This window comes from Bos indicus x Bos taurus, chromosome 21 (assembly GCF_003369695.1).
Source record: "Bos indicus x Bos taurus breed Angus x Brahman F1 hybrid chromosome 21, Bos_hybrid_MaternalHap_v2.0, whole genome shotgun sequence".
In the NCBI taxonomy this organism is placed as follows: Eukaryota; Metazoa; Chordata; class Mammalia; order Artiodactyla; family Bovidae; genus Bos; species Bos indicus x Bos taurus.
In genome coordinates, this window is record NC_040096.1 from 38,374,006 (window position 1) to 38,518,184 (window position 144,179).

Consider the following 144,179-nt stretch of genomic DNA (forward strand, 5'->3'; position numbering starts at 1 on the left):
CTGGATGAATTATGTATGACTATGTATAAATTTAAGTCATTTATTAGACCAATTATTTCTCATCTCACAATAGGACACAGCAGTGACATTTTAACACATCAAGCCCTGGGCACTGTTCTCACAGGAGATTTTTCCCTGATCACTGTAATCTTCATGCTTAATGGATTTTCCTTATAAAAACTGTCCTGTCTCATGACATGAATAAGAGTTTACATTATTTAATAGTTTTCCACCAATCCTTTTTTAACTTGTCTTACTGCAAAAGTACTCATCTTGAGAAATCAAAGTGAAAAAAATACACCTTAAAACTTATTTTGAAGGTTATAGTATTGGAGGAGACACGGATGTAGCTTCTCTTAGTGTCCCTTTCTTTGTAACTGGATAGATATCATTGACTTGCACTCTGCAGATAGGAAAAGAAAGTTCTGGATTATGATTGTCACTTAAAACAAATATATTCCATAGGCCATTAAGAAATTAAGAAATGCTGCATTTGATTTCCTTGATGTGTTCAAGAGAGGTATGATAGATTCATTAAAGAATGATTATCATCATGCTACTACTGCTACTAAGTCGCTTCAGTCGTGTCCAACTCTGTGCGACCCCAGAGACAGCAGCCCACCCGGCTCCCCTGTCCCTGGGATTCTCCAAGCAAGAACACTGGAGTGGGTTGCCATTTCCTTCTCCAATGCATGAAAATGAAAAGTGAAAGTGAAGTCGCTCAGTCGTGTCCGACTCCTAGTGACCCCATGGACTGCAGCCTACCAGGCTCCTACGTCCATGGGATTTTCCAGGCAAGAGTACTGGAGTGGGGTGCCATTGCCTTCTCTGATTATCATCATAGTCATAATCATAAGTGACGATCTTTGTAAAGTGATTTATTATTGACCAAGATTTTATCTAGATGCTTGCATTTGTTTTTATAGGCAAGTGACTATCATATTGACCAGAAAGCCCAGAGTCTTCTCTGAGAGTTGAATTTTACTATATATGAATGCATAAGTAGTGTGTCTATGTCTTGGAATGTTTTGATAAAAGGTCAATTTTGTTCACCTCTCACCATATGGAGCTTCCCTGATAGCTCAGTTAGTAAAGAATCCACCTGCAATGCAGGAGACCCTGGTTCAATTCCTGGGTCAGGAAGATCCGCTGGAGAAGGGATAGGCTAACCACTCCAGTATTCTTGGGCTTCCCTTGTGGCTCAGCTGGTAAAGAATCTGCCTGCAGTGCGGGACCTGGGTTTGATCTCTGGGTTGAGAATATCCCCTGGAGAAGGGAAAGGCTACCCACTCCAGTATTCTGGCCTGGAGAATTCCATGGACTGTATAGTCCATGGGGTTGTAAAGAGTTGGACACAACTGAGCAACTTCACAATATAAATTTGATCCTTTTAGCATTTTCTTTTTTGTGCTTTATTTCACTTTCTTACAGTTGACTTCAAGGGCACTTGTTGACTTATTAGATGTTATTATTTCTGTCAGTTTGTCCAGTATATAAAGGATAAAATTTAATTAAATTTAACTAAAGGGGACAACATAGGATGAGATGGCTGGATGGCATCACTGACTCGATGGACGTGAGTCTGGGTGAACTCTGGGAGTTGGTGATGGACAGGGAGGCCTGGCGTGCTGCGATTCATGGGGTCACAAAGAGTCGGACACGGCTGAGCAACAGAACTGAACTGAACTAAATAATAGCATTTTTGTCCACAGTAAGATTTTGGATTTTTATGAAGAAAGTTTTCCTGTCAGTATCTTTTCAGAGGAGAGGGGCTCCACTGGTAAATTGTGTGAGTGTTCAATTTCCTAAATCAGCTGAGAAAAACACTTTCTTAAATGAAATTATTTTGTTCTGGAAAGGACTCCCTAAATAAATAAGAATGATTCTGTTTTTCCTTAAGATAACCACATGATGTGAACAAGGGGTCTCTCATAAACTATGCTAATAAAGAAAGAGCTTAATACTTTAAAGTAGCCTTTGGCTAGTGAAGTATTCCTGCAACACAGGCATCCTTCTGAGAATCATAAAGTGTTTCTTCCAAGTGTTAACAAGATCAGCTGGTACTTACAATATGCATAATATGCTCCATCAAATCATTCTTTTCAACGTTCTTTTCTCAGTCCAGAATTTTATTTTCATTTAATTCTAAAGATTTTATCACATCGACTTTAAATTTTAACACTTCCTCAAATAAAGACATTTTTAAACTAACATTTTAAACTAAAATTGCTCAGATTTATCTTGAGATATGTCAGTGGTGATGCTGAGGCATTCTATGTTTAAGGACATACATATACATTAAAGTTTGTGAAACTATAGAACGAGATCATATTGATAACAGTAATTAATGCATTATAGCCTTATTTCATATGGTCACCCAGCAGTTAATGCATTATCTAGCCAGATTCACAGGGCTTTTAACAAAAGTGAAAAAGGTCTCCCTAAAGTATAAGCCTGTTCCCCAGGAAGCAAGATGAGTCTCTATATACACACGAATAGTTCAGCAAAGGCAGTATGTGTACACGGAGTCACCAGGAGGCCATATTTTCCAAAGCATGTCATAATCACATTGAGCGCTATTTCAAAGTTAGTAACAACTGCAAGCATATAACCTAAGTAACTCTATTACATCAAAAATATTATGGAGGTAGGCATTTAGAAAATGTATTCTAAAGCAAGATCGTAGGCGCCTATGAAAAACTGCTTAGAATTTACTTTAATACATTAGCTAAAATCCCTTTGTCCTGTTGGACTGATGATCTCTTCCTTAGTGGAAAAACAACTACTTGTATCCTGTTTAATTTTTTTTTCCTAGATTCAGATCTTTATATTTCACTTAAGATTATTCTATACAAAAATATTCTTCCAGAGACTGAAAAATTACAAGCAAGACAATGATACCTACCTTCATCACTTCTATTCAAGATAGTGCTAGAAGCCCTAATCAATTTCTAGGCAAGCAAAAAGAATAACAGATACATAAATAGAAAAGGAAGAAGTAACATGATCTGTTAGCAAAGATATGATTTTATATGTGGAATACCAACAAGATCACACACACACACACACACACACACAAACACACAATTAGAATAAATAAATTCAGCATAGTTGCAGAATATAAACTCAAAAACAAAAATCATTCATTTTAGATGTTAAAAATGAATGATATAACAAGGAAACTAAGAAAATTTCATTTGCAATAGCATCAAAAAAAATAAAATACTTAGGAGTAAAGTTACCCAAGGAAGGAAAAAATTACACAGTGAAAACAATATGTTACTGAAAGAAATGAAAGACACAAATAGAAATTCACCTTGTGTACACAGATTGAGATACTTAATATTAAGATATCAGTATTACCAACAGTAATCCACAGATTCAAAATGCAATCTCTATCAGAATTCCACTTGTGTTTATTGCAGAAATAGAAATTCATCATAAAATTCATGGAATCTCAAAAGGCCCCAAATGGCCAAAACAATTTGAAAAAGAACACAGTTGGTGGTCTTACATTTCTGGATTTCAAAACTTATTACAGAACTACACTAACCAAAACAGTATGATTCTGGCATAAAGACAAACATATGTCAATGCAGGAACCACAGGAGATGCAGGTTCAATCCCTGGGTAGAGATGATCCCTTGGAGGAAGAAATGACAACCCATTCCAGCATTCTTGCCTGAATGATCCCAGAGACAGAGGAATTTGGGGGCCTATGGCACTTGGGGTCATAAAGAGTCAGACACGATTGAGCAGCCATGCACACAGCTTCATAGACCAATTAAATAGAATAGAGAGCCCAGAAATAAGCCATTAACATATGGTCAAACAATTTTCAACATGGTCCCAAGGTAATTCAATGAAGAAAGGGCAGTCTTTTCAACAAATGGTGTTGGGAAAACTGGATCAGTTCAGTTCAGTCACTTAGTCATGTACAACTCTTTGTGACCCTATGGACTGCAGCAAGCCAAGCCTCCCTGTCTGTCACCAACTCCCAGAGCTTGCTCAAACTCAAGGCCATCAAGTTGGTGATATCATCCAGCCATCTCATCCTCTGTCATCCTCTTCTCCTCCTGCCTTCAATCTTTCCCAGCATCAGGGTCTTTTCCAATGAGTCAGTTCTTTGCATCAGGTGGGCAAAGTATTAGAGTTTCAGCATCAGTCCTTCCAATCAATACTCAGGACTGATTTCCTTTAGGATGGACTGGTTGGATCTCCTTGCAGTCCAAGGGACTCTCAAGAGTCTTCTCCAACACCACAGTTCAAAAGCATCAATTCTTCGGCACTCAGCCTTCTTCATAGACCAACTCTCACAGCCATACATGACTAATGGAAAAACCATAGCACTGACTTGATGAACCTTTGTTGGCAAAGTAATGTCTCTGCTTTTTAATATGCTTTCTAGGTTGGCCATAACTTTTCTTCCAAGGAGTATGTGTCTTTTAATTTCATGGCTGCAGTCACCATCGGCAATGATTTTGGAGCCGAAGAAAATTAAGTCTTTCACTGTTTCCACTGTTTCCCCATCTATTTGCCATGAAGTGATGCCATGATCTTCATTTTTTGAATGCTAAGTTTTAAGTCAACTTTTTCACTCTCCTCTTTCAATTTTATCAAGAAGATCTTTAGTTCTTCTTTGTTTTCTGCCTTAAGGGTGGTGTTATCTGTGTATCTGAGGTTATTGATATTTCTCCCAGCAATCTTGATTCCAGCTTATGCTTCATCCAGCCTGGCATTTCACATGATGTACTCTGAGGATAAGTTAAATAAGGAGGGTGACAATATACAGCCTTGATGTATGTTGAAAACTAGATATCCATGTGCAATAGAATAAAGATGGACCCTTACACCATTTACAAAAATTGGCTTTAAATGAATATTTAAAAAATACAAAATATTAGTCTGAAATAAAGTATAAAAATATTAAGCAGTCTAAGCATAAGAGATAAAACTAAGCCTAGTTACCATCTACAGTGATACAAAGATATTACATAATTATTGACTGTATTTTTCACACTGTACATTTCATACCCATGACTTGTTTATATTGTAACTGGAAGTTTGAACCTCTTAACCTGTCTCGCCTATTTCTCTCTTCCCCCATCCCTCTCCTCTCTGGCCACCACTTGTTTGTTCTCTGTATTTATAACTCTGTTTCTGTTTTATTATGTTTATTCATTTGCTCTGTTGTTTAGGTTACACATACAGTATTTGAAATCATACAGTATTTATCTTTAACTCTCTGACTTACTTTACTTAGTATAATAGCCCTAGGTCTTTCCAAAAGGTAATATTTCCTTTTTTATGACTGAGTAGTATTTCATTGTGTCTGTGTGTACGTATATATGTGTATGTGTATACATAGACACACACACATAACATTCCAACACACACACATATCATATCTTCTTTATCCATTTATCTTTTGATGAGCACTTAGGTTGTTTCCATATCTTGGCTATTAATAATATACCAATAAACCTAGGGTGCATATATGTTTTCTAATTACTGTTTTTGCTTTCTCTGGCTGAATATGCATCAGTAGAAATGCTGAATCTCATTTTCTTTTTTATATTTTTGGGGAACCTCTATCCTGCTTTCCAATTATATTCCCACCAATAGTGCACAAGAGTTTCCTTTGCCCACATCCTCACCAACACCTGTTGTCATTGATGATAGCCATTTGCTAGATATGGCAGTCTAGCGTATCTAGCAGTGAGGTGATACCTCACTGTGGTTTTGATTTGCATTTCCCTGATGAGTAGTGATGTTTAGCAACTTTTCATGTGTCTGTTGGCCATCTGTATGTCTTAGAAAAATGTCTATTCAGGTATTCTGACCATTTTTTGCATGAGTTGTTCATTTTTTATGTTCAGATGTATGAGTTCTTTGTACACTTAACTTGTTATCGTATATATCATTTGCAAACATCTTTTCCATTCAGTAGGTAGCCTTTTTTGTTTTGTGGATAGTGTCCTTTGCTGTGCAAAACCTTTTTAGTGTGATTTCCCATTTGTTGATTTTTGCTTTTGTTTCCCTTGCATGAAGAGATATATCCAAAAAAGTATTACTAAGACTGATGTTAAAAATCTTACTGTCTAAGCTTTCTTCTAGAAGTTTTATGGTTTCAAGTCAATCATAAACTCTCTTTTGAATTTATCTTTGTATATGGTGTGAGAGCACAGTTCAGTTTGATACTTTTGGTACGGTCTAGTTTCCCCAACATCATTTTTGAAGAGGCTGTCTTGTCCTCATTCTATATTCTTGCCTCCTTTATTGTAGATTAATTCTCCATATAAGTGTGAGTTCATTTCTAGGCTCTCTATTCTGTTTCATCGATCTGAGTGTGTATGTGCACGCGTGTGTATTTATGCCAGTACCGTGCTGCTTTGCTCACTGTTGTTTTATTTTTATAGTTTGGAATCAAGGGCTGTGACATCTATAGTTTTGTTCCTCTCTCTCAAGATTGTTTTGGCTATTTGGAGTCTTTTGTGTTTCTATACAGATGTTAGAACTATTCGTTCTTGTTCTCTAAAAAAAATGCCATTATTTTTTTCTAGTTCTCTGAAACATACCATTTGTATTTTGATAGGAGTTGCATTTAATCCATAGATTGATTTGGGTGATAAGGTAATTTAAACAATATTAATTCTAATCTGTGAGCATGGAATACCTATCCTTTTTTTTGTTTGTTTTTCAATTCTTTTGTCAGTTTCTTACAGTTTTTCAAGTACAGATCTTTTACCTCCTTAGTTATATTTATTCCTAAGTATTTTATTCTTTCTGAGACAATTTAAAATGGGTTTGTTTTCTTGATTATTCTAATAGTTTGTTTTGGTATATAGAAATACAACAACTTTGTGTATACTAACATTACATCCTGCAACTTTACCAGCAACTTTTTTTCTCGTGGTTTTTTGGTGGTGTCTTTAAGATTTTCTATGTATAAGATCATGTCATCTGTAAACAATGATAGTTTTCTTTCTTTCTTTTCACATTTGGTTCTTTATTTTTTGTCTGAATGCTGTGTCCAATACTATGTTGAATAAAATTGGTGTTGAATAACAAAACAGTGTGTTGAATAGCAAGACAAAAATCTTTGTCCTATTCCTCATCTTAGTGGAAATGTTTCCAACTTTTCAGAATTGAGAATAGTGCTGCTTTTGGGCTTGTCATATATAGCCTGTGTTCAGGTATGCTCTCTCTATATCTAATTTGTTAAGAGTTTTTATCATGATGGATGTTGAATTTTATCAGATACTTTTTCTGTATCTCTTGAGACGATCATGTGATTTTCATTCTTTAACTTGTGAATGTGGTGTGTTACATTGATTGATTGTGACATTGAACAATCCCTACATCCTGTGATAAAACCCATTTGATCCCAGTGTATGAGCATTGGTTGAATTCAGAATTCAGTTTTTTTTTGAGTACTTTTAAATTATGTTTATCAGTGATCTTGGCCAGAATTGTGTGTCTGTGTGGGTGTAATATCTTTGTCTACTTTTGGTATCAGGGTGATGCTGTCCTCCTCAAATGAATTCCAAAGCATTCCTAACCTCTCATTCTATTCATCCAGTCTCCTCCTGAGATATTTGAACGTATTTGTACTCATGACCTTGAACTCTCTATCAGGTAGATTGCTTATCTTCACTTATTTCTTCTGGTGTTTTATCTTGTTCCTTTGTTTGAAATATATTCCTCATTTAGCCTAATTTGATATTTTTTATTTTTATGTATTTGGTAGGTTGGTTATGTTTCCTGACTTTGGAGAAGGAGCCTTTTGTAGGAGACATCCTATGTGTTCCAGCAGCACACCCCACCTCTAGTCACCAGAGCTGTACGCTCTAGGAGTCCTGTTGTGACAGCCTGACTGCTGTGGGTGGATGGTTAGGAGAGGCTGGCTCCCAGTCTCGTTGATTCCCATGCCCAGCACAGTGCAGTGGCTGCAGATTGCTTTGGGGCGGGGCCAGGTCATGAAGTGGCTGTGGTTCCCTGGGGGTTTTGGGTCTCATGCTGGCCCACTAGTGGGCAGAACCAGATTCTGTGGTACGTGGCTGTGGGTCTCATTCTGGATTTAGTGTTGGCCCTTTGGTGGATGGGGCTAGTTCCTGACATGAATGACTGTGGGTTCTGGGGTGTCCCAAAGCTGGTACTGGCTTGCTAGTGATTGGGACTGGATCCCAGACAGATTTGCTGAGGGAGCCAAGTTGTCTTGGAGCTGGTGTTGGCCTGCTGTGGGCAGGTCCAGGGCTTGGGATACTAGGTTAATTGCTGGTCCACTGGTTGGCAGAGCCGGGTTCTAGGGTCTCTGGCTGCAGGCCTCTGGGAGTCCAGGAGCTTCTGTTAGCCTGGTGATGGGCAGGGCTTGTTCCTGATGTGGCTGACTATGGGGTTGACATTGTCTTGAGGCTGTTGTCAATGCTTTGGTGAGTGGAGCTGGATACAGGGACAGTTGGCTGAGGGGCCCAAGATATCCTAGATATGGTGCTGGTCTGCTGGTGAGCAGGGCTGGGATCCTGGGGCTGGTGCCACTCTACTTGTGGCTCATGGCTAGGTCCTGACAAGGCAGGCTTCAGGGTTCAGGTGATCTTGGGACTATAAATCACCTTTTATAAATCTATAAAAGATAGATATGTGGGGCCAGAATTCAGGTGACCCCATGGCTGGTATCTGTCTGCTTGCCAATACCAGTGTTCTTATGGTAGCTGCTGCTGCTGCTGTCGCTTCAGTTGTGTCTGACTCTCTGCTACCCCATAGACGGCAGCCCACCAGGCTCCCCATCCCTGGGATTCTCCAGGCAAGAACACTGGAGTGGTTGCCATTTCCTTCTCCAGTGCATGAAAGTGAAAAGTCAAAGTGAAGTCGCTCAGTCGTGTCCGACTCTTCGCGACCCCATGGACTGCAGCCTACCAGGCTCCTCCGTCCATGGGATTTTCCAGGCAAGATTACTGGAGTGGGGTGCCATTGCCTTCTCCTCTTATGGTAGAATGAACTCCAAAAAATGGTTTTCACCGATGTCTATGTCCCCAGGATATAAGAATATATAGCAACCAGAAGCTCCAGCTGCTTCCTGCCTCTCTGGGAAGCTTCCCACTTTTGGCAGGTGGGCCTGACCTATGCTCCTTCCAAATTACTGGCCCTACCCTTAGAGAAAGTTTGACCGCAGCACTGGAGTATGTGGAGGAAAAGACCAATGTGGATTCTGTGTTTGTAATCTTCCAAAAGAACTGGAATTACAGAGGTGGGGAATCTGCTCTATCCTTCCTGGCCCTTTGCGCTGAAGCAGCTGACAGTGATTTCCGCTTTATAGGAGACCTTCCTCCCCTCACTCTAAAGGACATGTTCAGGCAGTTCAGGGATTCAACACCCATCCCCTTCTCCCCACCAAGGAAATTAAGCCACCTAGTATTCTGTTCTGGAGAAGGCAATGGCAACCCACTCCAGTACTCTTGTCTGGAAAATCCCATGGACAGAGGAGCCTGGTAGGCTGCAGTCCATGGGGTCGCTAAGAATCGGGCACGACTGAGCAACTTCACTTCACTTCACTTTCACTTTCACCCTTAGTCCTGGAGCATGTGAGACTTTGTATGTGTCCTTTAAGTGAAACTGAAAGTCACTCAGTCATGTCTGACTCTTTGTGACCCCATGGACTATACAGTCCATGGAATTCTCTAGGCCAGAATACTGGATTGGATAGCCTTTCCCTTCTCCAGGGGATCTTCCTGACCCAGGAATTGAACCAGAGTCTCCTGGATTGCAGGCAATTCTTCACCAACTAAGCTATGAGAAAAGCTGGAGTTTTAATTTTTCACAGCACTGTGGCGCTATGGAAAGTAATACCTACTGTCCTCAAAGCCAACTCTTTGGGGGACTCATCTTCCCAGTTCAGGATCCCTGGGCTTGGGATCCTGATGTGAAGCTTGGATGCCTTACTTCTTTGGGAGAACATCTGTAATTATCCTCCCAATCTTGGGACACCAGTGCAAGGGTATGTGTCTTGATTGTAATGCATCTCTGCCCTTCCTACCCACCTTATTTTCTCCCTATCTCATAGATCTTTCCTGATAGTATTCCAATCTTTCTCATCAATAGCTACTCTGTATATAGTTGTAATTTTGGTGTGCCCGTGGAAGGAGGCAAGTTCAGTGTCTGCTCCACCATCTTGGCCAGTCCCTCCCATCACAGATTTATTGTGCCCCAGGAACATAAGAGAGTGCCTTAATGAAGATTGTTGTTCAGCTCTTAGCTAGAAGAATTATCTGTTTTGAATTATATTAACACATACACACATTTACCTGCAACAAATTTTTATTACATATGAGACTCATTCATTCTTCATATATGTAAAATAGGAAAGCAACTATGCGATATTGGTGTTAGCCTCATGCAGAATTTTAGGATCTCATTAAGAGCATCTTAATGATCAACTGATAATCAACTCTATTTTGTGGTTTAACAGAGGGAGAAATTGGATATATAACAGTACTCATCACTTTAACCAGTGAGCAGTGCACATCTATTTAATGTGTCACAGAAGTGATAATATTCATTATTTGTAAAATTCTGAACTGGTAACAGATGCCACCAATTTCTGCCTGACTGATCACATATGACCCTTCCAAGCATGAGTGGATCATATTTTCTGTGGTTCATTAAATATAGAGCCATCACACTTACCCATTTTAGAGTCATTTATACATTTACTAATAACCCATTGAAAATATACCAATTCTGCTAATCGTTGGGAAGATCATAGAAATCATACATTCCTACCTCCTATTCACTGAAGGAATACCTAATACATTAACTTTGGTTTTTGTTTGAACCCAGATAGGAATGGTGAATTTAGTTATATTTACAACAATTCTTTATGATTTTTGGATTAATGTATATATTCAACTCATCATAGTAAGCCTAAAACATTCTTCCTCTAACATCTAGTTTATTATATGCTGTTACCCATGTAGACCAAATCTTTTCCCTCATATATGCTAGAATTTCACATTTGAAAATGACTCTTAAGATCTGATAAGGCTTTTGTGCTTGTTTTCATGATAGATATCCACAATTCAAGGAAATACATCATAAAAAAAAAAAATTCCTTCGGTTTTAATTACGTGACACAATCATCCAGACCACTATCCCATAGATTTGTCACACTTTAGTGAAGTCTTAAAATATGGCAACCAAAACATATCACATGCCTCACAAATATGCCAAGTGTACTGAACAGTGAATTTCTCCTTTTCCTAACCTATATTAAAAGCACCATAAAATGATAATAATTTTCTAATTATATGGCTGATTCATAGTGAGTTAAAGGAAAGTAAAACTCAATTTTTTTTCACGTGAATTTCTAAAAGGTATCTTCCTCATCCCTTATTTTTACAATTTATATTTTTAATGTATGCTTGCCTTACATTTGTCACTGTTAAAACATATCTCTTAAGATCCTTAATTGCAGCCTTTCAAGACTATTTGATTATATGATGCAGTATTTTAGCATTTCATTGATATTGCCAGCCTCAGGTTGTGATAAGCATGGAGAGAGTTAAGAAAGGTATGATCAAGAACTTGAGCCTGAGTGTGAAAGATGTTGACTCTTCTCTTAACTAACAGTAACTTGAGGAAAATTATTTCATGTGGGTGTCTCTTGCTTTCATGCTTATAAAATGAAGGTGTTGATAGTTATACTTCCTATTGCTGTTGTGAGCATTAAATGAGATAATACTAAGTATTTGATACTCAGTAACTTTATTGTAAGGGCTATTAATAAAATGATACATTTTATTGCAGAAGACTGCATCTTAGGAGTATTAAAATGTCATAATCATTTTATTAACAGTATTCTATTTTCTAGTTTACCAAGAAGTTTTTCCTGATTATATTAAAAATTTAGATTGGCAACTTTTCTTGCCATCAAGTACATGTTAAAAATATATGTACTTCTGTTTTGGTTTTGCCAAAATAATAACTTTAATATTTATAAGTTTAGCATTAATAGAATGTCTATATTTTCTGTTGAGATTTTGTTATATTGATTAGGGAGTGATAATACATACCTATCATCAAACTACCTTACTCTTTTTTTTAAATTTTATTCTAACACAAGTATTTCCACCAAATATTAATTCCAAGTATACAACATAGCATTGATATTTTTGTATTGGACTCCACTCTCAGCCTTTCTGATTAATGTGTTCTATTGGGTCATGGTATCCCCCAGTTCATGCAATTTGACCCATGGTTCTATCTCACTAAGTCATAGTGGTAAGTACAGAATTACATTTGCTTCTTTAAGAAAAAAAAATTCTTGATTATTGCAATGTTTCTGTATAGTGTTCTATAAAGATATGACTATGTAAGTACATTTCCAGATATTCTGTCCTATGATCCATTCCGTTTAATTGTTGAACCCTCATCTGTTGTTTCTCTTTAAATATTGTTGTTCAGTCACCCAGTCATGTCTGACTCTTTGCAACCCCATGGGCTGCAGCACACCAGGCTTCCCTGTCCTTCACTATCTCCCTGAGTTTGCTCAAACTCTATGTCAATTGAGTCGATGATGCCATCCAACCGTCACATCCTCTGTCACCTGCTTCTTCTCTTGCCCTCAATATTTCCCTTCAAAGTCTTTTACAAGGAGTTGGTTCATTACATCAGATGGCCAAAGTATTGGAGCGTCAGCTTCAGTATCAGTCCTCCAATGAATATTCAGGGTTGATTTTCTTTAGGATTGACAGGCTTGATCTCCTTGCCATTCAAGGGACTCTCCAGAGTCTTCTCCAGCACCACAGTTTGAAAGCATTAATAATTCTTTTGCCCTCAGCCTTCTTTAAATATTATATTTCAATCCAGAGTGTCCAATTGTACCATTGGATATAGGTACTTCTCTGTCAGCTACACAAATTTAAATTTGACAGAAATATTTCAACATAAAAATTGGGTGAGAAGCAGCAATTTAATGTACATTAAGAAAGCTGAGCACTGAAGAATTGATGCTTTTGAACTGTGGTGTTGGACAAGACTCTTGAGAGACCCTTGGACTGCAAGGAGATCCAACCAGCCAATCCTAAAGGAGATCAGTCCTAAATTTTCATTGGAAGGACTGATATTGAAGCTGAAACTCCAATACTTTGGCCACCTGATGCCTAGAGCTGACTCATTTGAAAAGACCCTGATGCTGGGAAAGATTGAAGGCAGGGGGAGGAGAAGGGGATGACAGTAGATGAGATGGTTGGATGGCATCACCGACTCAATGGACATGAGTTTGAGTGGACTCCGGGAGTTGGTGATGGACAGGGAGGCCTGGCGTGCTGTAGTCCATGGGGTTGCAAAGAGTCAGACAGGACTGAGTGACTGAACTGAACCAAAATAAAATAGATATTTGCTGACATGAAGGCATATTTACTATATGTGGCTACATAAGAAAAAAACAGATCATTAACCAGTTAGCTTTAATTTTTAAAGTAGGTCATAAGAAAGAAAGGGAAAAAAAACTATGTCAAGAAAGATAGATGGAGGTGGGGGAGAAATAAAATTATTTTAAGGAAAACATGTCAACCAGAAATGGCACTGGAAAGCCTGGTCCCTCAGCAGTTGTGTGGTCCCGTCCCTCTAATGTCTCTGCTTTCATGTGTCTCCTTTCTACACTCTCTTCACCAGTTGGCTCTCTCCTCTCTCCGTGTAATTATACTTGGAGTTCTGCTCCTTTGTGTTTGGCTCCACATAGCTTTGAACATTTGTATCCAGCCCTTTCTCTGACAGCTTTTCTACATCAAAATCTTTCTGCTTCTAGTCACTCTGCTACTGACAAGTTCGTAGTATCAATACTTCAGATCCAAAATCTAAAGAAAGAATCTGGTTAACCCACTTCATCTTTGCATATTTTATACAAGGAGGTCACAAGGCAACATACAGATGGAGTCTCTTTAGTTCATATACCTAACTCTTAGATCAGCTATGGCCTAGGGGAGACTCAGTTACATGCTGAAGAATATGTTTGCTTAGGCATAAGGGAAGAAGGCAGATGACGATTCTCTTTGAAGATGGCATGAGCCAGATAGGCATTGGTTGGTTTTTCTATATATTCCCCTGTGTCCATATACATTCATTATCCATCTCACAAAGATAAACCCTTATAGATCCCTGCTCAACAGATCTACCTGCCCCTGAAATGCCCTTTCTTATTCAGAAAGAAATAGTCCAAGGCTAGTGCTGGGACAATATTAGAGGCAGAGTTGCAGGCTTCATGAATAATAGCTATCAGTCTCTGGGTCCACACTTTTCAGAGTCTGTCCATATTTCTTCTTATGTCACAACCTTTCTGAATATTCTCTGCAGCTGGTCTAAATCACTGCTATTAAATAATATACCTTTTAAACAGAAAGCAAAAGGCCATTTAGAATGTATATAAGGAAAATCATCTGACTTTCTGTCCCAAAGGACAATTTGCCTGGCAATATGAAAACCCATTTAATATTATTGTTTAATATTAATAAATGTCAACCCTGTTGAGCACTGAGACACTGTAGAAAACATGTGAATCCATGAGCTTCAGATCGTTGTCTCATTTCTGTGACAGTGGAGTCTGCACTTTGGTCCATAGTATAAATTTTCCCATATTCCACCCTCTTAGGGGATTGATTTACCCATACAGGGGCTCTACAACCAGCAGTGACCTTTGACTATGGATAACATCTACTGAATCTTGGTCAAAAATTTGTTGAACATCTAAGATTTTATAAAGACTTGGGTGACTATCTGAGTCAGTCTTTTGGTGTATTAGACTATGTATCACATAACCATGTTCATTAACCAGTGACACATAACTGCTACACAGGGGCCAGAAGTGTTAAATTGACAGTTCGATGTTGCCAAGGAACAACCTGAATCTCAAAACTTCATCTTTTTAATAGTAATGAATAATCAATGTTCTTAACAAGGGTAGGACTTGGACAAACAACATCAGAAAGCCTTTCTTTATATTGACTATTGTTCCTAGATATTTATTCTAATCAAAAGCAAGAAATTTGGAATACTTACAATTTATCAGGGATGGGTTGATTGTTGTATTGAAGGGTAAACTACGTTTTCATTCGCTGTACTCCTCTTCATTAGCACCATAGATAGATTAGGATAGGATGGTCTCAAAAAGGCTGAAGTTTGGCTGGGCAGTGGGCGGGTGGGGTGGGGGGTGTAACTCCTTTTATGAACCTCTTTACTAAGAGCCTAGCCTTCAACAAACCAAGGATTCAACTTTAACCATTAGAGAAGCAGTTGAAATAAGTTTGAATTCAATAATGCGCATAGTTTGGTTTTGGCCCGAGTTTTTAATGGTTTCAGAATATGCCTACAAGCAGGAAATGTTTCCAGAAACAGAGGTAGAAGCTATTATCTGCCTTTTCTTGTCTGCTTCCAGCAGACAACGTGGTCTGCAGTTATCCCTTCTCACCAGAGCATACCTTATTCTCTTGAAACTTCTCTAAAACATTAGTTGCAAGATCCTCCAGAACCTTACACTCAATGCCCATGAGATACTTTATACTATAGGTGGAGACAATTTAATTACTAGTTACTGCACCACCTAGGTCAGCACAGGACTGAGAGAAATATTCCCTGATTGTCTACTTTACCACCTTATAGTAAATATATCAATAGTTAGCAACTTTGTAAGTTTCAGTGTCTGTTTTAGTTAGACTCTTGTAGTTAGAGATAGAAGCCTATCCATGTTATGTCCAAATATTGAAGAAGTCTATTATAGCAGTAAGTTGGAATATCAGTCCCTAAATTTAATCTAAAAGAAGTATAACTCTCTTTATTTTCTAAAAACAACTTTAATTTTGGCCTTCACTTGGGAAATATAACTTATTTTAAAAATGTCATGATTATAACATCATTTCTGCTTCCCCGAGTTTGTGTAATAGTCCAGAGTGCTCATACTATCAAGAGGTTGGAGATAGGGAAATAAATGATTGGGCCCTTGGTTGTCAGTCATCTAGTTAGTACAGGGATGCCCACTGTCACAGGTACTTAGATCCCTTCAGATCTTGCTTTCTACTGATTGCCAGTCACTCTTTTGGAAAAAGGTATTTTTTTTTTTTGGTACCTGTGGGCTTGTCTATCAAGACATACCATGTAGTCATATCCTTCCTATGAATTCTCTTCTACTCTTCAGCTCTGTAACACTCTCTTTTAGGGGGGCTGAATTATTTCCTTCCTCAAATTCATACACTGAAAGTCACACCACCAGTATCTCAGAGTGTGACTGTATATGGAGCCAGGGCCTTTAAAGAGGTGATTAAAGTAACATAAGGTCATATGGGTGGGCCCTGGTCCACTATGACCAGTGTCCTTGTATGAGGACATAGGCACAGATTGAAGATAGCCATCAACAAACCAAGGAGAAAACTTAATCTTTTCTCCCTCTCTCTCTTTCTCTCTCTCTCTCTCCGTGTATGTTACTCTTTCTTTTTCTATCTCTCACTGTATGACCTGAAGTAATGGACAAGAAAGATTTATCTTACTTGTTTTAGTAAATACATATAATTTCTCTTTTTTGGCCAAGATACTTCACTCATGCCCAGATATTCCTTTTCCCTTAACTCCTCCAACAAATTCTCAAAGTTCTCCTTATACATAGATAACTAAAAGCAAAACCAAAGAAACACATATATTTTGAAGCTGTTACTTCCTTCTTCCCTATCAAGATCCATACTTCTCTTGAAATAATGTGCACAAAGCTATATATTTGACTGAGCAGAGTTAAGGGAAAGGGAAACAGAGAAAAATTACCAATATATCAAAATATTCTTTATGTACAAATGGAATGACATATATAAAATAAAGCTGCAAGCTCAAAAATACAGAAAAATTTACAGAAGGTAAAACAATGCCTAATATGGCTTCTATAATTACCTACATTGATCTTTTTCCTCTGCCTTTATGGTTTACTTTTTTCTCTTTATCAATTAGTGCCATTTTCTTTTTAATAATTTTCTTCTCTCATAACCTGTCCTGTGTTGGCTACCACCTACTTACTATATGTATCTTTTTTCTATTTAATAGTCCTTGCAGTTCTATTCTCATTGTCAACTCCAGTAGCCCCAGAATTCTTGCCCTTAAGTCAAGTACCAATTATAGGAATATAAGACCTAGTGATACAGAACACAACACACTCTTCTATCATACTACAGTAGTCTGGTAAAGCTGGTAGCAAGGAGATGAGGACCTGGAAGGATACAGCATGACATGAAGAATGGAAGAGGTAAAATTAAGAAGTGCCTGGAAGTGGTGAGAAATTTCATGGTTGGTCAAGAGTGAAATAGATAAGTAGCTGCCATAAATGTTGACAGTGGGAGACAAAGTTAAGTTTGTATACAATATCCAGGAAACTTTTTTCTAGGGCACTTAGCATACGAGTTAACTGGACCCTGCACCCTTAAAGACAGCTATTAATATCTGTATTAATCTTCAAGGTACATTTCAGTCTGAAAAGTGTACCATTTGAATATATCTCCAGGTTATCAAAAGGACCCTGTAATTTACTAGTTATGTCTGGAGGGGCTAGTGTCTAAATTTAATATCTTATAATAACATTCAGAAATTTTGTAGGTTAAATGTTTAACCTTAGACTTAAAAGTGTTTTTGACTGTGACTTCCTAACTGAAAAACTCAAGGTGAAAAGAAGTGTGGATTGAATAAGATACACATTCTTAAGTTGTATTCTTGGAAATACAACTGAAAAGTCAGAGAGACTTTACAGAGTTGGTGATGATGGAGTCACAATTATTTGAGAAATAGATATATTTTGGTAATACTGTGGTCTAGTATAGGATGTTTTAGTTCAAAGATCAGGTTAAGGTGATGTTATGAAATTCTATTATGTTTAGTAAGTATAAAAATCTCACTTGTGAAATTATGAAGTGGAAGCTGTTTTTTTACCCACACCCACACCTCAAATGACAAATTTTATCAGGACAAAAAGTACAACTTTTTATGATAATAAAGGCCTCTGTCACAGTCTCATAATATGTCAGAACTGCTAAATAATTCTCTACCCAAGACAAAGTACTCCTGAGTATCCAGCAGGTACTATGGAACCTGTGATAAGTGAAGCTATGGGGATATGGTAAGAAATAAATTTCTCCTAGAAAGTTGACAAATTAATGGAAAGTACCATGCCACAGAACTCAGTATAGGATTTTAATTTATCACCAGGAGTTAACTAAAAATTGTCCAGAGATACACTAACATATAAGTGAAAATCCTTGTCAAGAGTCCACGAATGTAGATGTCTCCAAGGGCCAGGCAATGATGTAAATAAGTGAAAAGACTGAGTCTAATATGATAAGGAGTGGAGGAGATAGTAGTGAATTTAATATTTCTTGTCATAGCTAAAGTAGGAGTTACTGTGAAACAGATTTTGCTGTTGTGAGGAATATGTGTCTGGTTTTGACATATTTTCTAATAAAAACCAGAGGTCAGTAATTCAGATTTTGTGAGAAATATTTGAATCTTCACATGAATCTAATAAATATATTAGATAGTAGTCTTCCCAGAAACATTCTTTGAGCAAATCTGATCTGTAAATTGCCCTGCAGTTAGTCACCTGACGGCTGCAGATTTGTCTGCACTATGCTTAGTCACTCAATAATGTCTGACTCTTTGCAATCCCATGGACTGTAGTCCACCAGACTCCCCTCTGTCCATGGAATTCTTCAGGCAAGAATACTGGAGTGGCTCTGACATAAATCACAGCAGGATCCTCTATGACCCACCTCCCAGAATATTGGAAATAAAATCAAAAATAAACAAATGGGACCTAATTAAACTTAAAAGCTTTTGCACAACAAAGGAAATTATAAGCAAGGTGAAAAGACAGCCTTCAGAATGGGAGAAAATAGCAAATGAAGCAACTGACAAAGAATTAATCTCAAAATATACAAGCAACTCCTACAGCTCAATGCCAGAAAAATAAACGACTCAGTCAAAAATGGGCCAAAGAACTAAACAGACATTTCTCCAAAGAAGACATACAGATGGCTAACAAACACATGTAAAGATGCTCAACATCACTCGTTATCAGAGAAATGCAAATCAAAACCACAATGAGGTACCATCTCACACCCATCAGAATGGCTGCTATCAAAGAGTCTAGAAACAATAAATGCTGGAGAGGGTGTGGAGAAAAGGGAACCCTCTTACACTGTTGGTGGGAATGCAAACTAGTACAGCCACTATGAAGAACAGTGTGGAGATTCCTTAAAAAACTGGAAATAGGACTGCCATATGACCCAGCAATTCCACTGCTGGGAATACACACTAAGGAAACCAGAATTGAAAGAGACATGTGTACCCCAATGTTCATCACAGCGCTGTTTATAATAGCCAGGACATGGAAGCACCCTAGATGTCCATCAGCAGACAAATAGGTAAAAAAGCTGTGGTACATATACACAATGGGATATTACTCAGCCATTAAAAAGAATACATTTGAATCAGTTCTAATGAGCTGGATGAAACTGGAGCCTCTTATACAGAGTTTAGTAAGCCAGAAAGAAAAACACCAATACAGTATACTAATGCATATGTATGGACTTTAGGAAGGTGGTAACAATAACCCTATATGCAAGACAGAAAAAGAGACACAGACATGTAGAACAGACTTTTGGACTCTGCAGGAGAAGGTGGGATGATCTGAGATAATAGCTTTGAAACATGGATATTATCATATGTGAAACAGATCACCAGTCCAGGTCCAATGCATGATACAGGTGCTCAAGGCTGGTGCACTGGGATGACCCAGAGGGATGGGAAGGGGAGGGAGATGGGAGGGGGGTTCAGGATGGGAAACACATGTAAACCCATGGATTATTCATATCAATGCATGGCAAAAACCACTACAATATTGTAAAGTAATTAGCCTCCAACTAAAATAAATAAATAAAAACAATGCTAAAAAAAAAAAAAAAATTGAATACTGGAGTGGGTTGCTCTGCCTTCCTCCAGGGGATCTTCCCAACCCAGGGATCAAACCCAAGTCTCCCGCATTACAGGGTGGCTTCTTTACCACTGAGCCACCAGGGAAGCACAAAGGTTTGTCTACATAACATTATACATAGACCCAAACCTGTATAAAATTCTGTTTCTTCAGGGCACAGCTTCTCTCCATCAGTTCAAGTCCATAAAGAGTGGACAGTGGTTGAAATTCATGGGTCTAATTCATGAACTGGCATCATTCCCAGGGAGATAAATAAAGCTTTAGGCTCTGTAGTCATTTTTGAAAAAAAAAAAAAAATTACTCTGTAACCAAGAGTTTACTGTAAAGGAAATGGTATCTTAGGGGAATCTGAATAATGTTCATGTGGGAATAATTGGTAATGAGATCAGAATTTTATACACTAAAACTGAGCCTTTGAAAATACATGTTGTATTTTTTTCTATAACTGCCCTTTATCTTTATTCATATAATTATCTTACTAGATATTGAAGTAAGAGTCACATGGGTTTTAAATTTGCCATAAAGATATCTCAGCCTCCTCCTTTAAAGCAATCTTTTTCAAGTTAACTAAGTTTGTTATTGTTAAACATGTAGTTTTTTCAGTTCCTGTCTTCTCTGTCTACCTTTCCCTACTGGTTTGTATGCAGAAATAGGTGAAAGCATATGCATCTGCTTTCATGTAGAAAGAACACAGATCCAGATGTATTTTCCAGAACCTCAACAATCATTGTTTGAGAGAGGTCATCCTGCTTTTATCTGAAACATTTTCTGTGTTCTCAAGAAGTATGTGGCTGCTGAAACATGTAAGCTGCATTCCACTGGCTCTGGCTGCTGCTGACCATACCTGGCCTGATACCTGACACTGGAGATTGACTTTATTACTAAAACCCTAGATACTCTTTGGGAGCCCTAATATTAGGGCTCCTGTCAAGTTATAACTCTTTATATTCTCTGTTCCTAATAATTGAGGCATCCCACAATTTTGGCTTAGGTTATCTGCATTGGGTGGCCTCACGGAATTGGAGTCATAAAAGGGGATAGCCCACTTACATCTGAATCCCCTTGCACAACATTTACTAGGTTGGCGTGGAACCTAGGGGACTCCATGGGGCTAATCCAGCCAGGAGAAAACTGGCAGTTACTATCATTCCCTCTGCTATTGTTTCATTTCCAACCTTCTGTCTGAGGTGGTGTCCTCTTACATGTTTTACTCCTTAAAGGAACTTAAGCTATTCCAAGTCTGGTTTCAAAGAAATGAAAAACAAGCCATATTCCTCTAAATTCTTTGAACTATTCAGTGGTAACTGCTTCCCACTGCTCAGTGCCTTCATTTATTCAAGAGTCAGAAAATACCGGTGTGTTCTATCCTGTACCTGATCTCCTCCTCTTTCCAAGGATTGTCATTCCCTCCTTCTGCTGCATGGACAATCTTCCTGCCTCACATTCCATAACCTCTCTACCTATATGTCACTACAATTTGCAGTAAGTGACCTGACAAAACATTAACTTGTAGGACAAGCTTTATTTGGGTTAACACAAAGAGTGATCCTAGCAGGTGTCCAGTGCCATTCATTCTAGGACATGACACAGATGCCTAACATACTGACTGACATCAGACTCTGCAAAATAAACCCAGGCCTCTGGCTTTTTAACTTGACAATTCCAGGACCCAAGAAAGCAGAGATGGGAAAGTTTTGCTTTAGCTGCCTTCCAGTGTACTGTTAGCACGTTGGCTGAAGAAAGAGAGATGGGGGTATTATTAGGCTGATTCCTGACATGGTGAGGGGGCTGGGGTCCAAGTACTGAGTCATAGCCACATTCTGTTAAGTTTTACACAAGGGTAACGTTTCCCCCCCAGGAGGCTAGCTGGCAGGAAGCTGAACATGAGTGAGTTTAACTCTTACCTCTTACTCAGATTAAAACTAGATTAAAACAGTGCAAAGGAAATTATTGGCATTTAGAAAAGCTATCCTTCCCACACGGCTTGTCTTTTAAGATAATTTTCTCACTGTATGTTTAAAAGAATAAGTATAGGAAACTCAAAGAGATCTGTTGCTACTTCTAGTATCAACTACTCTTATGAGCCATGAGCTGTAGATTCATACATACACATGGTTTATTAATATGTATAGTAGACATATAATAGGCATCTCAAGTTTGGCATGTGTAGAATGGAACTCTTGATTTCTAGTCACCATCCAAGCCAAACCTGATATATCCCAGGAACTTTTATGTCCTAGTTAGTAATTGGTACTGCTATTCCCTGTTGAATTAGGCTTAAAAAAGAGTTATGATTCAATCTCAATTAATCTAATAATCTTATTATACCTCACAGGTAATCAATTGTGAGGTCCAGCTAAATCACTTTTTTCCTTCCAGACTTATTGAGATACAATTGACATACAGCACTGTATAAATTTAAGATGAACAGATTAATGGTTTGACTTACATATATTGTTAAATAATTACCACAATAAGTTTAGAGAACTTCCATCATCTCATATGATGCAAAATTAAATAAATTGAAAAGAAATGTTTGCCTTATGATGAGAACTCTTAGGATTTACTCTTTCTTATATTTAGCATACAGAACAGTTCGTTATGCTTAGTTGTACATCATATTACTAATATTCATTTATTGTATAACTGGAAGTTTGTATCTTTTGACTACCTTCATCCAATTTATCCTTCCCCTAGCACTCATCTTTGGTAACTACAAATACCTATTTTTATATGAGTTTGTTTGTTTTTAAGTATAATTAACCTACATTACTATGTTAGTTCCTGGTACAAAACAAAATGATATGCTATTTCTATGTTTCAAAATGATGTCTAGTTATCATTTGTCACCGTACAAATTTATTACATAATTAGTCATTATATTCCCCACACTGTAGATTTCATACCTGTAACCCTGTATTTTGTTTTTTTTTTTTTTTAATAATTATTTATTTTCATTGGAGGCTAATTACAATATTGTGGTTTTTGCCATACATTGACATGAATCAGCCATGGTATACATGTGCTCCCCATCCTGAAACCCCGTCCCACCTCCTTCCCCATCCCATCTTTCAGGGTTATCCCAGTGCACCAGCCCTGAACACCATGTCTCATGCATCAAACCTGGATTGGCGATCTGTTTCACATATGATAATATACATGTTTTAATGCTATTATCTCAGATCATCCCACCCTCGCCTTCTTCCACAGAGTCCAAAAGACTGTTCTTTACATCCGTCTCTCTTTTGCTGTCTCAAATATAGGGTGATTGCTGCTGTCTTTCTAAATTCCATATATATGCGTTAGTATACTGTATTGGTGTTTTTCTTTCTGGCTTACTAAACTCTGTATAATAGGCTCCAGTTTCATCCACCTCATTAGAATGGATTCAAATGCATTCTTTTTAATGGATGAGTAATATTCCATTGTATATATGTACCACAACTTTCTTATCCATTCATCTGCTGATGCACATCTGGGTGCTTCCGTGTCCTGGCTATTACAAACAGTGTTGCAGTGAACATCGGGGTACACTTGTCTCATTTGATTCTGGTTTCCTCAGTGTGTATGCCCAGCAGATTGCTGGGATTGCTGGGATTGCTGGGTCATATGGCAGTTCTGTTTTCAGTTTTTAAGGAATCTCCACACTGTTCTCCATAATGGCAGTGAAGTGAAGTGAAGTCGCTCACTTCCAACTCTTTGTGACCCCATGGACTGTAGCCCGCCAGGCTCCTCTGTCCATGGGATTCTCTAGGCAAGAATACTGGAGTGGGTTACCATTTCCTTCTCCAGGGGATCTTCCCGCCCCAGGGATCGAACCTGGGTCTCCCACACTGGAGGCAGATGCTTTAACCTCTGAGCCACCAGGGAAGCCCACATGAAGTGGCTGTACTAGTTTGCATTCCCACCAACAGTGTAAGAGGGTTCCCTTTTCTCCACACCCTCTCCAGCATTTATTGTTTCTAGACTCTTTGATAGCAGCCATTCTGACAGGTGTGAGATGGTACCTCATTGTGGTTTTGATTTGCATTTCTCTGATAATGAGTGATGTTGAGCATCTTTTCATGTGTTTGTTAGCCATCTGTATGTCTTCTTTGGAGAAATGTGTATTTAGTTCTTTGGCCCATTTTTTGATTGAGTCATTTATTTTTCTGGAATTGAGCTGTTGGAGTTGCTTGTACACTTTTGAGATTAATTCTTTGTCAGTTGCTTCATTTGCTATTATTTTCTCCCATTCTGAAGGCTGTCTTTTCACCTTCCTTATAGTTTCCTTTGTTGTGCAAAAGCTTTTAAGTTTAATTAGGTCCCATTTGTTTATTTTTGCTTTCATTCCCATTACTCTGGGAGGTGGGTCATAGAGGATCCTGCTGTGATTTATGTCAGAGAGTGTTTGCCTGTGTTTTCCTCTAGGAGTTTTATAGTGTCTAGTCTTATGTTTAGATCTTTAACCCATTTTGAGTTTATTTTTGTGTATGGTGTTAGAAAGTGTTCTCGTTTCATTCCTTTACAGGTGGTTGACCAGTTTCCCTAGCACCACTTTTTAAAGAGTTTGCTTTCTCCGCTGTATATTCTTGCCTCCTTTGTCAAAGTTAAGGTGTCTGTAGGTGCATGGATTTATCTCTGGGCTTTCTATTTTTTGCCATTAATCTATGTTTCTGTCTTTATGCCAGTACCATACTGTCTTGATGACTGTGGCTTTGTAGTATAGTCTGAAGTCAGGCAGTTTGATTCATCCAGTTCCATTCTTCTTTCTCAAGATTACTTTGGCTATTCAAGGTTTTTTGTATTTCCATACAAATTGTGAAATTATTTGTTTTAGTTTCTGAAAAATACCATTGGTAGCTTGATAGGGATTGCTTTGAATCTGTAGATTGCTTTGGGTAGTATACTCAATTTCACTATATTGATTCTTCCAATCCATAAATATGGTATATTTCTCCACCTATTTGTGTCCTCTTTGATTTCTTTCATCAGTGTTTTATAGTTTTCTATATATATAGGTCTTTTGTTTCTTTAGATAGATTTATTCCTAAGTATTTTATTCTTTTCGTTGCAATGGTGAATGGAATTGTTTCCTTAATTTCTCTTTCTGTTTTCTCAGTGTTAGTGTATAGAATGCAAGGGATTTCTGTGTGTTGATTTTATATCCTGCAACTTTACTATATTCATTGATTAGCTCTAGTAATCTGCTGGTGGAGTCTTTAGGGTTTTCTATGTAGAGAATCATGTCATCTGCAAACAGTGAGAGTTTTACTTCTTCTTTTCCAATATAGATTATTTTTATTTCTTTTTCTTCTCTGATTGCTGTGGGTAAAACTTACAAAACTATGTTGAATAGTGTGGTGAAAGTGGGCATCCTTGTTTTGTTCCTGATTTTAGGGGAAATGCTTTCAATTGTTCACCATTGAAGATAATGTTTGCTGTGGGTTTATCATATATAGCTTTTATTATGTTGAGGTATGTTCCTTCTATTTCTGCCTTCTGGAGGGTTTTTATCATAAATGGATGTTGAATTTTGTCAAAGGCTTTCTCTGCATCTATTGAGATAATCATATGGTTTTCATTTTTCAATTAGTTAATGTGGTGTATCACATTGATTTGTGAATATTGAAGAATCCTTGCATCCCTGGGATAAAGCCCACTTGGTCATGATGTATGATCTTTTTAATGTGTTGTTGGCTTCTGTTTGCTAGAATTTTGTTAAGGATTTTTCCATCTATGTTCATCAGTGATATTGGCCTGTAGTTTTCCTTTTTATGTGGCATCTTTGTCAGTTTTGGTATTAGGGTTATGATAGCCTCATAGAATGAGTTTGAAAGTTTACCTTCCTCTGCAATTTTCTGGAATAGTTTGAGTAGGATAGGTGTTAGCTCTTCTCTAAATTTTTGGGAGAATTCAGTTGTGAAGCTGTCTGGTCCTGGGCTTTTGTTTCCTGGAAGATTTCTGATTACAGTTTTGATTTCCATGCTTGTGATAGGTCTGTTAAGATTTTCTATTTCTTCCTGGTTCAGTTTTTGGAAGTTATACTTTTGAAAGAATTTGTCCATTTCTTCCAAGTTGTCCATTTTATTGGTAAATAGTTGCTGATAGTAGTCTCTTATGATCCTTTGTATTTCTGTATTGTCCGTTGTGATTTCTCCATTTTCATTTCTAATTTTGTTGATTTGATACTCCTCCCTTTGTTTCTTGATGAGTCTGGCTAATGGTTTGTCAATTTTATTTATCTTCTCAAAGAACCAGCTTTAGCTTTGTTGATTTAGGCTATGGTCTCCTTTGCTTCTTTTGCATTTATTTCTGTCCTAATTTTTATTTCTTTCCTTCTACTATCCCTGGGGTGCTTCATTTCATCTTTTTCTAGTTGCTAAAGGTGTAGAGTTATGTTATTTATTTGATTTTTCTCTTGTTTCTTGAGGTAAGCTTGTATTACTACAAACCTTCCCCTTAGCACTGCTTTTTACTTAATCCCATAGGTTGTGGGTCGTGTTTTGATTTTCATTCATTTTTATGCATATTTTGATTTCTTCTGTGATTTGTTGGTTATTCAGAAGGATGTTGTTTGGCCTCCAATGTTTATAATTTTAATAGTTTTTTTTTTTTTTCCCTGTTGGTTTGTTTTCAAGTCGCTCAGTCGTGTCCGACTCTTTGCAATCCCATGAATCGCAGCATGCCAGGCCTCCCTGTCCATCACCAACTCCCAGAGTTCACTCAAACTCATGTCCATCGAGTTGGTGATGCCATCCAGCCATCTCATCCTCTGTTGTCTCCTTCTCCTCCTGCTGCCAATCGCTCCCAGCATCAGAGTCTTTTCCAATGAGTCAACTCTTCGCATGAGGTGGCCAAAGTATTGGAGTTTCAGCTTTAACATCATTCCTTCCAAAGAACACCCAGGGCTGATCTCCTTTAGAATGGACTGGTTGGATCTGCTTGCAGTCCAAGGAACTCTCAAGAGACTTCTCCAACACCACAGTTCAAAAGCATCAATTCTTCAGTGCTCAGTTTCATCACAGTACAACTCTCACATCCATACATGACTACTGGAAAAACCATAGCCTTGACTAGATGGACCTTTGTTGGCAAAGTAATGTCTCTGCTTTTGAATATGCCATCTAGATTGGTCATAACTTTTCTTCCAAGGAGTAAGTGTCTTTTAATTTCATGGCTGCAATCACCATCTGCAGCCAGATTTTGGAGCCCCAAAAATAGAGTCTGACACTGTTTCCACTGTTTCCCCATCTATTTCCCATGAAGTGATGGGACCAGATGCCATGATCTTAGTTTTCTGAATGCTGAGGTGTAAGTTAACTTTTTCACACTCCTCTTTCACTTTTATCAAGAGGCTTTTTAGTTCCTCTTCACTTTCTGCCATAAAGGTGGTGTCATCTGCATATCTGAGGTTATTGATATTTCTCCCGGCAATCTTGATTCCAGCTTGTGGTTCTTCCAGCCCAGCGTTTCTCATGATGCACTCTGCATATAAATTAAATAAGCAGGGTGACAATACACAGCCTTGACGTACTCCTTTTCCTATTTGGAACCAGTCTGTTGTTCCATGTCCAGTTCTAACTTGCTTCCTGACCTGCATATAGGTTTCTTAAGAGGCAGATCAGGTTTTCTGGTATTCCCATCTCTTTCAGAATTTTCTACAGTTTATTGTAGTTGACATCTAATCTTACTGCATTGTGATCAGAAAAGATGCTGGAATTATTTCAATTGTTTTGAATTTACCAAAGCTAGATTTATGGCCCAGGATGTAATCTATCCTGGAGAAGGTTCTTTGTGCACTTGAGAAAAAAGTGAAATTCATTGTTTTGGGGTGGAGTGAAATACCCTATCAATATCAATTAGGTCTAAGCAGTCCATTGTATCATTTAAAGTTTATGTTTCCTTTGTAATTTTCTGTTTACTTCATCTATCCATAGGTGTGAGTGGGGTATTAACGTCTCCCACTATTATTGTGCTACTTTTAATTTCCCCTTTAATACTTTTAGCATTTGCCTTACATATTGCGGTGCTCCTATGTTGTGTGCATATATAACTGTTATATCTTCTTCTTGGATTGATGCTTTGATCATTATATAGTGTCCTTCTTTGTCTCTTTTCACAGCCTTTATTTCAAAGTCTATTTTATCTGATATGAATATTGCTACTCCTGCTTTCTTTTGGTCTCCATTTACATGAAATATCTTTTCCAGCCCTTCACTCTCAGTCTGTATGTGTCCCTTGTTTTGAGGTGGGTCTCTTGTAGACAGCATTTATAGGAGTCTTGCGATGGCACCCCACTCCAGTACTCTTGCCTGGAAAATCCCATGGATGGAGGAGCCTGGTAGGCCGCAGTCCATGGGGTCGCTAAGAGTCGGACACGACTGAGCAACTTCACTTTCACTTTTCACTTTCATGCATTGGAGAAGAAAATGGCAACCCACTCCCCTGTTCTTGCCTGGAGAATCCCAGGGATAGGGGAGCCTGGTGGGCTGCCATCTACGGGGTCGCACAGAGTCGGACACGACTGATGTGACTTAGCAGTAGCAGCGGTGTTTTCATAAGCATTCAGCCAGTCTTTGCCTTTTGGTTGGGGCATTCAACCCATTTACATTTAAGGTAATTATTGATAAGTATGATCCTGTTGCCATTTACTTTGTCGTTTTGGGGTTGAATTTATACACCTTTTCTGTGTTTCCTGTCTAGAGAAGATCCTTTAGCATTTGTTGGAGAGCTGGTTTGATGGTGCTGAATTCTCTCAGCTTTTGCTTGTCTGTAAAGCTTTTGATTTCTCCTTCATATTTGAGTGAGATCCTTGCTGGGTACAGTAATCTGGGTTGTAGGTTTTTCTTTTTCATCACTTTAAGTATGTCCTGCCATTCCCTTCTGGCCTGAAGAGTTTCTGTTGAAAGATCAGCTGTTATCCTTATGGGAATCCCCTTGTATGTTATTTGTTGTTTTTCCCTTGCTGCTTTTAATATTTGTTCTTTGTGTTTGATCTTTGTTAATTTGATTAATATGTGTCTTGGTGTGTTTTGCCTTGAGTTTATCCTATTTGGGACTCTAGGTTTCTTCGACTTGGGTGACTATTTCTTTCCCCATTTTAGGGAAGTTTTCAACTATTATGTCCTCAAGTATTTTCTCATGGCTTTTCTTTTTGTCTTCTTCTTCTGGGACTCCTATGATTCGAATGTTGGGGCATTTGACATTGTCCCAGAGGTCTCTGAGGTTGTCCTCATTTCTTTTAATTATTTTTTCCTCTCTGTTTCATTTATTTCCACCGTTCTATCTTACACCTCACTTATTCTATCTTCTGCCTCAGTTATTCTACTGTTGGTTCCCTCCAGAGTGTTTTTGATCTCAGTTATTGCATTATGCATTATTGATTGACTCTTTTTTATTTCTTCTAGGTCCTTGTTAAACATTTCTTGCATCTTTTCAATCCTTGTCCCCAGGCTATTTATCTGTAACTCCATTTTGTTTTCAAGATTTTGGATCATTTTTACTATCATTATTCTGAATTATTTTTCAGGTAGACTCCCTATCTCCTCCTCTTTTGTTTGGTTTGGTGGGCATTTATCAAAATCCTTACCTGCTGATATTTCTCTGCCTTTTCATCTTGTTTAGATTGCTGTGTTTGGGGTGGCCTTTCTGTATGCTGGAAGTTTTTGGTTCCTCTTTATTGTGGAGGTTCCTCCCTGTGGGTGGGGTTGGATGAGTGGCTTGTCAAGATTTCCTGTTTAGGGAAGCTTGTGTCAGTGTTCTCGTGGGTGGAGCTAGTTCTCTTCTCTCTGGAGTGCAATGAAGTGTCCAGTAATGAGTTTTGAGGTGTCTATGGGTTTGATGTGACTTTTGGCTGCCTCTATTTTAATGCTTAGGGTTATGTTCCTGCATTGCTGGAGAATTAGCTTGGTATGTCTTGCTCTGAAACTTGTTTGCTCTTGGATGGAGCTTGGTTTCAGTGTAGGTATGGAGGTTTTTGGATGAGCTCTTCTCGATTAATGTTCCCTGGAGTCAGGAGTTTTCTGATGTTCTCAAGTTTTGGATTTAACCCTCCTGCCTCTGGTTTTCAGTCTTATTCTTACAGTACCCTCAAGACTTCTCCATCTATACTGCACCAATGATAAAACATCTAGGTTAATGGAGAAAAGATTCTCTACAGTGAGGGACACCCAGAGAGGTTCACAGAGTTACATGGAGAAGAGAAGAGGGAGGAGGGACATAATGGGGTGAGAACAATCTAGCCAATAATCAATTCCCTATGTACTATCCACAGTTGGAACACCCAGAGATGTTCACAGAGTTACATAAAGAAGAGAAGAGGGAGGAAGGAGAGGTGACCAGAAGGAGAAGAGGGGGAATCAAAAGGAGAGAGACAGATCTAGCCAGTAATCATTTCCCTAAGTGTTCTCCACAGCCAGGAATACCCAAAGAGATTCACAGAGTTTGGTAGAGAAGAGAAGGGTGAGGGAGGAGTTAGAGGTGACCTGAGGGAGAAAAAGGAGAGTCAAAAGGGGAGAGAGCAATCAACCCAGTAATCACACTCCTCTGTAAAATTGGGTACTGAATATCGTATTCTTAAAGGTACAAAATTGATAACAAATACCAAAAATCAAAGATTTAAAAATCTAGTATGGAGGTTAGACTCTCAAAAATATAATATTAAAGAAACAAAACAAAATCACAAAAATTATAAAAAATATATATGGAATTTGCTGTAAAAATAGGGTCTTTTTTTGGCAAGGTAATAGTAGATTATAAAAATGAAAATTAAAGGAGTAATAAAGAACTTAACAAATTTTTTTCAATGATAATAATAAAATATATCTAGGAATTTATCTGGAGCTGTTGAGGGCAGTGTGGGGTCAGTTCAGTCTCAGATAGTTCCTTGTTCCAGCTTACACTTCTTCTCAAGGTCTATAGGCCCCTTCCAATGTAGTCGGTGCTAACTACAGGGTTTTAATCTGTTACACCTGTCACTTCCAAAGTGGTTCCCTCTTTATTTTGGCTTCTTCTGTTTGCAAGTCTCTTCAGTGTCCAATTTCAGCTGTGACACATGGGGCAAATGTGGTCACTTATTTAGGCTCACTTGTTCAATTGTGCTGTGGGGAGGGAGGAACACTGCAAACAGATATCACTGGTGTGTGGGGGGAGTTCTCACAGTGTCTGGGCCACACTGGGTTTGCCCCCACTCACATTGTGTGTGCTTTCCCAGTCTACACTGCTCAGGCTCCAGGCTGATCTGCAGGGGAACTGTCTAAAGTGGGCCCTGGGTTGCATGCACCTCCTAGGTCTAAGCCACTCATGTTCAGGTTCTCAGGTACCCCACAAAGGCACAGACTCTGTTGGGCCTGAGTTTTGTGACCTTCCCAGGTCCCAGCAGCTCAGGTGACCAGGTGCTTGGTGAGCACACTCTCTCCAGGTGGATGGTATGTCTTATCACCTCCCCATCCCAGCCACGGGGTTTCTTGGGTGCACAGCAGGTGCACCATCTCAGGTGTGCCGTGTGTCTCTTCTGGGGCACTAGTTTCTGGCTGTGGCCCTCCTGGCAGATATCAACCATCTAGGATCCCAGGAAGACTTGGTGAGCAGCTGGGAGCCTGCTTGCAGTTTGGTAGAGGATACTGTCTCTGAGGCTGAGATTCCCCCTTGCCTTCTGGCTCTGGCTGTCACCCGCCTGCCTCTCTGCCTCTGGTAGTGGATGGACCAGTGTGCAGCCGACTAGCTCTCCTCTGGTATTCCGGGCCCAGCAGTGCCTTAGGTTGGAGCTTTTTTCAGGAAAGTTCTTTCTCTCTTTTTCTCTCTCTTTTTTTTTTTTCTCTCTCTCTGGCTATCCCACAGTTTGGGTTGTTGTCTCACTCCCTTAGATTGTCCTCAGGGCATTCAGGCTCAGTCCTTACCCTAAGCAGTGTAGCCTGCACCTCCCTGTTCAGCCCCTGCTTGCTGGTGGCAGATGCCAGCATATGGCCTACTTCTCTGCTGGGAGTTGTGGTTAGGCACATAATCTGTGGGGTGTTTTTGTTTTTTTTTTTTTTTCTCCTCCCAGTTATGTTGCCCTCTGAGATTCCAAAACTCCCCACAGAACCACTGGTGAGAGGGTTTCCTGGTGTTTGGAAACTTCTCCTTCACATCTCCCTTCCCGGGATGGGTTGCCATCCCTAACTCTTCTATCTTTTTATCTTTTATACTTTGTCCTACCTCTTTCTGAAGAGAATGGGCTGCCTTTCTGGGTGCCTGGTATCCGTTGCCAGCGTTCAGAAGTTGTTTTGTGGAATTTGCTCAGTGTTCAAATGACCTTTTGATGAATTTGTGGGGGAGAAAGTGGTCTCCCCATCCTGTCCGTCTTAGGACAGCCCCTTCAGATCAGATCAGATCAGTCGCTCAGTCGTGTCCGACTCTTTGCGACACCATGAATCGCAGCACGCCAGGCCTCCCTATCCATCACCAACTCCCGGAGTTCACTCAGACTCACGTCCATCGAGTCAGTGATGCCATCCAGCCATCTCATCCTCTGGCATCTCCTTCTCCTCTTGCCCCCAATCCCTCCCAGCATCAGAGTCTTTTCCAATGAGTCAACTCTTCGCATGAGGTGGCCAAAGTACTGGAGTTTCAGCTTTAGCATCATTCCTTCCAAAGAAATCGCAGGGCTCATCTCCTTCAGAATGGACTGGTTGGATCTCCTTGCAGTCCAAGGGACTCTCAAGAGTCTTCTCCAACACCACAGTTCAAAAGCATCAATTCTTCAGCGCTCAGCCTTCTTCACAGTCCAACTCTCACATCCATACATGACCACAGGAAAAACCATAGCCTTGACTAGACGGACCTTTGTTGGCAAAGTAATGTCTCTGCTTTTGAATATGCTATCTAGGTTGGTCATAACTTTCCTTCCAAGGGGTAAGCATCTTTTAATTTCATGGCTGCAGTCACCATCTGTAGTGATTTTGGAGCCCAGAAAAATAAAGTCTGACACTGTTTCCACTGTTTCCCCATCTATTTCCCATGAAGTGGTGGGACCAGATGCCATGATCTTAGTTTTCTGAATATTGAGCTTTAAGCCAACTTTTTCACTCTCCACTTTCACTTTCATCAAGAGGCTTTTGAGTTCCTCTTCACTTTCTGCCATAAGGGTGGTGTCATCTGCATATCTGAGGTTATTGATATTTCTCCCAGCAATCTTGATTCCAGCTTGTGTTTCTTCCAGTCCAGCGTTTCTCATGATGTACTCTGCATATAAGTTAAATAAACAGGGTGACAGTATACAGGCTTGACGAACTCCTTTTCCTATTTGGAACCAGTCTGTTGTTCCATGTCCAGTTCTAACTGTTGCTTCCTGACCTGCATACAAATTTCTCAAGAGGCAGATCAGGTGGTCTGGTATTCGCATCTCTTTCAGAATTTTCAACAGTTTATTGTGATCCGCACAGTCAAAGGCTTTGGCATAGTCAATAAAGCAGAAATAGATGTTTTTCTGGAACTCTCTTGCTTTTTGGATGATCCAGCAGATGTTGGCAATTTGATCTCTGATTCCTCTGCCTTTTCTAAAATCACCTTGAACATCAGGAAGTTCAGGGTTCACATATTGCTGAAGCCTGGCTTGGAGAATTTTGAGCATTACTTTACTAGCGTATGAGATGAGTGCAATTGTGCAGTAGTTTGAGCATTCTTTGGCATTGCCTTTATTTGGGATTGGAATGAAAACTGACCTTTTCCAGTCCTGTGGCCACTGCTGAGTTTTCCAAATTTGCTGGTATATTGAGTGCAGCACTTTCACAGCATCCTCTTTCAGGATTTGGAACACCTCAACTGGAATTCCATCACCTCCACTAGCTTTGTTCGTAGTGATGCTTTCTAAGGCCCACTTGACTTCACATTCCAGGATGTCTGGCTCTAGGTGAGTGATCACACCATCATGATTATCTGGGTCGTGAAGATCTTTTTTGTACAGTTCTGTGTATTCTTGCCACCTCTTCTTAATATCTTCTGCTTCTGTTAGGTCCATACCATTTCTGTCCTTTATCGAGCTCATCTTTGCATGAAATGTTCCTTTGGTATCTCTGATTTTCTTGAAGAGATCCCTAGTCTTTCCCATTCTGTTGTTTTCCTCTATTTCTTTGCATTGATCGCTGAAGAAGGCTTTCTTATCTCTTCTTGCTATTCTTTGGAACTCTGCATTCAGATGCTTATATCTTTCCTTTTCTCCTTTGCTTTTCACTTCTCTTCTTTTCACAGCTATTTGTAAGGCCTCCCCAGACAGCCATTTTACTTTTTTGCATTTCTTTTCCATGGGGATGGTCTTGATCCCTGTCTCCTGTACAGTGTCATGAACCTCATTCCATAGTTCATCAGGCACACTGTCTATCAGATCTAGGCCCTTAAATCTATTTCTCACTTCCACTGTATAATCTGTATAATTTGATTTAGGTCATACCTGAATGGTCTAGTGGTTTTCCCTACTTTCTTCAATTTAAGTCTGAATTTGGCAATAAGGAGTTCATGGTCTTAGCCACAGTCATGTTTTTGCTGTCTGTATAGAGCTTCTCCATCTTTGGCTGCAAAGAATATAATCAATCTGATTTCGGTGTTGACCATCTTGGTGGTCAACATCTTGGTTGACCTGCAAAGAATATAATCAACCTGATTTCGGTGGTTGACCATCTTGGTGATGTCCATATATAGAGTCTTCTCTTGTGTTGTTGGAAGAGGGTGTTTGTTATGACCAGTGCATTTTCTTGGCAAAAGTCTATTAGTCTGCTTCATTCCGTATTCCAAGGCCAAATTTGCCTGTTACTCCAGGTGTTTCTTGACTTCCTACTTTTGCATTCCAGTCCCCTATAATGAAAAGGACATCTTTTTTGGGTGTTAGTTGTTAAAGGTCTTGTAGGTCTTCATAGAACCGTTCAACTTCAGCTTCTTCAGCGTTACTGGTTGGGGCATAGACTTGGATTACTGTGATATTGAATGGTTTGCCTTGGAAACGAACAGAGATCATTCTGTCATTTTTGAGATTGCATCCAAGTACTGCATTTTGGACTCTTTTGTTGACCATGATGGCCACTCCATTTCTTCTGAGGGATTCCTGCCCACAGTAGTAGATATAATCGTCATCTGAGTTAAATTCACCTATTCCAGTCCATTTCAGTTCGCTGATTCCTAGAATGTCAACATTCACTCTTGCCATCTCTTGTTTGACCACTTCCAATTTTCCTTGATTCATGGACCTGACATTCTGGGTTCCTATGCAATATTGCTCTTTACAGCATCTGACCTTGCTTCTATCACCAGTCACATCCACAGCTGGGTATTCTTTTGGCTTTGGCTCCATCCCTTCATTCTTTCTGGAGTTATTTCTCCACTGATCTCCAGTAGCATATTGGGCACCTACTGACTTGGGGAGTTTCTCTTTCAGTATCCTGTCATTTTGCCTTTTCATACTGTTTATGGGGTTCTTAAGGCAAGAATACTGAAGTGGTTTGCCATTCCCTTCTCCAGTGGACCACATTCTGTCAAATCTCTCCACCATGACCCACCCATCTTGGGTGGCCCCACGGGCATGGCTTAGTTTCATTGAGTTAGACAAGGCTGTGGTCCTAGTATGATTATACTGACTAGTTTTCTGTGAGTATGGTTTCAGTGTGTTTGCCCTCTGATGCCCTCTTGCAACACCTACCATCTTACTTGGGTTTCTCTTACCTTGGGCGTGGGGTGTCTCTTCACGGCTGCTCCAGCAAAGTGCAGCCATGGCTCCTTACCTTGGATGAGGGGTATCTCCTCACCGCTGCCCTTCCTGACCTTCAACGTGGGACCACCCCTTAACCCATGTATTTTGGAACTGAAGTTTGTAACTCTTTGTTGTTGTTTAGTCACTAAGCTATGTCTGACTCTTCTGAGACCCCATGAACTGTAGACTTCCAGGCTCCTCTGTCCATGGGCTTTCCCAGCCAAGAATACTACAGTGGGTTACTATTTCCTTCTCTAAGGGATCCTTCCACCCCAGGGATCAAATCCATGTCTTCTGCATTGGCAGATGGATTCTTTACCACTGAGCCACCAGGAAAGCCCTTGTACTGCTTAATCTACCAAAAATGTATTTCATTCTTCTAGCTCTCTCCACTTTGGTATCACCTGTTTGTTCTCTGTATCTATGATTCTGCTTCAATTTTTTTTATTTGTTTTGTTTTCTAGATTCTAGATATAAGTGAATCATCCAGTATTTGTCTTTCTATTATGCCTTATTTTGTTTAGCATAATACCCTTCATGTCTATCCATGTTGTCACAATTGACAGATTTCCTTAATTTTTATGGCTGAATAATATTCAGAAGAGAAGCAAAAAGCAAAGGAGAAAAGCAAAGATATAAACATCTGAATGCAGAGTTCCAAAGAATAGCAAGAAGAGATAAGAAAGCCTTCTTCAGCGATCAGTGCAAAGAAATAGAGGAAAAAAACAGAATAGGAAAGATTAGACATATCTTCAAGAAAATTAGAGATGCCAAGGGAACATTTCATGCAAAGATGGGCTCGATAAAGGACAGAAATGGTATGGACCTAACAGAAGCAGAAGATATTAAGAAGAGGTGGCAAGAATACACAGAACTGTACAAAAAAGATCTTCACGACCCAGATAATCATGATGGTGTGATCACTCACCTAGAGCCAGACATCCTGGAATGTGAAGTAAAATGGGCCTTATAAAGCATCACTACGAACAAAGCTAGTGGAGGTGATGGAATTCCAGTTGAGCTATTTCAAATCCTGAAATATGATGCTGTGAAAGTGTTGCACTCAATATGCCAGCAAATTTGGAAAACTCAGCAGTGGCCACAGGACTGGAAAAGGTCAGTTTTCATTCCAATCCCAAATAAAGGCAATGCCAAAGAATGCTCAAACTACTGCACAATTGCACTCATCTCACACGCTAGTAAAGTAATGCTCAAAATTCTCCAAGCCAGGCTTCAGCAATATGTGAACCCTGAACTTCCTGATGTTCAAGCTGGTTTTAGAAAAGGCAGAGGTACCAGGGATCAAATTGCCAACATCAGCTGGATCATGGAAAAAGCAAGAGAGTTCCAGAAAAACATCTATTTCTGCTTTATTGACTATGCCAAAGCCTTTGACTGTGTGGATCACAATAAACTGTTGAAAATTCTGAAAGAGATATAAATACCAGACTACCTGACCTGCCTCTTGAGAAATCTGTATGAAGGTCAGGAAGCAACAGTTAGAACTGGACATGGAATAACAGACTGGTTCCACATAGGAAAATGAGTTCGTCAAGTATATTGTCACCCTGTTTATTTAACTTATATGCAGAGTACATCATGATAAATGCTGGACTGGAAGAAGCACAAGCTGGAATCAAGATTTCCGGGAGAAATATCAATAACCTCAGATATGCAGATGACACCACTCTTATGGCAGAAAGGGAAGAGGAACTAAAAAGCCTCTTGATGAAAGTGAAAGAGGAGAGTGAAAAAGTTGGCTTAAAGCTCAACATTCAGAAAACTAAGATCATGGCATCCGGTCCCATCACTTCATGGGAAATAGATGGGGAAACAGTGGAAACAGTGTCAGACTTTATTTTTCTGGGCTACAAAATCACTACAGATGGTGACTGCAGCCATGAAATTTAAAGACACTTACTCTTTGGAAGGAAAGTTATAACCAACCTGGATAGCATAATAAAAAACAAAGACATTACTTTGGCAACAAAGGTCCGTCTAGTCTAGGCTATGGTTTTCCCTATGGTCATGTATGGATGTGAGAGTTGGACTGTGAAGAAGGCTGAGCGCTGAAGAATTGATGCTTTTGAACTGTGGTGTTGGACAAGACTCCTGAGAGTCCCTTGGACTGCAAGGAGATCCAACCAGTCCATTCTGAAGGAGATCAGCCCTGCGATTTCTTTGGAAGGAATGATGCTAAAGCTGAAACTCCAGTACTTTGGCTACCTCGTGTGAAGAGTTGACTCATTGGAAAAGACTCTGATGCTGGGAGGGATTGGGGGCAAGAGGAGAAGGGGACGACAGAGGATCAGATGGCTGGATGGCATCACTGACTCGATGGACGTGAGTCTGAGTGAACTCCGGGAGTTGGTGATGGACAGAGAGGCCTGGCGTGCTGTGATTCATGGGTTCGCAAAGAGTCAGACACGACTGAGTAATTGAACTGAACTGACTGAATATTCCATTGCGTGTGTGTCACAGTTTTGTTTTAATTTTATATTGGAGTATAATAGATTTATAACATGTGTTAATTTTAGTTGTACGGCAAAGTTAATTGTCATATTTATGTGTGTGTGTGTGTGTATGTATCCATTCTTTTGCAGATTCTTTCCCATATAGGTTATTACAGAGTACTGAGTTTATTTCCTTGTGCTATACACTAGGTCTTTGTTGATGTTATGTATAGTAGTATGTATATGTTAATCTCAGTCTCCTAATTTATCTCTCCTTCACCACCTTTACCCTTTGGTAGCCATAAGTTTGTTTTCTAAGTCTGTTTCTGTTTTGTAAATAAATTCATATGTGTAACTTTTTTTAAGATTTCACATGTAAAGTGATATCATATGATATTTGTCTTTCTTTATCTGACTCCACTTAGTATGATAATCTCTGGGTTGAACCAGTTGCTATAGGTAGCTTTATTTCATTCTTTTTTTTAAGGTTAATATTGTACTGTATACGTGTACCACATCTTCTTTATACATACCTCTGTCAATGGACACTGAGATTGCTTCCATGTCTTGGCTGTTATAAATAGTGCTACTGCATATATTGAGATGATCATGTTTTTTGTTTTTTGTTTTTCCCCCCTAATTTGCTGATACAGTGTCTCACACTGATTGATTTGAAGCTGTTGAAAAATCCTTTCATCCTTAGGATAAAACCCACTTACTCATGGGTTTTTGTTGGATCTTTTTAATGTATTGTTGGATTCAGATTGCTAGTATTTTGTTGAGGATTTTTACTTGCATGTTCACCAGTGATGTTGACCTATAATTTTCTTTCTTTGTGGTATCTTTGTCTGGTTTTGGTATCAGAGTGATAGTGGCCTTGTAGAATGAGCTTGGGAATACTCCTTTCTCTGCAGTTTTTTTCTTTTTTTTTGAAGAGTTTCAGAAGGGTGGGTGTTGGGGGAGCATGCTTCCCCATTGTCTCAGATAGTAAAGAATCTGCCTGTAATGCAGGAGACCCTGGGTTGGGAAGATCCCCTGGAGAAGGGAATGGCAACCTACTCCAGTATTATTGCCCAGATTAGGGTGTTAAGCTTTCTCTAAATGTTTGCTAGAATTCACCTGTGAAGCTGTCTGGCCTTGGACTTTTGTTTGTTGGAGGAGTTTTAATCAGTTTCTATTTCAGAACTTGTTATTGGTCTGTTCATATTTTCTATTTCTTCCTGGTTCAGTCTTGGGAGATTGTACCTTTCTAAGAGTTTGTCCATTTCTTCCATGTTGTCCATTTTATTAGCATACAGTTGTTTGTAGTCTCATGATCCTTTGCATTTATGTGGTGCCTTCTCCTCTTTCATTTCTAATTTTATTTATTTGAGTCCTCTCCCTTTGCTTTTGTAGGAAAATTATGAGACCTACAGAGTTACAAAGAAGTACAAAGTTTCTCTGAGGGTTTCCAGTAGAATTCTGTCTCAGTGACCCTGAGTAGCAATCTGATTATTAATACATATTTATTGCCTTTCTCTGTTCTCTTTCTTACTTTCCTCCTTTACACACTGTGCCACTGGGGATAACCACCTAAATAAATAAATTATATACAAGTCCCTTGAGGGAACTTAAAGTACTGTGGTTCCTTCCCTAAAGGAAAGAACTCAGTGGCTACAGAATAAGCCTCAACTTATAGGAAACGCAAATCCACGATGTCGAGGTGATAAATTTTAATACTAAATATTTGCACTCAGTTTTTTATTCCATTCTCCAACTCCAAGAAATTAAGGAAGGAAGTTTAAATGACCCAATGTCTTTAGTAGCACATTATGAAGAATGTAAAAAAGATAATAGAATGGTCTTTAATCAAATCTCTGGTAGGCCTAAATTGATAGGGGCAGAGAGGTCATAGAAATCAAAAGTCTCTGGCCACATCCAGATGGAGGAAGAAATGTGTGGCTCATGAAGGCATAAATGGAATTAAGGAACGGAATGATATGTTAATATGGTAACCCCATGGATGAGAACACAGAAGAGATTTCCAGCAGTTTTCTTGACTGGGAAATACCAGAAATAGAAAACAGCTTATTGAAGATTTGTAGGAAACTTCCTGTGTTTCTCTCTGAATCCCTCTGCCCTCCAGCAGGACTTGTACAGGATAAAATCAGTAAAGAGCTACATAATTCTTCAAAGTTCATAGTACATGTAATTAAACTTTTTTTTTTTTTAATTTCATGAACAGATACTTAAATATGGATCTGTCCATTAATTGGGTCATATGGAATCCCAAAATTTATATGAAGGAAGAACAAATTTCATACAGATGAGACAAGCAGACTTCATCGCAGAGAGAGGTAGTTCAGTATGCAGCACCACCAGGGAAGCAGGAACTTAATTTTTCCTTAATTTTGGGGGGTAGTTTTGCCAGGTATAAAATCCTTATTTAACAATTTTCCTTTGTCAGTACTGTAAAGGTGTCATCCACTTTCTTCAGGATAAAGGTGGAAACATAATGTTTCACAGGTCTTTTCTGAGCATGCGTCCAGATTTATGCATGGCCTTCTAAATTCCCTACATGTAGGAGCACCTACATCTACGTAATGGGAGAAAATATTTAATCATACATCTGCTAAACATTGATATATCCTGAGTATATAGAGAATTATAACTTCACAACAAAGATAACCAATCCAAGTAAAAGTGGGCAAAGAACGTCAAAAGAAATTTCTTCTAATAAAATGTAGCTCACCAGGCTCCTCCGTCCATGGGATTTTCCAGGCAAGAGTACTGGAGTGGGGTGCCATTGCCTTCTCTGTAATAAAATGTAGGCCTTATCAGATGACTCAGTGGTAAAAAATCCGCTTGCCAATGCAGAAGACACAAGAGATGTGGGTTTGATCCCTGACTCGGGAAGATACCCTGGATAAAGAAATATCAACCCATTCCAATATTCTTGCCGGGGAAATCCCACGGACAGAGGACCATGGTGGACTACAGTCCTTGGGGTCTCAAAAGAGTCAGACACAACTTAGTAACTAAACAACAAATATTTTCTATCTTACATATCTCTCAAAATTTCGTTTGAATTTTCCTTATCTTTATCTATTCAGGCTGCGTTCTGAACTACCTCTCTCCCCAGATTAAATCTGCTTGTGTCCTCTACATGAAATTGATTTTTACTTCCTTTGTATTTTAAAATTATCCCTCTTGTTTTTTACTTGTAGCATGTTGTTAGTCATATTTTACTTGTTGTGTTTGTCTTGACCACTACATGGCTTCCAAGGGTGGCATGGTGGACAAATTTTTATTTTCTCTCTCTCATCCATGTGCTTGCTTTTAGCCTGGAAATGTACTTGTCCCCCTAATTTGGCCACTTCATGGAATTGATTTCTAATCCCCAACAGTGTAAATCATCCCTGTGATCAACATTAGTTATTGAAGGATTTACATAAGCCCCAACTTTAAGCCAATGAGTACACCACCACTTTATCTAAACACTTTGATTGTTCAAGGTAACAGTCAGAAAATCTTTTCTGAAAAGGGCCACTTAATAAATACTTTAGGCTTTGCAGACCGAAAAACTCTCTGTTGCATATCCTTCTTGATTTTTATTTACAACCATTTAAAAATGTAAAAATCATTCTTATTTCCCCATAGAAAAACAGATCACTGGCTGAATTTTATGCAAGGATTGTAGTTTAGTGATCCCCATAAAGTAATATGACCTAAGGCACTGTCAGCAGACACAGGACTTTTACTAGCAGTGATGACTTAAAAAGCTTTTCATTCTTCTGCCAGGAAAAGGAAACATTTACCCCTGAAAGCTACTGGAAACTGTCTTGAAATTATCAAAGAAGTCAAACTATGACAGTAACTAATACTAAGGTTTCAAAGAACAGAGAGAGATAAAGTTGGTCCATGATGGGCCATTAGATCAACTCTCCCCATCAGTTATTTCTATATACAGGCTTTATATTATGTGAGCCAATAATCTCCCCTTATTATTAAAAAAATCACACTTTGCTGAGGTTATTTTCAATCAAAATTATTTTAACTGATAAAGGTATCAATGTTTATGATCCTAGCACCTAGGATAAGAAGCATTTAATACATTTGCTATATATTTATGGGAAAAACTACACAGTTACTCATTAGTTCCCTTGGCAATAAATATTATAAGTCCCCTTCATATATGTATTTTGGGTTGTGGTCAACAGATTTTGCTTAGTGAGATTTGAAACTGTTGCTCAAACAATGGCACATGCTGTGCGGGGAGGGTTGAAGGTTCAAGTTAATGAAGTATGAAACTAGGTTCAAATCATAATGAGAAAAAATTCAAATGTCAAGCCCACAGAGACTGAGGCATGATTAAAATAAGGATCAGATTATTCTTTGTTAGAATCAGGAATTTGGGAATGAGGTAGACATAAAATAAAGGCAGTACAGCAATGAATATTTTTTGCAGTCTGAGATATTTCCAAGGCTCTTTCAAATAGACCCATAGAGATTTTGTTCTAAAGTTTTTGAAGATTTTCTTGGATAATATTTTAGGCTCTGTCTTTCTATTACTCTTGATGCTTGCATTTATTGTTCAAACAATATTATGTCAAATCACTTCAGCTTTTCTGCATATTGATTTCAGCTACAAATTCAGCATGAAATACTCTTTATTTTAGATTTCATTTTGTTAAAAATTTCCTGTGGTCATGTATGGATGTGAGAGTTGGACTGTGAAGAAAGCTGAGCGCTGAAGAATTCATGCTTTTGTACTGTGGTGTTGGAGAAGACTCTTGAGAGTCCCTTGGACTGCAAGGAGATCCAACCAGTCCATTCTGAAGGAGATCAGCCCTGGGTGTTCACTGGAAGGACTGATGCTGAAGCTGAAACTCCAATACTTTGGCTACCTCATACGAAGAGTTGACTCATTGGAAAAGACTCTGATGCTGGGAGGGATTGGGGGCAGGAGGAGAAGGGGACGACAGAGGATGAGATGGCTGGATGGCATCACCGACTCGATGGATGTGAGTCTGACTGAACTCCGGGAGTTGGTGATGGACAGGGAGGCCTGGCGTGCTGTGATTCATGGGGTCGCAAAGAGTCGGACACGACTGAGCAACTGAACTGAACTGTCCTTCTAATTATGTGGTTTTCTAAAATCTCTAGGTCAGAGACCCATGTACATGTGTAATAGTTCAAGTAGCTAGAGAAAAGAGAATGAACAGTGGGTTGTCTTCCTAACCTTCAGTGCCCACAAACCATGTTCCTAATCCAGAACAAGATGTATACGGAGTGACAAAACTCCCCAATTTAACTACAAAAGTGAGCAAACGTTCTCTGATGTTAGCAGTATTAATGAAAATAGCACAAGAGGAAAGAACCAGAGAATAAAAAAATATATATATATGTATACCCTGTGCACACTTGAAATGGAGAAGAAGAATTCCTCCTTCTGAAGGAAGAATTAGAGCACAACTCAATTCATGGAGCACTTTTTATAACCAAGAGTAGCTCACACTATTTTAGAGAAGTTTGCACTTAATAAAATGTGATATTTAAAGAAATTTTGAAGTAAAATTTTCCATAATAGAATATTTTGAAAGGTCAACTAACAACAACAAAAATGAGATGAATATTTTCTGTCATAATTAAGTATTATATTTAAAAATGGAACCAATTCTCTTCTGTATAAGCAAATAAAAATTTAGGTTTGTAAGATCATTAGTTCAAATTCAATTAAAAATAAGTACCAGTTATTAAATTGGAGATTTTCCTTTCCTCTTTATTTTCTTCACATTTGCCTATCTTTAAACCTAGACTATATAGCTATTTTCTCAAATTGTTGCTGTGTGATGTATATACATGGTAGCAATTTGTTTCAGATACACAAGAGTATCTGAAGGTGTATTGAAGTGCAGGTATATTGAAGTGCACTGACAAGTTTTATTTTTAACACAAATGAATAATTCTGTAAATACTGGAAGAATTAATTTCCTGAGCCTGTCTTTACAGCCTTCACATTAGCAAGCACAGTATTCTATACATGGTAGGTGATCAGTTAACAACTATGAGATGGTTTTCCATTTTGATTAAAATTGAGAAACATATAACTGAAAGTGTGAATTTTGAAAGGCTTTCTTAAATGTTTGCAACAAAATCCTTATCAATATGTAACTCTCTTGCATGAACATATGTATCACATGTTATAAAATTGAAATTTATTTTGCTGAAACACTTAATTGGCATTCATATAAATTATAGGGAAAAAGAGAAACATTATTTATGGAGAAAAAGAGATAACCTCATTTAGGGCTGTAAGGTCACCTATGAGTTTATTAGTGGAAAGATTATCAGAGCTTTGGATTTTTCTCATCGACTCTGACCAACATGCCTGTGGAATAGAGTGTTTTGATACTACATTTATTGTTAAGGGACATTGGGAGTGGATTTCATTTTACTATGCCAGTTATCAGCACTGCCTTGTCATTTTCATCTGCTGCACATTTGTTTGCCTGTCTTCAGAATCTCATTCTAGTGTTATCTCCCTGGCCTGTTGACATAGGCCACTGGTCTGGCAGAAAGAACACTATCAATCTGAACACAATAACAAAGAACAGATTACAAAAGGGAGAGATAGTTGTCATAGCCACTTTCCTGCATTTCATTCCCAAAGGCTCTGGACTCAAAAGATTCCCTTGGCCCACCAACCAAACCCATGTGGTAGAGTAACACCATATCAGTGTCATAATCTAATCTATAGATGAAAATATTTCCTCTTTGGAGACTTGATATATTCTGACTTTGTTTCTAATCTCTTTCTCCTGCTTGTCCCTTATCAATGGAGGAAGAGCTTGTCAAACTCATTAATTCTCTTCCATTTGAACTGAGAAATGTTATCAGTGAGAATGCCTCTGCAATTTTAAATGTTGATTTGTTCTTTTCTCAAGATAGACCACAAAATGTCTTTGAAGATTTTAAATGCTTTCATATAAACACTATCCTTACAGGCTTGTGCAAAAATTTCATTGACTAGTAAGATCAGAATTTAATCATGAATGGATGGAATCTCCTGAATGTGGTAGACTCTTACTCTAAAAACTTAATCCTCAATTATTTCAAATATACTTTTGTTTCGTATTCTAATCAGCATAATATAAAACAATCATTCATGTTAGTCCTATCTGAAAAAAAATTATTATAAGACATTTGATTTCTCTTTGCTTCTGGTTTTTGTTTTTCTCCCCCGCTTCCCCTACCCGCTTTCTTCTACTGAAAAAATTACAGATATCTTCCTAAATATTCATCTGAAATCACTTATTCCTCTCATCTGCCAATTTTAAGTGGGTAGAAGAGAAAAATGAAAAATGTTTTCCAGTAGCTCAGGGTAGAAAAGAAAAATGGCTTCCCCTGATGGCTCAAATGATAAAGAATCTGCCTGTAATGCAAGCGACTCAGGTTCAATCCTTGGGTCAGGAAGATTCCCTGGAAGAAGAAATAGCAACTCACTCCAGTATACTTCCCTGGAGAATTCTATGGACAAAGGAGCCTGGCAGGCTATAGCCCATGGGTTCCCAAAGAGTTGGATATGACTGAATGACTAACACACACACTCAGAAAAGAAAAATGCCTGGTAATTGTATACATACTTGCTTTCAGCTTGTTTCCCTTGCCTGATTCCAGATTCACATACAGTTATCTGATTTTGGATCTTGAGATTGTGGGAAATTTTTGGACTCTTTCAGTAACTAACAGGATCTCTTATTCTATTTAAATTTAGATCAGAATGTTTTTCTGACATTGAACCTTGACTTCAAGAAGGAACTGGGGAAAACTGATCAAATATTGCATATTCTTTTCCTCTTATTTCATGAGTAAATTAGACTTTAGGTCACAGTGCTTGGTATGCTGGTGGTTTCTGAGTGAAGATCCCCATCCACATCCCCTATGGAAAGTGTGGCCCCTTTGTGAGTACTTTGCCCCCACTGGATTTTACTATATTATCCCTGGGCTCTTGACACAAAAATAGAAGACATACAGGCAGAACAATGAGCTGATATTTCCAGGAAGGAAAAAAAAAAAAAACAAAACTGATCAGTTGATATCTCTCCATGAAACCTGAAATGATAAACATGGAGAGAATAAGCCAATGAGAAATAACAGCTATAGATTAAAAGTCCTTTAAAAACATGGCAAAAAAAGGGAAAGGAAAAGAAGATTTATGGGTTAGTAATAATAGATGAGACTTGGAAGTTCAGCTTCAGAAATCAGACCAAAGGCCTGAGATGCAGGACATACTCAGGGATCACCTCCTTCTGTTTCCCACCAGTTTTCCAGACTCAGAAAGCCTGAGGTCTAGTGGGAATGAAATATGAATGAGGGATTACTCAGAAATGACACAGGATAAAATATGTCAGAATTGATGTCCCTCATGATCCAGCCTTGGTAGCAACTTGTAAAGTATGGAGAATAAGATTCCAGAGAAAGCTCTTGCTTTCCTCTTATCTCTAATGTGTATTTCCTTCACATGCATGCTAAGTTGCTTCAGTCATTTCTGACTCTCTATGACCCTATGGATTATAGCCTACCAGACTCCTCTATCCATGGGATTCTCCAGGCAAGAATGCTGGAGTGGGTTGCAGTTTCCTACTCCAGGGGGATCTTCCTGATCCAGGAATCAAACCCAAGTCTTACGTCTCCTGCATTGGCAAGTGGGTTCTTTACCACTAGGGCCACCTGGGAAGCTTTATGTGTCTTTAACTGAGTCCCAGTTCCTAAACTTCAAAGACTCTAACTTAAATGTGAACCACATGCATAATATTTTAGAAAATAAGATTTAATATTAAAATGATAAAAAGCATTTGAAAATGTGCTTCCTCAACCATGGGCCTCAGAGTCATGTGGTATGTTTATTAAAATATAGAATTTCTTGCTGCTGCTTAGTGGCTTCAGTCCTGTCTGACTCTGTGTGACCCTATGGACTGTAGCCCGCCAGGCTCCTCTGCCCATGGGATTCTCCAAGCAAGAGTACTAAGTGGGTTGCCATGTCCTCCTCCAGGGGATCTTCCTGACTCAGGGAATCAAACCTGGGTCTCCTGCATTGCAGGTAGGTTCTTTACTGCTGAGCCATTAAGGAAGCCCAGAGTTCCCTGGGTCTCTCTCAAACTAAGGAATCCTAAGGTCATAGGATCTATAGAAAAATGGCTCAGGAATCTGTATTTTTAACAATTTATCCAAGATGATTCTTTGTATGTGTGTTGAGGGGGGGGAGGGGCTTGAAATAAGACCCATTTATTATCTCCCAATTTCTGAAGTTGAGAAATCTGGGCACAGAATAACTGGGTTCTTTGCTCAGGGTTTCTCACAAAGCTGAAGTGAGGTTTAGCAGGGCTGCATTCTTATCCAGAGCTCAGATTTTTCTTCCACATTCATTCAGGTTGTTGGCAGAATTCAGTACCTTGTGGTTGTAAAACTCAACCCCGTTTCCTTGATGACTTATGAGTAGGGATTGCTCTCAGTCCCTCAGGCTAATTTCAGGTCCTCACTACCTGTCCACTCCATAGGCAGTTTACAAGTAGGCATCTGCTTTCTACCAGGCCACAAGGAAAGTGTCTGTTGCTACTTGTCTCTTTTCAAGGGTTGACTGATTAGGTCAGGTCCATCCAAGATAACCTCTCCTTTGATTGCTGTGTTGGATGTTGTCTTTTGACCCTTTAGATTCACTTGGCTATCTAAATGAATCCTGGCCTCAGTGATTGCAACAGTTAGAGAAGCTGGGATATAAAGACTTCCCTGGTGGGCAGTAGAGGAATGAGGGAAGACTCAGAAAGATGGGAGTATTGGACTATATCCACTGCAATTTACATAGTTACATCCTAAGCAATCTGCTCTCTCCCATAAGAGATGGGTCAAAGTAAACTCCCTTCACCAAGTTACTAAGAAATATAACAGCAAAGAAAGCACTAGCATACTGAAAATTCTTGCTGATGACATTCTTCTAGGCAAGAGATATCCGTGGAAGAGTCTGCAAGTTAATTGGTTTTCCATATTTCAGAGGAAATGATGTGATCCCATAACGATAGAGGCCAAGTGGGTGGTTGTTCATTCTTAGAGGCAGGGATGGTATACTTTAAAGAATGGGGCATTAATCAGTGTTTTAACCTAAAGTGGTAGTATTCATCTGGAGTTTTTTGTCCTCAAAGAATGTTTGGCAATATCTGGAGACATTTTTGGTTATCACAATCGTGAAGAGTGCTATTGGCATGTAGTAAACAGAGGTCAAGCATATTACTACAATATGTTACAATGTATAGGACTCCTGGCATACAGCAAAGAGTTATATGGTCCTATATGTCAATAGTGCTGAGGTTGAGAAACTCCGACCCAAAAGAATCTATAGTGAAGACTAACTGACAAGAGGTACATAGAAATAAAATAGATGGACAGATCACTAAAGTTTAATTTAGCATACATATGCAGAAAATGTCTACATTTGATGGACAGACAACTGACTCCATTGCCAGAATGGGAATTCCTGATCTTGTATCCAGTTTCTCAATATAAATTATTTACAGATTGAAACATGAGGACAGGTTTCTTCCTATAAGGAAGGGATTTTAAAAAAAATTTAACTGAAGTATAGTTTATTTACAATACTGTATTAGTTTCACATTTACAACACAGCGATACACACACACACACACACACGTTTGTGTAAAAGTATGTATTCTTTTTCATATTATTTTCTCTTCTTGGTTATTGCAAAATATTCAGTATACTTCCCTGTGCTATACATTAGGCCCTTGTTGATTATCTATTTTATACATAGTAGTGTTCTTGCCTGGAGAATCCCAGGGACAGGGAAGCCTGGTGGGCTGCTGGCTATGGGGTCGCACAAAGTCGGACACAACTAAAGTGACTTAGCAGCAGCAGCAGCAATGTGTATAAGGAAGGAATCATCAATGTATCTTGACTGTTCCCTCAACTTTCCCCAAAATGACATGTAACTCTCACTAGATTTAGAAAATATCCAGATCTTTGGACTGTATTACATACTTGCTCTAAACTGATGCTAATCCTTGGAGAAATAAATATCACCATGGCCTGTTAGAATAAGGACTTATAGAAGTCAGGAAATATATAAAGTCTTGACCTTAGTCTGCCTCATGTTTGGTCCAGGGGGATCACTGGTTCATTCTCTGTGTGTGTGTTTTCACCCCCAGAATATAAATACCAAAGGGATATACTTGGTAACTGATGGGATCCCTATATTGGTTCCCTGATCCTTGAGGGAGGGCTATTTGCAGAGTTAGAGACAACTGGAAGCATCTGGACCTTCTCTGCTCTCTCGCCTTCCTGCCCCCAGAATGAAACAAAGTGAAAATTCCAGAGTGCAAGGTACAGTAGTAAACTGTTTACCAGCCACTGCTCTGGTCTCTGTGTTTCAAAATAAACTCTGATTAGCCCTGGTGTGCATGCAATAGGTTATGTATATGTGTGTGTTAACCCTTCCTGAAGTTTTAACATAAAGGTAGAAATAACCATTCATTAATATTTATCTTCTGCTTTGGTATGTGGAAGTTGCTGGTGAAAAGAAACAAGAGAAGCATGAAAAGAAGAGGAGGGTCAGACAAATAGGGCACTGTAGGTACAAGCTGCGTGTTCTAGGTAGCTACAGAGATTGTTCAGTTCAGTTCAGTTAAGTCGCTCAGTCATGTCTGACTCTTTGCGACCCCGTTAATCGCAGCACGCCAGGCCTCCCTGTCCGTCACCAACTCCCAGAGTTCACCCAAACTCATGTCCTTTGAGTCGGTAATGCCATCCAGCCATCTCATCCTCTGTTGTCCCCTTCTCCTCCTGCCCCCAATCCCTCTCAGTATCATAGTCTTTTCCAAAGAGTCAACTCTTCGCATGAGGTGACCAAATTATTTCAGCTTCAGCATCAGTCCTTCCAATGAACACCCAGGGCTGATCTCCTTTAGAATGGACCGATTGGATCTCCTTGCAGTCCAAGGGACTCTCAAGAGTCTTGTCCAACACCACAGTTCAAAAGCATCACTTCTTCAGCGCTCAGCTTTCTTCACAGTCCAACTCTCACATCCACACATGACCACTGGAAAAAAAACAGCCTTGACTAGATGGACCTTTGTTGGCAAAGTAATATCTCTGCTTTTGAATATGCTATCTAGGTTGCTCATAACTTTCCGTCCAAGGAGTAAGCGTCTTTTAATTTCATTGCTGCGATCACCATCTGCAGTGATTTTGGAGCCCCCCAAAATAAAGTCTGACACTGTTTCTACTGTCTCCCCATCTATTTCCCATGAAGTGGTGGGACCAGGTGCCATGATCTTAGTTTTCTGAATGCTGAGGTTTAAGCCAACTTTTTCACTCTCCTCTTTCACTTTTATCAAGAGGCTTTTTAGTTCCTCTTCACTTTCTGCTATAAGGGTGGTACCATCTGCATATCTGAGGTTATTGATATTTCTCCTGGCAATCTTGATTCCAGCTTGTGCTTCTTCCAGCCCAGCATTTCTCATGATGTACTCTGCATATAAGTTAAATAAGCAGGGTGACAAGATACAGCCTTGACATACTCTTTTCCTATTTGGAACCAGTCTGTTATTCCATGTCCAGTTCTAACTGTTGCTTCCTGACCTGCATATAGGTTTCTCAAGAGGCAGGTCAGGTGGTCTGGTATTCCCATCTCTTTTAGAATTTTCCACAGTTCATTGCAATCCACACAGTCAAAGGCTCTGGCATAGTCAATAAAGCAGAAATACATGTTTCTCTGGAACTCTCTTGCTTTTCTGATGATCCAGCAGATGTTGGCAATTTGATCTCTGATTCCTCTGCCTTTTCTAAAACCAGCTTGAACATCAGGAAGTTCATGGTTCACATATTGCTGAAGCCTGGCTTGGAGAATTTTGAGCATTACTTTGCTAGCATGTGAGATGAGTGCAATTGTGCAGTAGTATGAGCATTCATTGGCATTGCCTTTCTTTGGGATTGGAATGAAAACTGACCTTTTCCAGTCTGTGGCCTCTGCTGATTTTTCCAAATTTGCTGGTATATTGAGTGCAGCACTTTCACAGCATCATCTTTCAGGATTTGAAATAGCTCAACTGGTATTCCATCATCTCAACTAACCTTTTTAGGAAGTCTTAAAGCCAAGAATGTTCCATGTAGAAGGATACATGCAAAGAGAATAAGATGAACTTAGGCATCCAGAAAAAAAAAAAAACAGTTTGTACACTGTGTAGGAGAAGGTAAGCACAGAGACCACGTTGAGTCTTCTTCCTCACCATATTCATGGTCTCAGGACCCAGGTACCCTTGCTCAAATTTTAATCTCTAAGAGTAAATAAATAATTCATAAAGAAAAATTAGGAAGCCGGTGAAAATATGTGATAGGTTAATAAAAAGAAAATTTTGGAAGAGACTGTTCATTTTATACATGAGCAATATGGGGGAAAAGTGACATGGCATCTATGCAAATATACTAAAGCAGAGAAAAAGTAGCAAAGTATGTAAAATAGTGAAAGTTTATTTGTTATGAGTGTATTATGGAAGCAAATACAACTCAAATAAGAAGCATCTCCAAGAATTTTAAGTACGCTGAAAGAATTTATGAAAATGTTTCCAATTAAAACAATTCAAAATTAAATGAAAGAATATGAGACAAAAAATGGATGCCCTTGGATGTTTATAATGTATGTAAAAATAAAGAAATAAAAAGCTAAAAAACTGAGAATGAAAAGCAATAAGTAAATAGATACAACTTAAGCAAATTACTTAAAATGAAGAAAGTTTTGAGGCAAATAGCATAACACAGTGGTAAAAGATTTTTTAAAATAATAAGATAATGTGAAGTACAAAAGAGATTTATGAAAGTTTTCTTGAAATCTCTGAAGAGGGTTCAACAAGCTAAAAGTAAAAATAAATCCCCAGTTAAAATAGCAGGTAATTTACCCCAAATTCAAGAGGTCAAAATGGCAGATAACACAATATCTTAAATATTGCTGGAAAATATTGCATCAAAATGATCCTTTAACCTATTTGGGTGAATCAGCTTCAAAAGTATAAAATCTTCAGGTATACAGGCTGACAAATTCAAGGGAAAAAAACAGGATAACCTGAAACTTCCTCAGAACCACATTAACTATCTGAAGTTAATAGGTTAAAGTGTATAAAATGCTAAAGAAAAAAGTATGATTCACTGTATTGTACCCAGGCAAGATGTCAGTAAACTAGAAAAGGATACAAACAATCATTTTCAAACATAGAGACTATCAAGGACTGTAGCATCCAGTTCAGTTTAGTTCAGTTCCGTCGCTCAGTCATGTCCAACTCTTTGCGACCCCATGAATCACAGCACGCCAGGCCTCCCTGTGCATCACCAACTCCCGGAGTTCACTCAGACTCATGTCCATCGAGTCAATGATGCCATCCAGCCATCTCATCCTCTGTCGTCCCCTTCTCCTCCTGCCCCCAATCCCTCCCAGCATCAGAGTCTTTTCCAATGAGTCAACTCTTCGCATGAGGTGGCCAAAGTACTGGAGTTTCAGCTTTAGCATTATTCCTTCCAAAGAAATCCCAGGGCTGATCTCCTTCAGAATGGACTGGTTGGATCTCCTTGCAGTCCAAGGGACTCTCAAGAGTCTTCTCCAACACCACAGTTCAAAGGCATCAATTCTTATAGCATCCAAGAGAGCTGCAAAAAATTAAATAAAATTACTCAATGGAAAAAAAGAAAACAGCCAAACCAGAAGGTCTAGTAAGAGGACTAGTGATCAAAGGAATACCAACATTACTCAGCAGATTTATAAGGTAGTTTGAACTTACTAGATTGAAAGCATGGGGGATTTTTCACACTGAAGACTGTTCTTGAAACTGTAAATTTTTGAGCCTATCACTAAAACTGACACATTATATATTTAAAATTGGGAGAAAATAGTGAATACATTTCTAATCCTCACTGTTTGTATTTGGCTCTGCAAGTATATCCCTGTGTTTTCTTGCAGACTTTAAATACATTAAAAAATACATGCTGAAACAATCTAATCAGAGAATGAAGAAAAGGCAAGAATAGAGATTTTAACAAAGAGGAAATAAGCATGGCAAGTAAGCACATACAAAGATGTTCAACATCATGTGCTATTATTAAACCACAGAGATCTTAGTACAAACCCATCAGAATGCTTAAAATAAAATAAAAATTAAAAAGCAATAACACCAAATGCTGGTGAGGGTGTGGAGAAACTGGATCACTCCTTGTAACACTGAGTTTGACTCCACATTTTTTGGCTGTTTGACTGTTGACAACTTTTAAGCTCTACAGTTTCATGCCAGAAGCATACTTCTTAATCTCCCAAAGCATTACTGTAATGCTGCTATTGCCTACCAAACATTATTCCCAACTTTTTGCTAATAGATGCTGATTTTAATTAAAGCATCAGTGTACTCAAATCTCCACTTCCCAGACTCCCTTGCAGATGCTGCTGCTGCTAAGTCGCTTCAGTCGTGTCCGACTCTGCTACCCCATAGACAGCAGCCTACCAGGCTCCCCCGTCCCTGGGATTCTCCAGGCAAGAATACTGGAGTGGGTTGCCATTTTCCTTCTCCAATGCCTGAAAGTGAAAAGTGAAAGTGAACTCGCTGAGTCTTGTCCGACTCTTAGCGACCCCATGGACTGCAGCCCATCAGGCTCCTCCGTCCATGGGATTTTCCAGATAGGAGTATGTAATGCATTTATAATCAATGAGCTCAGTGGCAGAAGTCAGCTAGATGCTTTCTGGAAAATGTTCTTTATATATATATATAGTTTATTTATTTATTGCTGCACTGGGTCTTCATTGCTGTGTGGGAGGCTTTCTCTAGTTGTGGCAAGCAGGGGCTACTCTTCATGGCGTTTATGGGCTTCTCATTGCGGTGGTTTCTCTTGTTGTGGAGCACAGACTCAGCAGTTGTGGTGCATGGGCTTAACTGCTCCATGGTATGTGAAATGGAACCTTTGTCCCTTGCACTGGCAAGCAGATTCTCATCCGCCGAACCCCAGGGAAGTCCTGTTCAAGCTCTTGATAGGGGCTCTGTTTCTATCTGTTTTCATTTTCATTTTCCTGCCTATACTGTTGGTCTTATATCTAAGGGAACGACAAAGTTTCACAACTATGAAGACAAAACTGCATGCTGAGATAGTGGCGAACAGAGATAAAAACAAGATGACCACCTTGAGGACTGCCTCAAGCAAGGGCAGGAACCTCTGAACTGTGTGCTTCCTAACTTCTCATTTTGTGAGAAAAGTCAACACACAAAACTTTTAGAGTAGTATTACTAGTAGGTAGAGCCAAAAGCATATCTCTAAGGTTCAGTTTCTCATCTGTAAAATGAAAAATATAGATATATATGTATTTATAGATTTATTTTGAAAAGAAGATTGTTCTATTTAAGCCACTATTATTTCTATTCTCTACTATTAGCATCAAAAGCTTTAACAGTTACATTTGTTTTGTTACTGCTGTATCCCTTAAACCTAGACTGAAACAAAGTAGCCATTAAATATAATTTACATAAACTCACACTATCTACATGATTCCCACTGAGGAATTGTGTTTATAAAATTTGGGCAGTTGAAGATAAGTATTAGGATATGCATTTAATACCAGTTTATTAAATTATAATTTTCTTCATACACGCATCCTTACTTCCTAAGATTAGCCTGGTTCTACAGAAAAATAGACATCTTTTGGGAATATTTACCACAAGGAGAATAAAAGTTTAGGGCCAAGAAAGTTCATCCCAAAAGTGTTTTTATATTTATGAAATATTGTAGAAGACCAAACATTTATTGACATATCTGAAACATGGGTTTGGACTTTGACTTTTACTTGCTAGCAGTCAAATGGGTAATAATCAGCTACATTCTTTAAATATTTAAAACTAAATGTATCTTTTTATCTTCACTTTATATATAACACAATTCTTATTAGCATTCATATGATTCTGTTTTGAAGAAGGCAATGGCAACCCACTTCAGTACTCTTGCCTGGAAAATCCCATGGACGGAGGAGCCTAGTGGGCTGCAGTCCATGGGGTCGCTAAGAGTTGAACACGACTGAGCGACTTCACTTTCACTTTTCACTTTCATGCATTGGAGAAGGAAATGGCAACCCACTCCAGTGTTCTTGCCTGGAGAATCCCAGGGACAGGGGAGTGTAGTGGGTTGCCGTCTATGGGGTTGCACAGAGTCGGACACAACTGAAGCAATTTAGCAGCAGCAGCAGCATGATTCTGTTTGGTTTGTCCAAAAGATAAATGATAGAATTAATTTTTAAACAAACTATCCATATGTCAATTCTGAAAATAATATTTAATAGATAATTTAAAATTTTTATATTTTTAAATTTAACATATGTCTATAAATCAGTGGTGATAGAGTAATAGAAGGAATAGGACCTCCTCTACTCTTTTTAAAGATGGCTATAAAGACCTAATGAGAATATTCCTCACCATGGCTATTTGTAACACAAAACAATACCCTACTGTTAACATGGGCAAAGTTCTTTCTCTAGTTAAAGGAGAGCACAATGAGTTGTGAGTGGTGAGACTGAGAGTTCTGCATTGATGTTCACACTTTCTTCTTGGACACCAATGAGACATCCCCAGACAAGGGGAGATGTGTGCTTATACTCAAAAGTGTTACTCCACACATTCTGCACTGGGTAATTATTGATTGTTGATCTTAAAGTTGGAGAATAACAAGAGGATAACACCAGCAAAAAATATCCATAATTAAACTGATGCTGATACAAACTTGACAGATGCTTAGCTTTTAGGTCTTCTTTCCTATTCATCTAAGAGGAAGTGAAAAAATGCATTTGAGTTTACTTATTATCTCAGTGTAATTTCAATAGTCAATTATATATCCACAACATTTCAAGTGATGAATTAAATAACCATTCACTTTGTCTCATAATACCCTTGACAGCAAAAATCCACCAAAAGAAAACTAACAAAATAAATGAGAAACTCTTGAAATATTGACAATAGAAAATTATAAAGTGACAATATGAATAGTTAATATGATACAATGACATGTACTTATTAACTCACAGTACTTATTAACATGTACAAAGTATCACTGATTTCAAGAGCAATGAAACTAGAAATAAGTTCTTAGTAGTATGTAAAGAACCCTTAATTGGGGGTGAGGGGTTAAGGAAAAATAAATTATAAAATAGTTGTATAATTTACATATTTATGTGACTTTTCTTATATTCCTGGAGAGAATAAGGACCCTTTGAATAAATTACATAAATATAAGATCTATATCTTTTTCACAAGTTCATAGACATTCCTTTCCATAATACTTTCTTCCTTTTAACCACTGAACTAACTTACATTACAGACAAATGCTACAAACCAACAAAATACCTGCAAAAAGGAACAAGAATATTTGTATGAAGACCAGTTTTGTGGTCAATAATGTTAGTCTTATTTGTGGTTGTGCTAATTATTCTCTGTTTCTCACTGTTTTCTGCTCTATGCCCTCACCCCATTCTGACTTCCCACTAACAGATTTGCAAACACAATTTAGTGAATATTAAAGGTAACTTGATATCAACCTTGTTCTTATTAGTTCATCTTCTAATATACTTTTTGTCTTTTCAAAATATAAATTGGAAATAGTTCAAAGAAAAATACTTTTTCTTTGAATGAAAGGCTATGAAAGGACAAAAGCTAATTACTGAAGCATTAACTTGCCCTGGGTATACTTCTATAAGTGATGACTATGGAATATTTCTCATCATATTAGAAGTATACAGTAATGAATTCTTATTTCCTTTACTGTTTCTTCATGTAACATTAATTTACCTTTGGATCAACTAGTTAGGAATAGGAGGCATCTCAGTATAAAAGGAAATAGGAATAGCATATGGAATCAGGAACAGAAAATTCAGAATGGGTTAAAAAAGAGAGAGAGAGCGAGCTATAAAGATTAAGCTTTTACTCTTTGCCTTGTTGCCCAGAGATATGACTTCCTTTATATAACCTTATCTGTTATAATGCCCCAGGTCAGATTATACCAGTTTTTAGCATCATAATTCTGCCCTGCTTCCTACCTCTAACATCACTTCCTTCTTAACATATGGCTTGGGTCTAGGAAATGCTTCTAGTAACATAGCTCACATCTTATCCTTCTCTTCTAAGAAAGGCAGATCTAAGAACATCAAAGAGTCCAGGATAACAGTTTGTACCCACATTTACCCTGACAACTTTGTGAATACAAGTCCTATCAATTTAATGGTAGTTACCGCAGCCAATGTTCACAGGCTGAGTTTCTCCCTTCCTCAAATTTTAACTAAAATGATGTCACATTAAAACATTCTTATATTAAGAAAATTATTATCATTAAATAAAAAAGTAAACTTAAATTATTAGGTACACAAAGGTAAAAGCATCATTTCAGATAATTATGTCTATAATATATACAGCAATTGACTCATTTGAAAGGATAAAAAAAAATATGGCGTTATTGGAAACATTCCCTAATTTGAAGTCAAATAAAATTTTCTTCTTTTTGAATATTATTCCACAGTGGAGTAATACCCATGTGGATTATTTGTGTCAGTATTTAAGTATTTTCTGTTCACTAAATACAGCACTTCAAGCGTCCATGTCTTTGCCCAGATGGCATCTGCTGGGAGACAGTTCTCCACAAATATTTTCACATTTCTACATAGTTCAGGATTTCTGAGCAAAGATCACTGGGAAACAAAGGATGACTGAATGGCAGCCATGTCTTGAAAGTTAGAGATAAGATATTGCTCCAAGAGATTTAGAGACCTCCTTCCAGGAGAGACATTGTTTGCTCACATTCCAGAGTAGAGACCCTTAATATTCCAAAATAAACGTCTCTCCTTCCCTCCCTCTGTCTCTCTGGAAAGAAGAGGGGCAGGTGTGTAAACCATACTATATGTTTTCTTTCTAGTGGTACAACCCTACTACACACACAGGTAAATATCTGACCTCATTGTGTTGCCCAGTTATGTTTACTAACTGCTGCTAATTTGCTTTGAAAGTGATCAATAGCCTTTAGTCTGATCCAGTCATCTCCTTTCTCTTGGTGGAATAGGAAAAGTATTTGGGGCATGGTAGTGAGTATATGCACCAAAAGTGGAAGAAGGTACAGTCAATCTGATACATAAGTATGACTGATGGTGCCAGGTTTGTGAATTGGCTGGTTGATTTCAGGGTGAAGGTGTTAAACTGGGTAACTGTTAAAGAGTACAGATTCTCTTTTGGCAGCCCACTCCAGTATTCTTGCCTGGGAAATTCCATGGACAGAGAGGAGGCTGGGGGGCTACTATCCATGGGATCACAAAGAATTGGACACAACTCAGTGACAGCAATGGCACCCCACTCCAGTACTCTTGCCTGGAAAATCCCATGGATGGAGGAGCCTGGTGGGCTGCAGTCCATGGGGTCGCTAAGGGTCGGACACGACTGAGCGACTTCCCTTTCACTTTTCACTTTCATGCATTGGAGAAGGAAATGGCAACTCACTCCAGTGTTCTTGCCTGGAGAATCCCAGGGACAGGGGAGCCTGGTGGGCTGCCGTCTATGGGGTCACACAGAGTCGGACACGACTGAAGTGACTTAGCAGCAGCAGCAGCAGTGACTAAACAACAGATTCTCTTTAGCTAGCCTAATGGATCCTTGTTTTCACTCTCAAACCACTCTGTGAGCTCATTACCTGAACACGTATCAACTAGACACTGATCCACTATGTATGTTAGTATTGACTGATTTGATTTTTTTTTTTTTTTTGGTAAAGTGATTTTTTAAAAATCACTGGAAAACTGTCTTTTTTTTTTTTTTCTTGGTAACTAAATCATTCATTGATGAAGCTGGGCCACAACATAACTCTTCTCTAATAACTGAGGTTTCTTAATATTTAACCAAGTTTAAGCAAGAGCAAAACTGTAAGGTAAGTTTCTATTTCTGAAAGAATATATATTTTCAAATACTTGCCTGCTCTTAATGTAGAGCTTGTATAGTATTTGAAAGGTTGTATTTCAGAGGTACCACAAAGTTTTCAGATGAAAAATATATTTGTAAGCTTCACTCACATTGCTCTGCTTTATGACACAGTTCTCACTGGACCCATGACATGGAGTAATTTGATTGACTAAGGAGAATGTAAATTAAGATCAATGTCAAAAGCAACTGATTGCATGATTATTTGTTTCTATTCCATAAAGAATGAAATCAAGAAACATAGAAGAGGATATATAAAACAGAATCTCTCAGCAACAGGCAATAGATAGATACAGTATAAATATAAAATAAAAGTTAGATTGCTTTAAAATGCTAAAAATTTATTTTGGAGAGGATGTTGCCCATAGTATATAAACAGATAGTTATTCAAATATATAGGACCCTGGGGTCTCAATCTCCCATATTTTCTTCCATATTATGGTTGGAATCGTAATAATCCTCAGCATTTTCTACATAGAAATAAAATCAAGGTGACTATAACATATTTAAGCCATAAATAAAAAGTATAGAGAAGGATAACTTTATAGATTCCTATTTGTATCTTCTAACCTTGCATCTTGTGAACTTCCATACACAGTTCATTGACATTGTATCTACCAGTTGCCTGATTTAGATGACAGAGTCTGAACTGGTCCTGGGGCCACATTGCTTCCTCAAAAAAAGTAGTGCTAAGTGTGCTTGTTCACTCACCCTCAAATTTATTAAGCACTTTCAATTTACTACCCTATAAGCAGTAGCTTCTCTTTTATTATTCCCTTTAATTAAAATATAAAAATATCTAATGTCAAGTTGTTTTAACTCGGCTCAGTTTACTTTGTGGCACTTTTTCCTAAAATCACAAAATTGTCTCTGTGTGTGTATGTAAAATGCATGTGAAGTATCAATGTGCATGTATATAAATGTATGCATAAGTGTGTGTACATGTACATGTATATATATAAAAGGACGGGAATTAGTATTTCTCTTTTTCCCAAATATGGTACTCTATATGATTGTGGAGGAAGGAATTATAGGCTGCAGGGGGAAATAAAAGAAAAAATTTGAATTCATTTCAGTCACTTTGATTAAATGTTTTAAGATTTCACTCTGCATTGAAAAAGAAACAGGTGAGGTCAGCCAATGACATGTAACAGCACATCACTGCTTTAAAGCATCACCCGCTTTACACCTTCATTTTCATGTTATAATTTCCCTTCCTTTTCATTGTGAGCTCTTACAGAAAATGACTTCTAATACATGAAGCACTTTGGCTATTATAGAGATGCCTGCTATTATACATTATAGGTCCAGCTATTCTGCATTTTATCTTCCATGACTTTCCTTTAATGATAGAGCATTGTGAAGAAGTGAGCACATGTCTGTGTGTTTCAGGAGAATATATTTGGAACTGTTCAAAGCTACTGTGTATGGCAAGCAGGCTTGTACTAGATGAGTGATGTTTCTCACTGCAATTTGGAAAGACTCAATGGCTGTTAGAGAAAGAGCTTACAGAGACTTTTCTGTCATGCAGGAATAGAATAGTTTTACCTTTGTCCTGCTCTCCAGCTGCCCGGAGAGTAGATAACAGCGGTCAGAGATAGCCCCATTATCCAAATGGAGGCAATAGAGGCGCTGCTCAACTGCTATTCCCAGCACACAGAAGCCCTCTCATTTGCCTCTCTAATTCTCCATCTTCCTCCCCAGGTTTATCAAAAGAATTGCTCATTATTATATACACACATTACCACTCTACTCTAGTCTATTCTCCAAGCAGTTATAAATGCACACAAAGCTTCTGTTACTGCGTGATCTACACAACAAACCAGAAAATACCTCTAAATTATATGTAATTGTCTTTTCAGGGTATTCACTGCTCTATAGCCTGGCATTTCTGAATTTAGATATTCTTTTCAGCAGGGTATCTATTTTGCTCTGTGACACTATTTTCCCCCTGCCCTTCAAGAGATAGCATTTATTGTAAAATGCAGTGTATCAAATGTGTTATTTCTTCACTTTAAATGAGGTACTCCTTCTGTACTTAAATTTTAATGTAATAGATGATTTATCTGAATGTTCAAAGTTCATTAAAATGGAGGTTTAACTTTTCTACAAATGAAAGTTAACTATCCTACCAACTTTTTTCTTTAAAATAATCACACTTTTAAAACCAAAAGTTATCATAAGACCATTAGCCTCAGTTACTGTATGAGAGGGCCACTGAGAGAAATAAGCAATTTACAGGGAAATAGATGACTGATTTGAAAAGAGTGAAATGATGTGATTAATTTGACTTTCTTTATATTAATAGGAAAGTGACTAATACATGAGAGTGAAAATCTTGTGAAAAATCAGAGATTATAGGGCTAGAGTTTCTGGGTCAACACTAGAGATGTTGGCTTAAGAATCATTCATATTTATGTCACAGTTAAGCTCGTAGAATAACTTGGTTCTCTGAAAAAGAGGTGTGACAGAGATATAGGGAGTGGTAACAACTAAGTGATTAAAAAAAAATAAACTGCCTCTTTCAGTTCAGTTCAGTTTAGTTGCTCAGTCGTGTCCGATTCTTTGCGACCCCATGAATCACAGCACACCAGGCCTCCCTGTCCATCACCAACTCCTAGAGTTCACTCAAACTCACATCCATTGAGTCAGTGGTGCCATCCAGCCATCTCATCCTCTGTTGTCCCCTTCTCCTCCTGCCCCCAATCCTTCCCAGCATTAGGGTATTTTCCAATGAGTCAACTCTTCGCACGAGGTGGCCAAAGTACTGGAGTTTCAGCTTTAGCATCATTCCTTCCAAAGAACACCCAGTACTGATCTCCTTTAGAATGGACTGGTTGGATGTCCTCACAGTCCAAGGGACTCTCAAGAGTCTTCTCCAACACCACAGTTCAAAAGCATCAATACTTTAGCGCTCTGCTTTCTTCACAGTCCAACTCTCACATCCATACATGACCACTGGAGAAACCATAGCCTTGACTAGACGGACCTTTGTTGGCAAAGTAATGTGTCTGCTTTTGAATATGTTATCTAGGTTGCTCATAACTTTCCTTCCAAGGAGTAAGGAAACTAATTTCATGGGTGCAATCAACATCTGCAGTGATTTTGGAGCCCCCCAAAATAAAGTCTGACACTGTTTCCACTGTTTCCCCATCTATTTCCCATGAAGTGATGGGACCAGATGTCATGATCTTAGTTTTCTGAATGCTGAGGTTTAAGCCAACTTTTTCACTCTCCTCTTTCACTTTTATCAATAGGCTTTTTAGTTCCTCTTCACTTTCTGCCATAAGGGTGGTGTCATCTGCATATCTGAGGTTATTGATATTTCTCCCGGCAATCTTGATTCCAGCTTGTGTTTCTTCCAGCCCAGCGTTTCTCATGATGTACTCTGCATAGAAGTTAAATAAGCAGGATGACAAGATACAACCGTGACGTACTCCTTTTCCTATTTGGAACCAGTCAGTTGTTCCATGTCCAGTTCTAACTATTGCTTCCTGACCTGCATATAGGTTTCTCAAGAGGCCGGTCAGGTGGTCTGGTATTCCCATCTCTTTCTGGATTTTCCACAGTTTATTGTGATCCACACAGATTGATTATATTCTTTGCAGCCAAAGATGGAGAAGCTCTATACAGTCAGCAAAAACAAGACCAGGAGCTGACTGTGGCTCAGATCATGAACTCCTTATTGCCAAATTCAGACTTAAATTGAAGAAAATAGGGAAAACCACTAGACCATTCAGGTATGACCTAAATCAAATCCCTTATGATTATAGAGTGGAAGTGAGAAATAGATTTAAGGGACTAGATCTGATAGATAGAGTGCCTGATGAACTATAGACTGAGGTTCGTGTCACTGTACAGGAGACAGGGATCAAGACCATCCCCATGGAAAAGAAATTCAAAAAAGTAAAATTACTGTCTGGAGAGGTCTTACAAATAGCTGTGAAAAGAAGAGAAGCAAAAAGCAAAGGAGAAAAGGAAAGATATAAGCATCTGAATGCAGAGTTCCAAAGAATAGCAAGGAGAGATAAGAAAGCCTTCCTCAGAATCAGTGCAAAGAAATAGAGGAAAACAACAGAATAGGAAAGACTAGACATCTCTTCAAGAAAATTAGAAATACCAAGGGAACATTTCATGCAAAGATGGGCTCGATAAAGGACAGAAATGGTAGGGACCTAACAGAAGCAGAAGATATTAAGAAGAGGTGGCAAGAATACACGGAACTGTACAAAAAAGATCTTCATGACCCAGATTATCACGATGGTGTGACCACTCACCTAGAGCCAGAATGTGAAGTCAAGTGAGCCTTAGAAAGCATCACTAAGAACAAAGATAGTGGAGGTGATGGAACTCCAGTTGAGCTATTTCAAATCCTGAAAGGTGATGCTGTGAAAGTGCTGCACTCAATATGCCAGCAAATTTGGAAAACTCAGCAGTGGCCACAGGACTGGAAAAGGTCAGTTTTCTTTCCAATCCCAAAGAAAGGCAATGCCAAAGAATGGTCAAACTACCACACAATTGCACTCATCTCACACACTAGTAAAGTAATGTTCAAAATTCTCCAAGCTACGCTTCAGCAATAAGTGAACTGCCTTTTTAGTTTAGCCTAAATTTGTCCTCCTCAAGTAGTTCTTTTTTCCCTTTGTATTTCCTATATTTTAGCAGGAATTCTGTATAAGACCCCAAATATAAGCAACAAAACTTAGAATATTCAGTTCTCTGAATAGGAGCCTCCCCTGCCAATTATGAGCTCCCCAATGTTAGCTAAAATGGGGCTGAACCAGAAGACGAATATAATAATTATTACAGTGTAGGACGTTTTTAAACTTTGTAATCTTTTATAAGATACAACATAGCATTGGAACACTATGTTAGTTACTTCTGTGCTCTGGCATGGGAAATAAAAATGGCCAATAAAATAATCAAAGGACTGTCAAGCCAGACCCACTGTCAGACTTATCAGATCATCCATAGTGTGACTAAGGGATCCAGTGGCACTGAATTTTAAATCTTGATACTAGAGCACAATCCTTGCACACACATACACTGAATGTCCTGTAAAAACATTTTACCAATAATTATACTTCTTTATTATTGTCATCTACCTACTAGCATGGTCCTAGTTCGATCACAGTCTTTTAAACATGATTTTCCTTGCAATTCCTGCTGATTTTCACATATAGACTGCTTGCTTATTTATGCCTTGAACCCTTTGCTTCCAATGACTCTGCCTTCCATCTCACTTCAGCCATGTCTTTACCCTAGTCTTGTTATTTTTCAGTGAATTCAGTCCCTGCATAATCAGGAATTCCTACATCCCTCTCTCAGATCACCACCTCCTATGCAGAACTCACTTTCTCTGTCCCAGCAATCATTCAATCTACGAGAATATCCAATGCCTTGATTCTATCACCCTTTCAGTTCAGTTCAGTTCAGTCACTCAGTCATGTCCGATTCCTTGTGACCCCATGAATCACAGCATGCCAGGCCTCCCTGTCCACCACCAACTCCCGGAGTCCACCCAAACCCATGTCCATTGAGTTGGTGATGCCATCCAGCCATCTCATCCTCTGTCGTCCCCTTCTCCTCCTGCCCCCAGTCCTTCCGAGCATTAGGGTCTTTTCCAATGAGTCAACTCTTCGCATGAGGTGGCCAAAATATTGGAGTTTCAGCTTCAGCATCAGTCCTTCCAATAAACACCCAGGACTCATCTCCTTTAGGATGGACTGGTTGGATCTCCTTGCAGTCCAAGGGACTCTCAAGAGTCTTCTCCAACACCACAGTTCAAAAGCATCAATTCTTTGCCCACTCAGCTTTCTTCACAGTCCAACTCTCACATCCATACATGACCACTGAAAAACCATAGCCTTGACCAGACGGACCTTTGTTGGCAAAGTAATGTCTTTGCTTTTGAATATGCTATCTAGGTTAGTCATAACTTTCCTTCCAAGGAGTAAGCATCTTTTAATTTCATGGCTGTGATCACCATCTGCAGTGATTTTCCTCTTTCCTTTTCTTCCCCCTAGCTTAAAATTTCAAATCAATGCAAACACTCTTTATACATCTTTTACTGCATGCTACTTACTTGAGCAGAACACAACCCAACTCCTTCTACAGGGTTTCTGCATTCATCCAGTTAAATGGAGTTAGAGAAAGCACATAGCTACATGGCTTGTTCTTCAATTAAATTCATGAACACAAGCCTCAAAGGCGCCTTTGTGGTAGCTGGCAATCATACTATATATTCCTAATGTACTGATGTACTAATGTTCTCATATGCTTTCCACAAAAATGACTGTTTCACACTTCTGTCCTCAAATCTGACACCTCATTATCCCCTTATTCTCAGCTGCTGATTTTGCTTCCTACTTGACTGAGGATTAATAATCAAAAGAGAACTTTTACAGACTCTGCCACCTTATCTCCTGGCTGCAAGAATCTATACCTAGATATGTCTGTTTCAATAAATGAATTTATTCAATCTCTTATCTAAAAATAATCTCCCTTTTAATCCATTATCTTTTTATCTACTCAAAGATAAAAAATCGCTCAGTCATATCTGACCCTCTGTGGTCCCATGGACTAAACAGTCCATGGAAATCTCCAGGCAGGAATACTGGAATGGGTAGCTGTTCACTTCTCCAGGGGATCTTCCCAACACAGGGTTTGAACCGGGGTCTCCTGCATTGCAGGTGGATTCTTTATTGTCTGAGCCAACAGGGAAGCTCAAGAAAACTGGAGTGGGTAGCCTATCCCTTCTCCTGCTGATTTTCCTGACCCAAGAATAGAACCCGGGTCGTCATCTTTATAGGCTGATTCTTTACCAGCTGAGCTACCATGGAAACGCTATGCTTTGGTGTTTTTTCTTCATTTGTTCTATCTTCATAAAATTTTCCTTGTCTACTGAATCATCCCATTAGTTTATGGATATACTATCATTCACCCTATCTGAAATATATTAAAGCACAATTGCAGAGAAGTTGTTTTTGGCTTGCTTCTCTGGTTTGCTTTCTCCTATCCTTTTTCCCTTTGTATCAAACTTCTCCAAAAAAGTTGCTGAGACTGTTGTGCAAACTTCTCAATTCTTATTTTCTCTAAAACTCCACTCTAAACAGGTATTTGCATTTGCCAGGCCATTGAATCTTATCTTCAAAAGATGATCTATAGCCTCCATTTTGCTCTCAGGACAGATTATCTGTCCTAACTTTATTGTTTCCACAATGGTTCCCCACTCCAATACTCTTGCCTGGAGACTCCCATGGACGGAGGAACCTGGTAGGCTGCAGTCCATGGGGTTGCTGAGTGTTGGACATGACTGAGCGACTTCACTTTCACTTTTCACTTTCATGCCTTGGAGAAGGAAATGGCAACCCACTCCAGTGTTCTTGCCTGGAGAATCCCAGGAACGGAGGAGCCTGGTGGCCTGTCATCTATGGGGTCACACAGAGTCGGACACGACTGAAGCAACTTAGCAGCAGCAGCAGCAGCAACCTTATTGTTTCCACAAAACATTAGACACAATTGATGATTCTTGAATCGTTGATAATCTTTCTTCATGTGATTTTGAGGATACCATATCTTATTTTTTCTTCCCTATTTTTACTATTCAGTTTTTTCAATCTCCTTTCCTGAATTTTCATCTTCTTAACTTGTTGATGGTGAAATCCCCAGGTTTCAATCCTCTTTTCTGAACTCCAGACTCATATATCTTTTCATCTCCACTTAGCTAGATAATTAAAATCCCAATCCTAACATGTGGAAAAGGAACACCTATTTTTTTTCTCCAAACTACTCATTTTCTTCTCCATCACAGTTATTGACAACATCAGCCTTCCAGTGTTTTATTTCAACAACTTTGTTAGCATCATTGATTATGTTTCCTCTCATATTCCATATTATTATCTGGTAGAAATTTTGTTGACTCTAGCTCCAAATTATCTGTAATTCAACTGCTCATCACAAAGGATATACTGCAAATTGTAAGGTTAGAAAGTTAATATCTCTCTGAGCACATAGTCTATTGAGCAAAATCCTGTTTCACTTGGCACAGCTAATAAATATGGTCTTCATTATTTATCTACCACTGTATGCAAGAGTTGATAAAGAAGCAAGGGTGGCACTTGACCAATTTGTGAAATTAAGCTGTCAGACCCTGCCTAGTACTCCTTAACACATGGCACAGGAACTGTAAGAGAAGCCATCTATAATAAAGGAAATTTTAATTCTCTGTCATCAAATTCACTAGCGAAATATGGCTTAAAGAATATCTTTACAATACTTCAGTCAGACTGATAACCTCTTATTGCTTAAGGAGTAGTTAAGAAGGAAATAGAAATGTATGGAAATTATCTATATAAAGAAGCATGCCTCTTACGTATTGTTTTCTCTTACATTTCCCTTAAAATCAGAATGAACACAATTTATCTTCTCTCAGTCCTTCTTTCATCTGAGATTGCTTTGCCTAACTTGATACTTTTATAAATTGAATTATACAATATGTTCTACTTTGTATCTGGATTATTTCACCAAAAATTAATTTTATGAGATTCATCTATTTTGTGTGCAGTTGTGGTTTATTAATTGTATTGTTCATTATTATTTTGTTAATTGATTATACCACGATGAATTTATCTGTTAAACTCAGTGGATTTTAATTTTTCCCTAAGTTTTTGGCATTTTTGAATAGTACCACTACAAGCACTTTAATACTTACCTTTTGGTAAACATGAATGAATTTCTGTTGAGAATATACTTAAAGTGTGAAATTGCTGACCATGAGACATGTTCATGCTTAGCTTAGTGATAGTAACAAAGAGCTTTTCAAAGTCGTTGTACCAGTTTATATTCTCACTAGAAAAACTTAAACATTTCAATTGTTTCACATTCTCATGAATATTTAACACTGTAAGTTTTCATGTTTTGTAAAAAAAAAAAAAAAGCCATTTTGATATTGTGATATTATATATGCTTTTAATTTATATTTCTTTGCTGACTAATGTGGCTTTCATGTTATCCTTATTAGAGATGTTGATTCATTTTTAAAATTAAACATTTGCTTTTATCTTACTGCTTTGTAGGAAAATATTTTCAAATATATTTTAGATACAAGCTCTTTATAAGCATATGTAATACGAATAATTTCTGTTGTTCTGTTTCTTTTTATACTCTAATAATGTGTTTGATAACTCAAATTGCAAATCTAATAATGTCTACAATTTCTTTGATTTCATTATTGTCGTCATATACTAGTATGAAATGCATTTGCATAACTCAAGATTACAATCTTTTTAAGTGTTAACACTTAGATTGAATCTTTATTGTCTTATCATACACACATAGATTCAGAATTCACCAAGTGTTCATTTGTGCCTTAAATAAGATAACAGTAAAGATGCTTTTATAAATGAAGCATTCAATTGACCCAGAAATGCTTGTTGTTATGAACATATTTGACTATGAATCTAGGCATCTCTTATTATCTTAAGTAAAGTCACTCTTTATATAGAATCGTATTTTAGACTATGCCAGTATTCTCTGTGTCTATTAATAAGTCAATAACTATACCATATTATTTAGTGAGAATTATTAAGTCTTGATACTTTATAGTATAAGTCTTCAAGTCACTTTTTTAAGTTTATCTTGGTGCCTCTCTGGTGTTTTAAATTTTATATAAATATAAATCACCTTCTCAATATTCACGAGTAAATCCTGATGGAATAGTCTATCTGTATTACATTGAATATACAGATCAATTTGGAGAGAACTGACATCTTAAAGTGCTATAGCCATTAACATCAAATATCTTCATTTATCTAGGTCTTCAGTTTTTAATTTCAATACTCAATGATTTTATTGATAGAGAACTTACATATCTTCCATTAGATTTTTTTCTGAGAAATTTGATGTAACTTGTACTATAGAAAATATTTACTTAATTTTACTTCAAATTTATTGTTTTTGACATACAAAAGTTATATTGATTATCTTATATCAAAATGCCTTACTATCCTTACTTGTTAATTCTAACTGCATGTATAACGTTGCTTTAAAATTTTCTGCCTAAAAGAATCATAACCTCCTTGAGTACAGTTTTCCTTCTTCCTTCCAAATTTTTAACATTTGTTTTACTTGCTTCCAAGATAATGTTGACTAGAAAAAGAATAGTTAATAATCTGTTATTCTTCCAGACTCCAATGAGGGAAGCTTTCAACATATCACCCTTAAGCACGGTACTAGTTCCTTTGTAAAAAATGTTTCTCTTTTTTAGATATCTTTGTTAAATCAAGTAAGTCCCTCACTCTTCTAAGGTTGCTGAGAGGAGTTTGTTACTGTCATTTTTCTAATCAAATTTTAATTATCTTGAATGCTTTTGCTACTCCACAGAAAACATGACATTTCTCCTTTTTTCTATTGATATGTTGAAGTATGATTGATTTCTAAATGTTATATATCTCCTTTCCTAAGATAAATCTCACTATGACATATATATCATCTTTTATTGTACATCACTAGATTCAATTTGCTGATATCTTATTTAGGATCTTTTATATTCCTAAAGAGCCTCTTGATGAAAGTGAAACAGGAGAGTGAAAAAGTTGGTTTAAAACTCCACATTCAGAAAACTAAAACCATGGCATCCCATCCCATCACTTCATGGCAAATATATTGGGAAACAATGGAAACTCACAGATTTTATTTTCTTGGGCTCCAAAATCACTGCAGATGGTGAATTGCAGCCACGAAATTAAGAGATGGTTGCTCCTTGGAAGAAAAGCTATGACAACCCTAGACAGCATATTAAAAAGCAGAGATATTACTTTGCCAACAAAGGTCCATCTAGTCAAAGCTATGGTTTTTCCAGGAGTCATGTTTGGATGTGAGAGTTGGATCATAAAGAAAGCTGAGTGCTTTTGAACTGTGGTGTTGTAGAAGACTCTTGAGAGTCCCTTGGACTGCACGAAGATCAAACCAGTCAATCCTAAAGGAAATCAGTCCTGAATATTCATTGGAAAGACTGATGTTGAAGCTGAAACTCCAATACTTTGGCCACCTGATGCGAAGAGTTGACTCGTTGGAAAAGACCCTAATGCTGGGAAGGATTGAAGGCGGGAGGAGAAGGGGACGACAGAGGTTGAGATAGTTGGATGGCATCACTGACTCAATGGACATGAGTTTGAGAAAGCTCCAGGAGTTGGTGATGGACAGGGAGGCCTGGTGTGCTGCAGTCCATGGAGTCACAAAGAATTGGACATGACTGAGCAACTGAACTGATATTTCTTATAGAAATATCTTTAATTTTCCTTTCTTGCACTGCTCGTGTCAGGTTTAGGTACAAGATTATGATGACTTCATAAAATGTTGTAGAAAATTTTTATTTTGCATATATATATTATATATTTAAAATTGATATTGATACTTCTTTAAATATTTGGGAAAATTCAGCATTGAAGTAATAGAGTCAGGGAGAGAGATATCATTGTGTGGTATAAATTAAAGATACAATGTGTTTTACAGACTTAGTACTATTTAGATAGTCTATTTCTTCATGTACTTGTTTTACTGATTCTGTTTTTCAAATAATATATCCATTTTCTCTACATTGTGAAATATATTTGGCATAATTTTTTTCATATTAACCTCTTGTTTTTGTTTAAAGTGTATGTAGGATGTGTTACCTTGTTTTTATTCCTGATATGTTAATTTGAGATTTTGATTTGCTTGATGAGTCTGGCTGAATTTATTAAATTAATTAATCTTTCTAAAAGGATAAACTTTTAGATATCTTAATATATGTATATCAATCTTTCTAAATTATATAATTATAATAATAATCATATAATTATGATTAATCTTTCTTATATCTATATATATAAATCTTTCTAAAGGAATAAACTTTTAGATACCTTGAGTTTCTTTAGTTTTTACACATTTTATTTATCAAATTCATTACTCTCTCCAAAGAAAGGCTTGAAGGGACTTCTCTTGCAGTCCAGTGTTTAAGACCCTTCCACGGTAGGGGCCATGGATTGAATTCCTGGTCAAAGAACTAAGGATACCACATATACATATATGACATTTATGTCATATTTTAGATTCCACAAATAAGATATTATATGGTATTTTTGTCTCTCTTTCTGACTTACTTTTACTTATTATGTAATCTCCAGTTCCACCCTTTTTGCTGCAAATGTCATTATTCTGTGCTTTTTGATTGTTGAGTAGTATTCCATGTACCTAATCTCCTTTATCCATTTTTCTGTTGGAAAACATTCAGGTTGTCTTCATATCTTGGCCATTGTGAATATTTCTACTATGAATATAGGGGTGCATGTATCTTTTTGAATTATAATTTTGTCTGGATGTATGCCTAGGAGTGGGATTGCTATAACATAAGGTAGTTATATTTTAAGTTTTCTGAGAAACTTCTATACTGTTTTCTATAGTGGCTGTGCCAGTTTCAGTCCAGTTCAGTTCAGTCGCTCAGTCGTGTCTGACTCTTTGTGACCCCATGAACTGCAGCACTCCAGGCCTTCCAGTACATCACCAACTCCTGGAGTTCACTCAGACTCACGTCCATCGAGTGGGTGATGCCATCCAGCCATCTCATCATCTGTTGTCCCCTTCTCCTCCTGCCCCCAATCCCTCCCAGCATCAGAGTCTTTTCCAATGAGTCAATTCTTTAATGAGGTGGCCAAAGTATTGGAGTTTCAGCCTCAGCATCCATCCTTCCAATGAACACACAGGACTGATCTCCTTCAGAATGGATTGGTTGGATCTCCTTGCAGTCCAAGGGACTCTCAAGTGTCTTCTCCAACACCACAGTACAAAAGCATCAATTCTTCGGCGCTCAGCCTTCTTCATAGACCAACTCTCACAGCCATACATGACTACTGGAAAAACCATAGACTTGACTACTAGACGGACCTTTGTTGGCAAAGTAATGTCTCTGCTTTTGAATATGCTATCTAGGTTGATCATAACTTTCCTTCCAAGGAGTAAGCATCTTTTAATTTCATGGTGCACTCACCATCTGCAGTGATTTTGGAGCCCAAAAAAATAAAGTCTGATACTGTTTCCATTGCTTCCCCATCTGTTTCAAACAAAGTGATGGGGCCAGATGCCATGATCTTCGTTTTCTGACTGTTGAGCTTTAAGCCAACTTTTTCACTCTCCTCTTTCACTTTCATCAAGAGGCTTTTTAGTTCCTCTTCACTTTCTGCCATAAGGGTGGTGTCATCTGCATATCTGAGGTTATTGATATTTCTCCTAGCAATCTTGATTCCAGCTTGTGCTTCTTCCAGCCCAGCGTTTCTCATGATGTACTCTGCATAGAGGTTAAATAGGCAGGGTGACAATATGCAGCTTTGACGTACTCCTTTTCCTATTTGGAACCAGTCTGTTGTTCTAACTGTTGCTTCCTGACCTGCATACAGGTTTCTGAAGAGGCAGGTTAGGTGGTCTGGTCTTCCCATCTCTTTCAGAGTTTTCCACAGTTTATTGTGATCCACACAGTCAAAGACTTTGCCATAGTCAATAAAGCAGAAATAGATGTTTCTCTGGAACTCTCTTGCTTTTTCCATGATCCAGCAGATGTTGGCAATTTCATCTCTGGTACCTCTGCCTTTCCTAAAACCAGCTTGAATATCTGGAAGTTCACGGTTCATGTATTGCTGAAGCCTGGCTTGGAGAATTTTGAGCATTTCTTTACCAGCGTGTGAGATGAGTGCAATTGTGTGATAATTTGACCATTCTTTGGCATTGCCTTTCTTTGGGATTGGAATGAAAACTGACCTTTTCCAGTCCTGTGGCCCCTGCTAAGTTTTCCAAATTTGCTGGCATATTGACTGCAGCACTTTCACAGCATCGCCTTTCAGGATTTGAAATAACTCAACTGGAATTCCATCACCTCCACTAGCTTTGTTCATAGTGGTGCCTTCTAAGGCCCATTTGACTTCACATTCCAGGATGTCTGGCTCTAGATGAGTGATCACACCATCGTGATTATCTGGGTCATGAAGATCTTTTTTGTACAGTTCTTCTGTGTATTCTTGCCATCTCTTCTTAATATCTTCTGCTTCTGTTAGGTCCATACCATTTCTGTCCTTTATCAAGCCCATCTTTGCATGAAATATTCCCTTGGTATCTCTAATTTTCTTGAAGAGATCTCTAGTCTTTCCCATTCTGTTGTTTTCCTCTATTTCTTTGCATTGATCACCGAGGAAGGCTTTTTTATCTCTTCTTGCTATTCTTTGGAACTCTGCATTCAGATGTTTATATCTTTCCTTTTCTCCTTTGCTTTTCACTTCTCTTCTTTTCACAGCTATTTGTAAGGCCTCCCCCGACACATTCCCACAATAGAGTACCCTTTTTTTCACATCCTTATCAAGATTTGTTACTTGTAGATAGATTTGTTTTTGATAATAGCTCTTCTGACAGGTGTGAACTTATATGTCATTGTTTGATTTGCAATTTCTCTATTAGAGATTTTAAGCATCTTTTCATTGGTAATACTGAATTCTGCTGAGTAAATAAATCATAAGAGGGCATATTTATATATTTTTTCATATATTCCTAGATTCTACTTGCAAATAGCTATGATAATTGAGTTGAGGCCTCGATTATGTATTTAGAAATAGCTCTTCAATTGATTCAATGATAACCATGTTTTTAACTACTCCTTTAGAGATAGCTATTGTGATTCTAGTGTCAAAGTCACGTAAATCTTCCCTTTATCTACAGAGTAAGGATATTCCAGTACTCACATAAGAGTTCTGTGAATATTTTCTTTTCACACTTTCTTCTAGATCCAAGGTCTCCCTTTGTCTCAGTAACTCAGTTTAGCGGGATCTCATCATCCCACATATGTTGTCACTGTTCCTTACTGCCTAAACACAGATATGGAATGAAATCCTTTTCCTTTTTTGTAAACATATGCATGTAGATATACACACAGAGGGATATACTCATGGAAGACATTTGAGTCTTAAACTTTATTGAATACCTACCTATATAATAAAGATGTATAGCAAATGAACAACTTAAAAATGAACACTTGACAATTTTACTTAAAGAGAAATCACTGATTTTCCTCATGTATTTTGCAATCCATCCTCTGATGTCCTGCCAGTTCTTTGCCACATTTTCACTCTTCTGTCACACTTCTTTTCCAGAAAGAAACCACAGGACAGAACCAAAAAACGCCATAAATCCCTATCTTATTTTGTAAGGGAATTTACAAATTTTTCCTTAATATATGTCCTATCAAATATCTACCTTTGGTTGATACTAATTCAGCTCACAAGTGGGACATACTAGAGAACCGGTTCCACGATTGCTGTGAAAGAGTTGCAGGTTTTGCCTGTCAGTTATTTTTATGTACATATGCTTTTTTAACTCTCACGAAAACACTGTGAATTAAAGGTGTTTTCTCATTGTACAGATGAGGGAATCGAGGTACCAATAGTTAAAACAGCTAGAAACAGAGACATACATTTTGTTAAAAAGTGTGAGAACAGGAATTTGAATACAAATAGACTCCAAAATCTAGAATGAGGTGCTAGTGGTGAAGAATCCAACTGCAAATCAGGAAACAAAGACACAAGGTTCTATCCCTGAGTCAGGAAGATCCCCCGAAGGAAGGCATGGCAATCCACTCCAGTATTCTTGCCTGGAGAATTCCATGGACAGCGGAGCTTGGCAGGCTCCAGTCCATAGGGTTGCAAAAAGGTGGACACAAATGAAGCAACTTAGCACGCACGTAGCACCACTTCTTTAGCTACAGCCTTAAAGTGGTTCTTCTGATGCCACTTCGCAGTTTTCTTTACCCTACTGAGCAGAGAAACAGAGCAATAAATTGCCTAGGAAAGCTGCTATAATCTGAAGAATGACAAAGATGAAAGTTGGCAGAGTTAATGATGATAGCCAAATGAATATTGGTTGCCATTTTGACAGATGTAGCATCTCCTGGCATTGCTTCATCTGTATACTTGGCAGGTATACCACCTCCTAGCATTAATACCATCCAAAATAGGGTTGGATGGTGGAGATAGAATTACAAATAAGACAAAACTTCTTGTCCCACTGCAATTGCCTAAATAGGTATTATTTGGTCACCATATGCCATCCTAAGTAGAACTTTTACATTTATAAGAACACACTTTTTTATTTTTCAAACATCAACTTTGTATGGAACTGATAACAACCCTGACACAAATGAATAAGCTCCAGCTCATCAAGAATGTACCATTTTAGAGAGAGTTAAGAAATTTTTACTTTTCTACATTGTTAAAAATTCTGAGAAGAGTTAAAATTAACTGACTACTTTGCTTTATATTCAGTTATTCTGAAGCTAGTTAATATTATTATAATGCAAATCATAGGTAGATAGTTTGCTAACCTGTAAGCAAAAAGTTAGTCTACTTGGGAGATTTTCCTTATGTAAATCTCAACTCCAGAGTAAGTATTTGAAAAAGAATTTTCAATTATGACAATAAAGTGTCTATAGAAATGGTCTTTCATAATAACAAAAGGAAATATTTGTGAAGCATATTCTTTTTCTATGTGGCTCATTTTTATTTTCTCTATAATTTTAACAGCCAGCTATCATAGTATATACCAGCTATCATAGTATATCATATATGGTGATCACTCTAAGTAAACTATTTGATAAAGTTTATGTAGGCTTCAGAATCTCTCCACAAACACAGAACTATAAAATGCTTGGTACAATGTCTGACACTCAATAAAACCTAAAGAATTGGTAGCTATTATTGCTGAATATTTGAATATATATATCAATATATAGAGATAGATAGATGTGATTATATATAAACAACTTTTTGTAGGAATCTAGAACTAAGAAAGCTACACATCTTAAATGAAGAAATCATAAAACTCTATGTAAAATTCTAAGCCTAGAAATTAAATTTCTGTTCATATTTTATTCATTTCATCATCTAATGAATGATTTAGCTTTATTTAGTACCTATTTCAGAGAAGGCAATGGCACCCCACTCCAGTACTCTTGCCTGGAAGATCCCATGGGCGGAGGAGCCTAGAAGGCTGCAGTCCATGGCTAAGAGTCAGACACGACTGAGCGACTTCCCTTTCATTTTTCACTTTCATGCATTGGAGAAGGAAATGGCAACCCACTCCAGTGTTCTTGCCTGGAGAATCCCAGGGATGGGGGAGCCTGGTGGGCTGCCCTCTTTGGGGTCGCACAGAGTCGGACACGACTGAAGCGACTAAGCAGCAAGCAGTACCTATTTAGCTTATCTAAACAAAAAAAGGAGCATAGGGTTTTTCTATATCTTACACTGTAATGATTGGTAACATTCACACTATTTCCTTCAGAATTGTTGCTTCCAATTTCATTAATTTTTAAGTTAATTGCCCCATTGACACAGATTTAAAAAAAAAATAGTGAGGTGCTTTCACAAACATGGATTCAGCCCCTGCCTCTCAAGTAGTTTTTCTTCTTTTCCAGTACTGGTCACGAAGCAGACATTTTCATTACAACACTGTAGTCATTTGTTTAATTTTAATTATATTTAACAGGCTAGAATTTTATTTTTTCTGCTAACAAAAGCAAGATGGGAAGTGGTCTTAGGATCAGGTGACAGTTGACAGCTTCTACACAAGCATCCTGATTCTACAGCTGGCGACAGTGCCTAATGCTGCAGTTAAAAAGACTTGTACTGGCTGGGTGCCAACCTGCCTGTTGGAATTCAAAAAACCCATCTGGATAAAGCATCCCCAAAACTGACCTGAATGGAAGTCACAGATTGGCATAGTCCTTCAGACTCTAGGTATTATGTACCTTTTATAAAAGGAGGCCATGACACTGACAAAAGAAAAAATATTTTCTATATTGACACTTTTCTTTCTGTTGCTATAGATGCAAAGGAAAAGATAGGAATAAAAATGAATTAGCCCCTAAGTGGAAAGGCCCCTTATGTCTTGAGCATAAATGACGTTCATATTTTATGCTTGTGTTTACAAAAATAATTTTCCCAAAGACTTTCATTTAAATTAGAGACGTAAAGAATATTGTGTTAGGAAATGGTATACTTACATGAAGAAAAATGAATGTTTTATGATAAAGTTTAGACATTACTCCTCATGGATGGTTATCAGCTTTAGACATTATACAAAAAGTTAGGAAATATGATTACAAATGTCTTTTTGCTTCATGGGGAAGTAATTGACATTTTCTGTGCTTTATTCTTCTGCCTTAAGGAATGCAAGAAGATTCAGAGGGTTTTTTGAGCTAAGTATTAGTGAGCCACCACTCAGGAGAGGCAGGGCAGTTCTCCAAGCTTTAAAAGCCTGCCTAGACTCTATAAATCATGCCCAAGTGCCCCACTTTAAGACATAGCATCAAGACACAAGACACAGGGAGTAATCTTCTCAAAAACTATCGCACTTAGATGACATAATTCTGAATCATAGCATGAGAGTAACAAGACTTATCCCAATGTGCCTCTTTATTGGCCTTAGTCTCTGTATCAGTCAAGATAGACTAGGTTATATGGTAGCACCAAATCAACTCAAACTCCTGCTGGCTTATATGAGTGGAGATATTTTCTTACTCACACTGCATGGACACTGTGGTTTGCATCCAGGGTTTCTTCCTCCTGGGACTAGGCTGATGGAACAGCGTTAGTCTGTAACATTGCTGGTTATTGTGACAGGAGAGGAAGATCATGCAAATTATGATCTTGCTCTGAAAACTTTTGGTGAGAAGTGACAAGTCACTTTTACTTACATTTTATTGACCAATGGAAGTCAAAAGAAGCCCAAGTTAAGTTTTCTAACCAGGACCACATCCTACTCCAGTATAATTTCATCATTTGTTCTTAGTGTCCAAAGTATTTTCTTTTTAAAATTTATTTATTGTTTATCTATTTTTCCATTTTTTAACACCAAAAACATTTTATATTTCAGTATAACTGGTTAACAGTGTTGTGATAGCTTCAGGTCAGTATAACCTAATCTAAATTCATTACGTCTGCAGTGATCATTTTTCCAAAGATGATCTGAAGCGTTGGGGCTTAGGACTTCAACTATGAATATCTGGAGGGGTTAATTCAGCCCCTAATAATAATATTCAAAACATTCTTTAAAATTTGCTAAACATACTCAGTATATTTAAAGAGTATGGCTAGTTTGGAAATCTAGTGAGTGTCCTTAAGGTTTAAAAGTGAACATTTGTCAGTAGCGTGAATCTATGGTCCTTAGCTGCCTTCACTTGCATTCTATTAATCTGAAAGACATAGTACCTGTCTCAAACAACACAAGGCAGGGATTAAAAAAAAAAAAAAAACCTATTTACTGACTCACCACAGATAATGAGGTCAAAGAGAAAAGTTAAAGTGCTGTTATTCTGCCATTAAATAATAACTTCTCTCAACCTTCCATCTGGGACAGATATATGAGCAGTTTGTTCTGCAAAGATATTGGAATTTTATGGGAAAGATAAGTAAGTGAATTATTGAAAAGGTTATTTCAAATAGAACATGTTTAAAGCTTTGGATATGACTGCCCAATTTGATTGTTTTTAAGTGTTATCTAAAAAAAAAATTCAAAACAACAGAAAATGAATAATCACCTTTAGATAAGAACATGCAATTGGAAAAAAATGAAAGTATGTAGTCAGATAAAACTTTTGGATATCCATGATACGTTAGCGATTTTCTATTTGCTGCTGCTAAGTCGCTTCAGTCATGTCCGACCCTGTGCGACCCTACAGACGGCAGCCCACCAGGCTCCTCTGTCCCTGGGACTCTCCAGACAAGAACACTGGAGTGGGTTGCCATTTCCTTCTCCAATGCATGCATGCATGCTAAGTTGCTTCAGTCGTGTCCGACTCTGTGCGACCCCATGGACAGCAGCCCACCAGGCTCCTCTGTCCACGGGATTCTCTAGGCAAGAATACTGGACTGGGTTGCCATTTCCTTCTCCAGATTTTCTATTTAGCTTCAAATATATTTGAAACAAAAAAATTCAACAATACCCACTCATCCACCCACACTACCCCAACCAGAATGAATTCTGTTTCCTTGTCATCTCATCTACTAAATTCATCACTGCTACTCAGTTGCTTTTCCTACTTTTTATGCGTATAATGCCTTTTGCTTAGAGCTTTACGAATCGGGTATATCCATTGATTTAATTGATTTTAGTATTTTTAAAAAATGAAATTTAGTAAGCAATTCTATATTTTCTAGTCACCTACATTCTTTCTTAGGAGTCTTAGATCAATTACCTCATGGAATAGTCTGAAATAATATCTAAAAGTCGTATGACAGCAGCAAATTTCTTAGAACAATAGTAAAAAAGCCACCAGAGACTGCTTTGAATTGAAAACACCATTTTAACATCATTAAAAAATAATAACTTTCCCTATTTCAGCCTGATTCCCTTCACTTTCAAAAGGATTTATGTTGTAATCACTCTATTTCAAAATGTTTGCTAAAATAAGCTTTCAAAAACTTTGGGAACTTTATTAGTTTTCTTTTATTTAATGGGAAGATACTTCCACCAATCAACTTATGCTTTGAGAAGTTTATGTGTTAATGATTTTAACTCTAATAACCTATGCTGTGCTTAAACTTCACCTAGGGACATTAATTTATTATATACTTTTGGGATATTTCTCAACCAATATACACCATTGAAATCCTTTGCTCAAGAAAACAATTATTTAATTTTCTTGTTAATTATCTTACATCTAAGTACATAAAATTACAGTTGGGTATGTTATTTTTGGTTTTTTAAAAGTCTTCGCTCCTGTTGGTTTATTCCTGACAGCCTACAAAGCCTCACACTGCCCTCAGTTTTCCCCCTTTATTTCTTTTGAAGGACCAATTTTTTCACGGTACTTGTCCTGATTGTTTTCATAGTGTTCAAATCTGTATTTTTGTATGTAGAGGGAAATAATTTTCTCAACACTAATCGCTAATAAATATTGAATTGTCATGAAGGAGTTCTTGTTTAATAAACGGAAGTGTAAAAACAAAAACAAAAAAATAAAATCAAAGTCTAGTTCTGTAAGTCTTTGAGAAGCCACATTTAAGGAATTTCTCTGCCTTTAGTCAAGATTCCTTGATGCAGTCAGTCAGTATGTACACAAAATTTAATGTTTTATAGATATTACCAGGGCTGGGATTAGAATTTCAGGTTAGAGATTGAAAGTATGACCAAAACACATGAAGCATTTCCAGAACAGAAGATGTAGGAATGCCAGATTAAAAACATGGGCAAATTAATTTTGAATTTCAGATAAACAGTGAATGGTATCTATTTTAGTATATCTCATACACTTTTACCATGCTATGTTTGATGCACATATAATACGGGACCTGAACAATTCATTCATTTACGTATGTCTGAGACCACGTCATGAAACAGGGTGGGAAAAACACAGTGCTGAGCTAAGTAGCTTTGGAAGTGGGTAGAATCTCTAAGATTCAGTGCAAAATAAACTGCACATAAAGACTGTGTCTAGTTGGTGTATTTGTTTTCCCTGAGAATATAGGTTAATGATTCTGATACCAATATACTTACATATTGAAATTAAATGAGTCAGTGAATGGATGATGGATGGTGGGAGTCTCAGGTTTCTCACTGTTGGAGTGAGAAAAGTCTAGAAAGATCATGTGTTAATATGTCTAAGTTGAAGACATTGGTATGAACTCATGTTCACCTTATATATAGAAATATTTATGGATATGTTTATATACCCAGGTTAGTATATACACATATAAGCCCTTGCTCTGCCAGGCAGAGAACACAGAAGGAAGGACACCCCAGTACCAACAAGCATATCTACTTCTGGATCTTGATCTCTGATGCTGTTCTATAATAAAATGAACCATGGTTCTCTGTAGAAATGGCTGATTCTAGGATTCAGATAGTAAATATATAAGATGAACCTGAAACATCTTGGATTGCCTGACATAAGTACTGAAACCTCCCTCCACCCACTACACACACACTTACACACATTCTCTCTCTCTCTCAGTCACACACATATACACACTAATGAGGGTATATAAAAGGGACACAGGAGCCAATGATAAGAGCACCCAATGATCAAAACTGGAACAGATTGACAAACAAAATAATGTTGGTCTATTACCTAAAATATAAATAAGCCCATCCTCATATAGGGAGCTGAATACATAAATAACTGGAGAAGTGCTAATTCTTCATGCAAAGAAATCTCAACTTATATTAGATAGATACTTCAGCAGTCTTATAGTCCTACAGGGTAGAAATTCAACATGTATCTCACTGGGTAAAAACAAAGTGTAAATAAAGCTTCAATCAATTTTTGAGGTTCTAGGGGTAAATCCTTTCCTTTGCCTTCATCAGCTTTTAGAAGCTACTCACATACTTTGGTTAATTATCCTTTAACTATGACCAGAGCAAGGAGCTCTGCGTCTCAGTCATTATTCCCCTAAAGCCACATCTCTCTGATGCTTCTCCACTTTTAATTAAGGATACTTGTAATTACTTGATCCCACCTAGGTAATCCAAGATAATCTCCCTATTTTGAAATCAATTGATTATAAGTGTGTAATTCATTTAAACTTTAATTCCTCTTTGTCATATAAAGTGATATATTTACAGTTCTGGAGATTAGGACATATATAGCTGTGGCAGGCTGTTTTGACCTCTCATCCTTTGAGGAGATGGAGTATTACTCCCTACTCCTTGTGAAGAGTGTCTTGGAAAGAAGGATAAAAGAGTAACTTTACTGTTGGAGAAACCCAATCATATTTCCTTAGTGGCATGATAAAAGTTAACATCAACAGTGATGTCATGCTGACGGTATATATTCTTGATTTTGTATGATGAAAATGACATTTTACCCCTATGGATTTTCTCCCCAAAATACATAGTCCCAGTTTAGTCATAAGAAAAATGTTAGACAGATCCCAACTGAGGGACATTCTACAGCATACCTCATCAGTACTTCTCAAAAATACCAAAGTCATCAGAAACAAGAAAAATCTGAGTATGTATTATAGCCAAGAGGAGGCTAAGGAAAGAAATATGAAACATAAATGTAATGCATATCCTGGATGAAATCTTGGAACAAAAAATTGGTACTAGAAAAAAATAAGAAAAAGCAATGAAATATGGGCTTCAGTCAATAATAGTGTGTCTATATTGGTTCATTAGTTTTCACAAATGCCCATACTAACCTAAGATGTTGGTAATAGGGGAAACTTGGTGTGGGTATGTGGAAACTCTTTGTGCTACCTCCACAGGTTTTCTATAAATCTCAAACCGTTCCAAAATTAAAAGCTTTTTGTTTGCTAGCTTGTGTGATGTAAAGACATAAATCATCTGCTGGGGGAGCCAATAGAAGTGCCTATTCCAGTTGGGGAAGTTTGTAAACTTCACACCTTTCAGTGGAGTTTGCTTATAAAAGGATATTATGGGATGAAAGGAAGTGAATTATGTCAGTTCTGATGGTACTCCAAGTGGAGAGAATATTAACACATGGGTTGGCATGTGGGAGCTAAAACAGAGCAATATAAATAGCAGCAAATGAGACAGAATCGTGAAACACACGGGGTCAGTGAGAGTACTACGTAAAAGGATAGGAAGGGACAGAGTCGTGTAAGGCTACTGGACTTTGTTGGGGAAGTTTTGTCAGGGAAGACAATGTATTTCCAGTTAAAAACCAAAGCTACAGCCTTCTTTCATAAGAGATTTATACTTGTGTTTAGTCCTAAATCCAGTACCTTTAGATTTTAGCCCATTTCTGCTAGATTTGTCTTCTGGAGAGCAACTTGACCGAAGCAATTAATCACTTGATTTCCCCTCATCTGTGGTGATCACATCCCCGACCCAATGGAACCGAGGCTAGCAAATAGCAGGTACTAGGGATGGATGCCTGTTTCACAGCCTTAAGTGTTTACTATCTGACCCTTAAAAAAAAAAAAAAAAAACTTGACTGTTACTGTTTTAGCAGTATTTTTTTCCCTTTACTAAATATGACACAACTGTAAGAAGTTAGTTTTCTGACTAACTTTGTTTTCTACATTTATTTGTTCTGCAATGCTATGGTAGTACTCTCAAAATAAGAGTTTTCTGAAGTCACTATTTTAGATAAATTAACAAAAAGAATAAAGGTTTCTGAAAGAATGAAGAAAGTTCAGAAAATGAAATAAAAAATGAACAAAACCACATCTTAAGTTCAAAAAGGAATTCTGTTTTTCTAAGACATGTGATGGCCCTATATTTCAGAGTTCTAAATGTGTGTTCTGAGGGGGAACTTGATGATTCATGTTTTGTATTCTTTCCTTACTAACAACAGTTGAAAGTAACTCAGAGAGTCCCCGTATTGGAACTGTGTCTACCTTTAAGCAATGTTTTCCAAACTATGTGTAGATGGGAAGGGAGTGGGGGACTTAGAGCATCAAAGAACATGTGGATATATGATCTCTTTCCTCAGAAAAAGCCATTAATAATTATATAGACATACCCTGGAGTAGAAAATGACAAACCTCTCCAGTATTCTTGCCTGGAAAATTCCATGGACAGAGGAACCTGGTGGGCTACAGTTCATGGAGTCTCAGAGTCAGACCTGACTGAGTAACTGAGCACACACATGTATTACACATATGCTATATGTAGTATACTTAGAGGTATGTATTTGCATATGCTTATCATTAGAAAATATTTTACTATTCATATCCAGAATAGTTACTGTATTTAGAAGCATTGAATTTACCATGAATGTTTTTGTCTTGAAGGATTTCTTAAATTCCTATATCAGTAAGTTCAGTAGGAATGATTTATATACTTGTGTAAATTTTTCTTTTAAAAGGCCATTTAAACGAAGGCGTACACAAAAATCTATTCAATACCAGGTATTAATGTTTTTCAAATGAGTCCATGGTGATTTTTGCCTTAAAAATCAGGGCAACATTTTTCCTTTCTGGGAATATTTATTTTGAAAATGCAATTCACGTTTTAATTTCATCCCTGAAGGTAGAAGCCCAGGTACTAGTGTTCTTTCCTTTTCCTCTATGTCTGTAGTTCCTATTTGTTTAATCTCAATGCATTTTGTTTAATATTTCGGTGCTGTTTATCGAGACACTTTAATTTGATTGTTTCCTTTCATGTTTGTCTTCACCGGGTGTTTCTTGACTGGAGCGCATTTCCCACATGATAAAATTAAAGGTCTAATTAATGCCTTTAAGGACATTGGTGCACAATTCAGCACCTAATTTTCTGCAGGGGGCATATTTAGGTGTTTAACTAGGTGGAACTCTGTGCCAAAGATTTCATTTGCATACAGAATCCCTCATTTTTTTTTTTTTTCTTTGTAAACACTCTTCAATTCAGAAACAAAGAATGCATTCACGTTACTTGGTATGCACTTTGCCAGCAAGCAGAGGAGTATAGAAAATAAATATATCTAAGCCACATTTCATCAGAGCAGAAACAAAAATCCTATTAGATGAGGTGTTGAAATATGAGGTCCATTTCTTTGGAGCAGCGAGGATAATACTCAGCATTTTAAAATGGAGGAGGGACCTGCAGAAGCACTGAATGAAAAACGAATGCTTTGAAATATCACATCTGAGATGCAGAGGATCTTAAGAAAAATATGACACCACATCAAGCACAAAAAAGAAAGCTAAATCACCACCAGGCAACTGCTGGCAGAGAGAAGGCCAGGAAACAAAAACTCATTGATCTATCTTAAGGCAGCAAGGACCAGAAAAGGAGCCGTCTATTTAAAGGCTGAGACAATGTTTCTAATCCCATTTCACTTCCAGTCTACTTTGAATCATAAACACTGTGGATGCTAATGTTAATACTAATAAAATGTTTACTTAATTGTTAGCATAGAAATCCATTAAAATTGCATTTCACCCCAGTGCCCTCAAAGACATGATTTATCAGGTATGGGAATGCAATTTTGCCAATTTCCACATTTCCTCTACAGAATCATAATCTTTATCAGCACTTCATTCTTGACATGGACAACAGACATTTTCTTCACATTTATGCCATGAAATTAAAAGACGCTTACTCCTTGGAAGAAAAGTTATGACCAACCTAGATAGCATATTCAAAAGCAGAGACATTACTTTGCCAACCAAGGTTCGTCTAGTCAAGGCTATGGTTTTTTCTGTGGTCATGTATGGATGTGAGAGTTGGACTGTGAAGAAGGCTGAGCACTGAAGAATTGATGCTTTTGAACTGTGGTGTTGGAGAAGACTCTTGAGAGTCCCTTGGACCGCAAGGAGATCCAACCAGTCCATTCTGAAGGAGATCAGCCCTGGGATTCTTTGGAAGGAATGGTGCTGAAGCTGAAATTCCAGTACTTTGGCCACCTCATGCGAAGAGTTGACTCATTGGAAAAGACTCTGATGCCGGGAAGGATTGGGGGCAGGAGGAAAAGGGGACGACAGAGGATGAGATGGCTGGATGGCATCACTGACTCAATGGACGTGAGTCTGAGTGAACTCCAGGAGTTGGTGATGGACAGGGAGGCTTGGCGTGCTGTGATTCATGGGGTCGCAAAGAGTCGGACACAACTGAGCGACTGATCTGACCTGACCTGATAAAATGCTAACATCAAAGTAAAAATCAACGAGACAAAGGACAAAGTTAAGGAGGTGAGGAAGACTTTTCTCAAGCATGTTGCCATCAGGACTTAGAGATCAGAAGTCAGTCTGAACCCAATTCCACTGAAACAAAAAGTTGGAGAGTTTATAATAGCTGGTGTCAGGGGATCACAGGTCATCTGTGTGGCCATGGGTTTTACTTAAAGGAAAAGAAAACTTCCTTATATCTTCACAATAGTAAGAAGTTATACAACTTGGAACAAGATACCCCATAGAAGGTAGGCTCCTATCTTCCAGAAGAAACTGGGAAATGGGGCTCTATTTTCCTTGATGTTTGTATTTCAAAGGGAAATCCAAGAGACCCTTGAGAAAGACATTTCTGGGTTTAAGACTGGCAAGAAGCTTTTAAAAAGATGTACCTCTCAAAGGAGTAGAGAAAGAAATTATATTAATAATTTCAGCCTTTCTAAAGTAAATTCTCTAAGAAAAGGGAAGTCAGTGGTCCACAGTCTGGAAGAAACCTGTCTAAAGTTTAGTTAAACTGATGGAAACTTGAAGATGAGCTTGGCCACAGGCAAGTGTAAATTTTAAAGATATCCAGGAGACCCACCCCCCTTCAATCTACTGTTGTGCCTGTGTCTCACCTGAATATAAATTTTGAAGTCCCTGCTTTTTAATAGCCATTGTTAGAGTGACAGTTTCCTCTAGGTATTTTGTGCATAGTCATTTATTAATATGACATCATATTATGTAAGTACTGTGTAGAATAGGATAAGGCAGATTTAAAAATAGGAGGCAGGCATTAAAATGTAAATCATGGTAATCAGAATTACCAAAAAAATGTGAATTGTAATATTTCATATGCTTGTTTTCCCTTTATATCACACCTGTCCATTGATCCAGAGGTTTTTTGAGAAACCTTAGAGTTCGGAGAATAACAATGAAGAAACATTAATCCCAAATTCTATCTCTAGTGTTGGACTGGCTACATAATTTGTGGTACCCAGTTCAAAATGAAAATATAGGATTGCTTATTAAAAAATAGAATTTCAAGATTGCAAAAATGACACATTAAACCAAAGTGCAAGTCTCTTCTGAATAATAACACGTCTTGTGTCTATGAAGCTGGAGCTGCTCAAATGCTAATTTTCCCATAAGGATATTTTTATTATCCTTATCATATCACACTGCCAATCCTATGAAACCTCATAACACTTTGTTCTTTTGTTTTACCAGGTCTTATAAAAATTGTAATAACCTCTTTCCATAATTACATCCATCCTATCTGAGAGCAGAGGACATGTTTCATTGATTCCCCCTAAATTGTGTAATACTTTTTTTTTAAGATTAATTTCAAAATATGTAATATGGTATATGGTTTTAAAAGCACAATGACATAAGAACAGTATATATTGCAAAGTCTTAGTCTCATCCTGCACCATCCAATTTGTTTCTCACTTATTTTCCACTTCCATTCATACCAATTTTGTTAGTTTATGGGTACATCCTTCTGGAATCTCTTAAAGCGTATGTGAGCGTTTAGGAACATGTATTTCTAGTCCTCCTCTTCCTTATATTTATTATATGTACACACACATACATATACACAAATACCATTCTGAACCTGCTTTTTTTCACTTAACCATATATATTAGACAATGTTCAATTAAACAACGTAGAGAATTCCCCATGTGTCATGGGTTATTTAACCAGTTCCAAATAGATAAATACTTGAATTATTCCCAGTCCTTTGCTATTATAAATAATATAGCAATGAATATTATAAATAATACTATTTCATGTGTAAATACATATTTGCCGATTAAATGCCTAGCTACATAAAAAAAGTTTTGCCAAATTATCTCCAATAAAGAATGTGATATTTGACATTCACTTCCACAGTATATGAAAAGGCTTGTTTCTACCCACAACCTAATGGTTGTATATTTTTATCAAATATTTAGAACTTAGTATTTCTGCTGTATTATTTAGCATGTGGATAATTATTACATATTATTAAATAGTTATTACATATAACTATTATTTGCAGCCCCAACTTATTTTTTATTTACATTTGTGTGTGTGTGAAAGTCACTAGGTTGTGTCCAACTCTTTGTGACCCCATGGACTGTACAGTCTATGGAATTCTCCAGGCCAGAATACTGGAGTGGGTAGTCTATCCCTTCTCCAGTGGATCTTCCTGACCCAGGAATTGAACCAGGGTCTCCTGCATTGCAGGCGAAGTCTTTACCAACTGAGCTATCAGGGAAGCCCTTATTTGTATTTACTGGGTATATATTCTTAATTTTTAACATTTATAAATTGCATTATTTATTTTATCATTCATCTTTGGCACAGAGATAAATTTTGATTTTTAGTTTAGTTTTAGTTTAGTCTTAAATCTTTTACTATATAAGTTAAACCCAAATATAAATTAAACCCATTTATATTTATTTATATAACAGATAATGCTTGAATTTAGTTCTATTATGATATATTTTGCTTTCTGTTGGTTTTCTGTGTTTTTCTATATATAATATCCTTGACCCCTTCTTTCTTCTGTCATTCAGTATTCTTATTTTTAAATTGAGGTATAGTTAACTTACAATGTTGTGTTAGTTTCAGCTGTACAGCCATCTATTAATATATGTCTTCTTTGGAGAGGTATCTATTTAGATCTCCTGCCCTTATTTTGATTAGCTTGTTTGTTTTTTTTTTTAGACATTGAGCTTTATCAGTTGTTTGTATATTTTGGAAATTATTCCCTTGTAGGATTTTCTTCCATTCTGTAGGTCATCTTTTTGTCTTCTTTATGGTTTCCTTTGTCATGCAAAAACTTTTGAGTTTAATCTAGTCCTATTTGTTTATTTTTGTTTTTATTTTCATTACCTTAGGAGATGGTTGCAAAAAGATACTACTGGGATTTATATCAAAGAGTGTTTTCCCTGTTTTCCTCTAAGAGTTTTATAGTGTCCAGTCTTACATTTAGGTCTTTAATCCTTTTGAGTTTATTTTTATATATGGTGTTAGAGGATGTTCTAGTTTCATTCTTTTACATGTAGCCATCCAATTTCCCCAGCACCACTTATTGAAGAGACTGTCTTTTCTCTGTTGTATATTATATTCTTGCTACTTTGTCATAGGTTGACCATAGATGCTGTGGATTTATTTCTGGGCTTTCTATCCTCTTTCATTGATCTATGTGTCTGTTTTTGTTTCAGTTCCATATTGTTTTGATTATGGTAGCTTTGTAGTGTGGTCTAAAGTCAGAGAGCCTGATTCCTCCAGCTCCATTTTTCTTTCTCACCATTGCTTTGGCTATTCAGAGTTCTTTGTGTTTTCAGAAGTTTTTAAATTTTTTGTTCTAGTTCTGTGAAAAATGCCATTGGTAAATTGATAGGGATTGTATTGAGCCTGTAGACTGCCTTGGGTAGGAGTCATTTTGGACAATATTGATTCTTTCAATCCAAGGGCACTGTATATCTTTCCATCTGTTTGTGTTTTCTTCAGTTTCTTTCATCAGCATCTTCTAGTTTTCAGAATATAGGTCTTTTGCCTCCTTAAGTAGGTTTATTCTTAGGTATTTTATTCTTTTGATACTATAGTAGATGGGATTGCTTCCTTAATTTCTCTTTCTGAGCTTTCATTGCTAGTGTGTAGAAATGAATCAGATGTCTGTGTATTAATTTTGTATTGTGACACTTTATCAAATTCACTGATGAGCTCTAGTAGTTTTCTGGTAGAGTCTTTAGGATTTTATATGTCCAGTATCATGTTATCTGCAAACCATAACAGCTTGTACTACTTATATTCCAATAAGGATTCCTTTTATTTCTTTTTCTTCTTGGATTGCTGTAGCTATGACTTCTAACACTGTGGTGAATAAAAGTGGTGAGAGTGGGCATCCTTGTCTTGTTCCTGATCTTAGAGGAAAGGCTTTCAGATTTTCACTGCTGAGTATGATGTTAGCTGTGGGTTTGTCATATATAGCCTTTATTGTGTTGAGACAATACTATATTCTTATTGGCTAAACATCATCAACAATAATAGCTTGAATCCTTTTGTAACTCTCTCTTTTATCATGTAATTTTAGCACTAATAATCTAATTATTCCTAGTGTTTACTCTTATAGATCTCTAAAATTTTACCACTTGTTTTTCAGCTCTAAATTGTATCTTCAATTTAATTATATGCAGATTATACATTGGTATATTTACACCATAGATGATTAGTTACTCAAAATCAGATAAATTTCCTACCCTTTCTTTCTCCACATATTAATGGCATAATTACTCATCTGGCAGAGTGAATAGTATTTGCACTGTATCTTGTCATACGTATCCCACTTTTTCCAGGCTAGCACTATTTGTCTGTGGCCTACATTAAAGAAAAGATTGCCTAGTTATGAAATCTTTTTCATGACTTTTCTTTCTTTCATTAGTATCTTTTGGGTGTTGTTTCATTGTCTTATAATATTACATGGTGCTATGAAGAAATCTGAAATCAGGATAATTTTAATTAAAGTAAATTTTTTTTTCTGGCTATCCAAGGGATTCTTTCTTTTTATCAGCCTAATAAATTTATGAGAATATTTTTCATATTGGTTAATGTTTTGTGACCTTTTATTATGTACATTCATTCTTTAAGGAAATGTTTGAATTATGTGTGTCATTTTCACCATGTTAATTTCACTATTACACTGTTTTAACTTCTGCTTTGTGAATTCCATGTGTAAGATTGATATTCTTTGAATTCTATATACTGAATTTCATATTCTTCCTAACCCTTAATTATTTATATAACTTATTTTGTTTCATTTTATTTTCCTTTCAATTTTACTATACACATTCTTTCCTGTGGCTTCAGGAGTCAATTATCCATTTTGCCCCTTTTAATTTAGACAATTTCTGAAGCAATTTTACCATTTTATTTTTTAGAATTATTTATTAAATTTTAATATTTTCTTCTTTCTGCTATCTAGCCATATCTTCTCTGAACACTTAACAATTCTATTTTGAAAACTTATTTCTTAGTAATGATTTCACTAAAGTACGTATATGTGTGCATGTGTGTGTCTATATATAGACACACACACACGTGTGTGTGTCTATATATATTAATATATACACACACTGTAAGTCCCCTATGAATGAATTCCACTCTGAGAGTATGTTCGTAAGTCCAATTTATTTGTAAGTCAAACAAAGTTAGCCTAGGTACCCAACTAACAAAATCAGCTATATATTACTGTACTGTATTAGATTTATAATACTTTTCACACAAATAATACATAAAAAACAAACACAAAAAATAAAACATTTTTAGTCATATAGTATAGGACCTTAAAGGGACTTCCCTGTAGTTCAAATGATAAAGAATCTGCCTGCTATGCAGGAGACCAGGTTTCAATCCCTGGGTTGGGAAGATCCTCTGGAGAAGGGAATGGCTACCCACTCCAGAATTCTTGCCTGGAGAATCCCATGGACAGAGCGTGGACAGAGAAGCCTGGTGGGCTACAGTCCATGGGGTTGTGAAGAGTTGGACACGGCTGAGCGACTAACACATACATAGTACCTTGAAAAATACAGTAATACATGACAACAGCTAGGATACTGGGGCTGGCAAGACTTACTGACTGGAGGAAGGAGAGGAGGTGAGGAATGATAGAGCTGAACAATCATCAGCAACAGGAGATGGAGGGCAAGCTGCAACTGTACTCTCCTGATGTTGATGATTTTGGAGCCCAAGAAAAGTCTCCTGCATAGCAGGCAGATTCTATATCATTTGAACTACAGGGAAGTCCGTTTAAGGTACTATACTATATGACTAAAAATGTTTTATTTTTTGTGTTTGTTTTTTATGTATTATCTGTGTGAAAGCTATTATAAGTCTATTACAGTACAGTCATATATAGCTAATTGTGTTAGTTGGGAACCTAGGCTAACTTTGTTGGATTTACAAATAAATTGGACTTATGAATACACTCTTGACTTTATTTTGGGGGACTCCAAAATCACTGCAGGTGGTGACTGCAGCCATGAAATTAAAAGATGCTTGCTCCTTGGAAGAAAAGCTTGACAAACCTAGACAGCATATTAAAAAGTGGAGACATTACTTTGCCAACAAAGGTCCATCTAGTCAAAGCTATGGTTTTTATGTAGTTATGTATGGTAGTTACGTATGGATGTGAGGGTTGGACTATAAAGAAAGCTGAGCGCTGAAGAATTGATGCCTTTGAACTGTAGTGTTGGAGAAGACTCTTGAGAGTCCCTTGGACTGCAGGGAGATCCAACCACTCAATCCTAAAGGAAATCAGTTCTAAATATTCATTGGAAGGACTGATGCTGAAGCTGAAGCTCAAATATTTTGGCCACCTGATGCGAAGAACTGACTCATTTGAAAAGACCCTGATGCTGGGAAAGATTAAAGGTGGGAGGAGAAGGGGATGACAGAGGATGAGATGGTTGGATTGCACCACTGACTCAATGGAATAACTTTGAGAAAGCTCTGGGAGTTGGTGATGGGCAGGGAGGCCTGGCGTGCTGCAGTCCATGGGATCACAAAGAGTCAGACATGAGTGACCGATTGAACAGAATTAAACTGATATTGATGATACAGGGTCTGGTTCCTTGCTGGACTCCCTTCTATCTACCCTCTTGACAAGACAACCCTGAGATACCCAGGTAGTAGCTCTTTTTTGTGTCTTAGATGACTTGGTAGAACTGGATTGGATTCTGAATGGCTGCTGTAACCTTTGTGTACCATTCTACATTTGGGTTCTGTGCCTCAAAAACTAACAGTGCCTCCTCAAATAAAGAAAATCTCCTTGCCATTTACAACATCAGGAGTTTCTTCAGTTCTTCAGTTACTTCCTTTTCCGCTTGTCTCTCTCTATCCTTCTTGGCCTTTGGCACTTCTTAGCAGTACCAAGTCTTATCCTTGCTTCTGGACATCCAGGTTTGCTGCTTTTATGCTTGCTTCTGAACATCTAGGCTTGAAATAAAGTATTGTACACTGTATTTGGGGCTTCCCTGGTGCCTCAATGGTAAAGAATCCTCCGGCCAAATACAGGAGAGGTGAAGAGGGTCCAATCCCTAGGTTGGGAAGATTCCCTGAAGAAGAAAATGACAACCCACCCCAGTATTCAGTACTGTGAAGTAAAGTACACAAAAACACAACCACGTGTATAGGATGCACACACATGATAGTGTATGCCAGACACATGAAGTTATTTGTGTGATTGGATATGTAAATGCACACTCCCATCTTTGAAAGTTTGCACCTTGAACGTTCATATGTAGGGGACATATACAGTGTGTGTGTGTGTGTGTGTGTGTGTACATTTACAATATATATATAAGAAATAAAAAATAAATTGATATTTAAATTAAATAATAAACATTAATGTTTATTAATTAAATAAAATAATATATTTATTGATAGTTATATTAAATATTAAATAAATAAGTAAAATATATAGATATATTTAAGGTCATGTTGAAACAGTTGGCCTGTAATTTTTAAATGCCTTTCATATAAAATTGGGCTTCCCCCAAGGCTCAAGTGGTAAAGAATCCACCTACAATTCAGGGGATGCAGGTTCGATTCCTGTGTCAGAAAGATTCCTCAGAGTAGGAAATGGCAAGCCACTCCAGTATTCTTGCCTGGAAAATTCTATGGACAGAGGAGCCGAGTGGGCTACAGTCCATAGGGTTGCAAAGAGTCAGACATGACTGAGTATGCACACATGTGTATAAAATAGTCTTCTAGTAGGTTTTGCTTTTATTCATTGGTGCACAGATGCTATTTTTCCATTTTATTATATTTTTAAGAAATACTATAGTTATACTTTTTATCACCTGTATTTGAAATAATTGCATTTCCCTGGGTCACATATTCATAAAATGTCTTTGGAAGAGTGAAGGGTGATCTCTGTCATGTTTATCTGTTTAAGGACTCCCAATTCTTTTGCTATAATTAAAGTTCTTTTTTAAAAAAATGGCTGTTCTGTGTGACCATGTGACCTTTACTTCTCATTCAGGATCTGATCTGGATGGGGAAGCCTCCATTCTTGTTACCTCTAGCCTTGGCCTAACTAAGGAGATATTTTCCAAGTGTTCCCTTCATTTCAAAGTGTTCTTTCTACCATAAGTCAAACCTTGGACCCCAGACTCTTACTACCTCTTCTTTTTCTTTTATTTCTTTGGGGATTGAACCCTGTTTATTCAATCTGACTCAACAATACTTGAGGCTCAAAAATTACATATTTTCCAGGAGAGTATATTTCCTATCAAACTTAAGCCCCTATGCACACCCTGATCTTCCTAGCAAACTACCATGCAAGTGTGCCTGCCCACATCATTTGTCCTGGACTTAGCTGGCAGTCCAGGACTTAGTTGGTTTTGACCCACATTAAAGAGTGGGTCTCCTCACATACTTTTATTGAAAAAATAGTTTGTATTTTTTTCCACTTTTTATGTGTGGTTCTCTGTAATTTCCAAACAAGGAAGTAGGCAAATTTGCAAATAAGCTCTCATTCTATTCCTAACTATACCTGGATGTCTCCATCTAACACCTAATAGAATAAAGTGGATAAAATTTTCAGGAGAAGTTTCATGACCTTACCACTCAACCATTTTATTTTTGGAGTTCCCTACTGAGAAAGATATTTTCAAATAAACCATATTCAAATGGAAGCAAAATGCCATTTCATAAGTACTGGTAAATTATTCAATCACTCCTAATGCAGAGCTTACCTAAAGTTGGAATGGCAATTTCTTTTTTAATATTCCGTTGAGTTGCTCAGTTGTGTCTGACTCTTTGTGACTCCATGAATTGCAGCACGCTAGGCCTCCCTGTCCATCACCAACTCCCAGAGTTCACTCAGACTCACATCCATCCAATCAGTGATGCCATCCAGCCATCTCATCCTCTGTCGTCCCCTTCTCCTCCTGCCCCAATCCCTCCCAGCATCAGAGTCTTTTCCAATGAGTCAACTCTTCGCATGAGGTGGCCAAAGTACTGGCGTTTCAGCTTTAGCATCAGTCCTTCCAAAGAAATCCCAGGGCTGATCTCCTTTAGAATGGACTGGTTGGATCTCCTTGCAATCCAAGGGACTCTCAAGAGTCTTCTCCAACTTTAATATCATTATTATTTTAATTTCTATTTATGTATTTGTGTTAATTTTGGCTGCAGTGGGTCTTCATTGCTATGTGTGGACTTTATCTAGTTGCGGAGAGTAGGAGGATATTCTCTAGTTGCCATGATGGGCTTATTGTTGTGGCTCCTCTTGTTACTGAGTATGGACTCTAGGCATGCAGGCTTAAGTAGTTGTGGCTCGGGGGCTCCAGAACTCAGGCTCAGTGGTTATAGTGCATGGGCTTAGTTGCCCCACAGCATGTGGGATCTTCCAGGACCAGGGATTGAACCAGTGTCCCTTGCATTGCAAGGCAGATTCCTAACCATGGACCACCACGGAACACCTGAATGGGGATTTCTTTGCTTTCCTTTTCCCCTTCCTCTAACAAAGGGTATATAGCCAAGTCATCTAAGCAAACTCTGGCATTACCTCTTAACTCTGTTGTGGGTGAATGACAGAGAACAAAGAAAAGGATAGGATATGGTCAGGTTCTGCCCAAGTGAGCTGGCTCTATGGGGGACATAAAGCACAGGAGAGAGACTGCATATATGCTTTGATATTTAAGGCAAAGTAAAACATGGCTAATCTTAGAAATCAGGTTTTGAGTGAATATTATAAGAAGCATGAGAAAGAGAAAGCAAGTGTGAAATGTGTCTTCTGCTGAAAATTGAAAAAAATGTGGGAAGCATGAATGGAATTTACCTTCTCCACCACCTGGCATATAACAGACACTGAATAAATATTTGTTACATATAAATCATTTTTGACATATTTCAACACTTGTATATATGAGACATTTTGGAAATGCATTTCCAAAAATTAACTCACCTTTGAAAATTTAACTCAAGAACTTTATAAAGTTTCTCTCTTTGGACTTTTGTTCATAGACGCTTCTTAATAATATTACACTCTGAATATAGATCATGCAAACCTAGCTGTTTCTTATCCAAGGAAACATTGACCTATCTAAAGCTCTGCCTTAATATAGATATGCTTTACTGTTTGCTTTCCAAACTCAGGTTCTCTTGCAAGACAATCTTGATTAATGGGTATAAAGAAGAGAGGTTCATTTTCATTTGAAGAAATATTTTAGAAGCTTCTAAAAGTGAATTGCCAATTTTGCCTTTATCAAAAATTGGTCAATATTCATAAATTATAAGAATAACTTTTTACTCTTATAAAATTATGTTATCTCTATTCTCAGTATTACTTAGTGGAAAAATAGAAAAGGTAACCACAAGACAAAAAAAATGAGTAAATATAAAGTGAGTATTAAAAAATAGAAACTACCATATTTGAGTGTTTATTGTATGCCAGTGTGGGTTCTAACAGCTTCATTTTTAAAATAAATAAATTTAAATGCAACGTTTTTTCATCCAAGATCATCCAGGAAGCAAAAGACAGAGCAGACACTTGGGCCTAGCTAGTTTGAACCAAACCTTTCTTGTTTGCCACATTGGCTTTTCTCTAGAAGGCCCTGGAATAAGTATATTCAAATATGGATCAGGAACAAAAAAAAATGCTAGAGATTTCATTTTATGTGGTATTTTGTGGAAAACACATATGTGGCTACAGAAGCTGAAAGCAATAGGTCCAGCTGGTTAGCTTACGGGATTTTAAAATTGCATGTCTAAAAATGAAGTCAGCACATTTCCCCAAACTTTTTTGCTATATGTCCTCTTCCTCCATGATAAATACCAGCAGTTACTGCATTTTAGAAGCAAAGACTAGAAAGTCATTTCTGACTCTTCCCCCACCCATATCACCCTTTGTATATACTGTAAATTTCTATTCAGATTTCTTTAAGAATTCTCAAGCCTGGATACCTCTCATGATCACCACTCGATGTTGTTAAAAAAAAAAAAATAATCACTTCTAGATTAGTACAGTAACAGCCCAGATGTCCCTCCCTGCCTTGTACTGTTTTCAAGCTCAGCCCTGCTAAGTCACTTCAGTCGTGTCTGACTCTGTGCGACCCCATAGACGGCAGCCCACCAGGCTCCCTGTCCCTAGGATTCTCCAGGCAGGAACACTGGAGTGGGTTGCCATTTCCTTCTCCAGTGCATGAAAGTAAAAAGTGAAAGTGAAGTCGCTCAGTCGTGTCCGACTCTTAGCAACCCTATGGACTGCAGCCTACCAGGCTCCTCTGTCCATGGGATTTTCCAGGCAAGAGTACTGGAGTGGGGTGCCATTGCCCATGTCCATCCAATTCTTCATCCTGTAACTCAGAATGATTTTTTTAAAGTTGATTTAGTGACTCCCCTATTTACAGTCCTTCTCAATTCCTCTCAGGTTAAAATCCAAATGGTGTAATAATGTATAACAAAGATGAAAGTGTACCTCACATTCTCTGGTATAAGAGAAGAATTAATTCAGTGGTTGCAGGCTAAAGCGACTAGGTCAGATTTGGAAATCCTTAATTTGGGTGCTTATGGGATACACATTAGGAGATGTCCATCTGACATTTAGATATGTATCTTTGGATATATATATATATATATATATATATATATATATATATATATCTTCACTGGTCCCTCCTCTCGAGAAAGAAACCAGGCCAATTTATTCATAGGAAAATACTAGTAACATTGTTATCACTTATCCCAAGAGCATTTCTTTGTATTAAACAACTCATTCATACATATAAATTTCAAAACATCAAACAGAGCAGAGTTAAGTTGGAAAGATATTTTTTTAAGGGTAGGTCTCAGCCCTTCAAATCATGCTGCTTGTATATTTCATATATGTAGTAAGAGGTGCTGGTTTCAGAGAAACTGCTGGAAAATTCACTGTGGCTGAAACATGCAAATCAGTGCAGAATGTTTGCTGGGGGGTAAGTCAGAGCAATGCCACTGAGGAAGCCTATATATGCATATCTCATTGGTGACATCTTGAGCTCTGTTAATCAATTTCTATTTGAGATAAATGCATCTGCTTGTATCTCAAAAGACTAGATTCACAGAACCGTGACTAAGATATTTCATGGATGCTCTCCAAGGACTTTAAAAGACAGAACGGCAGGAAATTTAGTAAATCCATACAGCTAACCTGAAGAAAAGGTTAAGCAAAATTCAAAATCTTCAAAATTCAAAATCACAGTCTGCAAATTTTGATAATGTCATAATTTTGTCTACCAACTTCTAGAGCTGTGATTTATTGTAATGCTATGTTAACTGGACTTACAAGAGGTGCTAATTCCTGTCCCAGAAAATAACATATGACAGAATTTTATTTCCCTGTTTAATAGTCCCCTCAAAATATTTAGGAAGTAGAGCTGAGGAAAAACAAACAAACAAATGAAAACACCTGAGAAGACAACAGAGAATTATAGGACTTTTATTTAAAAGGAGGCAGTACAGAATTTGGCTCACAGTTATGCACAGAAGTCCTAAGGGCTACCTATGACATCTTTACCTCAGATTGTTTCTCTCCTAAATCATCTATAATAGAGGCCTGAGGCATTGTGAAGTAAACCCTGAAGCTCACTGCACACAGACTCTAAGGGATATCATTTTCATGGTTCGGTTAACAAGAGAAGTGAAACACGCCATTATTTGACTTACTTAAAATGTAGCCTTTTTGTGTTTTAAGCTCTCCTATCCCATATATTTGCAATTATGGCCCTTAGCTTTCTCCTTGAAACTGTCCTCCTCTGCCTGTTTCTCCTCTTGTTCCCTGTGACATTTTTCACTCCATAGCTTCCAGCTATCCCTCAACCACAAAGGTAGTTGAAGCAACATCCAAAAATATCAGCTCCCAGGAGCTGTTAGTTCTGTGCTTAGAGTATAAAACGGGTCTCAAGCCTGGGTAATAACTGAATTCATGAATCTCAATTCCCAGATGACATTAATAGCAGCATAGAGCAGGAAGCAGAGTTATGTTAATTTCTGCAGGTAATGCGTGAAAGCAGATAGGGAAAGCTTGAAAGGTCAACATCTGCCGTCATGCAGGAGTGCTGCAAAATGTGATTGGCCAGTAAATGTCAACACCATGTTCTAAAATCTACATGCCACCCTTTGAATTTAATCTTAGCTTGCAGCCCGGCTAACAATCATGCAGCATGTTTCAAAAGCCCTTGAATTCTAAAATGGAATTGTATGATTGCATTCCCATGGCAATAAGACACCTGTAAATTACAAACTTGTCATTTAATCAGCATAAATGGAGGGAGTTTGTACAACTACTGTGAATTTTTTTCATATCTATTTTCAGGGGAGGCTGAAGACCTCTTAATGATTATATACCATAACAGACTGCAGGTCTAACTGTTGCCATGGTATTACGTACTTCTTTTCTTTTAAAGAAGTGACTGGAATGTAGCACAGATAATGAATCTAATTGATTGTCCTCTGCTCCACACAGATATGTTTTATATTCTCTCCCTTTTGTGCTCTTCCTTCTTTACACTCCATATTGGATTCCCTGGTACACATTTGCTCAGTGACAAAAATGATTCTTATTAAGCAACCCCCATCTTATAAAAAGAAATAAATATAAAAATGATCTGCTTTGAAAAATATCTGTATCACAAAAGTGTATGGATAAAGACTATAGAAAAAATTTTTTACCTCTTCCACACAAACTGTCAGATTAATTAGTAAGGAGAAAAATGATAAAGGTTTCTTTTTTTTAAAAAAAGTAGTTTACAGTCTGTATACTCATAATGTCCAGAGTTATCATAAGAAGTTCTCTTCAATCAAATATGAAATGTGCTAGTGAATCTCAAACATTCCAGATATTCAAATTCAGTTAATTATCAACAGCTTTGATAACTGGGTTTTTATTATGATTAATTATTATTAATGTGTATTTGCCAAGTATAACACAAATACAAAATTTAATAAAATTGACTTTCACTCTCATAGTATTTGCAAATTGACCAAATAGAATTTTTATAAAAATGTTTTAGTTTGGGTAATTATTTTGAACAGAATCTTAAATTATTGGCTTGAGTGTATAGTCTCATTTTTACATCTATAAAAATGATGAGAAATAGATACATCTTAAAATATGCATTTTTCTTTCTCTTTTAGAGGAAGTGGATAAATATAGACATTTCCTCGGTTACTGTTAGGTATATACAAGTTAGCTGAAACATAGATGATGTGCTCACATTTAATATGTCAGGTGTACATGTTAGGGTTTACAAAAGTTAAGATTTAAAAAAGTCTGCTTTAAGGAGGAGAAGGAACTCAATATGAAAAATACTGAATTATTAGAAAGCTCTTTCATTTGATTGACAACTTAAAATACAAATCTAAAGCTTGTCTAACTGTGAACGTGTGAAATGTCATGTCCTTTGTATTAGTGATATTACAGTATGAAAGTTGAAGCAGTGGTTTAGGATGTCCATCTTTAATTCTATTCACACACTTTTAAGCAGTTATACTACTGGGCACAATTTTTTACTTTCTTCCATGAACTAATCAAGCAGGTTTTTAATAATGCTAATTCAGTTCAGTTCAGTTTAGTTCAGCCACTCAGTCACATCCGACTCTTTGTGACCCCATGAATTGCAGCATGCAAGGCCTCCCTGTCCATCACCGACTCCTGGAGATCACTCAGACTCATGTCCATCGAGTCAGTGATGCCATCCAGCCATCTCATCCTCTGTCGTCCCCTTTTCCTCCTGCCCCCAATCCCTCCCAGCATCAGAGTCTTTTCCAATGAGTCAACTCTTCACGTGAGGTGGCCAAAGTATTGCAGTTTCAGCTTTAGCATCATTCCTTCTGAAGAAATTCCAGGACTGATCTCCTTCAGAATGGACTGGTTGAATCTCCTTGCAGTCCAAGGGACTCTCAAGAGTCTTCTCCAACACCACAGTTCAAAATCAATTCTTCAGCACTCAGCTTTCATCACAGTCCAACTCTCACATCCATATTGACCACTGGAAAAACCATAGCCTTGACTAGATGGACCTTTATTGGCAAAGTAATATCTCTGCTTTTGAATATGTTATCTAGGTTGGTCATAACTTTCCTTCCAAGGAGTAAGCATCTTTTAATTTCATGGCTGCACTCACCATCTGCATTGATTTTGGAGCCCCCCCAAAATAAAGTCTAACACTGTTTCCACTGTTTCCCCATCTATTTCCCACGAAGTGATGGGACCAGATGCCATAATCTTCATTTTCTGAATGTTGAGCTTTAAGCCAACTTTCTCACTCTCCTCTTTCACTTTCATCAAGAGGCTTTTTAGTTCCTCTTCACTTTCTGCCATAAGGGTGGTGTCATCTATTAATCCAAGTGTGGAGATTAGAACAAGATGAACAAAATGAGCCATACCAGATGTCTGTTGCCAGTTTATGTCTCATTCAAGAATATTACTGACCAATGAGGACTTCACCATTCTTCCACGTTTAACCTAGACGATATTATATTTCACACATAAACACACATACACACACACACACACACATACATCTCAATACATACACAAGTTTCCTTCCCCATGTTGTTTGTCACATGGAGAATTCACCCATGGGGTTTTTGCAAACTGACTTGGCATATGTGAATTTTCAATGATTTTAAATAAAGCACAATGGCGTGTCCTGTCACTCTTCCAAATGAAAAAGATACACCAAGTCCTATTAGTCACAAAAAGCGGCATAAGTAACATGACTGTGATTTTCCCTTTTTGCATCGTAAACACTGGAAGAAATTTTACTGAATGTGTGACTTTTAAAAGGAATTATAGGTAATCTTTTAAAAAAAAATTATAAAAACCTGCCAGTTACTGAAATTGCCAAATACAGCCTCTATGTGTTCTTCCTTTGAAACCGAATGCTTACTAATAAAACTTGATCTGAAATATTTATAATGTAATGGTGAAGAAAGCTGAGCACCGAAGAATTGGTGCTTTTGAACTGTGGTGTTGGAGAAGACTCTTGAGAGTCCCTTGGACTGCAAAGAGATCCAACCAGTCCATCCTAAAGGAGATCAGTCCTGGGTGTTCTTTGGAAGGACTGATGCTAAAGCTGAAACGCCAGTACTTTGGCCACCTCATGCAAAGAGTTGACTCATTGGAAGACTCTGATGCTGGGAGGGATTGGGGGCAGGAGGAGAAGGGGACAACAGAGGATGAGATGGCTGGATGGCATCACCGACTCGATGGATGTGAGTCTGAGTGAATTCCGGGAGTTGGTGATGGACAGGGAGGCCTGGTGTCCTGTAGTCCATGGGGTCACAAAGTGTCAGACATGACTGAGTGACTGAACTGAACTGAACTGACGATAGATGGATAGCTGCTTGTTCCACTATATAGACCAATGGCTCTTTTGTCAACACAACTTCTCAAGAGGAGTGAGTGAGTGAAAGTTAAAACCAGACATAGCTAAGCAGTGACACTGAGATTAGGCCATCCAGTCAGAGGACTGAAGTACTATTTCCTTTTTTATTTTTTTATCTTATGTATGTGTGTGTGTTCGTTTCCTTTTTTAATGTGCCATGAAATTTAAAGAGACTAGTATTAGTTGAACAGTTCATAATGCACCTACTTCTTTGAAACTCAGTTCAGTTCAGTCGCTCACTCGTGTCCGACTCTTTGCGACCCCATGAATCACAGCACGCAAGGCCTCCCTGTCCATCACCAACTCCTGGAGTTCACCCTGGAGTATCACGTCCATCGAGTCGGTGATACCATCCAGCCATCTCATCCTCTGTTGTCCCCTTCTCCTCCTGCCCCCAATCCTCTCCAGCATCAGAGTCTTTTCCAATGAGTCAACTCTTCACATGAGGTGGCCAAAGTACTGGAGTTTCAGCTTTAGCATCATTCCTTCCAAAGAAATCCAGGGCTGATCTCCTTCAGAATGGACTGGTTGGATCTCTTTGCAATCCAAGGGACTCTCAAGAGTCTTCTCCAACACCATAGTTCAAAAGCATCAATTCTTCAGCACTCAGCTTTCTTCACAGTCCAACTCTCACATCCATACATGACCACTGGAAAAACCATAGCCTTGACTAGATGGACCTTTATTGGCAAAGTAATGTCTCTGCTTTTGAATATGCTATCTAGGTTGGTCATAACTTTCCTTCCAAGGAGTAAGCATCTTTTAATTTCATGGCTGCAATCACCATCTGCAGTGATTTTGGAGCCCCCCAAAATAAAGTCTGACAATGTTTCCACTGTTTCCCCATCTATTTCCCATGAAGTGATGGGACCAGATGCCATGATCTTAGTTTTCTGAATGTTGAGGTTTAAGCCAACTTTTTCACTCTCCTCTTTCACTTTCATCAAGAGGCTTTTGAGTTCCTCTTCACTTTCTGCCATAAGGGTGATGTCATCTGCGTATCTGAGGTTATTGATATTTCTCCTGGCAATCTTGATTCCAACTACTTTGTATAAAATAATCCTATAGAATATGCATAGAATAAGTGATGAGAGCAGCACCAACATTGAACTGAAAAAAAGAACCTGGGTATATTTCTTACCTTTTAAGTATATCATTCTAAAAAACTAGGAAGTTAGTTAAAATCCACAGTTTGGAGTGAGATTTCTTTACTCAGAATGTGTTGAAGGTCATTCACTTTCCAGTGTATTCTTTGTTAGCTTGTTACTTATTTTCCTATTTACTAAACAGAATATTAAATGTCTTTATAAAATAAATTTTGATAGTGTACAATTTCATTGTCAAATATCTCTTATACAAACATGCACAAACGTGTGTGAACATGCTACCCTAAATATGAAGGAAGAGCAGTGATCCTTGATGAAACTATCAAAGTGCTATTAGCTATGTGATTAATCTGCTGCAGTAGCTATATGTTTAATCTGCTGCAGTTTAGAAACATTTTCAGGAATCCTGTCCCTTTCCTCATCCAGCAGAGAAGATTGAATGGGTCTCCTAACTCTACTGATGATAAGAAGGCACAGATAAACCAGAGAAGTCATGCTTGCCTTTAGGGATTCACCTGGTAAATTGCTGCTTAAAGAGTGCTGTCAATAAGTTAACTTCTTTACTGTCGGAAGCAATTCTCTACTGGCAGTGAGATGGACAAGATGACCTAATAGATCTTTTTTCATCTCAAGATCCAAAGTTTCTTGTCAAGAAATAGTGATTAGAGAACAGAAACAGTGTTTAGGGCCTGTCCACAAATTTTTAACTTTAAAAGAACTTCTATTTTAATATGTTCTTCTTTTGGTGAACTAAAAGATACTTAAAATCTCTAAAAGCAAGCTTCCTTTACTGATATATTGCATTGCTGTATTTATTTTTTAAATAATGATAATGATTAAGAGATATTCTAGGACTTATATTAATAGGATGACGGTTTCCTCTTGCCCCCTTTTTTTTCCTCCTAACATCTACTTCACCTGAAATGGAAGACTTTTCCTCTTCTGTTTCTAGATCTTGTAGTCAGCAGAGAGATACAGTGCATTTGTTGAAAGCACATACTTTAAAACAGGTTGTGTTTATAATCGTACCATCTATTAACCATGTGACATTAGCCAAATAACACCACCTCCCTTATGGAGATTTTAGGTTGGTACAAAAGTAATTGTGGCTTTTGCAGTTGTTGAAATTTGCCATTTTATATTGGAATACATTCTAATTTAAATGTGGTTACATTATACATCATTTTAATGTGCATTTCTTGCTTTATGTTCTTTTTGCTATTGAATTATCACTTGCTGTTTATTTTATATTTATTTTAGACTATGAAAATGATATTAAATGAAAAACACATTCAAGTGATTTTCTTATTTGAGTTCAAAATGGGTCGTAAAGCAGTGGAGACAACTTGCTCCACTGGCCATCAGCAACAACACATTTGGCCCAGGAACTGCTAAGGAACATATAGTGCAGTGGTGGTTCAACAAGTTTTGCAAACGAAACAAGAGTCTTGAAGATGAGGAGTTAGCGGCCAGCCATCAGAAGTTGAGAATGACAATTGAGAGCCATCATTGAAGCTGATCCTCTTACAAATTCATAAGTAGTTGCCAAAGAACTCAGTGTCTATCATATCACAGTTGTTTGGCATTTGAAGCAAATTGGAAAGGTGAAAAAGCTCAAAAAGTGGTGCCTCATGAGCTGACTGCAAATCAAAAAAATCATCAATTTAAAGTGTCATCTTCTCTTATTCTACACAACAGCAAACAATTTCTTCATCTGATTATGACATGCAACAAAAAATGGATTTTATATGACAATCAACAATGATCAGCTCATTGGTTTGACCAAGACGATGCCCCAAAGCACTTCACAAAGCCAAATTGGGCCAAAAAAGGTCAGGGTCACTGTTTGGGGGTCTGCTGTCCATCTGATCCACTAAAACTTTCTGAACCCTGGCGAAACCTTTACATCTGAGAAGTGTGCTCAGCAGATCAATGAGATACACCAAAAGCTGCAGTGCCTGCCGCTGGCAGTGGTCAACAGAAAGGGACCTGCTCTCCTCCATGACAACACCTGACTGCATATTGAACAACCAGTGCTTCAAAAGTTGAACGAATTAGGCTACAAAGTTTTACCTCATCCACGATATTCACCTGACCTTTTACCGACCAACTACCACTTATTCAAGCACCTTGACAACATTTCACGGGGAAAATGCTTCCCCAACCAACAGGATGCAGAAAATGCATTGCAAGAATTCACTGAATCCCAAAACACAGATTTTTATGTACAGGAATAAGCAAGCTTATTTGTTGTTGGCAAAAATGTGTTGATTGCAATGGTTTCTATTTTGATGACTAAAGATGTGTTTGAGCCTAGTTACAATGATTTAAAGTTCATGGTCATAGATTATGCACTTCTCAATGTTATTTACCTTGTTTTGATCATTGTGCTATGGTTATACAACAGGCTAACATTTAAGGATGCTTGGTGAAGGCTAAGTGGAACTCCACCACTTTCATAACTTTTTTGTAAGTCTGGAAATTTTTCAAAATTAAAAGTTTTTGAAGTATTATTTGAACACTCTCAAAAAAAAAAAAAAAAAGTTCATGGTCGGAAACCATAATTACATTTGCACCAACCTAATAATAGCAGCACCTACCTTATGAGACTGTTTTAAGAGTAAAATTAGTTAATTTATGTAAAACCTTTAGAAAGATACCTGACAAATGCTAAATATTGCATGAGTATTTGCTTCTCTGTCGGGTCTTCTGTGTGAGGCGGGATCTTTGTTCCATCATGTGGGATCTTTCGTTTTGGCACGTGGATTCTCTAGTTGTGGCGGGGGGCTGAGTGATTATGGTACATGGGCTTAGTTGCTCTGGGGAATGTGGGAATGTGCATTGCAAGGTGGGTTTTTTACCACTGAATCACCAGGGAGTTCCCAGCAGTTCTTATTAAATGCACTATTCTTTAGAGTGCTATTCTTTAATTACACACACACACACACACACATATATATATATAATGTATATATATATATATAATGTATATATAATGTGTGTATATATATAATGTATATATAATGTGTAATATATAGTGTATATTTAATGTACATATACACACACACATACATACACATATACATATCAGTTTCAGAAGTATTGCCATGTTAGATGAGTAAAAGTAGTTTTGCATTATCCTTTCTAAGTTATGGATGGTAATGTTGGAGAAATAGGGAAGTTGCAAATATTAGGACTTTGTAATATGAACAATGAAGTGAAGTTATCTTGCCTGCTGAGGGGCCTGTGTATGCCACCCTTCCTTTTCTTGTATCATGGTACTTCTCAAAAACTGTGGATAATGTTATTCGAGACATTGATGTTGAGAATAAACAAGATCCAATTGGCTTTAAAATATTATATTTTGAAGAATTTGGTGGATATATTTTAATTAAATTGATACATAATATATGATGATTTACAAGAACTTTCCACACTTCCACTAATTAAATTCAGTTGACTATCAGGTTGGAGAAGGAAATGGCAACCCACTCCAGTGTTCTTGCCTGGAGAATCCCAGGGATGGGGGAGCCTGGTGGGCTGCCATCTATGGGGTTGCAGAGTCGGACACGACTGAAGCGACTTAGCAGCAGCAGCAGCAGAACTGAAACTTCATTTCCTCTCTGAGTCCTTCCTCACTGGCTCTAGTAGAAATGTGGCTTGCATTGCATTCTCAGACTTTACTAATCCTCAAGTGCATAATTTATGCATGGTGTAATCTTATTTAGGGGCTAAGCTTCTCATTCATTAGACTGTGAACCACTTTCCTGTAGTAACTTTTTCTTAATCTGTGTAATTTGTAGCATCTAATACACTGCTTGGTGTAGAATAGGTTTTCAGTAAGTATTTGTTGAATAAATGCATGAGGAAATATTATCTGTCACTTAAAATTGACGTTTTAAACCACTCATTCCCTCAATAGAATGTTAGCATGATTCTCGTCCCTCACTCCTCATATTATTGAGACAAAAAAGTTAAATAGCAGCATATAACTTACTAAATATGAATTTATGTTACAGAATCGGAACCTGTCTTTTAGGTTCTTCAAATGCAACATAAATTCACATTTTTAATGTATTAAATGTCTGTTTAATCCTGGAAGGAATTTCCGTTGCTGCTATATAATTTTGTCTTGTAAAATCTTTTGTTAAAATGATTGAATGAGCAATCTGGTTATATATGGACAAAGTCAACCTGTTATTAAATGCATTTCATGATGTATAAAGTATATCAAATGCATAATTTCTATTTTCACTGAGTTTCCTGTATTATTAATGACCGTGAGTTTACTACAGGCTATAATTATTTTGCTTACTCATTTGAAAGATAAAATTATAAAAAGATTGTACTCATCTAGTATCTCTTCCCCTTTACTCTTAAACACTAAAAGAATGGTCCTTTGAAGGTGCAGATAAAGAATTAACATATATCTACATTCTGTCTTCGGAGAAGGCAGTGGCAACCCACTCCAGTACTTCTGCCTGGAAAATCCCATGGATGGAGACACCTGGTAGCCTGCAGTCCATGGGGTCGCTAAGAGTCGGACACGACTGAGCGACTTCACTTTCACTTTTCCCTTTCATGCATTGGAGAAGGAAATGGCAACCCACTCCAGTGTTCTTGCCTGGAGAATCCCAGGGACAGGAAGCCTGGTTGGCTACCGTCTATGGGGTCGCACAGAGTCGGACACCACTGAAGCGACTTAGCAGCAGCAGCACATTCTGTCTTTGTTAGGAAGAAAGCAAATTTCAAAATAAGGAGAGACTTGGTTGAGGACAATTTCTCTACACAGAGAATTCTTTCCAGTTCAAGTGTTTCAGAGAGAGAGAGAGGAAAAAAAATGCCTGAGAAAAATCTTCCTATCTTTGTACCTATGGAAATAAAGTTAACCACAACAGTCACCTCATCTAGTAACTTCTCTCATTCCATCCATAGGTTCATCTTGTAGGTGGACTGTTTTCCCTCATTTTCATTCTTTCCACTGATTCTTTTTTAGCCTCTGATTCCCCATTGATATTTACTGAAAAGTGTACAACTGCAATTTTAACATTAAATTTCTCTATAATACTGCTTGTCTCTTCTCATTGATCCAAAACTATGCAGCAAGTCAGTGGAGCAAAGTGAGTTTAATTCTTCCCTTGGCTTATTTATCTTCATTCTTCATCAACAGCAGCGGTTACACAACACAGCACCTCAATCCTCCTTTTGATATAATTAGATGAGTAATTCTTATGAAGATCTACTTATTATTGATTCCTTTCAACTTTTCATCCTTTTCCCCACTCTCACTGCATCCCACTTCACGCCCCCCAAAGTTAGCCACAGCAGAAGTGGGACATCTGCTCAAAAAACATTAGATTGCTAATGATTCTTTTTAACATCTGTTACACTGCTACCGAACAGTTGTTGTTTCTTTAAGGAGGCTCAAGGGACAAGACCTCTGTCACCTTAGTAGTGGGTACTTTTTGAAAGTAGTAAACCCTATGCCTTTGGGAGCTTTCCAAAAGTGTTATTGTATACATGTATAAACTTAATGCTTCTGGTCTTAGATTTCTTCTTTTTCTGTGGCAGTATTTTTGATTAATTTTTGTCTGGTTGTTGTAATACTTGATAGCTTTTTTCTTCTGTCTTCTCATTCCATTGCTCATTACAGTTGTACTTTTAAAAAGAAATGCTATTAAGTACAAAACACAAAACGTATCTCATATCTCCTATTGAATTGGATGTGAGTTTTCTATCAAAAAATATTCAAATAGGCTTTGATACCAACAACTCAATCTGTATGATAATTCACAATAAAGAAATGACTTGAGAGTGTGGGCTGGGACCAAATTCTTGATTTTCTTTTTAGCAAATGCATGTTTATTTATTCACAAATACTTTACATGAGAAGAAATAAAAATGGACTTCTTTTAAATGTGTCTTCCCAGGGTACTCTGAAAATACTCTCCTGTCCTCATGGTGCAAAAAATGTCTCACACATTCAGACCACAGGGGCCAGACATTACTGGTGAGACAAAATGTTGCTCGTATAAAAATTACATCTTTGGTAATTTAAAAGAGCAGTGAAAAATGTAAAAGTACTTTTAGGAAGTCAGGCTTGGCCATAAAAGAAATGGTATCTGAAATGGATCTTAAAATAAGCATGTGGTGATTTTTTTTTGCTAATTCATTTTCCATGCAGTTTTAGATTAAGGCAAATCTAATATCTAAGGGAGTTGTCACTTGATTTTTAATTATTAGTTGATCTGTTCTATATACGAATCTGTATAGACAGATATACAACAGAGAATAGATGAATGGCTAGCTCCCTCATATTCTGCCCAGACTTGCTATTTCTCATTGTCTTTCATCTGCAGAAAGCCCTATTGCAACCTCTGGTGGATGAATCAATTATAATACTAGGTAAAGTAACCTAATATCTTTATAGGAATTTATATAACTGTAAAGAATATCTTTTATTTCACAAAAAATAATCAAAACACTAATATAAATGATGAAAAATGGAGGTTATTTTTCCTCTGACATCTTGAGACAAATATTGGGTTCTTCCTTTAACCTTAGGAAAATCCAAGTGAAAACCAACAGTAAATATCAGATTAACTCAACTACTTAGGTTCTTCCTCTTATGACTGTTCACTTAGCTGTAACAGGGAGGATGCAAGGGCTCTGGTAGTTTGCTAAGGAGTTTATTCGTAACAGTAAATCATCTGTAATTTGCTGCAGTTTACAGATTAGTCTAGTACAAGTTTCCTCTGGGATGTGTAATGCAATTTTATGTCAGGACATGGAATTTAAGAGCTAAGTGTCTGTGTATGTGTTTTTCTCCTTTTTCTTCTTCCTCAAATATTTTTTAGTAAGTAATACATTACCTGATAAGTAATTGGGATTTTAAAATGTAAATAATAGATGTTAATTGGCATAAGAGAAATGGCAATACAGCTTAAACAGATCATGCATTCATGTAAAAAGTAGCACTAAAAGAGACTTTAGAATAAACCAAAATATGACCAGTAGTATTCTTTTGTGGCTAATTCTATATGGGAGATTCCCTGACTCCAGGACCATAATGTTTTTCACAATTGTGCTTTATAATTGAGTTTTTACTTAGTTATATAAAATGAGATTCCTGTGAAAGTGAAAGTCACTCTCATGTCTGACTCTTTGCGACCCCATGGACTATACAGTCCATGGAATTCTCCAGGCCAGAATACTGGAGTGTGTATCTGTTCCCTTCTCCAGGGGATTTTCCCAACCCAGGGATCAAACCCAGGTCTTCCACATTACAGTCAGATTCTTTACCAGCTGAACCACCAGGGAAGCCCTGTATAGAAAGTTTAAATACCTGGACATTTCATTGTATTACTTAAATTTTATTTTTAAAGCTATGATGGTAATCTTTTTAATTAAAATGAATATAAATCTCACTGCACAGTCTGTCTCCACCATTTCACACAAACTTTAACCCAAGAACCATTCTAGCTTCTATCCAGTGAGGTGCCTCATATAAAAAATGGGAGATTTCAGGAAAATGCCAGGCTGTATCAGTGACTTGATTTCATGGTTTCCAAAACCTCTCTTCCTTCCTTCCCTCCTTTTCTTTCCTTCCTTCCTTCCTTTTCTTCTTTCTTTTTACATATTAATGTATCTGAAATGTAGATGAATCTTACAATAAATGTTGGATCACACTTTAATAAATAGTATTTTTCTTAGTTGACACAAAAGACTGATACATCCTATTATTAATGTCACCTTAGGGTCAATAAACATGATAAGTAGGTACCGAAGAACACGTTGAATTTTCAAAGAACCCATTGGTCAGTTTATATATAATGTGCTTTGCTATGCTTAGTCGTTCAGTCATGTCTGATTCTTTGCAACCCCATGAACTGTAGCCTGCCAGGCTCCTCTGTCCATGGGCTTCTCCAGGCAAGAATACTGGAGTGGGTTGCCATGTCCTCCTCCAGGGGATCTTCCCGACCCAGGGATTGAACCTGGGTCTCCTGCATTGCAAGCAGATTCTTTACCATCTGAGCCACTAGGGAAACCCAGGAATACTGGAATGGGTAACCTATCCCTTCTCCAGAGGATCTTCCTGACCCAGGAATTGAACTAGGGTCCCCTGCATTGCAGACAGATTCTTTACCAGCTAAGCTACCAGGAAAGCCATTTTTTTGTAGTATTGTTCAAAACATTAAAAACTTGTAAAACAAACTTGCTTAAAAAGTATGATCTTTCCATGCATTTTTATAATACAATATCTGAAATTGCTTAGTATATGGTCTAGTGGTATTTCATTATGTAAATATATTTTATCCATATATCTCAATTTTTTAAAAAATTCACCCAGTTAAAAAAAATCCTTCTTAATATATAAATGTAACATTCTTTTGGACTTTAAAGAGCAAACTTTATGCTTGAGATTTATGCTTTTTTTTTTTTTTTTTTTGCATTTCTTTACATCCATTTAGCAAAGCATCAATTCCATGGCTTTAGGCACTACTTTGTTTTTCGTACCATCGTTATCATCAGGGGTAAAATTGGAAAAAAAAAAAAAAAGAACAAGTCAGTCATGTGTTTCTCAATTTGTTACGTATTCAGATCTCAGTAGTATAAAAAGACTAGCTTGGGTAAAAGTTTCCAGAAAATCTAACATTAGTAGCAATGAGAAGCATGCCATCCATTAGCGCATTCTTTTTTCATATGCAGCAGGAGACAGGAAGAAGAAATTGGCAAGCCAACTTGTCTTTTCTCAATCTCTGTATCATTCAAGGAGTATGGCAGGCCTTTCCATTTAGCACCAGTCTGGATCCCATGGGTGTGTCACTGTTAACCTTAGTATCTCTCAACTGCTTTGCAATAGCTCATCTTGCTAACCTAAGGGTCAGATACTCTGTCTCAAAGGACACTTGTGTGTTTGTGAATATTTACAGCCTCAACATAAACACGTAATATTGGCAAGTTTGAATCCAGTATTTCAAAGTGAATCCAATAATCATATACCACCCAAAGCATAACTAGGACAATCTGTTTGGATGCAAAGCAAGCGAAAGCAATAGAACTGTATGCTATAGCCCTGCATTGTATTTATTCTAGAATAAGCAATATTTAAAAACTCACTTTAATCATCCAGCTCCTTTGAAAGGTCATGATCATTATATATTTTTGTAGTATTGTTTAATTAGTTGTTCCCATTTACACAGCTGCCTTCATTACTATGCAGATATAAAATGATAGGAAAAAATTGTGGAGGGAGGCTATCTTCAAAATATTCTTTAGCAGAGAGAATTACTAATATTCATTATCATCTGTAAAAAAATGAGGAATGTTTTAGTATAGCTTAGGTTCAAATGGTTTACTTATAGTCCCTAAAATACAGTTTGGAAAAGGCATTAAGTGTGGCAAGGAATAAAGGAGAGAACGACATAGCTAATAGAGCACTTTCTTCATCAATATTTGCTATATTTGATCCTCAGATTTTAGTGAAAAGACATTCCAGATCTCAAGGAATGCACATTAGCAACAAGGAATAAATAACCAATGTAATTTCATTCAAGTTTAAAGCAAGCCTGTTTTATGTCTTTGTTCACACTGAACTGGAGGAAGGAAAAAAAAACAAAAAAAGCAGAGGCCAGTTCTTAAGCCAATCAAACGTTTTACTCCCACCTTGTGGCGGTGTGCTGCATGGCTAGTTTTCCAAATTGGGTCCCTTCAGAATTTTGGTAAAAATGGCTTATTTTCCTATTCTCTTGACCACTGATGAAAATAAGATTGATTAGGTAAGGGGCTTTGTGATTCACCAAATGCTGAGGTCTGTAATGCAGGACTTCTGCAGCATACAAATCAGCAAAGAGTGATGCGAACAGTGCTGCAGAATAAATTGGCTGCTTTCTCTACCTTGGATGTAAAATTTGAAGAAATTCCACAGACTCCTCTTTTTTGACTGACTACACTAACATGCTTTGTACATCAACATTCAAGATGCTCTTAAATATCAAAACTATTTCACAAACAAACTTTAGAGTGTTAACAGAAGCACGTCTTGTTTCTTTTAGCATTAAAAAATATACAAGAAACATGTAAGATACCTATTAAAAATAGACCACATACATTTTCTGCAGAAGTATAACATAGAACTCAAATGCTTATTTATGCAATTTTTCCTCCATTTCCTTTTTATTTCTGTAGATTAAGAAATGCATGGAAGAGATATACTTGGTTGGTAGGTTAGAGAAATCGATCTGAGGATGTTTATTCCTTAGGTTCCTGTTTACTCCACAGTTAACGACCTCATACTTTCATTGAAAACTACCTGGTCAACTTCTTCTCTCCCAGATTGATTTTTACTATCTGCCTAATTGAGTTTAACATCCACCTTTATTAGAAAGAACACTCAGCTTCTCTCAGCTAGAATGAAACAAAAGCATCTTAGTTTCAGGGTAAAACAACCTTGGACTCAACGAACTCACTCCCACAGCCAGGGGCTTCTTCAGAGACATCTGTGAGTCCTGACCTGTTGGGTGTCAACGTGGCCTGGTAGTTTCTGGAGATGAACAGCTCTATATTTTTCAAAAACTCTCCTCACCAAAAACTTTGCTGACCTCAACCCAATTTAATCCATGACTGACAGCCTTTGTCTATCTGAGGCTTACCATTTCCTTCAAACTTACCAAGTATGAGTTTAGGGACATACAGTTAACTATGTCTTACTGTTTTAGAAATATAGGAAAGTATGAGTACAGAGTTAGCCTAATTTATGAAACAGAGTTCTTAAGTGATTTGAAATTGGATATTCCCTTTTTAAAAAGTGCTAAAAAACAAATCTGCTAAAACTATTTTTATTATTTGTAAGATATTAAATGATTCATTTATGTATATGTGTGTGTATATATACATACATATATATATATATATATACACACACACATGGATATACAACACATATACACACACATACGTATATATACTTTTATTCCTCCCAATTTTGAGGATCACAGCTAATAAAACTGCTGTGATTTTGGTCTATTTCCCCCTTCAGTGTCTGGATCAGAAATAAACTTTATTCTTCATCCTGCTGCTGCTGCTAAGTCGCTTCAGTCGTGTGACTCTGTGTGACCCCATAGACGGCAGCCCACCAGGCTCCCCCGTCCCTGGGATTCTCCAGGCAAGAACACTGGAGTGGGTTGCCATTTCCTTCTCCAATACATGAAAGTGAAAAGTGAAAGTGAAGTCGCTCAGTCATGTCCGACTCTTAGTGACCCCATGGGCTGCAGCCTACCAGGCTCCTCCATTCATGGGATTTTCCAGGCAAGAGTGGGGTGCCATTGCCTTCTCCAAATTCTTCATCCAGGTGTCTGCAATTTTTTTGTCCCTTAAAAATAAATGATAGAGGTGAGTTTTACTACCTAATTAATTGTTACTCACTACAATTTAATGTGTATCAAATCACAAGAATTACTAACATGATTATTCTTTTCTTTAAAAACAAATTGTAGCCATTTAAAAATACCTGAGGAGAAACTCCTTCCAAGTTTATAACATTAGTTTCAAAATACCAACTACATAGCTATATAAACTGAAGATGTCCAGGGATTAAATTGTATACAAAAGTCTCTAAGATCCACTTTATTTTATTAATACATGCAATATTAACTTCTACACAACTTGTTTCTCAATTCCTAGAAACATATAGAAGTGCTTTTCTATTAAATATCTCTAGAGACAGAAAAATATATATATCTCCTTTTTTTTTTTTTCTCTTAACACTAGTTTCTTTTGTATGTGAAGGGGATTTTTTTTTTTTTCTCTGCAAAACAATTGCTTTGAGTTAGAAGCTACTCACTCCGTATATCTCCTCATACTCTCCACCTGCATCCTTATCTGAATGTCTCATCTGGGAAAATTCAAGTTTTGTTTATAGATGTTACATTCATAACTGACTGCATGTTAAACCAGCCTGCCATCCCTTTAGGAGGTAAACTGCAGTAATAAATGAAGTCGAAATTCTTTATTCCTCGTCTGGCACAAGTCATTAGTTTTACTAGGTAGGAGGTATTTGCAAGGTTGCATTCCAACCTTGATTTTCTTTTTTTTCTGAAGTCCTAACTTTTTTTATTGTGAAATTTTCTTCATTTACTGTATTCTATTTAAAATCAAATCTTAGGAGTTCCACAGAAAGCTTATGAAAAAAAATTTTTTTTCTTTTACTTTGCATCAAAGGCTCAAAGAAGATTGATAATTGCAAAGTTGCTAGTAAATAAAAAGTATCTTTATCTTTTAAATATCCAAATAGTAAAATACCTCTGAATCAGATTGGGCATACTCCAAAATGGCAAGCATATGTTCCTTATTTCTGATCAGAAAAAGAGTTTAGACTCAAAAAATCGCTGACATTTAAAAATTGAATTTTATCTTTATACTCATAGATATAATAATCATATAATACAAGATAATTACTGATAGTTTTGTATGACTAAATATATTACCTTCAATTTTTATGGTTAAACGTAAAGAATATGTCATTGTAGAAAAATTGAAGAATGAGCACAAGAAAGTGCACAGTAGCAGCAATGAAACTATAACCTAGAGAAAAGCACTGTTGTGATATTAAACAATTGCGGGTTAGACTTTATCAGGCTTAGTTAGTGCTTTCTGGAATCTATTGCCCTGACAGAATTTAAAAAGTCATTTGGATTTAGTTAGAGGAGAGAATCAAGTCCCATTATCCTGTGAGTTCAAACTGGCTACATGTTAACTGTCTACTACGAGATAGAGGGGGTGTCTACTCCATGTTATATAATTTACTAACAATAGCACAGAAACATATGCATACATACACAAATCCCACTGTAACCTACTCTAACTAATTTAGTGGTATTATGGACTGCACTACTTTACTAGCGTGTGAGATGAGTGCAATTGTGAGGTAGTTTGAGCATTCTTTGGCATTACTTTGCCAACAAAGGTCCGTCTAATCAAGGATATGGTTTTTCCAGTGATCACGTATGGATGTGAGAGTTGGACTTGAAGAAAGCTGAGCGCCGAAGAATTGATGCTTTTGAAGTGTGGTGTTGGAGAAGACTCTTGAGAGTCCCTTGGACTGCAAGGAGATCCAACCAGTCCATTCTGAAGGAGATCAGCCCTGGGATTTCTTTGGAGGGAATGATGCTAAAGCTGAAACTCCAATACTTCGGCCACCTCATGTGAAGAGTTGACTCATTGGAAAAGACTCTGATGCTGGGAGGGATTGGAGGCAGGAGGAGAAGGGGATGACAGAGGATGAGATGGCTGGATGGCATCACTGACTTGATGGACGTGAGTCTGAGTGAACTCCAGGAGTTGGTGATGGACAGGGAGGCCTTGCGAGCTGCGATTCATGGGGTCGCAAAGAGTCGGACACGACTGAGCGACTGAACTGAACTGAACTGAACTTATGGACTGCACATCTGTATCCCTCCACACCAAATTCATATGATGAAACCTAACCCCAATGATAATATTTGAAGTTAGGGCCCTTGAGAAATAATCAGGTTTTCATGAAGTCTCATGAGTAGAACTCTCATGATGAGATCAATGCACTTGTTAAAAAGAAAGAGATTAGTGCTGTCTCCCCACTTCACCTTCTACAATTTAGGATACAACAAGGATATGTTATTTGTTGCTCAGATGCTAAATTGTGTCCGACTCTTTGCAACCCCAGGGACTGCAGCACTCCAGGCTTCCCTGTCCAGTATCTCCCTGAGTTTGCTCAAACTCATGTCCATTGAGTAAATGATGCCATCCAACAATCTCATCCTCTGTCACCTCCTCCTGCCTTCAATTTTTCCCAGAATCAGGGTCTTTTCCAATGAACTGGCTCTTTGCATCAGGTGGCCAAAGTATTGGAGCTTTAGCATCAGTCTTTCTGGTGAGTATTCAGGGTAGATTTCCTTTTGGATGGACTGCTTTGATCTTCTTGCTGTCCAAGAGACTCTCAAGAACCTTCTATAGCACCACAATTTGAAATCATCAATTCTTTGTCTCTCAGCCTTCTCTATGATCCAACACTCACATCCGTACATGACTACAGGAAAACCCATAGCTTTAATTATATGGACCTTTGTCATCAAAGTGATGTCTCTGCTTTTTAATATGCTGTCTATGTTTCTCAGCTTTTCTTCCAAGGAGCAAGTGTCCTTTAATTTTGTGGCTGTAGTCACCATCTGCAGTGACATTAGAGCCCAAGAAAATAAAGTATGTCGTATTTCTACCTTTTCCCCATCTATTTGCCATCAAGTGCTGGGACCAGATGCCATGATCTTAGTTTTTTGAACGTTGAGTTTTAAGCTGGCTTTTTCACTCTCCTCTTTCACCCTCTTCAAGAGGTTCTATAGTTCCTCTTCAGTTTCTTTCTTTAGAGTGGTATTATCAGCATATCTGAGGTTGTTTGTAATTCCCCCAGCAATCTTGACTCCAACTTGAGAATAATCCAGCCCAGAATTTCATATGATGTACTCTGCATATAAGTTAAATAAGCAGAGTAACAGTATACAGCCTTGATATACTCCTTTGCCAATTTTGAACTAGTTGTTGCTCCATGTCCCGTTCTGACTATTGCTTCTTAAACTACATACAGGTTTCTCGGGAGGCAAATGAGGTGGTCTGTTAGTCTCATTTCTTTAAGAATTTTACACAGTTTGCTGTGATCCACACAGTCAAAGGCTTTCACATTGTTAATGAAGCAGAAGTAGATCTGTGTGTGTGTGTGTGTGTGTTTCTGGAATTCCCTTGCTTTCTCTATGATCCAACAGATGCTGGCAATTTGATCTCTGCTTTTTTTGCCTTTTCTGGATCCAGCTTGTACATCTGGAAGTTCTCAGTTCATATACTGTTGAAACCTAGCTTGAAGGATTTTGAGCATTACCTTGCTAGCATGTGAAATGAGCACAAATGTAAGGTAGCTTAAACATTCTTTGACATTTCCTTTCTTTGGGGTTGGAATGAAAATCCCTTTCCAGTCCTGTGGCCACTGCTGAGTTTTCCAAATTTGCTCACATACTGAGTGCAGCACCTTAACAGCATCATCTTTTAGGATTTGAACTAGCTCATCTGGAATTTCATCACCTCCACTAACTTTGTTCATAGTAATACTTTCTAAGGCTCATTTGGCTTCACACTCCAGAATGTCTGACTCTAGGTGAGTGACCACACCATCGTGGTTATCCAGGTCATTAAGATCTTTTTTGTGTAGCTCTTCTGTGTATTTTTGTCACCTCTTCTTAATCTCTTCTGCTTCTGCTATGTCCTTGCCTCTTCTGTCCTTTATTGTACCCATGTTTGTGTGAAATATCCCATTAGTATGTCCAATTTTCTTGAAGAGATATCTGGTCTTTCCTATTCTGTTGTGCTCCTCTATTTCTTTGCATTGTTCACTTAAAAAGATTTTCTTATCTTGCCTTGCTATTCTCTGGAACTCTGCATTCAGTTGGTTATATCTTTCCCTTGTCGTCTGCCTTTCACTTCTCCTCTTTTCTCAGCTATTTATATGGCCTCCTCAGACAACCATTTTGCCTTTTCGTATTTCTTTTTCTTGGGGATGGTTTTGATCATCATCTCTTTACAATGTTACAAACCTCCATCCATAGTTCTTCGCATACTCTGTCTACCAGATCTGATCCCTTGAACGTATTTGTCACCTCCAATATATAATCATAAGGAATTTGACTTAGGCCAAACCTGAATGATCTAGTGGTTTTCCCTGTTTTCTTCAATTTTAGCCTGAATTTTGCAATAAGAAATTCATGATCTTAGCCACAGTCAGCTCCAGTCTTGTTTTTGCTGACTGTATAGAGTGTTTCCATCTTTGACTGAAAAGAATATAGTCAATCTGATTTTGGTATTGATCATCTTGTGATGTCCATATGTAGAATCATCTCTTGTATTGTTGAAAGAGGGTGTTTTCTGTGACCAATGCATTCTCTTGGCAGAACTCTGTTAGCCTTTGCCCTGCTTCATTTTGTACTCCAAGGCCAAAGTTGCCTGTTACTCCAGGTTTTTCTTGACTTCCTACTTTTGCATTCCAATCCCTATGATGAAAAGGACATATTATTTTGGTGTTCATTCTAGACGGTTTTGTAGGTCTTCATAGAACCATTTGACTTCAACTTCTTTGCCATTAATGGTTGGGGGCATACGCTTGAATGGTTTGCCTTGGAAGTGAACTGAGATCATTCTGTCAATTTTGAGACTGCGCCCAAGTACTACATTTCATACTCTTGCTGTCTACGAAGGCTGCTCCCTTTCTTCTATGGGATTCTTGCCCACAGTAGTAGATATAATGGTCATCTGAATTAAATTCTCCCATTCTGGTCCATTTTTGCTCACCGAATCCTAAATTGTCATTATTCACTCTTTCAATTTCCTGCTTAACCACATCTGATTTACCTTGATTCAAGGACCTAATATTTCAAATTTTCTATGCAATATTGTTCTTACAACATTGGAATTCACTTTCACCACCAGACACATCCACAACTTAGCTTTGTTTCCACTTTGGCCCAGCTTATTCATTTTTTCTGGAGCTGTTTCTCCTCTCTTCCCCAGTAGCATATTGGATACCTACTGACCTGGGGAGCTCATCTTCCACTGTCATACCTCTTTGCCTTTTCATACTGTTCATGGGGTTCTCAAGGCAAGGACACTGAAGTGGTTTTCCATTCCCTTCTCCAGTGCACCACGTTTTGTCAGGACTCTCCACCATGCCCCGTCCATCTTGGGTGGCCCTGCACTGCATGGCTTATAGTTTCATTGATATGTGATCCATGTCATCATTTTGGCTAGCTTTCTGTGATTGTGGTTTTTGTTTTGGAGGCTGTGAAGTTGTTGTCTATTAACTAGGAAGAGCTCTCTCATCACTTACTCTGCAAGCACCCTGACTTTGGAATTTTCAGCCTTCAGAACTGTGAGAAATAAATGTCTATTGTTTAAGCCTCCCAGTATATGGTATCTTGGGTGGTGTCAGCCCAAATTCACCAAGATAAATGGTATTCTATGTTTTAAGAATTAAGATGCTTAATTTTTAAAGTTGAAGTGACTATTGTGGGATAGGCATGATACTTTGAAAATATAAGAAAAGCAAATATTTGCCCTCTTCCAAATTGTTAGAAAATAGCTGGGGATCATAAGAGTTCTATAAAGTATGTCAAGATTACAGTAAAGAACAAAGATTATAGTAAAGAGATGCACTGGTTTGTTACGCTGCTGCTGCCAAGTCGCTTCAGTCGTGTCTGACTCTGTGCGACCCCATAGACGGCAGCCCACCAGGCTCCCCCGTCCCTGGGATTCTCCAGGCAAGAACACTGGAGTGGGTTGCCATTTCCTTCTCCAATACATGAAAGTGAAAAGTGAAAGTGAAGTCGCTCAGTTGTGTCCGACCCTTAGCGACCCGATGGACTGCAGCGCACCAGTGGTGGTACTGAAAAAGAGCATGTAGATAGTGCTAATGGGTAAAGGTCATGGTGTTCTATGTGATACCTACCAACTTTCTGTTTTCAAAGAATACCCTTTCAGATTTCTTTGTTTAGCACTGCTTATGTAAGAAAGCTATTTTCAAACAGGTGAAACAACATCATGCAACCAACCATTTTACTGTATACATATGTTTATTTTAATGCGATATTATGAAGTACCAAATGACCCAAGTCTTCTTGTGAACTTCTTCAACAGAATGGCACAACCATTGTTTTCTGATCCCGTAGCAAACATGAGGCATTTTATTAGGAAAAATACAGAAATAAAGATTTTTGTTTAAATCTTTGTCTATGGAAGCCAAATGGAGTGAAGAGTTGAGTAAAAATATATCAAGATAATTTGATCAAGGTAGAAATTCTTTCCATGATTACTCTAGTGTAACTACAAGCTACTTTGACCCTCTGAAGTCCAGAACTGTCTGCATTATCTCAGCCTGAAACAGTACACTGTGGGAGATCTGAAAAGGCAATTGAAACCACAGTGGGGAAACTTGTTATTGGATTTTTTTTAAATCGCATGCCTTGTGACATACTAGCATTTGAGAAGGTCAGCCTTGTTGAGGCGTGGATACTTTAATAACAAGTATCTCTTCATAACAAACTTCACTTGATACCGTAATTGACTTCACATCTGTGAGATTTTTATTACTGTGGATTTTCATCAGCACTTCACCCAACATCCTAACTTGCCGATGAATAATGCCTGGTGAGTATCACAGACCTGAGATTATGAAGTGGTCTATGCGGTTGATAGCCTCTGTTATAGGACCATTGCCAATATATAAATACAATGACAATCTTGTAAGACTCTTATATTTGACCCTGGAAACAGTTATCTGTTAATATCTCTGTGCTACTGGCAAAGAATTCTTTTCCCTCCCTAGCATCTTCGTGAGTGATTTTGAATTCCTACAGAAATTAACTTTCTGGAAAAGTTATTGTAAGAAACTGCTTCATTCTTTTAATTTAAACCAGTTTTGATCAAGTCTCTTTACAATATTGTTTGAAAGGTCCACATGAATTAGAAAGTAAACCCTCCCTTTAAGATCAGATTAGAAAGACTAACAGAAGATACGCAGTTGAATTACAATGTCAAGTTTTTTTTTATATAGACTTTCTTTTATTCAGAGTCCCCACTCAACTCTTGAAAGATAAAGGAGATTGGGTGAATAATTGCTTAAAGAAGGCACCAAGCCAGAGAACAAAATGTCAGGCAAGATCCTTTCCCACAGAGTATTTAATTAGCAAATGTCTAATAAGTGCAGTTAAAGGATTTTTGTATGGTCAGGCTAGGAGGAAGAATCACAGCACAGTTGATGCTAAGATAACTCTCACACTAAATGAAGTTAGGGCAGGCAGGGGTTTCGAGCATTCTTGGGCAATGCTTTCAAAGACAAAAAGGTTGGAAGTTGGTTTTGTTGACTGACAATGAAGTATTAAAATAAGCAAAGAGAGGAACTCAGAAAACTTAGAACTGATAAGGGCAATGGAAAACCAAATCCCTTTTTCCCTTAGTGTTAATCACTCAGTCCTGTCCGACTCTTTGCGATCCATGGACTGTAGCCCACCAAGCTCCTCTGTCCATGGAATTCTCCAGGCAAGAATACTGGAGTACATAGCCATAGCCATTCCTTCCTTCCTGACTCAGAGATTGAACCTGGGTATCCAGCACTGAAGACAGATTCATTACTGACTGAGCCACCCTGGAAGCCCAGTGTTGTTGTTGTTCAGTCACTCAGTCATGTCTGACTCTTTGTGACTCTATGGACTACAGCACTGTCCTTCGAGTCTCCTGGTGTCCAGGCTTCACTGTCCTTCACTATCTTCCAGAGTATGCTCAGACCCACATCCATTGAATCAGTGATGCCATCCAACCATCTCATCCTCTGTCATCCCATTCTCCCCCTGCCTTCAAGTTTTCCCAGCATTAGGTTCTTTTCCAATGAGTCGGCTCTTTGCATCAGGTAGCTAAAATATTGGGGCTTCAGCATCAGTCCTTCCAATGAATATTCAGAGTTGGTTTCCTTTAGGATTTATGAGTTTGATCTCCTTGCTGTCCAAGGGACTCTAAGCCCATGATACCACAAAAATTCAGACACTGTGTGTTTTGTTAATATTTACAATATTTACTTATAGAAATTTACATAGGAAAAGGTGTAGATTCTCCTTCATTGTAAAATTCCTTTTCTATGAATACCCAATCTGTATGAAGGAACTCATCTACATTATCTAAGACATCAGAGGGAAAAAGCCCATTACCTTCTATTAGGCACCTTCTTCCTTGATAGCTCAGTTGGTAAACAATCCACCTGCAATGCAGGAGACCCTGATTGGATTCCAGGGTTGGGAAAACCCACTGGAGAACGGATAGGCTACCCACTCCAGAATTCCTGGACTTCCCTTGTGGCTCAGCTGATAAAGAATCTGCTTGCAATGTGGGAGACCTGGATTCAGTCCCTGGGTTGGGAAGATCACCTGGAGAAGGGAAAGGCTACCCACTCCAGTATTCTGGCCTGGAGAATTCCATGGACTCTGTAGTCCATGGGGTCACAAAAAGTCGGACACGACTAAGTGGCTTTCATTTTCACTTTCATGTGCTAGAGAAAAGAGATCAATTATTTGAATCTTTACAGTTGCTCTATGATGTGGTCATTATCCTTCTTTTAAGAGAAGGAAAACAGGACTCATAAATTATACATGTTGTTCAAGTTCAATTTTTCAGAGGCTAAGCTAGCATTTTCAGCAGTTTATCTGGACATCAAAGTCCATATTTTTTCACTATATCTCACTCTTCTGACATTGTAGGTACCAAGAACTGCTGACTGCACAAGGCCAGTCATTTAATTAATGTGGTAGGTGGACTAATTGATTTTGCTCAGTGAATGTTTAATGATAATTTCATTTCCTCCCTTGACTACTCTGGTTGTAGTTAGAGAATCAGGAATGTGCTGATTTTTCTGAAACACTGGAAAATATTCATAATAGATGAGTTGATAAGGGAATGCTAGTTTTATGAAATATACCTATTTTGTAATTGCCTTGCATTATCACTATGTTCTAAATCTTTCTTCAGTGAATTTTCTAATATAATATCCTGTATCCTAAAGTAAAGGCACTATAACTATCACACTAATTCTTGTCAATACACGAAACAAAATATACTTTGGAGTGGAAAGAGGATCTAAGGTTATCTGCTGCTGCTGCTGCTAAGTCGCTTCAGTCGTGTCCGACTCTGTGCAACCCCATAGACAGCAGCCCACCAGGCTCCCCCGGCTCTGGGATTCTCCAGGCAAGAACACTGGAGTGGGTTGCCATTTCCTTCTCCAATGCATGAAAGTGAAAAGTGAAAGTAAGTTGCTCAGCCGTGTCCGACTCTTAGTGACCTCATGGACTGTAGCCCACCAGGCTCCTCCATCCATGGGATTTTCCAGGCAAGAGTACTGGAGTGGGGTGCCATTGCCTTCTCCAACTGTTTAAGTTGGAAAGTTGTAAAAATGGTACTAAATGTTTAAGTTGGAAAGTTGTAAAAATGGTGTTAATACTTTTATTAAAAATATATTTCTAACCCATCATAAACTACTAGTATAAATGTATTTAATAAATTACCATAAGCTTTACGCTATGGATTCTTTCCAATAAGCTATAATTTTCTCTGGAAAATATCCCTAAATTCTCTTATCCACCTCCCCCAGGAAACTCAGTTCTTCTGCATCCTTGCCTTTCTTTTGTCCTCTCCTCCTCCTCACCCTCACCTTTTTTTGGCTTTGACTTTCTGATTTTTGCTCTTATTTCTCTCTTATTTCTATGATACTGCTCAGACTTTTCCTTTACTTCCAATTTCTAAAATATTTGCAGTCCTCATTTTCTCTTCTCCAGTTACTCTCTTATATGTAATACTTTTACCTACCTGTTTTACTGTTTCCAGCTTATTTTTTCTAAAGGTATTAAATCACTGTTCTTTGCTTGTTTGCTGTAATTTTAAGACAAATATCAGTATTCTTTATGTTGAGATTTCCCCATTATTAATAATGAAGGCATTGAAATGAAACATTATCAGTTGACTAATAGGCTTTTCTTTGTTTTATAAATTTTTGTTTCAGGGCTTTCTAGAGATATGCCATTTTCTCATTTGATTTTTGCTTTGAACCAAGTATTATATGAGATTGCTTTTAATTTCCAATCAGTAAAGAGTTTTGTGTCTATCTTTATTATGTATTACTAATTGCATGCAGCTGTGTTCAGAGAATGGGGCTATGAAATCTTTACTTTAAAAACGAGTGTATCTGTTAATCCCATACTCCTAATGCATCCTCTCCTTTCCCACTGGCAACTATAAATTTGTTTTATATGGGATTAACAGATGCACACTACTATGTATAAAATAAACAACAAGGATTTACTATATAGTACAGGAACTATATTCAATGTCTTATAATAGCACATAATGGAAAATAATCTGTAAAAGAATATATGTGTAACTGAATCACTTCACTGCACACCTGAAACCAACACAATATTATAAATCACCTGTACTTCAACAAAAAATGTGTTCTTTGTTCATAGTTCTAAATATATGTTTTTTAAAATATGTAACAAGAAAGATACTCTATTTTTTAGCTTTTTTGAAGTATGATACACAAATAAAACCTGCATATATTTAGGTTTTACAATGTGATTTTTAGAAAGTGTACAATGTGATGTTTTATTATACATATACATTGGAAATGATTAGCACAATCAATTTAATTAACACATCCATTACCTCATGTAGTTACCACATTTTTTGTGTGTGATGAGACCACTTCAAATTTACTTCCTTAGCTACTACTTTCCAGTATAGAATGCAATATCATTAACTATAACCACCATGTTGTTGTTGTTTAGTCACTAAGTCGTGTCCAAACCTCTGTGACTCCATGGACTGTATAGCCCACCATGCTCTTCTGTCCATGGGATTTCCCAGGCAAGAATACTGGAGTGCTTTGTCATTTGCTATCCTGTGTATTAACTCCCCAGATCTTACTCATCTTACAACTGAGTTTGTACCCACTGAACAGCAAGTCCCCATTTCCTCTCCCCCTAGTCCCTTACAACTACAGTTCTAGTTTGTTTTATGAGTTCAACTTTTTTTAGAGTCCACATGAAAGTGAAATCATACAGTGTTTGTCTTTTTGTCCTGGCCTATTTCATCTATCATAATGTCTTCCAGCTGCATCAGTGCTATTGCAAATGACTGGACTTTCTTCTTCTTCATGACAAGATAATGTTCTATAATACATGGATCTACATTCCTTATCTGTCTGTCCATTCATCCATCCATCATTAAACCTATCTATTATATTTTCTTTATCCATTCATCCATTAATGGACACTTAGGTTGTTTCCATGTATTGATTATTGTGAATAATGTTGCAATGACATAGGAATGCAGGTATCTCTTAAAGGTATTGATTTTTATTTCCTTTGGATATATTCCCAAAAGTGAGATTTCTGAATCATATGTGATAGTTCTATTTTTAATTTTTGAGGAAACTTCAGACTATATTCTACAATAGCTTTGCCAACTTATACTCCAACCAGCAGTGTAGAGGGTATCCTTTTCACCACACCCTTGACAATTTTTGCTACTTTTTTTATAGCCATCTTATCGGATATGAGGTACTATCTCATTGTGGCTTTGATTTGCATTTCCCTTATGATTAGTGATATAACAAGAACCTTTTCAAATATCTGTTAGCCATTTGCTATTGAGTTTTATGAGTTCTTTATACATTTTGGATATTAACCACTTATCTTCTAGGGCTCCAAAATCACTGTAGACAGTGACTGCAGCCATGAAATTAAAAGACACTTGCACCTTGGAAGAAAAGCTATGACAAACCTAGACAGTGTATTAAAAAGCAGAAGCATTTTGCTGACAAATGTACACACAGTCAATGCTATGGTTTTAACAGTAGTCATGTATGGATGTGACAGTTGAACAATAAAGAAGGCTGAGCACTGAAGAATTTTTGCTTTAGAATTGTGTTGGAGAAGACTCTTGAGAGTCCCTTGGACAGCAAAGAGATCCAACCAGTCTTAAGGGAACTAAAGGAAATTAACCCTGAATATTCACTGGAAGAACTGAAGCTGAAGCTCTAATATTTTGGCCACCTGATGGGAAGAACTGACTCATTGGAAAAGACACTGATGCTTGGAAAGATTGAAGGCAGGAGGAGAACAACAGAGGATGAGATGGTTGGATGGCATCACTGACTCAATAGACATGAGTTTGAGCAAACTCCAGGAGATAGTGAAGGATAGGGAAGCCTAGAGTGGTACAGTCCATGGGGTCACAAAAGTCAGACATGATTTAGTGACTGAACAACAAACCCTTATTAGAAATATGGTGTGCATTCCATAGGAATCTTCTAATTTAGTTCACTGTTTCCATTACTATGCAGAAGGTTTTTAATTTGATGTAGTCCCACTTATTTATTTTTTTTTATTTTGTTAGCATGTGTTTTCAATGTACACAAAAATCTTTGCCAAGACCAATGGCAAAGACATTTTTCTTCTAGGAATTTTATACTGAATTCTATACTGGAATTTTATGCTGAAAATTTTAGTTTTATGCTGAAATTGAAGTCTTTAATCCACTTCAAGTTAACATTTGTGAGTGCTGTGAGATAGTGTTCCAGTGTCATTCTTTTACATGTAGTTCTCCACTTTTTCTAACACCATTTATCAAAAAGACTCTTCTTTCTCCATTGTTCTGTATTCTTAGCTTCATTGATCAAAAATCAGTGGTGGTGGTTTAGTTGCTAAGTCGTGTCCAACTCTTGTGACCCCTTTGACAGTAGCCTGCCAGGCTCCTCTGTCCATGGGATTCTCTAGGCAAGAATACTGGAGTGGGTTGCCATTTCCTTCTCTGGGGGATCTTCCTGACCCAGAAATCGAACCTGGGTCTCCTGCACTGCAGGCAGATTCTTTACCAACTAAGCTTTGAGGGAAGCCCCGTCAAAAATTAGCTAATATATGAGTGTGGGTTTATATCTGGGCTATTTGTTCTGTTTCATTTATCTACGTGATTATTTTTATGCCAATATCACAATCTTTGATTACTATAGTTTTTTAATCTGGTCTGATATCACAGTATGTGGTACCTCTAGCTTAGTTCTTCTTTCTCAAGATCACCCTAGGTAACAAGAGTCTTCTATGGTCCCATGTGAATTTTATTTCTGTGAAAAAAGGTCATTGGAATTTTAATAGGTATTGCAGTGAAGCTATAGAAGACTTTGGGTAATAAGAACATTGTAATAATGTCATTTCTTCCCAAAAGAACATAGGATATATTTTCATTTATTTATGTCTTCAATTTCTTCCATAATTTTATAGTTTTCAGAGAACAGTACTTTTTACCTCCTTGGTTAAATTTCATTTCAGTTCAGTCACTCAGTCTTGTCCAACTCTTTGTGACCCCATGGACTGCTGCACTCCAGGCCTCCTTGTCCATCACCAACTCCTGGAGTATACTCAAACTCATGTCCATTGAGTCCGTGATGTCATTCTATCCTCTGTTATCACTTTCTCCTCCCACCTTCAACCATTCCCAGCATCAGGGTCTTTTCAAATGAGTCAGCTCTTTGCATTAGATGGCCAAAGTATTGGAGTTTCAGTTTCAGCATCAGTCCTTCCAATGAATATTCAGGACTGATTTCCTTTAGGATGGACTAGTTGGATCTCCTTACAGTCCAAAGGACTCTCAAGAGTCTTGTCCAACACCACAGTTCAAAAGCATCGATTCTTCAGCACTCAGCTTTCTGTAGAGTCCAACTCGTACATCCATACATGACTACTGGAAAAACCAAAGCTTTGACTTTTGTTGGCAAAGTGATGTCTCTGCTTTTTAATATGCTGTCTAGGTTAGCCATATCTTTTCTTCCAAGGAGCAAGAGTCTTTTAATTTCATGGCTGTAGTCACCACCTGCAGTGATTTTGGAGCCCAGAAAAATAAAGTCTGTCACTGTTTCATTTGTTTCCCCATCTATTTGCCATGAAGTGATGGGACCAGGTGCCATGATCTTCATTTTTTGAATGTTGAGTTTTAAGTCAGCCTCTCCTAGGTATTTTACTTTTTGATTCAATTCTAAATAAAGAAAATGGGAGTTTCTTTATTTCTTTTTCTGACAGTGCTTTGTTAGTGTATATAAGCTTAGCTGACTATTTTGTATGTTGACTTCATATCCTGCAACTTTATTTAGTTCAGTTGTTAGTTTTCAGAAATTTTTGGAGGAGTCGTTAGGAATTTCTATAGAAATGGTCATGTCATTTGCAATGACAGCTTTATTTCCTTCATTCCAAATGTGATTCCATTAATCTTTTTTCCTAATTACTCTGTCTAGGATCTCTAGTATTAGGTAGAATAAAAGTGGTGAGAGTGGGCAACTTTATCTTGTTCCTCATTCTAGATGAAAACTTTCAGACTTTTATCATTGAGTGTGGGTTTGCAGATATATTATTTATATTGTTGAGGTAGTCTTTACTAATGCTATTTTGTTAAGAGTTTTTATTACAAAAGGCTATTTAATTTTGTCAAATGCTTTTCTGTATCTATTATGATAATGTGATTTTTTAACATGAGCTACTAAAACACAATGCCAGCTCCACCTTTCTCCAGATTTTGTTATAAAACCAGATAAAACTCTATGCAGTCTTTAGTCCAATTTCAGGTGATACTCATTATGATGTGAACTCTAGGAGGACATGGATTTTTTTTTTTTTTATCTTTCTCATAAAGGTCTATACAGTGCCAAGAAAATAACTTAAGACAAAATATATGCTTAGTAAATATTGAATAAATAATTATAATGTTTATTGCTAATTTAAAAGATTTATATATCTTTAAAATGACATTTATCTTTCTGTGTTATTTCATTTAACATTAATATCACTGCTGCTGTTTTTTCTGTTTGCATTTAACTGGTACCTCTGTATCCACATCTTCATATTCAACTTTTCTCTATCTGTTTAAGTCTGTTAATTATAGCTGAGTTGTTTTTAAACTTAACTCAATATGTTACATATTTCAATAGGAGATTTCAGCTCTTATTTACTTTAAGAAAACTTTTTTCTTCTTACTGTTTCTTATTGCTTTTAGTATTTCTTCATTATTATTATTAGGATTTTTTTTTACTCCTTTATTCTTTTCTTTACTTATATGATCAAGTTTCCATTCCCTTGAATTTTTCCCTTGTTAATGAGGAGAACTATATGATGCTTGTTATAAAGTTACATATATCTCTCATTTCCTAGTGAGAAGATACTATTTCCCCCATACAGGTGTTCTAAATTTTTATTTTTCTTGCTTCCCTCCCCTCAAATAAGATAAGCCTTCTAAAATACATTCTTATTCCTACTTTTCTCTAAGACTTTGTAAATGAGATGTTTGAAGAATGTTATTTTCCCTATGATCATGAGACAATTTCGTGTGTTATTTATTACTATTAGAATTTTTCTTAAAATATGTTTCTTTCTTTTTAAGAATCTTGAATTAAAAGGGCATACTCTTACAGATTTAGATATAACTATATTGTCCACCAGCTTCCCTAGTAGTCAGTGGTAAAGAACCCAACTGCCAATACAGGAGACACAGGTTCAATCCTTGAGTTGCAAAGATCCCCTGGAGGAGGAAGTGGCAACACACTCTGATATTCTTGCTTGGGAAATCCTATAGAGGATTTCCTGGCAGGCTACAGGCCATGGGGTCCCAAAAGAGTCAGATATGACTTAGCAACTAAACAAACAACATATTATTCACCAGTGTTTATCTCCTTCTTTCCTACTTCAAACTGTCTGGTCAAATTCATGTGTAGTTAGGTTAGAATTCTTTATTAAGAATTTTCCTGTATGAAATAGATGAGATAATCTGTGGACCCTCACATGTCTGTGAACACCTTTTCTTTCGGCGATATAAATGAATGATACATGGACTGTATATGGTATTCCTTCAGTAGTCCATTATTGCTTCAAACTGTCTTCTGGATTTGAAGATAAGAAGCCTGAGACTGCTGCTGCTAAGTCGCTTCAGTCGTGTCCGACTCCGTGCGACCCCATAGACGGCAGCCCACCAGGCTCCCCCGTCCCTGGGATTCTCCAGGCAAGAACACTGGAGTGGGGTGCCATTTCCTTCTCCAATGCATGAAAGTGAAAAGTGAAAGTGAAGTCGCTCAGCCGTGTCTGACCCCCAGCGACCCCATGGACTGCTGCCCACCAGGCTCCTCCTTCCATGGGAGTTTCCAGGCAAGAGAACTGAAGTGGGGTGCCATTGCCTTCTCCAAAGCCTGAGACTATCTACTCTTAATTTGTAGGAAATGTGTGCTAGTTAGGTATACACATACATATACATATAATAGATACGCAAACATATACCAGAATTATACCAGAAAATCCTGAGGCATACATGTCTATCAATCAACATTTCCTGAATTTCCATGAGCCATTTTGATTTATAAACTCAGTTTTAAGAGAGTTTTGCACAGAAAAATTACATTTTGTTATATATGGCTTCCACTATAATCTGCTTCTTGTTCTTTCTTTTTCACGTGGTAAATCTCCTGAATCTGTATCTGAGTCTTATGTTTTCCATTGTGATTTAAATATAATTGTATTTTTGTTTTGTGGTTTTAACTACTTATTGATCTTCCAGACATAAACTTTCTTTCTTCCAGTTTTATTGAGAAATAATTGGCATGCAACACTGTATAAAGTTAGGGTGTAGAGTGTAATGATTTAAGATATATACACAATGAAATGATGATTACAACAAGTTTAGTATATATCCATCATCTCATCTAGATACAAAATTTTAAAATTTCTTTGTAATGAGAACTCTTAGGATTTACTGTCTTAATAACTTTCATACATAACATAAAAAAGTATTAATTATATTTATCAGGTATGTTACATCTGTAGTACTTATAGCTGGAAGCTTGTATCTTTTGACTGCCTTCATCCAGTTCCCCGTCCCAGACACACTGCCTCTGATAATCACAAATTTGTACTACTTTTCTATGAATTTGTTTGTATGTATGTTTGGTTTTGAAATTTAATTAACTCTATTCTATTTTTCTATGAGTTTGTTTGTATGTATTTTTGTACAGTTTGTTTTTTTTTTTTGTATGGTTTTTATGTAAGTTTAATTGTATTATACAACACAATGATTATTTTCTATACACTTTGTTTGATTTCAAATACTCATTTCTGTATATTTGAAAATAATCACTGTGATAAGCCTAGTTATGTCACCACAAAGATATTACCTAGTCATTGACTCTGTTCCCTTGCTGTACGTTTTATACTGGTTCATTTATTACTACTAAATGAAAGCTTTTACATCTTAATCTTCTTTACCAACTTCTTTCTACCCCGACCCCGTTTTCCCTGGTAACCATCTATTGTACTCTGTATATATAGTTCTGCTTCTGTTGTGTTTTGTTTGTTCATTAGATTCCACATCTAAGTGAAATCATACACTATTTGTCTTTCCCTGACTGTTTCACTTCGCATAATACCATCTAGGTCCACCCATGTTGTCATAAATTGCAACATTTCATTCTTTTCAGTGGTCGAGTAATATTCCACTATGTGTGGAATATGTGTGGATATTCTCGTCTGGGAGACATATCCAAAAAAAATAGTGCTAAGAACAATGTCGGAAAGTCTACTGCCTAGGGTTTCTTCTAGATATTTTAAGTTTTCAGGTCTTACATTAAGTCTTTAACCCATTTTGGTGTTTTTTTTGTTTTTTTTTTTTTAATATAAATTTATTTATTTTAATTGGAGGTTAATTACTTTACAATATTGTATTGGTTTTGCCATACATCAACATGAATCCACCACAGGTGTACATGTGTTCCCCATCCCGAACCCCCCTCCCACCTTCCTCCCCATACCATCCCTCTGGGTCGTCTCAGTGCATAAACCCCAAGCATCCAGTATCATGCATTGAACCTGAACTGGCGATTCGTTTCATATATGATATTATACATGTTTCGATGCCATTCTCTCAAATCATCCCACCCTCTCCCTCTCCCACAGAGTCCAAAAGACTGTTCTATACATCTGTCTCTTTTGCTATCTCACTTACAGGGTTATCGTTACCATCTTTCTAAATTCCATATTATATGCATTAGTATACTGTATCGGTGTTTTTCTTTCTGGCTTACTTCACTCTGTATAAAAGGCTCCAGTTTCATCCACCTCATTAGAACTGATTCAAATGTATTCTTTAACCTATTTTGAATTTATTTTTGTGTGTGGCATGGGACAGTATTTGAATATGATTATTTTACAGGTAGCTGTTCATATTTTATATTTCTTCCTGTTTAGTCTTGAGAAATTTTTTTCTCTTAGAACTACTTTTGCAGCATCCCATAGATTTTAGATTGTTTTGTTTTTGTTTTCACACGTTTCCAAGTATTCTTTTTTAAATTTCTTCAATAACCCATTTGTTGTTTAGTAGCATATTGTTCAGCCACCACACTTTTGTGGGGGTTTTTTGGGGAGATTTTTGTTGTAGTTGACTTCTAATCTCATAGTGTTGTGGTTAGAAAATATGCTTGATGTAATTTGTCTTCTTAAATTTAGTAAGATTTGCTTCATGGCCAACATGTGATCCATCTTCGAGAACACTCCCTGTACTCTTGAAAAGAGTGTGGTATCCTGCTCCTTTTGGATGGAATGATCTATATGTATTTATTAAGTACATTTGGACTAATGTGGTGTTTAAAACCAGCATTTCCCTGTTGATTTTCTGTCTGGATGATCTGTCTATTGATGTAGGTGGGATTTTACAGTCCTTTACTATTATTTTGTTACTGTAATTGTCCTTTTTGTCTGTTAATGTTTTATGTATTTTGATGCTTCTATGTTGGGCACATAGATATTTACAAGTATTGTATCTTCTTGGATTTATTACTTGATCATTATGTCTGCTGATCATCAGAACTGGGTCTTAGCGTCTCTGGCTATAGGGCACAGGGGAACTAGTGTTGGTCTGCTAGTGCTAATGGTTGGGACTGATTTACACAGCTGGTTTCAGGGACTAGGGTGTCCCTAGACTTGTGTTGTACCACTGGTGGGTGGACAGGGTCAAGGCCTAGGGGATTCTGTGGCTAATACTCTCTCACTGATTGGCAGAGCTAGTTTTCTTTTTTAATTAAATTTATTTATTTTTAGTTGAAGGATAATTACTTTACAATATTGTATTGGTTTCTGCCATATGTCAACATGGATCAGCCATAGGTATACCTATCTACCCTCCCTCTTGTACCTCTCTCCCACCTCCCAACCCATCCCAACCCTCTAGGTTGTTACAGAGTCCCTGTTTGAGTTTCCTAATTCATACAGTAAATTCCCATTGGCTCTCTGTTTTACATATGGTAGTGTATACGTTTCCATGTTACTCTCTCCGTCCTCTCCTCCTGCCGATGTCCATAAGCCTGTTTTCTGTGTCTGTGTCTCTTATGCTGCCCTGCAAATAGGTTCATCAGTACCGTCTTTCTAGATTTCTTATATATGTATTAATATACGATATTTGTTTTTCTCTTTCTGACTTATTTAAACTCTACCCAAGAGGCTCTAGGTTCATCCACCTCATTAGCACTGACTCACATGTGCTCCTTTTTATGGCTGAGTAATATTCCATTGTATATATGTACAGCTTCTGTACAGAATACAGCTTCTGTATTCATTCATCTGTCAATGGACACCTATGTTGCTTCCATGTCCTAACTAATGTCAATAGTGCTGCAATGAACACTGGGGTACATGTGTCTTTTTCAATTATGATTTTCTCTGGGTATATGCCCAGTAGTGGGATTGTTGGATCATATGGTAGTATTATTTCTAGTTTTTTAAGGAATCTCTATAATGTCTTCCATAGTGGCTGTATCAATTTATATTACAACCAACAGTGTAAGAGGGTTCCCTTTTTTCCACACTCTCTCCAGCATTTATTGTTTGTAGATTTTTTGATGATGACCAGTCTGACCAGTATGAGGTGATAGCTTATTGTAGTTTTGATTTGCATTTCTCTAATAATGAGCAATGTTGAGCACCTTTTCATGTATTTATTAGCCATCTGTATGTCTTCTTTGGAGAAATGTCTGTTTAGGCCTTTGCCCACTTTTTGTGTGGGTTGTTTGTTTCCCTGTATTGAGTTGCATAAGCTGCTTATATATTTTGGAAATTAATCTTTTGTTAATTGTTTCATTTGCTGCTGCTGCTACTGCTGCTAAGTCGCTTCAGTCGTGTCCGACTCTATGCGACCCAGTGGATGGCAGCTCACCAGGCTCCCCCGTCCCTGGGATTCTCCAGGCAAGAACACTGGAGTGGGTTGCCATTTCCTTCTCCAATGCATGAAAGTGAAAAATGAAAGTGAAGTTGCTCAGTCATGTCCGACCCTCAGCGACCCCATGGACTGCAGCCTTCCAGGCTCCTCCATCCATGGGATTTTCCAGGCAAGAGTACTGGAGTGGGGTGCCATTGCCTTTCTCCCATTCTGAGGGTTGTCTTTTAAGGTATCTAATTATAGTGTGCTGGGGACTCCAGAATTGTGTTAGGCTTGTGGTGGTCAGGCTGGGGCTGAGAATGTCCTTGTTCTAGTGCCTGCCCACTGGTTGGTGAGGCTAATTCCAGGCCCAGTGCTGGCCTCTCTTGGGTGGATCTGGGTCCTGAGGATCGGAGGATAGTACTGGTATATTAGTGGGCATAGATGGGACTTAATTCTACTGGTCTCAGGGGGTCTTAAGGCAACAGATCTGCTGATGAGTGGGGCTATGTCCCTATCTGGATAGCTGCTTGGTTTGACGTGAGATATCCAAGTACTAGGGGTGAGAGACTGGTGAGGGGGATTAGGTCCTTGCACTAATGAACTAGAAGGAGGGTTCCCAAATGGTGCTTTCCAGCACCAGTATACTTTCTATTTGTTTAATTGAAATTTACTTAGGTACTCTTAGGAAGAGGTAATTGAAGTATATAATGTGATAAATTGCAAAGTGTTCAACCTGAAAATTGTTTTTATTCCTATCCAAAGATAGGACATTTTAATTGTCCTTGTTAAAACCATTTTTTCTGGCATTTCAGAGTAACCAAAAACAATGAGTAAGTGATACAATATATCCACTAAAGCAGAGTGGCAAGAAAGTATAAATTTAGAGGAAATTTAGAGAGAATGTGACTGACACTCTGACAACAATGAGAGAAAAAATGTAGATCAAAATTATTTAGGGTAATCAAAAGATATTGTTTCCAGAGGTATCAAGGGAATTTTTTGGAATATATTTTCTATAATTTATTTTGAATAATTCTAAACTAGGGTATTAACATCACTTTTGTGCTAGTAATCAGATATGACAATAAAATGAGGAAAAATAAATGAAAGTAAAAACTGGCTCCTTTCTTAAATATATATTAAAATAGGAGAATGTCAGGTACACACTTGAACTTGTCATATTAAAGTGGGGGAATGGATTAGTCTTTCTGACATCCATGAATTGCAGGGAGTTACACAAGTCACTAAGACCATGTGTAGATAGAGAAAAATGAGGGGAATGTGTATATTATTCCTGCTTCAATCATTGCATAAAACAAAAACAGAATTGGATTTTGACACAATGAAGCAGAATTGTGCCAAGACTGAACAGGCATAGCTTATTACCTTTTCTATCCTTACATAATTATGATATAACAATGAGAACAATATGTGGAATGATGAAAATCAGGCAACAGTCAAGATTTGCCTAGAAGGGAACCTGGGGTATGGGAAATCTAAAAGGATTTGGTAGGTGCATTTTAAGTCACACAGACAAGATGAGACCATAATTTGAATCACTTACGAGATGTTTAAAGTTGGTCTATGGAAGACAGAGGATGAGATGGTTAGATGGCATCCTCAACTCAATGGATCTGAGTTTGAGCAAACTCTGGGAGATAGTGAAGGACAGAGAAGCCTGGAGGGCTGCCATCCATGAAGTGGCAAAAGGTTGGACACAACTGAACAGCTGAAAACAACAAATATGTATATTAGCCCCTCAGAATAACAATCTCTATTGTTTCTCCAATGCATTTTAATCTAAGTCTTGTAGTTAGTTGCATGTCAATATTGTTCCTCCAGCTTTATCCATTTACTGTTGCTTAGAAAGAAATAGAAAGATCTTATGGACCTTTTGGGCTTCTCTGTTAGCTCAGATGATAAAGAATCTGCTTGCAGTGCAGGAGACCTGGGTTTAAGGGAATGGTTACCCACTGTAATATTCATGCCTGAAGAATTCCATGGACAGAGGAGCCTGGAGGGCTACAGTCCATGGAGGTCACAGAGTCAGACATGACTGGGCAACTAATACTTCCTCCTGTAACCAAGGTGAAATGGCTGAGAATGGGCCAGTGTTTAGAGACTCTTGCTTCTAGGAGATACAGACATGTATACATACCATTACTCTAAATGCCTATTCTTATATGATGATAGCTGTTTTGTATAGCTTTGAAAAACAGCTTCATTATTACTTCTGAAATGTTACAATGTAAATTCATGAAACATTGAACTATTACTACCAAGTGTAAACCTTGTTTTGACAATAATTACTTTCTTGTGTTTCTTCCCTCTAATTTCTGTGCTTTCCAGTTTCCTCCAACCTGCTGCTACCAGTTTAATCTTTCCAAAGTATATCTTACTGAGCATAAGTTAATACTGCCTGTAAAAATTTTTGTGTCTCACTGCCAGTATATATAATACAGAATTCTTTCATGGCTTTTAATATACTTTTTGTGATATTTCAGGATGGTGAAGTTTGAATGAAATCCTTAAAGATCAGTAATAGTGTCATGCATTCTATACTTCAATCAAATAACATTTCTTGTGTATACATGTGAACGAGCATCCATATCATCAATATTTCACAACCTAGACTACACTTTCTTCCATATTTACCTTTTTATCTTTCTTATGTATCTCCTATAAATCTTCTTGATATGTATTCTGCTTCTTAATCATTGTAGTACCCTGTTTACAGTACATATAACTGCCTATTTTGTGTTGTTTGCAGTATATTTGTCTTACGTCATCATTCACTTGTCTTTAAATTCTGGAGGGCAGAATCTATATCTAATTTATATTAAAATTTTTTCCCAACTCCAGGACCTAATGTGAAAGATGCTTGATAAATATTTATTGAATGCATAGTATTGTTTAATTCATACATATTATGTTTTCATATTTGTTTAGCAACACAAAATAGATCAGTTTCATCACCAAGATACATCAATGCCCAACACAATGCCTTTCACATATAAAAGATCCATAATTATTTGAATTAAATAATACAGTAATAAAAATGTTAATATCGATTGTTTTGTTATGCATGTTTCAAGTGCCTTATTCACTGACATGCCTAGCTTCTCATTTTCCAAGTATGAAACTACTTCAGGGAAAATGATAATTTGTTCCATAAAGGTTAAGGCAGTATTAAGTCAACTTTTGGGGATTTGGAGTGGTTTAGTTATGTTACAGTAGTGAAAAGATCTAGTAAACTAGTTGTCACTCTGGATTTTGCAGTCTCCTCATGGGCTAATACTGGTTCTGTTTAGCTTAGGATTTATAAGACCATACCCTTCTATAATAAAACAGTCTATAACTTCCCTTAAATTTAAAGGTAAGATCTAGAAGATGATTATGCCTTTTAGGTTTGGCTCAAGATTAAACAGGGTTTTGATCATAGGTTAGCACTTGTCAAGTAATGAAGACTACTAATTACACAAAAGTAGAAGCAGTATTGTAAAAGACAATAGATCAAACCTTTACAAGTACAGAAAAAACCCATATTCCATATTCAAATTTGTCTTTTTTCTATGTTGTTCCTTAAAAACCCATGCCTCCTAGACATTCAATAATAATTACCATTTATAGATGATAGCACTACAAAGCACCAGCTTCATAAAAATAATTTTCTATGAACCCTTTTCTTGAGAAAGATTGTATTTTCCAGTATTCTGGCTACTGTGAACTAATACATTTGCCAAAGTTTTTTTGAATTACCTAAAAAAGTTCATTATAAAAGTACAGTGTCTCTTCATTAGACATAGATCACTTGGAAAACTTTTAAGCTTAAACCATCATTAATAGAAGTTTGTTATACCATTTATCTGGAAATGGAGAATACTTTAAAAAAAAGTGTTCATTTAATAATGAAAAAAATAAATGAAACTTTTATTTCCTGTTATAGACTGAAAGTAGCTATTCTCCTTATTCTTCTCAGATACAGGCAAGAATGTTGCTTCTTGTTCATACTTTTAGATTTCTGATAACTATGACTCATATTCTTTGTCATATTTCAGGTAGATGGCTTAATGCAATGATTGATGATAATGTTGATGATGATGACAGCTAGCATTAAACACATGTGTCCTTGTATTCTACACTTTGCATACAATACTGTATTTAGTCTTTGAAACAGATCTAAATGTGTAATAGTATTTCCCCATTTTATAGACAGGAGACTGAGGCATAGCAAAGCTACATAATTTGCCATGGGCTACATATTTACCAAATAAGACTAGCCACTGAGTGTTGTCTAATCTCACAACATGGTCTTTGTATTATTATAGAATACTGTGAATACTTGATTCTCAGGTTTCATGACCTGAGAAATGAAATTTCATCAAGAAATTGAAATTATATTAAGAATGTATGTAATTCAGGCAGTTTTGCTCTGAGAACTAAATAAAGATTTAAGAGAATGGAATTTTAATGTCAGTTAAGCAGTTGATTTAGTTCTCTAATTAATTCTTGCTCTCTTTCTTTCTCTGTTTTCCCCCATATAATATTAAAGATTTGAGTGCATGGGGAAGTTGCTGATAAGTCACCAAATATGAAATCCTTTAAAGCACAGTATAAAATGAAGGTATGGAAAGTCAAGTTACAGTCAAGGAGTGTTTCCTTGAAATTTATTAATATTATGTGAAACTAACATTGGTATTGCTCATAAAATTCTATGACTTGAATACTAGAAATCATCTAGTTCAGTATTTCCTGCTCCTTTTTACTCTAAAAACTCACAGTTATATGCATTCCTTTTTAAGGCACTCTTTACAATTCAGCCTTCAGAATCTTTTACAGCTACTGTTTATTTTGATTGGTTGGCATCCACTTTAACTCACTGATCCCTGTACTGCACTAGTTGTTAATTTTTTTTTTTTAAATATCATTTCTAGTCTTATGATTTCCCTTAGGAATTTTGAAATCAATATTGGATGGTAGATGAGCTGGTCCTAGTCCATCAAAAAGCAGATGCCAAGACAAAATTACATTTGAATATATTTTAATAGAGGAGTTGCTTGTATAATAAATTGGGAGGGAGCTGGGATGACTGGGATAGCTATCAGTCATCCCAGTGTCTTTTCTTTGATCCCACAAAAAAAAGTCATAGAAGGAAATAAAATATCCAGTTACCCAATAAACCAAATACCGACATTTTAACAATTCCATTCTAAACAGTAAAAAATTCACCAACTTCTTGTTAATGTATTTATTTATTTATACAAAGAATAGAAATTGAAACCTCAAATTTTTTTTTTTGGCATATGGAAGGAAAAAAACATTGACTATAAATTTGAATGTTTGCTCACCATTTGGTATTTATCTTCTACCAGTTTCTGAAGCCCTGATATCCAAGGAACAATTGGTAAAATGTTAAAATATAGAATTCTGTTTTAAATAAATATGACTATCTGGTGGTAATGTTTGAAAATTATAAGTGAACTTAAATTCCTTGATCTGCATCAAACCACCACCACCACAATGAGCAAACACACACTTTAGGGCCAGCAGTTCTTCATTATCACTTGATTTGGTACTTTTTGTTTTCAAACTGAGATTAGAGGGTAAGTGAACCAGCAAAAGACAATTAAGTCGAAGCTACACTTGCTTTCTCAAGTACTCAGCAATATGAATGCAGACATAATGCTCTTTTTATTCACCAGGGACACAAATAAATCAACTTTAATGTCAATAAAGTCAGTAATGATAGATTTCATCACTAAAATATAACTAAACAATAATGACCAGGAAGAAAGTAAGTAGCTCACAGCAGCAGAAGAGATTTCTTTTTTGTCCTCGATGAAGTCAAGGGTATCTGAAAAGACTGGCCTTTTCCCCTCTATTATTAACTGCAAATCATTCTTGTCATGTTAGAAAGCAGATTTTTTTTTTTTTAAACCAAGTGTTAGACACCATAATGTTTGGATCACATAACCTGACCTTATTCCAGGCAACTTAAACGCCATTTCCAATTAGCAAGCATGCTTATAGTGGAGATGAAGTTTATCTGCCTATTAAGTCTTTCCTATTATATCAATTTGACCAGACATTTGTATTCTCTATTCCCCTCTGTGCTGATGTTACCATGTGGCCAACCCTACCAATTTATTTTCATTGCTGAGTTGTTTAATTTTTTTCATCTGCAAGAAACTACAACAAAAAGGCCTATTTTGAGACTTCTATTTCTATTCCTATGGAACTGAAAAATTCTTCACGTTACTAGCAGGGAAATGGCAAGGTGGAATAAAGGGCTTATTTATGCAATTAAAAAAAAAGTTTTAAATTCAACAGCCACATTTGGGAAATAACTAAAACCACCACTTGAAGAAAGATGGCATAAATTGTATGCCTCCTCTACCTTACAATACAGGGATACCTGCTCAGTCCCTCGGTCATGTCTGACTCTTTGTGACCCCATGGACTGCAGCCTGCCAGGCTCCTCTGTCCATGGGATTACCCAGGCTCCCAACCCAGGGATTAAATCCACATCTCCTATATCTCCTGCATTGGCAGGCGAATTCTTTACTCCTGAGCCACCAGGGAAACCCTGAAAATTATTAAATTGTACAGTTCATTCCAATTATGTCTTTTTTTTTTTTTTTTGAAAAGGCCATGTTGCTTCCTCCATGGTTTTTCTTTTTTTTTTTTTTTTCTTCCAATTTTATTTTATTTTTAAACTTTACATAATTGTATTAGTTTTGCCAAATATCAAAATGAATCCTCCACAGGTATACATGCGCTCCCCATCCCGAACCCTCCTCCCTCCTCCCTCCCCATACCATCCCTCTGGGCCGTCCCAGTGCACCAGCCCCAAGCATCCAGCATCATGCATCGAACCTGGACTGGCAACTCGTTTCCTACATGATATTTTATATGTTTCATTGCCATTCTCCCAAATCTTCCCACCCTCTCCCTCTCCCACAGAGTCCATAAGACTGTTCTATACATCAGTGTCTCTTTAGCTGTCTCGTACACCAGGTTATTGTTACCATCTTTCTAAATTCCATATATATGCGTTAGTATACTGTATTTATGTTTTTCCTTCTGGCTTACTTCACTCTGTACAATAGGCTCCAGTTTCATCCACCTCATTAGAACTGATTCAAATGTATTCTTTTTAATGGCTGAGTAATACTCCATTGTGTATATGTACCACAGCTTTCCTATCCATTCATCCGCTGATGGACATCTAGGTTGCTTCCATGTCTTGGCTATTATAAACAGTGCTGCGATGAACATTGGGGTACACGTGTCTCTTTCCCTTCTGGTTTCCTCAGTGTGTATGCCCAGCAGTGGGATTGCTGGATCATAAGGCAGTTCTATTTCCAGTTTTTTAAGGAATCTCCACACTGTTCTCCATAGTGGCTGTACTAGTTTGCATTCCCACCAACAGTGTAAGAGGGTTCCCTTTTCTCCACACCCTCTCCAGCATTTATTATTTGTAGACTTATAAATAACCTAACTCTACACCTAAAGCAACTAGAAAAGGAAGAAATGAAGAACCCCAGGGTTAGTAGAAGGAAAGAAATCTTAAAAATTAGAGCAGAAATAAATGCAAAAGAAACAAAAGAGACCATAGCAAAAATCAACAAAACCAAAAGCTGGTTCTTTGAAAGGATAAATAAAATTGACAAACCATTAGCCAGACTCATCAAGAAACAAAGGGAGAAAAATCAAATCAACAAAATTAGAAACGAAAATGGAGAGATCACAACAGACAACACAGAAATACAAAGGATCATAAGAGACTACTATCAACAATTATATGCCAATAAAATGGACAACGTGGAAGAAATGGACAAATTCTTAGAAAAGTACAACTTTCCAAAACTCGACCAGGAAGAAATAGAAAATCTTAACAGACCCATCACAAGCATGGAAATTGAAACTGTAATCAAAAATCTTCCAGCAAACAAAAGCCCCGGTCCAGATGGCTTCACAGCTGAATTCTACCAAAAATTTAGAGAAGAGCTAACACCTATCCTGCTCAAACTCTTCCAGAAAATTGCAGAGGAAGGTAAACTTCCAAACTCATTCTATGAGGCCACCATCACCCTAATACCAAAACCTGACAAAGATCCCACAAAAAAAGAAAACTACAGGCCAATATCACTGATGAACATAGATGCAAAAATCCTTAACAAAATTCTAGCAATCAGAATCCAACAACACATTAAAAAGATCATACACCATGATCAAGTGGGCTTTATCCCAGGGATGCAAGGATTCTTCAATATCCGCAAATCAATCAATGTAATACACCACATTAACAAATTGAAAAATAAAAACCATATGATTATCTCAATAGATGCAGAGAAAGCCTTTGACAAAATTCAACATCCATTTATGATAAAAACTCTCCAGAAAGCAGGAATAGAAGGAACATACCTCAACATAATAAAAGCTATATATGACAAACCCACAGCAAACATTATCCTCAATGGTGAAAAGTTGAAAGCATTTCCTCTAAAGTCAGGAACAAGACAAGGGTGCCCACTTTCACCATTACTATTCAACATAGTTTTGGAAGTTTTGGCCACAGCAATCAGAGCAGAAAAAGAAATAAAAGGAATCCAAATTGGAAAAGAAGAAGTAAAACTCTCACTATTTGCAGATGACATGATCCTCTACATAGAAAACCCTAAAGAGTCCACCAGAAAATTACTAGAAATAATCAATGACTACAGTAAAGTTGCAGGATATAAAATCAACACACAGAAATCCCTTGCATTCCTATACACTAATAATGAGAAAACAGAAAGAGAAATTAAGGAAACAATTCCATTCACCATTGCAACGGAAAGAATAAAATACTTAGGAATATATCTACCTAAAGAAACTAAAGACCTATATATAGAAAACTATAAAACACTGGTGAAAGAAATCAAAGAGGACACTAATAGATGGAGAAATATACCATGTTCATGGATTGGAAGAATCAATATAGTGAAAATGAGTATACTACCCAAAGCAATTTATAGATTCAACGCAATCCCTATCAAGCTACCAACAGT